Below are 144,179 nucleotides of genomic sequence, written 5' to 3'. Positions count from 1 at the left end.
CATTAATTCCAATTTCTCTCTCTCTGTAGTAGTTAGTTATTGAGTCACTGATGGCATACCAACACCATAACATGTTATATCAACCTGTAAACTGTCTATAAATGACAAATGACTTCAAACACACCTTTTTATGACTATATCACAAACTTGGCTACAATTAAGTATCAGCCACCCTCCATATGGTGTGTTGTAGGTGGGTGAGTGCGGTGTGACTACAAGTTGTTGCTTATTCTTGCCTCGCGCACTTGCTCGTATCTCCTTTAAACTAAAACAAAAGTAGCCTAACAATATCTATCCATTTAATCTCGAATAGTTTTCCTATTCAATTTGTGTCTGTCCCCCTGTGTACCAATTGTACTCACCTTTTTTGTGGATGAGTCACAGACGGTTTTGTCGAGGTGTTGCGATGTGAAAGCGTGCGACTGTTCTACCGCTACCACAAATTTCAGACTAAACGGAATAAACTGAAGTTAACGGAACTATGACTTCCGCATCGCCCTATATGTCGTCTGACTGGAGCATGGTAGGCGGGGAATACCGGTTACTTCGGTCAACTCGACAATGTTGCAAAATGTAAAAGTAAAATGTATAAATGTTACTTTCAAGATGGTTACATTTGTACCCACTTGCTAAGAATATTGGTCCAATTTTAGATGAAGAAAAACTCACAGAAGATTCAAGCACAGCCTATGCCTTAGCCTTTATGCTTGACAAATCAAAGTGATACTAAATAAAGGGTGACGTAAAAGGCCATTGCTCAAAGGTCATTGGATCAAAATATCGTACAGAAGTTTAGAGTAAAGTGTATTGTTATCATGTAGCCTATTACACATAGAATTTCTAGTTGTATTCATTTCAATGTGGTTTATTTTCAATGTGTCTGGATGAGTCTTGATAAACAGAATGAACAGGCTTTTTCCTCAAGTGGATGAGATTGAAAGTGTAAGGGGAGGGAAGAGGGGGGATCAAGAAGACACAATTAAGTTAAAGGAAGAGGTCTAGAAAAGGGAGAGGACTAAAGGAGGGGAATAATTGTTGGTTGGATTGCAATGTCTCTGTCAGTGATGGCTTTATTTATTGTAATTATGGTGGTTATTTGGCTGGTCTAGTCTAGATAGGAGTGTGTGTTAAAGTTGACTGCTGGTCCACTGTCCTGTACTATCATTATTCAAATGAGGTTTGACTCAACTGAGCATCTGTCAACTTTAGTAATTATCTCAGAGTTGTCTTCATCTTTTTTATTTAACGTTCATTTGATTGATGTTGGGTTTTTTTGTGTGTTTTTTTTGGGCCTATCCACCACCTTCAGAGGACAAAAATAACTTTGTTTTTACACCTTTTTCTTTTTTGTTACATGTACATTCTACATATACATCACTTTTTTACACAGTAGTTACATAGTAAAATATAGTTTGAAATATATACACTACATCTGGCTGGTAGGAGCGTTGTGCCAGTAACCGAAAGGTTCAAATCTGCCGCATGTCCCTGAGCAAGGCAGTTAACCCACTGTTCCCCGTGTACAGAAACTAAACACAGCGTGAGTGAATCAACTGGTTGATTTGCATCAGTGGGTGCTGATGTCATTCTTTCCGTTGCAGGCCTCTGGCCTACAGGGGAGCGAGAGGCTCATGCCAGCAGATAGCTAGAGGTTTATTTGAACCACAATGGAAATAGTAGCATCTGTGAATGTCTTGTCTGATGAAGTAAAAATAGACCAGGAATGATGTTTAAAGCAGGACTGGTGTGTGTTTTGCATGTGAGGTACCCTTGCTTTGTTCAGTACAGCTAAGTACTGTTGGTTGGATTGCAATGTCTCTGTCAGTGATGGCTTTATTTATTGTAATTACAAAATTGTGTTATTTCTGTCAATTTGGCCTATTCTTTGCAATCATTTTCAGCTGGCGATCAAAGAGTACTCAAGTAACTAAAATGTTTCATTGTCTAATTTTTCCAGTCAGAAATTGACACAGTTCCTAACCACAAATTAGGCATATCACATTGGCCTGTGTACGTTTCCTCTTGCCATTTGTTGAGAACGTAGTTGAGAGTTGTATTATATGCTCAGATTAGGTGTGCCCTCTAGTGGTTAAATAGAAAACTGTAAATGATTCCTCTTTCTTCTTCATAGCCCTGATTGGAGGTCAGGCTCCAACATCAACACCGCAAATGAACCAACAAGGATCCCAGTAATCTTAAAGCCGGAGAAGCCATTGTGGTCTTACAGTTGAAGTCGTAAGTTTAAATATACTTAGGTTGGAGTCATTAAAACTTGTTTTTCAACCACTCCACAAATTTCTTGTTAACAAACTACACTTTTGGCGCAAGTCATTTTTCCAACAATTGTTTACAGACAGATTATTTAACTTATAATTCACTGTATCACAGTTCCAGTGGGTCGGAAGTTTACATACACAACTAAGTTGACTGTGCCTTTAAACAGCTTGGAAAATTCCAGAAAATGATGTCATGGCTTTAGAAGCTTCTGATAGGCTAATTGACGTCATTTGAGTCAATTGGAGGTGTACCTGTGGATGTATTTCAAGGCCTACCTTCAAACTCTTTGATTGACATAATGGGAAAATCAAAAGAAATCAGCCAAGACCTCAGAAAAAAAGTGTTGACCTCCACAAGTCTGGTTCATCCTTGGGAGCAATTTCCAAACGCCTGAAGGTACCATGTTTATCTGTACAAACAATAGTACACAAGTATAAACACCATGGGACCATGCAGCCGTCATACCTCTTAGGGAGGAGACGCGTTCTGTCTCCTAGAGATGAACATACTTTGGTGCGAAAAGCACAAATCAATCCCAGAACAACAGCAAAGGACCTTGTGAAGATGTTGGAGGAAACAGGTACAAAAGTATCCATATCCACAGTAAAACGAGTCCTATATTGACATAACCTGAAAGGCTGCTCAGCAAGGAAGAAGCCACTGCTCCAAAACCGCCATAAAAAAGCCAGACTACGGTTTGCAACTGCACATGGGGACAAAGATTGTACTTTTTGGAGAAATATCCTTTGGTCTGATGAAACAAAAATAGAACTGTTTGGCCATAATGACTATCGTTATGTTTGGAGGAAAAATGGGGAGGCATGCAAGCTGAAGATCACCATCCCAACCGTGAAGCATGGGGGTGGCAGCATCATGTTGTGGGGGTGCTTTGCTGCAGGAGGGACTGGTGCACTTCACAAAATAGATGGCATCATGATGAAAGAAAATGATGTGGATATATTGAAACAACATCTCAAGACATCAGTCAGGAAGTTAAAGCTTGGTCGCAAATGGGTCTTCCAAATGGACAATGACCCAAGCATACTTCCAAAGTTATGGCTAAATAGCTTAAGGACAACAAAGTCAAGGTATTGGAGTGGCCATCACAAAGCCCTGACCTCAATCCTATAGAACATTTGTGGGCAGAACTGAAAAAGCGTGTGCGAGCAAGGAGGCCTACAAACCTGACTCAGTTACACCAGCTCTGTCAGGAGGAATGGGCCAAAATTCACAGAACTTATTGTGGGAAGCTTGTGGAAGGCTACCCGAAGCGTTTGACCCAAGTTAAACAATTTAAAGGCAATGCTACCAAATACTAATTGAGTGTATGTAAACTTCTGACCCACTGGGAATGTGATGAAAGAAATAAAAGCTGAAAAAATTCATTCTCTCTACTGTTATTCTGACATTTCACATTCTTAAAATAAAGTGGTGATCCTAACTGAACTAAAACAGGGAATTTTTACTAGGATTAAATGTCAGGAATTGTGAAAAACTGAGTTTAAATGTATTTGGCTAAGGTGTATGTAAACTTCCGACTTCAACTGTAGTTACTCTGATTGATGGGTTATGCAGCAATGCCAACTGCCTATACAGTTTATCCCCGCACAGCAATGCCAACAATACCCTGAACTGTACAATCTTAAAAGAGGGAGATGCACACACTCTGATCCTGGTAAGTGACAGACTACTTTATATATATCAACTCTTGTTAAAGACCAGAACCATTCAACTTGTGTATGACAAGGACACAAAAATAAGTGGCTTGTGAGGCTCAATAGAGCAGGACTTGTTGTTTTCACCATATTGTACTTTCAATGCATATGTGCCTTCCTCCTTTGCTTCTTTGCTCAAAGTAATTTATTTCTCTGCACCTGTGAAGGGATTTTTTTTTACTTTGTTACACAAGCAATGAAGACCACCACCTTCAGATAGTACTTCTTATACCCTTATAGATATTCAACACTAGTGCTTTGACTGTAGTAGAATAATAATAAATATAGATTAGTTTTGTTGTCTTAAAATGTAATTCAGTAAGTTATAGGTATTTCAAGAGCTTCCCATCAAGTCAAACTACAAGGCACACCACGAAAGGAAATTGAGATCCAAAATGTATTGGAAGAGCTCCAGGAGGGTCTTCAAAGAGGCTAATGGAGTGGAGCTGAGAGCTGGAGAGAATCTGGGCGTAACCGAAGGGTAACAGGGGAAGTTTTTGGAGGCGATGTACGCTGAAACAGGAGGAGCTGCTGCCCAGGAGTCAGAGGTGGTATACAGGGGATTATGTACTTTTATGAGTTGAGATCATTAGCTGATAAAGTCATGTTTTAACCTCAACGGGTGTCTGACATCAGTTGATAAGGGTAGCATTTTTGTATTTCTCTGCTGATTGTCCTACAGCATGTTCTGTTTTAAACTGATCAATGACATTCAGTGGAGAGACAGATGGTTCACTCACCTGGTCCTGGTCCAAAACAGCAACAAGCTACTGTAAATGTTAAGAAAGAGAAATTAGTCACACAAAAAAATGCAATAGATGGATTTATAGTTCAACCTCATGAAGACCTCATGAGCCATATACCCTCATAATCGTCACGCTGTACCCTCAAAGATCTGGATAGAGAGGAGCAACAGGTACACTTACAGTATACATGCCATAACACAGTAATACCTGAAAATAAAATGCACAGTAGGTGTTACATCATTTTTATGGTAGAGGTGCATTAGCATCACAACAACTGTTTCAGGTGAAGTGTTACCTAGATAATTGTGCTCAATCCTGGAGATGAGAAATGATCACTGAGCACACAACTTGACATTTAATTGATATTGCTCGGCAGTGATTCACGTTTATCGAATATGATTCAAGGAATGGGTGCGCCTATGCCACTGAACGCATGCATGCTTCAATGAACTGAACTAACTAAGCATAACAAAGAGCTCTGCTGTCTTTAAATCTAGTCAATGGTCAATTTCTAACACCACAAAAGCTTATACATTTTCCAAGATCAGCTAACATAACACTCAAACCAATGTGGTTATTGAAAATGATTGAAAACATCAAAACCCATTACTGCACAAGATGTTAATCTCATATAGCTTTAGACACCCGTCAGGCTACATGAGGATATGATCAGTAAATAGTTGTGTCAGGGGGGAAGGCAGCGTCATGTCGCCAAGCCTTCACACATTCAACACCTCCCACAGACAGACAGACAGTACACACGCACACACACACACACTGTCACACACACAGACACCCACACACACACACAAATAATCATGTGAGAAAAGCATGTTGTATGGTGGGCGTCCCTTAAGCTCTTTGAGTCCACTGAGGTCAGAGAGGGCCTTGCATTCTGCTGCATGACGAGGTTGAGCTTCTCATTCTGATGCCTTTGTGCCTCAGCTGGAGCTATTGGTCTGCAGAAGTCGTCCATGGTGGGAAGCTCTCATACAATTATATAACTGTATAAGCTGTAAAGTCCTCTGGATATTCTGGAGCAAAAAAGAAGTTGAAAGAGAATTTGGGTGAGAAAGGGTGAAGCAATTCCATTACTATAACTGCCTCGTTTTATCATGCCTCAAATTGGTAGGTCTACCTGAAAGAATTTCAAGGAAGCAGACACGGGTGCAATTTGAGTTTATGCAGTAAAAGTATTTCCTCATCTAAAATAACACATATCCCATAGGTAGACACCTAACCAATATCACTCCGGCATCGAGTTCCCTTCCAAAATAGGACTTTAGGTTCGAGCAGGGTTATTCAGAGTTTGATATAGAAACCCCCATCCTTCTTCTCAAAGCCACACATAGTACAAACCCATCATTTAATAGTAATCTGGTACCTACAGGAAATACTGTACATGTGCACATACAACAGAACATACAGTACTTGTGACAGATAATAAGGAAATGCTCCACAGTCCATGGGGATTACAAACCCAGTAGTAGACAGTTGAAAAACAAGTGGTAATCAAACCTTGTACAGTCAAGCAGAAAATACTCTAAACATTTCAGTAATTATATGATTTAGTTTCCAAAGGTTAAATCATAGGAAATTACTACATTTTCTATACTCCTCCTTTACACAAAGTTTCACCCTAAAGAAAGAGTATTGTATGTATAGTAACAGTGCTTGAGCCTTTCTAACTCTCTCTAGTCTAGATGTTTTGGATGTGGATTGGGCTGCATCATTTGGTTTGAATCAAGTGGATCTTTTGTCTCATTGATTTCTGGTGAATCAGTTGGTCCTCATATTATGTGCTTCTTGGTTTTAGAATGAACACTTTCAGAAAGATCCTTCGACCTGCTGGGTTGATCACCAAAAAACAAGTCCATCCGAGTCTTTACAGTGTCCTTACGTTCTTGTGCGGTGATGGTAGATTCTACTCAGGCCTTAAAGCAGGTATAGGACAACCTACTCAGTAGCCTGCTGTAGGAGACCAAAGGATTGTTTGTCATGAGATATTTGTTTGTCATTAAAACATAAGGCCAAACATAAGACTGGACAGAAGTGTGTCAAGATCATACAGTAGATTACACATACTCTGACAGTTGTGAAAGCATTAGCAGATGATTGTATTTAACATAAGTATAACCTTCTTGGACCATGACAATCCTCACTTGCTCTCTATTGTCTGTATTGTACAATATTGTGACAGTACCACATCCACACATCATGCATACAGCAAAGCCTTCAGACCGACTCCCCAGGGGGGTTTCAGGAGAGAAACTTTTCAACCAACTCCAGCAGTTCATTGGAGCAGTTTAAGCTCTGCAGGCACAGTAGCATGTTCTCCTCACGGGTCTGTGCTCCATGTTCCTCCCCCTTATAGTGCCCCGTCGTCTCTGACGAGGGGCTGATGATGATGTGTGGAACCGCAGAATCTCTTTGTTTGTTGTTGTTCAGGGTGCTGGGGGACCTGGGGGGTGAGGAGGCTGGTGGTGGGGGGGGGGCTCCTCCACCTCCTCCTGAGCTGACTGGGGGGGTCTCTCCTGGGTCTTCTCCTCCTCCTGCCACCCCTCCCCAGCCTCCTCCCTGGTCACAGATTCAGACACCAGGTTGTGGTCACAGCTGCTCAGTGAGCCCCTCTCGGGGACGGCAGCCTGAGGGAGACAAACACTATTAGAGCACCAAATAAATGGGCAGTGAATGACATTTTTACCATCGTCATCACTTTTAATTAGCTAATATTTAGAAAGGTTCTAACCACCAACTCACTCCTGCACCATCGAGAGCATCCTGACCTGTTGCATCACCGCCTGGTATGGCAACTGCTCGGCATCTGACCGTAAGGCACTACAGAGGGTAGTGTGTACGGCCCAGTACATCACTTGGGCCATGCTTCCTGCCACCCAGGACCTTTATACCAGGCGGTGCCAGAGGAAGGCCCCGTAAAATTGTCTAAGACTCCAGTCACCCAAGTCATAGACTGTTTTCTCTGTTATCGGACGGCAAGTGGTAGCGGAGCACCAAGTCTAGGACCAAAAGTCTCCTTAACAGCTTCTACCCCCAAGCCTTAAGACTGCTGAACAATTAATTAAATCGCCACCAAACTATTTACATTGACACCCCCCCTCCATTTGTTTTTACACTGCTGCTACTCACTGTTTATTATCTATGCAGTCACTTCACCCCTACCTACATATAAAAATGACCTCAACTAACCTGTACCCCCGCACATTGACTCAGTACCAGTACCCCCTTTATATAGCCTGGTTATTGTTATTTTTTTGTGTTACTTTTTCTAATTTTTACTTTAATTTATTTGCAAAATATTTTCTTAAATCTTTCTTGAACTGCGCAGTTGGTTAAGGGCTTGTAAGTAAGCATTTCACGGTAAGGTCTACACTTGTTGTATTCGGCGCATGTGACAAATAAAGTTTGATTTGATTTGAACCCGTACCTTACCTTTTTCTGCCTGCTCTTGGGCTGACTGTCTGCACTCCTTCACTCTCAGAGCTCCAGAGGAGTGGCTGATTCTCAGAGACTGGCTCTGCTGGTCGAAGGGGTCCAGCTCCACGTCACTCCACACCTGCTGTGAAAGTTACACACAACACAGGTCGAAGTCAGCCAGGTCCAAGTTAGCCAAGTCATCCAGGTCCAAATATGTAATGTAGCTGTACATTCAGTTTCAAGAAAGTATGCCTAGATAACTCTGAAAACTCGAAAATTGGAGGGGGATTATTGGGTAAATCCTTTGTGTTTGGACACAACTGTAGGATGTCCAGGATATGGACATCCTAGTGTTTAGTTGTGTGTGTGTGGACTAAGCACTTGCAGAAGGTCTAAAATGGAACCGGCAGCCATAAAAGTACTGAGCCTGCCCATGGCACGTGGGCCCTGCTACCCCTCCCTAGACCAGTGGACACTGGGCACACAGCTCTGAAAGGGCTCAGAGGTAATGTGAAGGGACACCTATTTCCCCTACAGACCTCTCCCCATGGGCCTCCCACATCAAACACACAGAACCCCGATATAGAGATCATCAGACCAACAGCTCCTGGTGTGCTGCTGTGTGTTAGCCAGTTATTCACTCAGCAGCTGAGCTCTAATCCAGCATGTACACATAGTCAAGTTATTGCAGTGCTGCTGGACGCCTGTGTGTGACAGCCAGATAGCAAAGAGCCCTGGGATGTGTCAGGGAGTTTGTGTCTCAGCCCCAGAAGGTTTTTTTGTCTTTGTCCCCACTCAGCAGCTGATCTCCAATCCAGCATGTAAACACATAGTGAAGTTATTGTGGGTTATGCCCATAGAGGCACAGGGCACGCGTCCCCTCAGATTTGTCCTTTTATTTATTTATTTACTTTTTAATAATAAATAAATAACATTTTTTGTTGCCATTTAGCAACTTTGTCTTTAGCTAGCCCAGATAAGTTCCCAATCTCCCAACCTCATAACTAGCTAGTTATTGAGGCCATTTCAGGCTATCAATCAAGTTAGAGTAGCTAGCTTGTCTAACTATCTTAGCTGGCATGCCTGCTGGCAAGGTTGGTAAACTTGAGAAAAGCAAGCAAGAACTAAATGTACTGAATAAGACTCACATGTTCTTCAATCTTTTACCTAGATTTTAGCAGAGATGCACAGAAGCATATTTATTTTATTTTTTAAAAGAACCACCAGTCAGGAGGATACAAACAGCTCAAGAGATATGCTTAGATATTCTGAAAAAACGAATATATTTTTGACATAGAATTAAACATAATGATTATGGCTCTAGATTGCATGGAAAATCTGTTTCAGGTATAAAACATAGCAAAATTCTCCAACTTACAGACAAGGGGCCTAGCCCCACTCATCAGCCATCCTCGCGTATTTTGTGCCCCCTTATATTTTTGGGGTGCATGACGCCCCTGGTTATACCAACGATGCATAAGACAAAGTCTTAAACAGATTTGGAGATTAGACTTAAATACTGCTACATTATATGGTATATGTCTTGTGATATTGTTAAAAAAGTTATATACAGTATACACAGTACCAGTCAAAAAAGTTTCTTTATTTTTACTATTTTCTACATTGTAGAATAATAGTGAAGACATCAAAACTATGACATGGCACACATGGAATGATGTAGTAACCAAAAAAGTGTTAATTAAACAAATCAAAAATATATTTTATGTTTGACATTCTTCAAAGTAGCCACCCTTTGCCTTGATGACAGCTGTCAGGCGGTGGGTGTAGCTGGTGCATGAAGTCAGGCGAAGGAGAGCAGAGATGAGTGAACAACACACTTTACTAGAGAAAATAGCACAAAGTAACAAAAACAATGTGCAAACAATAATGGTTGCCATCCAACACGGGTGAACACAGCACCCGGAACAAACCAGCCGGAAACGTACCGACCTTAACAATAAACAATCACACACAAAGACATGGGGGAAACAGAGGGTTAAATACATGACCAGTAATTGGGAAATGATAACCAGGTGTGTGGGAAACATAAACAAAACCAATGGAAAATGAAAGTGGATCGGCGATGGCTAGAAGACCGGCGACGTCGACCGCCGCCCGAACAAGGAGAGGAACCGACTTCGGCGGAAGTTGTGACAACAGCTTTGCACACTCTTGGCATTCTCTCAACCAGCTTCATGAGAAATGCTTTTCCAACAATCTTGAAGGAGATCCCACATATGCTGAGCACTTGTTGGCTGCTTTTCCTTTACTCTGCAGTCCAACTCATCCCAAACCATCTCAATTGGGTAGAAGGTCAAGTGATTGTGGAGGCCAGATCATTTGATGCAGCACTCTATCACTCTCCTTCTTGGTCAAATAGCCCTTACACAACCTGGAGGTGTGTTGGTTCATTGTCCTGTTGAAAAACAAAGATAGTCCAACTAAGCACAAACCAGATGGGATGGCGTATCGCTGCAGAATGCTGTGGTAGCCATGCTGGTTGTGTGCCTTGAATTCTAAATAAATCACAAACAGTGTTACCAGCAAAGCACCCCCACACCATCACACCTCCTCCTCCATGCTTCACGGTGGGAACTACATATAAGGAGATCATCCATTCACCTACCCTGCGTCTCACAAAGACACAACAGTTGGAACCAAAAATAAAACATTTGGACTCATCAAACCAAAGGACAGATTTCCACCGGTCGAATGTTTCTTGGCCCCAGCAAGTCTCTTCTTCTTATTGGTGTCCTTTAGTAGTGGTTTCTTTGCTGCAAATTGACCATGGAGGCCTAATTCACGCAGTCTCCTCTGAACAGTTGATGTTGAGATGTGTCTGTTACTTGAACTCTGTGAAGCATTTATTTGGGCTGCAATCTGAGGTGCAGTTGACTGTAATGAACTTATCCTCTACAGCAAAGGTAACTCTGGATCTTCCATTCCTGTGGCGGTCCTCATGAGAGCCAGTTTCATCATCATGCTTGATGGTTTTTGCGACTGCACTTGAGGAAACTTTTAAAGTTCTTGAAATGTGTCACGGCTGTTCGAATGATCGGACCAAAATGCAGCGTCGGTTTCGTTCCACATATTTATTGGACCATGAAACTTAATGCGATACAAAATAAACAGACAGAACAAAACAACAAACCATGACGCAGAAGGAACAAACACACTCACAAAATATAATCACCCACAAAACACAAGTGGGACAAACATCAACTTAAATATGGCCTCCAATTAGAGCCAACGACAACCGGCTGCCTCTAATTGGAGGTCATGCCAAACAAAACCCAACCTAGAAATATAAAACTAGAAACTAAACATAGAAATACAAAAACGGACAAACCCCCCCCCCCCCCCATCATGCCCTGACCTACTCTACCATAGAAAATAACAACTTACTATGGTCAGGACGTGACAAAATGTTCCATATTGACTGACCTTCATGTCTTAAAGTAATGATGGACTGTCATTTCTCCTTGCTTATTTAAGCTGTTCTTGCCATAATATGGACTTGGTCTTTTACCAAATAGGGCTATCTTCTGTATACCACCCATACCTTGTCACAACACAACTGATTGGCTCAAACGCATTAAGAAGGAAAGAAATTCCACAAATTAACTTTTAACATGGCACACCTGTTAATTGAAATGCATTCCAGGTGACTACCTCATGAAGCTGGATGAGAGAATGTCAAAAGTGTGTAAAGCTGTCATCAAGTCAAAGAGTGGCTACTTTGAAGAATCTCAAATCTAAAATATATTTTTGATTACTACATGATTCCATATGTGTTATTTCATAGTTTAGTTTTGATGTCTTCACTCTTATTCTACAATGTATAAAATAGTAAAAATGAAGAAAAACACTTGAATGAGTAGGTGTGTCCAAACTTTTGACTGGTACAGTAAGCACAACAACTCACTGTGTCTCCGGTGGACATGGAGGACACTTTATGGAACTTGGTCTTGGAGGTGGAGGACTGTCTGCTGAGCATAGGGTCCCTGAAGGAGGACTCGCTGTTGGACATAGAGATACAGCCCTTCCTGTGTGGTTGGGCCAGGAAGTGCAGACAGGGAACCTTCTCTGCCAGAGTGTCTCTGTATGGGAGAGTCAACAAAGGAGAAAGGAAAGGGGAGTGGCAAGGGGAAGGAGGGATAGAATGTCAAGCACGCAGTACACCAAACCCTCCCTACTGTCATCATCACCTAAGTCAGTTGTAAGTTAACAAGTCAGTTGTTACAAGAGTCTCATCTGGATGGCCAAGCCCAATCACACCAAAGGAGCCCTGGGGGCAACTTGCCAAAACAAACCTTAGGTTATGACAGGTTAAGACAGTACATAACTAAGGGAGAATCTCAACTGCGTACTCCTTGCATCCTCTCTTCTTGCCTCCTTATCAAAACCCATTGTATGAGAAAGCTAGAGGTCCTTCCCCTCTGACCTTCTACCTCCAAATCGTTTTGTGAAGGAGGTGTCGTGTCTTTGGGGCACCATTAGACTGAAGACATGTTTATCAAAATAACTCCCTGTAATTATTATCACGCGATTAAACTGATTAATCGTTTAGCTATAATTAACTAGGAGATCGGGGCACCAAGGAAAATATTCAGATTACAAAGTTATAATTTTCCTAATATACCTTTCCTATATTATAACATTATATATTATATTATAGTATAGGCCGATTATCTTCTGGTTTAAATGGTGTATTTTACCTCGCGTCCAGTCTCATTCCAAACGTCATAAATTGTTGTATCTGCACGAATCCAGCCTTTACTAAAGTCATCCATACATCAATTGTCTTAAAATAATTTATTTACTAAACTAAGTAATTCACAGAAAGCATGCAAACAGTAATTATCGTCACAAAGAATTGGTAGAGTAATGTGCCCTAGTGGGCTAAACAGGCATGGCGGCCTGTTAAACAAAGGGTAATAAAGGGCAACTGAGGAGGCACACAGAGTTGATAAATATTAACAATTGATATGGTAATCCTTTGTACATGAACGCTCACTCATTCGGGAACAATTGCAATCAATATATATTTACGCTCAGTGTGTCATCGTGATCCTTGTTGGAGAGTCGTTCTGTTGGAGAGTCTCTCTCTCTCTCTCTCTCTCTCTCTCTCTCTCTCTCTCTCTCGGTTAGAATGGATCTTTCAAAGCGACATTCATTAATGTCGTTATAGAATGGATATTTCGTTGGTCTTCGCGTTCAATGATATAATTTACTTAGCTGCAGACTAATAATTAATATCAAAGACTTGTTCTTATTCTGTCGGTCTCGATAGTCTAAAAGTTTAACCAAGTGATATAGTTAACTTTCAGTAGAGTAATTGGATGGTCAAACCTTGGCTCTCTCTTCTGAGGTAAGCTGGTCTCAAGAAATAATTTCTAGGTGGGGTTTTATAAGTGAACATAGAACAGGCTTGTCACATGACGCCTTGTCCTGTCCATGTCCCTGGGGGGCGTGCCGATGACTGATCTAAGCTTTTGAACAGAAATACATTCTATCACATTAACATCAGTACATGGCATCTCAACGTATTACAAATAGCTTTATCCTAATTAATACATTTTATACCACCATTTGGATGCAAGTCCCATAGCTGAGGCTATTATATAAACAGTTTTATGGTAATATGGCTATATTGTCTCTTCTGAGTATCACAAAATTGTACCAAGCGGACCAGTTCGTAGCTGGATTCTTCACCAATCTTTTATACCTTCTCCAGAACATAAATGTCGTTCGGTTCCCCAATTCTGTGAGTTGGAAGAATTTCCTGTGTCTCTCTATGGGCCATGTGGCAAGTGATTCTCCTCTGGAATTTTACCACCCCTTCACACAGGACCTGGGTGGGGGGAGGTAGGTTGGGGGATGGTGCAAGGGGGAGGGGGTCAACTGTCCTCCCTGTACTCAAAGAGGGCAACGTCATGACAGAGGAGAGATGAGAGGAGAAAAGACGCGAGGAGTATGCAACTGAGATTCTTCCAAGATGTTTTGAGTTGTGCCCTAGTGGAGGGAGACATTGAGATGACTGTACTCACCTGTACTTAGAGTGGATGATGGCATAGATGAAAGGGTTATAGATGGCTGAGGCTTTGGCGATGACAGCAGGGACGGCCTTGGAGTAGGGGCTGAGGGCACGTCCATAGCTGAAAGGAGAGATAATATGAATAGGACACTACAAGCCTCACAGGTATGTCAAGTTTTCTGAACCCTTCAGGTTTTACTGACACATGGCAGTATTCCATTCTGCTCTGCTTCCACCCTCAAACAATAAGATTGGAGTCTTAACTGTATGTGTGTGTACAGTATGTCTGTGGATGGTCAGTCATGCGTTGGTCAGTCCCTGCCTGTCTGTGCCTTGGTCACCCTGTTTGCACTGCCTGCCTAGGTAGCTCCTGTGCAGCCTGTTTGTATGGCTCGGCAGTGGCCCAAAAGTGTCGCCTAGTGAGAATGAGGAATCACACGCTTAATAATCCCTTTCTCTCCGACAGACTGCACTTCATCTCTTCACATCCACTCACTTGGAGGTGTGAGTAAGGCCTTAACAGTACACTCATGGCCAAGCTGCTGCAGTACGTACAGGACGCTCCCCATACACAACTCTCAAAACCATCTGTTTCAAACAGTCTCTGTTTGAAACAACGTTTTCGAAACTCCCAAAACAGTCTGTCTCAGACTCTCACCTCTTCGACAGACGTGCCTGCTATTCGGCACCAATCCCAGCCTTACTCTGAGGATTTGGAGTGATTTTCGTTGAGAATGTATCACCGATTCTTCGGCATTACCACAAAGTTCTGCAGTACAAAAATTCTCAGCTTCATATCTGAATCAACACAGTCAGATAAAACCCCTATTCATGCCTCTTGATCATTCATACCCAGCTCACATGCCCTCGAACTATAATCATTGCCTAAGTGTCTCAACAAGTACACTACATGGCCAAAAGTATATGGTCACCCCTTCAAATTACTGGCTTCGGCTATTTCAGCCACACACATTGCTGACAGGTGTATAAAATTGAGTACACAGCCATTCAATCTCCATAGACAAACACTGGCAGTAGAATGGCCCGTACTGAAGAGCTCAGTGACTTTCAACAAAACAGTTCATCAAATTTCTGCCCTGCTAGAGCTGCCCCGGTCAACTGTAAATGCTGTTATTGGGAAGTGGAAACGTCTAGGAGCAACAACGGCTCAGACACGAAGTGGTAGGCCGCACAAGCTCACGGAACAGGTCCGGCAAGTGCTGAAGCGCGAAACGCGTAAAAATCATCTGTCCTCTGTTGCAACACTCACTACCAAGTTCCAAACTGCCTCTGGAAGCAATGTCAGCACAAGAACTGTTCATGAAATGGGTTTCCATGGCCAAGCAGCCACACACAAGCCTAAGATCCCCATGCGAAATATCAAGCGTCAGCTGGAGTGGTGTAAAGCTCACTGCCATTGGACTCTGGAGCAGTAGAAACGCATTCTCTGGAATAATGAATCACGCTTCACCATCTGGCTGTCCGATGGACGAATCTGAGTTTTGCAGATGCTAGGAGAACGCTACATATGCCTGCCCCAATGCGTGTCAACTGAAATTTTGGTGGAGGAGGAATAATGGTCTTGGGCTGTTTTTCATGGTTTGGGCTAGGCAATTTATTTTCAGTGAAGGGAAATCTTAACGCTACAGAATAAAATGAAATTCTAGACGACTCTGTGCTTCCAACTTTGTGGCAACAGTTTGGGGAATAGCCTGAACAAAGCGAGGTCCAAACAGAAATGGTTTGTTGAGATCGGTGTGGAAGAACTTGACTGGCCTCCACAGAGCCCCATCGAACACCTTTGGGATTAATTGGAATGCTGACTGCGAGCCAGGCCTAATCCCCCAACATCAGTTCCCAATCTCACTAATGCTCTTGTGGCTGAATGGAAGCAAGTCCCGCAGCAATGTTCCAACATCTAATGGAAAGTCTTCCCAGAAGAGTGGAGGCTGTTATAGCAGCGAAGGGGGTGACCAACTCCATATTAATGCCCATGACTTTGGAATGAGATGTTCAACGAGAAGGCGTCAACATACTTTTGGCCATGTAGTGTAGATCTTTGCGCATAATTCATAAAGTTTTTCAGAGTACGAGTGCTGATCAAGGATCAGTTCCCCCATGTCCATGTAATCTTATTCAAAATTGTCTAAAAACAGGATAAACTTATCCTAGTTCAGCAATTCTACTGAAACGCTTTATGAATATGGGGACTGAACCCCACTCCATAGTTACCCAGCCCAGGCGATGAGGGTGACGCAGGCATAGGGAGACCAGGACATCACATAGACGATGATGACCACAAAGGCAATCTTGGCCAGCTTCCACTCTGTCTTGATGGACTGCTGCTGGATGAGGGTGGACTTCCTCACCTGACTGCCCAGTTTCTCCATGTCTCTGTGGGCAATGGAGAGGGGATGGAGAGAATGTCAGAGGAAGACAGACAGCCAGAGGGCCCCATCATCTGAATGTATGTGTGTGTATGTGTGTGTGTGTGTGTACCACTCAAAAGTTTGGACACACCTACTCATTCAAGGTTTTTCTTTATTTTTACTATTTTCTACTTTGTAGAATAATAGTGATGACATCAAAACTATGAAATAACACATATTGAATCATGTAGTAAGCAAAAAAGTGTTAAACAAACTGTCACGGTCGTCATAAGGATTGGACCAAAAATGCAGCAGGTATATTGATCATCTTCTTTACTTTATTAACGAGAAGACACTTAAACAAAACAAACGCCGAAAACAGTCCAGTAAGGTGCACAGACTATACTAGGAACAACCACCCACAAAACACAAGTGAAACAAACCCCAACTAAATATAGCCTCCATTTAGAGTCAACGACAACCAGCTGTCTCTAATTGGAGGTCCTACCAAAACCCCAACATAGAAACAGAAAAACTAGATAAACACATAGAAATAGAAAATGTAGAACATAAACCAAAAAACCCGAACCACACAAAACAAACAACCCCTGCCACCCCCTGACCAAACTACAATAACAAATAACCCCTTTTACTGGTCAGGACGTGACACAAATGCAAATATATCTGAGATTCTTCAAAGTAGCCAACCTTTGCCTTGATGAGAGCTTTGCACACTCTTGGCATTCTCTTAACACTAATAATTTGAAGTACTACTTAAGTCGTTTTTTGGGGTATCTGTACTTTACTTTACTATTTTACTTCACTACATTCCTGAAGAAAATAATGAACTTTTTACTCCATACATTTACTTTTGATACTTAAATTTATAACCAAATACTTTTAGATTTTTACTTAATCTTGGGGCTAGGGGGCAGTATTTTCACAGCCGGATGAAAAACGTACCCAATTTAAACAGGTTACTACTCTGGCCCAGAAAAAGAGAAATGTAATTCTTCTTTTGAATCCCTTGAGAAACTACAGTGACATAGGGTTTACGATGCACCTCCTAAGGCTTCCTTGGCTGTCAACAATCTTTAGAAACTGGTTTCATCCATATCCTGTTACCGGGCAGAAAATTGTGGCTCGGTCAATCAGTGGCCAGTCTGAGGACAGGTGTCTCGTGGCACGCATGCACGCGAGTTCGCTGTTCGTTATTTTTCTTCTGGGATGAATACCTATTGTCCGGTTGGAAAATTATCGCAATTTTACGTAAAAAAATACCCTAAAGATTGATTGTAAACATTGTTTGACATGTTTCTACAAATGGTAATGGAACTTTTGAACTTTTCGTCTATGGATTTGTGCCCACGCCTCATGGCATTGTAAAGTGTTCTGGATGGGCCAACAAAACAGAGGTATTTGGACATGAATTATGGACTTTGCAGAACAAATGAACATTTCTTGTGGTAGTGGGAGTCCTTCCGAGTGCATTCCGCCGAAGATCAGCAAAGGTAAGAAAATATTTCGAACATATTTTAGAGATTTGTCGACGCCGTGGTTGTAGGCTAACTGTATAGCTTAGCATTGAAGGCTAAGTTCTGTACTCAGAATATTGAACAATGTGCTTTCTCCGTAAAGTTATTTTGAAATCTGACAAAGCGGTTGCATAAAGGAGTAGATTATCTATAATCCTTTAAATAATTGTTATACATTTTGTCAACGTTTATGATGAGTATTTCTGTAAATTGATGTGCCCATTCACCGGACGTTATGGGAAGAAAACATTTTCTGAACGTCACGCGCCAATGTAAAATGGGGTTTTTGGATATAAATATGAACTTGATCGAACAAAAAATGCATGTATTGTCTAACATGATGTCCTAGGAGTGTCATCTGATGAAGATTGTCAAAGGTTAGTGCTTAATTTTAGCTGTATATCTGGTTTTTGAGACGGCTATCTGTGCTTGGAAAATGGCTGTTTTCTATTTTTTTTGCTAAGGTGCTATCCTAAGATTCAAAAGGCACTCGCACATCTGAGCAATCTTGTTGCAGGTGCATGGCAACAGTTGAAACAGGATGAAGGAAAAAAAGGAAACCGCACACTGATCTTGATAGTATCACTGATATTTAATAAGCTTACGTATCGGCCTAACGGCCTTCGTCAGAGCTTTTGTGGATTTTCTGAAAACAGCACCTATATGTAGACCTAGCCCCACCCACATCCGTTCCACGTATGGAAAGGAGTTGGAGGCAAAGGAAAGGTGCTATCCTAAAATAATCAAATGTTTTGCTTTCACCGTAAAGCCTTTTTGAAATCGGACAATGTGGTTGGATTAACGAGAAGAGTATCTTTAAAATGCCGTATAATACTTGAATTTTAATTTTGAGATTTCTTTTTTTGAATTTCGCGCCGTGCTATCTCACTGGTTGTTGTCCAACCAATCCCATTAACGGGATTTTATCTCGAAGGGGTGAGTCATTTAATACTAAACTCTACAACAGGTATTCCCAAACTGGGGTACGCAATGCCGTCGGCGGTACGCCAAATAAAAATGTGATTCAACATTTTTTTTTCCATCTTCACATTTTCAAACAGTACCTTTATATTTTACAATGGGGCTATACATTTTCGTGAGTTTTTTTTCTCGCCTGAGTAGCCTCGTTTCACTGCCAAAAATAAAATTAAACCATCTAGTGTTCAGCGAAATAACAACACAATGTCAAACACAGGTAGCCTAGTCAAATAATTAACATCCAATCACATTAACTGTTACTCTCTTGTGGGAAACCTTCACTCTTGTGCAGACATTTAGAAACGAAACATGACAAATTGAAAAATAAGCTAAGGGAGTTTTTGGATCGAGAATAAAAACGACTTTCGAGTTTTAAGACATGTATAAAAGCAACAGATACCATTAATATGAAGGGTCCAGAAGCATCTTATATGGTAAGCTACCGAGTGGCTAGGACAGGCAAGCCCAATTTCCTTTGTATTTTTATTTTATTTCACCTTTATTTAACCAGGTAGGCCAGTTGAGAACAAGTTCTCGTTTACAACTGCGACCTGGCCAAGATAAAGCATAGCAGTGCGACACAAACAACAACACAGAGTTACACATGGAATAAACAAACGTACAGTCAATAACACAATAGAAAAAAATCGATATACAGTGTGTGCAAATGAGGAAAGATTAGGGAGGTAAGGCAATAAATAGGCCATAGTGGCAAAGTAATTACAATTTAGCAATTAAAACTGGAGTGATAGATGTGCAGAAGATTAATGCGCAAGTAGAGATACTGGGGTGCAAAGGAGAAACAAATATGTGGGGATGAGGTAGTTGGATGGGCTATTTACAGATGGGCTATGTACAGGTGAAATCAAGCGGTAACGGAGTGCCAAGTCTAGGACAAAAAGGCTTCTCAACAGTTTTTACCCCCAAGCCATAAGACTCCTGAACAGGTAACCAAATGCTTTCCCGGACTATTTGCATTGTGTGCCCCCCCAACCCCTCTTTTTACGCTGCTGCTACTCTCTGTTTATCATATATGCATAGTCACTTTAACTGTACATTCATGTACATACTACCTCAATTGGCCTGACCAACCAGTGGTCCCGCACATTGGCTAACCGGGCTATCTGCATTGTGTCCCATCACCCGCCAACCCCTCTTTTTACGCTACTGCTACAATCTGTTCATCATATATGCATAGTCACTTTAACCATACCTACATGTACATAATACCTCAATAAGCCTGACTAACCGGTGTCTGTATATAGCCTTGCTACTATTATTTTCAAATGTCTTTTTACTGTTGTTTTATTTCTTTACTTACCTACACACACACACACACACACACACACCTATACCTTTTTTTTCGCACTGTTGGTTAGAGCCTGTAAGTAAGGATTTCACTGTAAGGTCTACACCTGTTGTATTCGGCGCACGTCACAAATAAACTTTGATTTGATTTGATCTGTGAGCTGCTCTGACAGCCTATGCTTAAAGTTAGCGATCCTCGACTTCGGCGATGTCATCTACAAAATAGCTTCCAACACTCTATTCAGCAAACTGGATGCAGTTTTGTTACCAAAGCCCCTTATACCACCCACCACTGCGACCTGTATGTTCTCGTCGGCTGGCCCTCGCTACATATTCGTCACCAGACCCACTGGCTCCAGGTCATCTATAAGTCTATGCTAGGTAAAGCTCTGCCTTATCTCAGCTCACTGGTCACGATAACAACACCCACCGGTAGCACGCGCTCCAGCAGTTAAAGCTCACTGGTCATCCCCAAAGCCAACACCTTCTTTAGCTGCCTTTCCTTCCAGTTCTCTGCTGCCAGTGACGGGAATGAATTACAAATATCGCTGAAGCTGGAGACGTATATTTCCCTCACTAACTTTAAACATCAGCTGTCTGAGCAGCTAACCGATCGCTGCAGCTGTACATAGTCCACTGTAAATAGCCCACCCAATCTACCTACCTCATCCCCATATTGTTTTTATTTACTTTTCTCCTCTTTTGCACACCAGTATCTCTACTTGCACATCATCATCTGCTCATTTATCACTCCAGTGTTAATCTGCTAAATTGTAATTACTTCACTACTATGGTCTATTTATTGCCTACCTCCTCACGCCAGTTGCACACACTGTATATAGACTTTCTTTTTTTCTATTGTGTTATTGACTGTACGCTTGTTTATTCCATGTATAACTCTGTGTTGTTGTTTGTGTCACACTGGTTTGCTTTATCTTCGCCAGGTCGCAGTTGTAATTGAGAACTTGTTCTCAACTGGCTTACCTGGTTAAATAAAGATTAAAATGGTAAAAAATGAGTCTCCAGCTTCAGTGAAGCTTTTGTGGAGGACTTAATTCTTCCTGCTGCCACGGATATGGCTGGAACAATGCTGGGAGAAAAGGCCCAAAAATTATACATACAATGCCTTCATCAAACAACACTGTTTCACGACGCATCAGTGACATGGCAGGAGATGTTTTGAAACAATTTCTGCTTCGTATACAAGCCAGTGAATTCTATGCGTTACAGCTGGATGAGTCAACAGACGTGGCGGGCCTGGCACAGCTCCTGGTATATGTCCGTTATGTTTATGGGGGGTCAATTAAGACATCCTCTCTGCAAACCACTGGAAACCAGGACAACATGAGAGGATATTTTTAAAGTACTGGACAGCTTTGTGACATCAAATGGACTTTGGTGGTCAAGATGTGTTGGTATCTGTACTGAAGGCACAAAAGCCATGACAGGGAGACAGAGTGGAGTGGTAACGCGCATGCAAGCAGTTGCTCCCGATGCCACTTGGTTACACTGCAGCATCCACTGAGAGGCTCTTGCTGCCAAGGGAATGACTGACAGCTTGAAATACGTTTTGGACACTACAGTGAAAATGGTTAACTTTGTTAAAGCAATGCCCCTGAACTCTCATGTATTTTCTGCATTATGCAATGATATGGGTATTATGAAATTATATGGACATATATGGTGTGCTGGCTATCAAGGGACAAAATATTAAGTATAGCTTAAAGTGTGTTCTTTACTGACCATCATTTTCACTTGTCTGACCGCTTGCATGATGAGGAGTTTCTCACACGACTGGCCTATCTGGGTGATGTTTTTTCTCGCTTGAATGATCTGAATCTAGGATTACAGGGACTCTCCGCAACTATATTCAATGTGACGGAACAAAATTGAGGCAAAAATTAACAAATTGGAGCTCTTCTCTGTCTGCATTAACAAAGACAACACACAGGTCTTTCCATCATTGTACATTTTTTGGTGTGCAAATGAACTCAAGATTACGGACAATGTCAAATGTGATGTTGCGAAGCACCTGAATGAGCTGGGTGCGCAATTACACAGCTTTCCCGAAACAGACGACACAAACAACTGGATTTGTTATCCCTTTCCTGCCCTGTCTCCAGTCCACTTACCGATGTCTGAACAAGAGAGCGTCATTGAAATTGCAACAAGCGGTTCTGTGAAAATGTTATTTAATCAGAAGTCACTGCCAGATTTCTGGATAGGGCTGCGCTCAGAGTTTCTTGCCTTGGCAAATTGCGCTGTTAAGACATTGATACCCTTTGCAACCACATACCTATGTGAGAGTGGATTCTCAGCCATCACTAGCATAAAAACTAAATACAGGCACAGACTGTGTGTGGAAAATGATTTAAGACTGAGACTCTCTCCAATACAACACAACATTGCAGAGTCATGTGCATCCTTTCAAGCATACCCTTCTCATTAACCTGTGGTGAGTTATTCACAATTTTTTATTAACAAATATGTAACATGGCTAAATAAAGAGCAAAATTATTCATTATTATTATTTGTGCCCTGGTCCTATAAGAGCTCTTTGTCACTTCCCATGAGCCGGGTTGTGACAAAAACTCACACTCATTCTTATGTTTAATAAATCAAATGTGACTAAATTACAGAGAAATGCTTACTTACGAGTCCCTAACCAACAATGCAGTTTAAAAAAATAAGAATAACAAATAAAAGTAACAAGTAATTAAGAGCAGCAGTAAATTAACAATAGCGAGACTATATACAGGGGGGTACCGGTACAGAGTCAATGTGCGGGGGCACCGGTTAGTTGAGGTAATATGTACACGTAGGTAGAGTTATTAAAGTGACTATGTATAGATGATAATAACAGAGAGTAGCAGCAGTGTAAAAGAGAGGGGGGGGGCAATGCAAATAGTCTGAGTAGCCATTTGATCAGATGTTCAGGAGTCTTATGGCTTGTGGGTAGTTGCCTCTTGGACCTAGACTTGGCGCTTCGGTACCTCTTGCCGTGCGGTAGCAGAGAAAACAGTCTATGACTAGGGTGGTTGGAGTCTTTGACAATTTTTAAGGCCTTCCTCTGACACCGCCTGGTATAGAGGTCCAGGATGGCTGGAAGCTTGGCCCCAGTGATGTAGTTGGAGGTTTGCACTACCCTCTGAATAAGTGAAATAATCTGTCTGTAAACAATTGTTGGAAAAATGACTTGTGTCATGCACAAAGTAGATGTCCTAACCGACTTTGTTAACAAGAAATTTGTGGAGTGGTTGAACCACGAGTTTTAATGACTCCAACTTAAGTGCATGTAAACCGTCCGACTTCAACTGTATCTGATATTGGCAGAAAGCTTAAATTCTTGTTAATTTAACTGCACTGTCCAATTTACATTATCTATTACAGTGAAAGAATATCATGCTATTGTTTGAGGAGAGTGCACAGTTATGAACTTGAAAAGTTATTAATAAACCAATTAGGCACATTTGGGCAGTCTTGATACAACGTTTTGAACATAAATACAATGGTTCATTGGATCAGTCTAAAATGTTGCACATGCACTGATGCCATCCAGTGGCCAAAATCTAAATTGCGCCTGGGCTGGATTAATACATTATGGCCTTTCTCTTGCATTTCAAAGATTATGGTACAAAAAAATACAAAAAAGCGCATGTTTTTTTCTTTGTATTATCTTTTACCAGATCTAATGTGTTATATTATACTACATTCATTTTACATTTCCACAAACTTAAAAGTGTTATGCATATCCTTGCTTCAGGTCCTGAGCTACAGGCAGTTAGATTTGGGTATGTCATTTTAGGCGAAAATTGAAAAAAGGGGCTGATCCTTTAGAGGTTTTTAAGGTATCTTTACTTTTACTCAAGTATGACAACTGAGTACTTTTTCCACCACTGCATGGTTGTGTGAATGTATCAGCTTACCTACTGGCAGTGCGTATGGCCAGGAACATGCAGAGGTAGCAGTAGGAGATGATGGCCAGTGGGATGAAGAACACAAAGATGCATAGCATCAGAGTGTAACTCCTATTGGCTGGTGTGGAGGTCACATAATCCCACGTACAGGAGGTCATCAGGCCCTCAGGGATATAAGAACCTGGTGAGGGACAATGGGTTAAGATTAGTGTTGGGGTTGGGGTTAAGGTTGGGATTAAGGCTACGGTCAGGGTAAGTGTCAGGGTTGGAGATCAAGTGTTTGAGAAAGAGAGAGGAGATTATTGTATCAGTGCACCTGTAGAGAGACGAAGAAGAGTGATGGGAAAGTGAGAGCGTTGCAGAGATAAGATAAAAGGAATGGTAGTCTGGTCCGAGATCTATTTGGACTCTTGCCAACTCTATTAGTGTCATTGTCTAGCAAATATGTGATTGTCTAGCACATGGCATGACTATTCCCTAACACATTGGCAAGAGAGCAGAAACAGTCAGAAAACTGGCACCCAAAAGGATGGCGCTAGTGGAGGGAACTCACTCCAGCCAAAGAGAGGCGCCAGGCTCCAGGCCAGCGAGTAGAGCCAGACAATGACGATGACAACGGAGGTACGGCGTTTAGAGGTCCAGTGGAGGGCCTGTAGGGGCTTGGTGATGACGATGTAGCGGTCAATGGAGATAGCCAGCAGATTGATCATGGAGGTGATCCCAAATAAGGCCCCACAGAAGGCGTACATCTTACAGCCTGTACAGAAATCATTTAGAGATTTTACAATCTGAGTAATCTCACAGGATAGAACATTTGTGATGCAGAGAGATGGAATTTCCACATAATTACTTTGATTTGTATTTTTTGTTCAGTTTGGATAGCGTAATTCAGCTCAAAATACCAAAGTAGCTGAAGCTTTCCATTAAGACAACTGATTTGATGCGGTATTTTACCAAAGTTATGGGATGAAGGTAAAATGACCTGTTTCTCCAAAAACCCATTCCTTGTAGAGACAGTTGACAAAGAAGATAGGGGACTGTGTGATAGCCATGAGGAAATCACTCACTGCCAGATTCATGATGAAATAGTTGGGAGGAGTCCGGAGCTTCTTGTTACTGAAATACAGAAGGAATATACAGTGTTTATGTTTTCAAAAAATAGATTCATTGTTATTAGCTTACTTAAGATTTGACCTTTATCTTTATCACTAAAGCTTTAGCATTTTAACAGAATAGCTTCTATCCAGGTAATGAAGTAAAGATTAGGTCAGAAGGCAAGGATGCGATGCTGTACTTCCACATTAGTCAAAAAGTGAAACCACTGGAACATGACCCCACACTCAGTTTGCTAACTACCTCGCGTCCACACTCCCCTCTGTGATCTGAATTCGTTAAAGTGAATGTATCTCACTCTCTGCCAACCATTCTAATTTAGGATGTAGAGTCTGAGTGGGTGAATTATCATTACATGAATCCATGACTGTTATTACAGTTGTCCATTAATCCCACCACAAACAAAATTCAGCATAAGTAATGCTCAGCGATCAGCCATCACCTGCTGACAACCAGCCACCTCCCCAGCCCCCTCCTCCTCCTCCTCGCTCTCGTCTCGCCCTGAGTCAATACACTCACCATTATCCCTCCTAGCAGCAGAGGTCATCACCTACCTAGAAATACCTTCTGTTTTCCAAGAAACTAGACTGGCTCACAGCATCAGGGGAAATCAGACCGGCCCAATACAATTACAGAGTCAATTCAAGTTAGTATTTCAAATAATTTCCAATGGCATGAAAATATCCCGATTTTGCTTGAGAGTGAGGGAATGGGTGAGTGAGTGCCCTCTGCCCTCCCCACTGTGAACATGGCCTGATTTCTGCTCTGAGTGTTTTGTGCTAAATAATGTTAATAACGTTTAGATAGAGAAGTGACATGTTGGATTAGTGGAGAGTGGCGCGTTTCAGTTGTTGCCAGCTTCTGTAGGAGGAAGCAATGTCACCATGCTCTCATGTGGATCTGGGATTTGATTTGCACAAATCAAAGAGGAGACGTGATGCAATCGTCTCAATGGTCTCCAGGCGTCTCTCTGAGATCCTTAACTAAACACAAAGGACACCACGGCCTGTGGAGCTCTCACGCATTACTAACAGAGAGGAGAGGATGAGGAGTACAAGGAGGAGAGGGTGGTAATGAAGACAATGATTAAGAAGAGAGGACGGAGAAAGTAAGGGAGTTGGAAAGATAATGAGGAGAAGAAGGACTTTAGAAGGTGTTTTGTGTTTAGTGACAGAACGCCTGAGCAGGTTTAATCTGTGTCCAGGAAACCAGCCCACAGTGCTCCTCACATTGAACCATCTAGTAAATGTACAGTAACAGAATGTGTCTCCACATCACCAGCACTCTAATCACTGACCCAGATGGGGATCATTAAGGGAAATCACAGAATGTGCTTAGCCAGCATAGGGACCCAGGATGAGCCAATCTACGGTCAACAGACCCATGCTGGGTCTGTTTACGGTGGTGGAGGTCAGAGCTCATGACTGATTCCACCAAGCTGATTAAACGTAGTTGGAAATCAGACTTTTGTAGAACATCACTTCCTATTATGTTACTTCTCTGAATGCCAATTTGAGACTCATTTATAGACATGCCAGCTAGGGAGTGAGGGAAAGGAACATATACATTAAGTGTACACAAATTAATTTTCACGTGCCTGGAGTTGATGTTATTGCAAACCATAATAAGTATCTGGAGCCCTTTTCACTTTTCCCAGCAACATAATCTTTAACAACAACCATAGCAACGATGACCGCAAAATTATTCCCTTCCTTCTTGTCAAAGTGAAACATATACATTACGATTAGGACCTCAGGGCCCTTTGAAATGACAAAAACGCATTCTTAAAGGGATACTTAGGGACTTTCCCCAGAGTCAGATGAACTTGTGGATACCAATTTTATGTTTCTGTGTCCAGTACGAAGAAAGTTAAAGGTAGTTTCACAAGCCAATGCTAACTAGCGTCAGCACAATGACTGAAAGTCTATGGGTATCTATCTACTAGCATGCTAAAACCCTGAAGTGTCCCTTTAAACACAGAGGCCTTTTAAATGTGTAAGTTAAAAAGAAACATACATGACTGTATATGGAGTTACACACCCTGTCCACACAGAGCTGTCTTTGATGGCTGTCATACATAACGTGTGCAATTCTTCCTGCGCACTGGACAAATCTGTGTCAGTGAGCATTAAAAAGCTGATGCCTCCCACGCTTTCTGCTTTGATGTGAAATGTCAAACAATTGCCTTTGCACATGCACACACATCATCACAGGGTAGCATATGGTCCAAGTTTATTAAGATCAAATATTCACTGAGTTTGGAATTTGTTATGTAGTGATAGCACTGGTACTGAAGCATTTTATTACTTTTATCCTGATGATTAGATAATATTATCATAAAACAAAAATGACTTAAACAGGTGTAAAATCACCACCATTGCTTTTAGGCTTAAAAAACATCCTTGTGTTTCTATAGTATAGTTATAACACAGTGTGTGTGGATTGTGTTTCTATAGTATAGTTATAACATTTACATTTACATTTACGTTATTTAGCAGACGCTCTTATCCAGAGCGACTTACAAATTGGTGCATTGACCTTATGATATCCAGTGGAACAACCACTTTACAATAGTACATCTATATCTTTTTTGGGGGGAGGGTGGGGGGGTGGGTTAGAAGGATTACTTTATCCTATCCCAGGTATTCCTTAAAGAGGTGGGGTTTCAGGTGTCTCCGGAAGGTGGTGATTGAACGTGAGAGAACTTGAGAAGAACTTGGGAAGGTTGAACACCAGACGGGCTGCGGCGTTCTGGATGAGTTGTAGGGGTTTAATGGCACAGGCAGGGAGCCCCGCCAACAGCGAGTTGCAGTAATCCAGATGGGATATGACAAGTGCCTGGATTAGGATCTGCGCTGCTTCCTGTGTAAGGCAGGGTCGTACTCTGCGAATGTTGTAGAGCATGAACCTACAGGATCAGGTCACCGCCTTGATGTTAGCGGAGAACGATATTGTGTTGTCCAGGGTCACGCCAAGGCTCTTAGCACTCTGGGAGGAGGACACAATGGCGTTGTAAACCGTGATGGCGAGATCATGGAACGGGCAGTCCTTCCCCGGGAGGAAGAGCAGCTCCGTCTTGCCGAGGTTCAGCTTGAGGTGGTGATCCGTCATCCACACTGATATGTCTGCCAGACATGCAGAGATGCAATTCGCCACCTGGTTATCAGGTGGAAAGGAGAAGATTAATTGTGTGTCGTCTGCGAAGGAATGATAGGAGAGACCATGTGAGGATATGACAGAGCCAAGTGACTTGGTGTATAGCGAGAATAGGAGAGGGCCTAGAACTGAGCCCTGGGGGACGGATTCTCGCCACGCCACCTGGTAGGAGCGACCTGTCAGGTAGGACGCAATCCAAGAGTGAACCGCGCCGGAGATGCCCAACTCGGAGAGGGTGGAGAGGAGGATCTGATGGTTCACAGTATCAAAGGCAGCAGATAGGTCTAGAAGGATGAGAGCAGAGGAGAGAGAGTTAGCTTTAGCAGTGCGGAGAGCCTCCGTGACACAGAGAAGAGCAGTCTCAGTTGAATGACCAGAAACCTGACTGATTTGGATCAAGAAGGTCATTCTGAGAGAGATAGCAAGAGAGCTGGCCAAGGACGGCACGCTCAAGAGTTTTGGAGAGAAAAGAAAGAAGGGATACTGCTGTAGTTGTTGACATCGGAGGGATCGAGTGTAGGTTTTTTGAGAAGGGGTGCAACTCTCGCTCTCTTGAAGACGGAAGGGACGTAGCCAGCGGTCAAGGATGAGTTGATGACCAAGGTGAGGTAGGGGAGAAGGTCTCCGGAAATGGTCTGGAGAAGAAAGGAGGGGATAGGGTCAAGCGGGCAGGTTGTTGGGCGGCCGGCCATCACAAGTCGCAAGATTTCATCTGGAGAGACAGGGGAGAAAGAGGTCAAAGCATAGGGTAGGGCAATGTGAGCAGGACCAGCGGTGTCGTTTGACTTAACAAACGAGGATCGGATGTCGTCAACCTTCTTTTCAAAATGGTTGACGAAGTCATCCGCAGAGAGGGAGGAGGGGGGGGAGGGGGAGGAGGATTCAGGAGGGAGGAGAAGGTGGCAAAGAGCTTCCTAGGGTTAGAGGCAGATGCTTGGAATTTAGAGTGGTAGAAAGTGGCTTTAGCAGCAGAAAGAGAGGAAGAAAATGTAGAGAGGAGGGAGTGAAAAGATGCCAGTTCCGCAGGGAGGCTAGTTTTCCTCCATTTCCGCTCGGCTGCCCAGAGCCCTGTTCTGTGAGCTCGCAATGAGTCGTCAAGCCACGGAGCAGGAGGGGAGGACCGAGCCGGCCGGGAGGATAGGGGACATAGAGAGTCAAAGGATGCAGAAAGGGAGGAGAGGAGGGTTGAGGAAGCAGAATCAGGAGATTGGTTGAAGAAGGCTTGAGCAGAGGGAAGAGATGATAGGATGGAAGAGGAGAGAGTAGCAGGAGAGAGAGAGCGAAGGTTGCGACTGCGCAATACCATCTGAGTAGGGGCAGAGTGAGTAGTGTTGGAGGAGAGCGAGAGGGAAAAGGATATAAGTTAGTGGTCGGAGACTTGGAGGGGTGTTGCAGTGAGATTAGTAGAAGAACAGCATCTAGTAAAGATGAGGTCAAGCGTATTGCCTGCCTTGTGAGTAGGGGGGGACGGTGAGAGGGTGAGGTCAAAAGAGGAGAGGAGTGGAAATAAGAAGGCAGAGAGAAATGAGTCAAAGGTAGATGTAGGGAGGTTAAAGTCACCCAGAACTGTGAGGGGTGAGCCATCATCAGGAAAGTAACTTATCAAGGCGTCAAGCTCATTGATGAACTCTCCAAGGGAACCTGGAGGGCGATAAATGATAAGGATGTTAAGCTTGAATGGGCTACTGACTGTGACAGCATGGAATTCAAAGGAGGAGATAGACAGATGGGTCAGGGGAGAAAAAGAGAAAAGAGAATGTCCACTTGGGAGAGATGAGGATTCCAGTGCCACCACCTCGCTGACCAGATGCTCTGTGGTAATCCATGTTTCCGTCAGCGCCAAGAAGTCGAGGGACTAGAGGGTAGCATAGGCTGAGATGAACTCTGCCTTGTTGGCCGCAGATCGGCAGTTCCAGAGGCTGCCGGAGACCTGGAACTCCACGTGGGTTGTGCGCACTGGGACCACCAGGTTAGAGTGGCAGCGGCCACGCGGTGTGAAGCCTTTGTGTGGCCTGTGCAGAGAGGAGAGAACAGGGATAGACAGACACATAGTTGACAGGCTACAGGAGAGGCTACGCTAATGCAAAGGAGATTGGAATGAAAATTAACTAAACAACTGGGGAAGCGAGAGAGCAGGGCCTCCCTCATTAATCATTCACTGAAACACTCAAATATAACTTTTCCAACTTCCACTTTAGAAATTATAATTGATGTAAACTACAGTGGTTCAATGTTTCCAGGAATAGGCTCAAACTTAGTTTATTCAGCTAGATAACTTTGTACAGTATTCTTCCGTGAAACCCACCCAGTGCACTGTATCCTATGACGCCGTAGCTAACTAGCATGCTAGCATCCAATAACACATGGTTAGCACCAATACTTGGTTACAACAAACTACCAATGGATCATTCGTGTCCGTGTCTACTTCCTTTCATAACGCAGAAGTAATTAAACGTTGGCTAGCTAACACAAAATCAGTCCTGCTAGCTACACAAGTGGACTACACATCTCGAAAGTTCAGAAAGTTAAGCTTACGTTGCAAAAATCTTATTGACTAAAAATGATACAGTACTGCTAGCTGGTAGAGTTGGCTAGCTAGCAATGGCTGCGTTTACCTTTATCTTTGATACAAAGACAACTATGTAGCTAGCTAACATTACACTAATCAAATTGTTCCGTTGTAATGTATTTCGTTTCTACAGTTCTGCTAGTTGGTAAAGTTGGCTAACACAGTTTGTGGATTGTGTTTCTATAGTATAGTTATAACACAGTGTGTGTGGATTGTGTTTCTATAGTATAGTTATAACACAGTGTGTGTGGATTGTGTTTCTATAGTATAGTTATAACACAGTGTGTGTGGATTGTGTTTCTATAGTATAGTTATAACACAGTGTGTGTGGATTGTGTTTCTATAGTATAGTTATAACACAGTGTGTGTGGATTGTGTTTCTATAGTATAGTTATAACACAGTGTGTGTGGATTGTGTTTCTATAGTATAGTTATAACACAGTGTGTGTGGATTGTGTTTCTATAGTATAGTTATAACACAGTGTGTGTGGATTGTGTTTCTATAGTATAGTTATAACACAGTGTGTGTGGATTGTGTTTCTATAGTATAGTTATAACAGAATGTGTGTGGATTGTGTTTCTATAGTATAGTTATAACGCAATGTGTGTGGATTGTGTTTCTATACAATGTGTGGGGGAGGTGAAGGGTAAAAATACATGTGTGGCTACAGCAGAGATTGAATGGTTGCAGGGGAGTACCGTGTCACAGCATCAGTCAAGGATCTTCTTAATGCACAAAGCATGTTAGCAGCACACCCAGGGAACCTTGCCATCTCTACTGCCGTCTCCACTGCCATGTGGAGTGAGCCACTCTGACAGGTAGCGGATTAAAGTCCCTAGCTTGGAGTCAGACACGCTCCTACCAGACAACCTAAACTGTAGCTATATGTACAACCTAGTGAGCTCTTCCAGCTCATATAGCGCAAGGGAACAGAAAACCTGATTTCAGAAAACAAATAAAGCAACACCTCACGGCACAACGCCTCTCCCCCATGTGACCTACTATTTGTGTGTATGCACTGATGTGTATGTGTAACTGATAGATGGACACACGCACGCGCGAACGAACACTCTAACACACACCCACAAATTATTATTCTTTGGTTATATTGTTTTTGTGTTTCGTTTTTTTAAACATTTTTGTGTCTTTACTTCTCCTTTTTGTATATGTACTGTGTACACTAAGTGTACTTTTGCTCTCAGAACAGCCTCAATTCGTTTAATGCATGGACTCCACAAGGTGTCGAAAGCTTTCCACAGGTATGCTGGCCCATGTTGAAGCCAATGCTTACACAGCTGTGTAAAGTTGGCTGGATGTCCTTTGGGTGGTGGATCATTCTTGATACACACGCGAAACTGTTGAGCGTAAAAAACCCAGCAGCGTTGCAGTTCTTTACACATACCAGTGTGCCTGGCACCTACTACCATACCCCGTTCAAAGGCACTTAAATCTTTGTCTTGCCCATTCACCCTCTGAATGGCACACATACACAATCCATGTCTCAATTGTGTCAAGGCCTAAAAATCCTCCTTTAAAACCTGTTGGGGCTAGGGGGCAGTATTTGCACGGCCGGATAAAAAACGTACCCGATTTAATCTGGTTACTACTCCTGCCCAGTAACTAGAATATGCATATAATTAGTAGATTTGGATAGAAAACACTCTAAAGTTTCTAAAACTGTTTGAATGGTGTCTGTGAGTATAACAGAACTCATATGGCAGGCCAAAACCTGAGAAGATTCCATGCAGGAAGTGGAAATCTGATTTGTGGAATCACCTTCAACACTTTGCCTATGAAACACACTGTGAGTTAGGATTCATTTAGCACTTCCTAAGGCTTCCACTAGATGTCAACAGTCTTTACAAAGTGGTTTGAGTCTTCTCCGGTAAAAACTGACCGAACGAGAGGCCTGGAAAGTTGGTCATAGGGGGAGGGCCATTACTACTATGACGCGGGCGCCCGTGAGTACCCTCTCGTTCCGAAACGTTTAGTAAGACAATGCAATCGTCCGCCTTGAATATTATTGAAGCTCTGATTGAAAAAGGCCCTAAAGATTTATGTTATACAACGTTTGACATGTTTGAACGAACGTAAATATATTTTTTTGCACATTCGTGACGACAAGTCCCGCGCGCTTCAGTACATTATGAGTAGCCTTCGGAACGCGCTAACAAGAAAGAGCTATTGGGACATAAATTATTAACTTTTTCGAACAAAACTACATTTGTTGTGGACCTGGGATCCCTGGAAGTGCCTTCTGATGAAGATAATCAAAGGTAAGGGAATATTTACAATAGTATATTTGATTTTAGATGCTTCCAAGATTGCGCTAACCTGTATCGCCTAGCCTATTTTTCTGAGCATAGCACCTCGTTTATTGCAAAGTGTGATTTCCCAGTAAAGTTATTTTTAAATCTGGCAATGCGGTTGCATTCACGGGATGTTAATCTATAATTCTTTGAATGACAATATTACATTTTAACAATGTTTTCGAATAGTAATTTTGTAAATTGTAGCGCTGATCACTGGAAGCATTTGAGGGAAAATATTTTCTGAACGTCACGCGCCGATGTAAAATGCTGTTTTTATATATAAATATGAACTTTATCTAACAAAAAATGCATGTATTGTGTAACATGATGTCCTAGGCGTGTCATCTGATGAAGATTGTCAAAGGTTAGTGCTGCATTTAGCTGTGTTTTGGGTATTTGTGATGCATGCTAGTTGCTTTGAAAATGGCAGTGTGATTATTTTTGGCAGGGTACTCTCCTAACATAATCTAATGTTTTGCTTTTGCTGTAAAGCCTTTTTGAAATTGGACAACGTGGATCGATTCAGGAGAGGTGTATCTATAAAATGGTGTAAAATAGTCATATGTTTGAGAAATTTAAGTTATAGCATTTATGAGGTATTTGTATTTCGCGCGACGCGATTCCACTGGCTGTTGACTAGGGTGGGACGCAAGCGTCCCAGGTTCCCAGACAGGTTAACCTGTCTCCTCCCTTTCATCTACACTGATTGAAGTGGATTTAACAAATGGGGTCAATAATGGATTATAGCTTTCACCTGGATTCATCTGGAAATGTGAATGGAAAGAGCAGGTATCCTTAATGTTTTATATACACTGAATATACCAAACATTAGGAATGCCTTCCTAATATTGAGTTGCACTCCGCCCCAACCCCCCTTCTTCCCTCAGGTCAGCCTCAATTCGTCGGGGCATGGACTCTACAAAGTGGCGAAAGTGTTCCATGTCTCAAGGCTTAAAAATCCTTCTATAACTTGTCTTCTCCCCTTCGTCTACACTGATTGAAGTGGATTTAACAAATGACATCAATAAGGGATCATAGATTTCACCTGGATTCACCTGGTCAGTCTATGTCATGGAAAGAGCAGTGTTCTAAATGTTTTGTATACTCAGTGTATATATATACACTGAGTATACAGTGTATACAGTGTGTATATATATATATATAATATAATATAACATGTAACATGTAAAGTGTTGGCCCCATGTTTCATGAGCTGAAATAAAATATCCTAGACATTTTCCAGACGCACAAAAAACATTTTTCTCACATTTTTGGCACAAATTTGTTTACATCCCTGTTAGTGAGCATTTCTCCTTTGCCAAGATAATCTATCCACCTTACAGGTGCACCTTGTGCTGGGGACAATAAAACACCACTTTAAAATGTGCAATTTTGTCACAATTCCACAGTTTCCTCTGCAGTCAGGCGGCATGCTGACTGCAGAGCTGTTGCAAGATAATTGAATGTTAATTTCTCTACCAATGTCGTTTTAGAGAATTTGGCAGTACGTCCAACCAGTTTTTGCTTTGTCATTATGGGGTATTGTGTGTAGATTGATGAGGGGGAAAAACGTTGTAATCAATTTTAGAATAAGGCTGTCAAGTAACAAAATGTGGAAAAAGTCAAGGGGTCAGAATACTTTCCGAAGGCACTGTATATACAGTATTCCCTTCCATTTTCCACATTTTGTTATGTTGTAGCCTTACTCTAAAATTGATTAAATAAACAAATTCCCCATCAATCTACACTCAATACCCCATAATGACAAAGCGAGAACAGATTATATACACTGCTCAAAAAAATAAAGGGAACACTTAAACAACACAATGTAACTCCAAGTCAATCACACTTCTGTGAAATCAAACTGTCCACTCAGGAAGCAACACTGATTGACAATATATTTCACATGCTGTTGTGCAAATGGAATAGACAACAGGTGGAAATTATAGGCAATTAGTAAGACACCCCCAATAAAGGAGTGGTTCTGCAGGTGGGGACCACAGACCACTTCTCAGTTCCTATGCTTCCTGGCTGATGTTTTGGTCACTTTTGAATGCTGGCGGTGCTTTCACTCTAGTGGTAGCATGAGACGGAGTCTACAACCCACACAAGTGGCTCAGGTAGTGCAGCTCATCCAGGATGGCACATCATTGCGAGCTGTGGCAAGAAGGTTTGCTGTGTCTGTCAGCGTAGTGTCCAGAGCATGGAGGCGCTACCAGGAGACAGGCCAGTACATCAGGAGACGTGGAGGAGGACGTAGGAGGGCAACAACCCAGCAGCAGGACCGCTACCTCCGCCTTTGTGCAAGGAGGAGCAGGAGGAGCACTGCCAGAGCCCTGCAAAATGACCTCCAGCAGGCCACAAATGTGCATGTGTCTGCTCAAACGGTCAGAAACAGACTCCATGAGGGTGGTATGAGGGCCCGACGTCCACAGGTGGGGGTTGTGCTTACAGCCCAACACCGTGCAGGACGTTTGGCATTTGCCAGAGAACACCAAGATTGGCAAATTCGCCACTGGCGCCCTGTGCTCTTCACAGATGAAAGCAGGTTCACACTGAGCACATGTGACAGACGTGACAGAGTCTGGAGACGCTGTGGAGAACGTTCTGCTGCCTGCAACATCCTCCAGCATGACCGGTTTGGTGGTGGGTCAGTCTGGTGTGGGGTGGCATTTCTTTGGGGGGCCGCACAGCCCTCCATGTGCTCGCCAGAGGTAGCCTGACTGCCATTAGGTACCGAGATGAGATCCTCAGACCCCTTGTGAGACCATATGCTGGTGCGGTTGGCCCTGGGTTCCTCCTAATGCAAGACAATGCTAGACCTCATGTGGCTGGAGTGTGTCAGCAGTTCCTGCAAGAGGAAGGCATTGATGCTATGGACGTTCCCCAGACCTGAATCCAATTGAGCACATCTGGGACATCATGTCTCGCTCCATCCACCAACGCCACGTTGCACCACAGACTGTCCAGGAGTTGGCGGATGCTTTAGTCCAGGTCTGGGAGGAGATCCCTCAGGAGACCATGAGCACATTCAGCACATTCAACTATGTAAAGAAAAAAGTATTTAATAAGATTATTTCATTCATTCAGATCTAGGATGTGTTATTTTAGTGTTCCCTTTATTTTTTTGAGCAGTATATATAAAAATAAAAACAGAAATACCTTATTTACATAATTATTCAGACCCTAGGCAATGAGACTCGAAATTGAGCTCAGGGTCATCCTGTTTCCATTGATCATAGTTGAGATGTGTCTACAACTTCATTGGAGTCCACCTGTGGTAAACGCAAATGATTGGACATTATTTAGAAAGGCACACACCTGTCTATATAAGGTCCGACAGTTGACAATGCATGTCAGAGCAAAAAACCAAGCCATGAGGTCGTAGGAATTGTCCGTAGAGCTCCGAGACAGGATTGTGTCGAGGCACAAATCAGGGGAAGGGTACCAAAAATGTCTGCAGTGTTGAAGGTCCCCAAGAACACAGTGGCCTCCATCATTCTTAAAATTGAAGAAGTTTGGAACCACCAAGACTCTTCCTAGAGCTGGCTGCCCGGCCAAACTGAGCAATCAGGGGAGAAGGGCCTTGGTCAGGGAGGTGACCCGCTTGGAGTTTGGCAAAAGGCACCTAAAGTAGTCTAAGAGTGAGAAACAGGATTGTCTGGTCTGATGAAACCAAGATTGAACTCTTTGGCCTGAATGCCAAGCATCACGTTTGGAGGAAACCTGGCACCATCCCTATGTTGAAGCATGATGGTGACAGCATCATGCTGTTGGGATGTTTTTCAGCGGCAGGGACTGGGAGACTAGTCAGGATCGAAGCAAAGATAAACGGAGCAAAGTACAAAGAGATCCAATATGGAAACTTGCTATGTCATTATGGGGTATTGTGTGTAGATTGATGAGGTGTAATAAAATGTGGAAAAAGTCAAGGGGTCTGAATACTTTTCGAATGCATTGTGTACAGTATACATTTGGAATGTCTACAATTTACATACATTTAAAAATATTAACATGTAAAGCATTTTTTCGTCATGTCTCAGACCCCAGAAAGAGTAGTTGTCGCCAATGGTGCTAATGGGGATACTAAATAAAATAAAATCAAAGCTCTCGGCTCAGGTAGAAATGAAACACATGTTAGAATGGGATATCACTGTAGAACTGTGAACAAAACAAATTGGATCACACATGTTCAAGCAATCAGATAAGTGTGTAGCCTGTGCATATGATAATACCATATCAAATCAAAATCAAATTAAATATCATAGGTATGCCATGCCTTAGTGGAAGAGAAAATGTCTCTGTGCTCTTAGATCAGATGCAGATATCAGTAATTGAATGTGCTTAGTTTTCGGTCAAAGCAGTAGTAGATCTAGCTACTATGTTAGCTCTGTCAAAGGTCTGCTATGACCGAAAGCTAAGCACATGAAATTACTGGAATTAGCATTTTATCTATGAGTGCAGAGACTTTCTTCACTGTGGTCTCTAATATTTGCACCTTAGCTACTTTTACCGAATGGTACAATACGTACAGCAAATTTCACTAATGTCTTCCATGAAGGGGGTCTATGAAGGGTCACAGTGTCTAGAGGAATGTCTTCTCTCCAACTATGAAACACTTCATGATTTGAGAGTAGGGATAACAACCAAATACACGGTGGCCCTCGAGATCTCAACAGTTGAAAAACCCAGCCACATAACTCCTGTAATTCGTTTTTGTTGTTGTTGTGAATTACATGTAAAATAGACAGCTGTTTGCTTGGCATGCCATTCATTATTTCTATATCTGAGAGCTCCAGTTTGTTGTTCAACGTGAACTAAAAGTAAATCAGTTGTGTGTCACCACCGCACCAGACCAGCCAGCCGGACAATGTGTGACTTCTTTCTGTCACGCAGCATTAGCAAGCCTCGCTCTGTCGCTTCGAGCACTGTCGAAAATAAGTCTTAGTGTCAGAACAGTACCATGTCAAAACACATGACGCTCAAGATCACATTGTTAAATCAAACACATCATCCTGCTGCAACCTTTGAGGTTCACTTTCTCTCAGCTGGCCAATGATGAACCAGGGACAATGATTTATGAATAGTGACTACTCCATTACCGAAGACCTGAACATGAACAGTTTTTAGGAATTTTAAAGGATAGGATTCTGTTAAGAACAGGCAGATGAGGACAAATCACAGAGCTTAAACCAAAGGGTGTGAAAATCCAGAAAAGATTAAATAGAAGATGTAGTTGAAATGTGAGACATGCCTGTTCTCAAATCCCACAAAGACCTTCAGAAATCCAAATGTCCTCTTTAAATACCCTGCATGGACAAATCTCTTCTGTAAACACTTAGAAATTACTTTGGTGAATCAAATAAAAACAGATTTTCAGGGAAGAAAACAGAAACACATCAGCTTCAGTGCCATTCTGCAAGAGAGAATAAACAGACTGGCACCCAACCTCTCTTCTCCAAATCCCCCTTCCCTTAGGTACTGTGGCCTACCTGAAGAAGGCGTACATCACCAGGGCATTCCCACCGACCCCCACCGCTCCGATCACCACAACGAAGCAGGCCACGATGTAATGAGCTTGGTCTGGCACGTCTACCTTCCGGAAGAAACCTCGGTCCATGTTGTCCATGCCTGACATGCCTGGGACAGAGAGAGAAGCTCAGTCCTTATGAACAACCTAATGCATCATACAACACTTTCACTAAAGCACTTTAACCATAGATCTCTCCCTCTTTCACAACATCTCTCGTGACACTTTCTCTCTCTCTCTCTCTCTCTCTCTCTCTCTCTCTCTCTCTCTCTCTCTCTCTCTCTTTCTCTCCATTTATGTTTCTCCTCATAAGCATCCATTCAAATATCTGGGGGCTACAAATCAAACAAACCAGCCAGTCCCCCTCTGCATATTCACTCATGTAAAACCTTTGATGCTACCCTTCAGTTCCTTCAATCCAGAAACAGTTTTTCCCATTTCTTAATTTAACGTACTGTCATTTATTCAGACAGACTGGCTTGCCTTCTCAACCTCTGTCTAGCTGAAATGTCACACCCTATGTCTCATCATAGCAGTGGAACAATGCACGGAGTGTCACACCCTGACCGTAGAGAGCCTTTTTATTTCTCTATTTGGTTAGGTCAGGGTGTGATTTGGGTGGGCATTCTAGATTATGTATTTCTATGTTGGCCTGATATGGTTCCCAATCAGAGGCAGCTGTCTTTCGTTGTCTCTGATTGGGGATCATATTTAGGCAGCCTTTTCCCACTGGGTTTTTGTGGGATCTTGTTTTTGCTAGGAACTGTGTAGCCTACAGAACTTTACGTTCGTTTTTTTTGTATTTTGTTGTTTTGACGGTGTTCATTTTTAATAAAGGAAAAATGTTTGCCTACCACGCTGCACCTTGGTTTCCTTCTTACGACGAACGTGACAGAAGATCCCACCAAAAACGGACCAAGCAGCGTGGCCAGGAGGAGTGGACATGGGAAGACATCCGGGACGGCAAAGGACCCTGGACGTGGAGTGGAGAGTATCGCTGTCCAAAGGGAGGAGATAGAGGCAGCAAGAGAGGAACGGCGACGATATGAGGAATTAGCACAACAACGGAAGCCCGAGAGGCAGCTCCCCCCAAAAATTTGGGCGGGGGCAAACGGGGAGATTGGAGTCAGGGTTTAGACCTGAACCAACTCCCTGTGCTTACCATGGGGAGCGTGTGACCGGTCAGGCATCGTGTTATGCGGTGATGCGCACTGTATCTCCAGTGCGCATTCACAGCCCGGTGCGCTCGTTGCCGGCTCCCTGCATTTTCCGAGCTAGCGTGGGCATTCAGCCGGGACGGGTTGTGCCGACTCAGCGCTCCTGGTCTCCAGTACGCCTCCTCGGTCCAGGATATCCTGCGCCGGCTCTACGAACTGTCGCCAGTGCGCCTTCACAGCCCAGTGCGTCCTGTTCCAGCGCCCCGCACTTGCCGGGCTAAAGGGAGCATCCAGCCAGGACGGGTTGTGCCAGCCCTATGCTCCAGACCTCCAGTGCGCCTCCGCGGCCCAGTATATCCTGTGCCTGCTTCACGCACCCGACCTCCAGTGCGTCTCTCCAGTCCGGTGAGACCTGTTCCGGCTCCACGTACCAGGCCTCCAGTGTGTCTCCCCTGCCTGGTAAACCCTGTGGCAGCTCCACGCACCAGGCTGCTAGTACATCTACTCAGTCCAGTGAGACCTGTTCCGGCTCCACGTACAAAGCCTCTAGTGATGATCCATGGTCCGAAGCCTGTAGTGATGATCCAGGGCACGAAGCCTGCAGCGAGGGTCCCCGGCACGGAGCCTGCAGTGAGGGTCCCCGGCACGGAGCCTGCAGAGAGGGTCCCCGGCACGGAGCCTGCAGCGAGGGTCCCCGGCTCAGAGTCTTCAGCGAGGGTCCCCTGTCCGGAGTCTCCAGCGACGGTCGGCAGTCCGGAGTCTCCAGCGGCGGTCGGCAGTCCGGAGTCTCCAGTGGCAGTCGGCAGTCCGGAGTCTCCAGCAGCGGTCCAGAACCTCCAGCGACGGTCGGCAGTCCAGAGCCTCCAGCGGGGTTCCCAGTTCAGAGCCTCTGGCGACGATCACCGGTCCGGTCACCTCCGGCGACGATCCACGGTCCGGGTCCTCCGGCGACGATCCACGGTCCAGTTCTTTCGGCGACGACCCCCGAAATAGAGTTGCCACCAAGGGTGGCGGATCCGCGAGCAGAGCGGGGTCTACGTCCCGCACCGGAGCCCCCACCGAGGCTAGAGGCCCACCCGGACCCTCCCCTATTGAGTCAGGTTTTGCTACCTTTGGGGAGGGGGGTACTGTCACGCCCTGACCGTAGAGAGCCTTTTTATTTCTCTATTTGGTTAGGTCAGGGTGTGATTTGTGTGGGCATTCTAGATTATGTATTTCTATGTTGGCCTGATATGGTTCCCAATCAGAGACAGCTGTCTTTCTTTGTCTCTGATTGGGGATCATATTTAGGCAGCCTTTTCCTACTGGGTTTTTGTGGGATCTGGTTTTTGTTAGGTACTGTGTTGCCCGCAGAACTTTACGTTTGTTTTTTTGTATTTTGTTGTTTTTTAACGGTGTTCATTTTTAATAAAGGAAAAATGATCGCCTACCACGCTGCACCTTGGTCTCCTTACGACGAACGTGTCACAGTCTTTCAACATATTCATAAGGCATGTATACTAGGCGCTTCCTACTAGCGAGGACTGTGAAGAGATACGCATACATTGTAATATTGTTCTATGGTGTTATTTTTTTATTTTTGTATTGTACATTTTGTATTGTATATATGTAGTGATGGAACAATGATAAATGATGCACTGTTTAATCTTTTGTTGTACATGTAATGTAAGGGCTTTAACGTGTTTGGACCCTAGGAAGAGTAGATGTTGCCTTGGCAGCAGCTAATGGGGATCCCAAATAAATACAAATACACTATAGGAATGTGAATTGAAGGGATGAGTGAAATAAATTGTGCATACAAACTGCTGTGATGTATTAGTTTAATCAGACATACACTTCCTGCTGAAGAATATTAGGTTGCTTACAACAAGTTGCTGTCATGAGTTATTTGTTTCTATCACACAAAGTTTCAATAGGTTTGACATTACAGCAGATGCCGAGTGTATAAGCAAATCTTTCCTCATAATGGTCTTCCGTGGCATTTGTCTTGGCTCTATGATATCAGTAGTGAACATTGACTAACATTGACATTGACATTTCATCCCACCCAGAATGGAACACGGTAGTAAGACAAATGCTCTCATAACTAATCCAAACGTATTATCTAACCTCCCATCATCCTACAGGTGAAATGTGTCCTGTTGTTCAGATATTGATCACTTCCAGGTAGAGCCTTGAGGTTGAGCTGCTGAGGTGTAGTCAACATGGCTTTACATAACTCTGTCCAGACAGGACACTGCACAGCAATAACATTTAGAAACCTCGAAAGTCCTACTCCAGTCTCTTTTTTAGCTAAGTTACCTCAGGGCAGCAGGTAGCCTAGCGGTTAGCATGTTGGGCCAGTAACCGAAAGGTCGCTGGATCAAATACCTGAGCTGACAAGGTAAAAGAAATCTGTTGATTTCCCATTGAGCACTTAACTAGCACCTAATTTTCTCCAGGGGCACTGAACTACTATGGCTGACCCTGTAAAACAACACATTTCACTGCACCTATCCAGTGTATGTGACAATAAAACCGTAAAAAAAAAAGTATTTATCACCTGATTTACTTAAAAGGCAGTCCCCTCAATAGGTGGTCCCGGTATCTTCATGACATACAGTAGCACAAGTTGGGGGTGGGCCTTTCCTGATTTGCTCATGATTTTTTTTATTTAACCTTTATTTAACTAGGCATGTCAGTTAAGAACAAATTCTTATTTACAATGACGGCCTACACCGGCCAAACCCGGACAACGCTGGGCCAATTGTGCGCCACCCTATGGGACTCCCAATCATGGCCGGTTGTGATACAGCCTGGATCCGAACCAGGGTGTCTGTAGTGACGCCTCTAGCACCGAGATGCAGTGCCTTTGACCGCTCCTCTATTGATCCTCAAGCAGGGGGAGTGCACCATCAGACCAACTCCTTGAATGGCCTACTCCTTGAAACACTACTTTGCTCAAAACTGTACCTTTTTTTTCAACAGGAAAAGGTCGTAAATGGTGCATCTTTAAGGGAGCGTTAGTGCTATGCTGGATCCTTGGGACATCATAACCTAAACCCTACCCTATAACCCTAAACCCCAACCCCTACCCTAACCCTAACCCTGAAACCCTAACCCCTAACCTAACCCTTACCCTTACCCTAACCTAACCATTTTAAATTTCAACTTGAATGGGGTGACATCAGAGTTTGGTCGGACCTTGGGACTTTTCCATTAAAGGATGCGGCATGGAGCGGCATGGCTTCACATTGCGTGACTCTATGGGCACTTTTGATTCGATTACATTAACAAAAGAAAGAAATCCTCTTATAATCAGCACCTCAGTGGGACTGCGGTCACACAGAGCCAAGCCAACACACTGAAGGATGTGCATGGCTTTTTTCATCATCACAAATGCCTTGGCTTAATCACTTCCTTTAATCATTAGAGTTATGGACATTTCCCAGTGATTAATATTATAATTTATTAACACTGACACAAATGCTGTTTGAGTCCAATGTCTCCGTTAAAGTATATCACCTCATGTTAAGCATGATAATTCACAGCCCCATGTCACAAGGATCTGTACACAATTCCTGGAAGCTGAAAACATCCCAGTTCTTCCATGGCCTGCATACAAACCAGACATGTCACCCATTGAGCATGTTTGGGATGCTCTGGATTGACGTGTACGACAGCGTGTTCCAGTTCTCGCCAATATCCAGCAACTTCGCACAGACATTGAAGAGGAGTGGGACAATATTCAACAGGCCACAATCAACAGCCTGATCAACTCTATGCGAAGGAGATGTGTCATGCTGCATGATGCAAACGGTGGTTACACCAGATACTGACTGGTTTTATGATCCACGCCCCTGCTTTTTTTTTTAAGGTATCTGTGACCAATAGATACCTCTGTATTCCCAGTCATGTGAAATCCATTAGGGCCTAATTCATTTATTTCAATGGACTGATTTCCTTATTTGAACTGTAACTCAGTCATATCTTTGCTGCATGTTGTGTTTATATTTTTGTGCAGTGTAAATAGTCTATGACTTCATGAGTCTATGATGCCACATATTGAATAATTGTATCACCACACAAAAGCAGCATAAACTTCAATATGACAGAAATGCCCATACATTAAGTTTTGTTCATAGTATGTGCAGTCTCGCCTAAATTCTCATTCCAAATGCTGCTTGTCACAAGCACTCCGATCCATGAGACTTAATGTAAAGCCATTCATCTTTTATCTGTGACCTACATCAGGGTAGAGCAGAGGGGGCACCATTCAACTGCTGTTTATTTGACTGACCCCCCCACCTCCATCAGTGTGGCTGACCAAGAATGATTCACAGTAATCTCAAGAGGCAAAGTTTATTTTACTGATACTGCAATATAGTGGTGAGGAGGAGACAGAGTTCTGTGGACCATTCTTGTCCGGAAGTCATTTAGCCATTAATTTTAGCCATTGGTGCTCTGTAGAGTTGCTATTTTCTCTAGTTTTCTCTTGTGTCAATTAAATCGTGACATTTCTGGATTACTCATTATACTAATAAAGTCAGATTTAATAAACAAATACGATAGTTAGTTTCAAAAAGGTTGAGGGTACAAGACTGTGCACATATCTGGCTGTGTTGGCAAAGTCACTACATATCCCTTCGAGCCAAGTGGGGAGAGGCTGCCCGTTGTCAGAGTTCCAAGACCAGTCAGAAACATCCAACCCATGCAAATGATGCATGTGGATCTCAAAACTGAACTTGGATCCGCGTTAAGTAGTAATGATATCCTTTGCCACCGTTGTCTTACGACATGACAGATAGCTCGAACCAGTCATGACTATTCAACAAAACAAAACATCATCTTCAAGTTTCTTTCCAATATTACAGATAAAAGTCCAATCATGTGAGCTTTTTAATGGCCAGAGAAATACCAGGAATAATAGTCTAATTCGAAACATTCCAAACTTATTCAATGTCTTAAGAAGGGATGCCGTGCAGTATAGTGAATCAAAGAAAGTTTTACAAAATTAGTATAGCTTTCAACTGCCAATACTGCAAGCAATCTGAAGACAGATTTGGTACAGTATTAAAAATCTAAACAAGCTCCATCATCAAATCACAAAATACATCAATCAATCTATGTTAGCAGAGAAAAAATTACTGTCAACAAATAATAAATACATAATAATAATAATAATTCAACTCCACATACCTGTTGCTCCAGTGGAGTCCTCCTCCTCCTGTTGACTCTGTGTTAGTATGGACTGGTGGAGATTGACTTTGGCTGTGCAGCATGTATAGGAAGTGTTGGAAAACGCAGACAGGGTGAAGGTTTAAATGCGTATATGAGGTCCTAGACCCCAGCCTCTCTCTCTCTCTCTCTCTCTCTCTCTCTCTCTCTCTCTCTCTCTCTCTCTCTCTCTCTCTCTCTAATCCCTGGGTTAGGAGGAGCCTGACGTTTGTTCAAATGCTCTGATGATAATCACCCAAAGCTACAGGAATCAAGTGCCCTGCTTTTCTCTCACCTCAGCCTCAGTCTGCGTCCTCACAACCAGCCAGTAGGGAGCAACACTAGTGAGAGAGCAGAAGAGCAGCCTCCCCACACCCCCTGCCTTCCCCTGCTTCCCTACCTCCCATCTGTTCTCACACTGGTCATGCATTACATTGATTTCCAATGTCCTTTTGGCACAACTTGTCATTGTTGCATGTAAATCTAAATTAGTAGGACTGTGCATGGCATACATTTACCATGTAGACATTGACTGAAATCCACGATAAGGACATTTCTGTGTTTTAGGAGGATTGGGGGGTGGGAGGACTTGGCAGTGCTGCAGTGTTAAGGTTTAGGTAGTCTGATCATGTTAGGCACGGGGACTAGAGGGAGCAGCAAGAAATGTAAGTGGGGAAATGACTCACTCATGTAAATCATGTCTGAAACCTCACTGTACTCTAGATATTCCCACGTAGAAATGTACTAATGCTGAAGAGTCTCATAAGATATAGGCCTACTGGTGTTGAGAAGCACACAGGAGGAGTGCGGTAGCTAGGCCCGGTCTGCCCTAATCTGCGTTTCAGAGATATAAAGTTATGATATTGCGTGCATTTCATCAAATGCTCGCAGTCTAACAATCTATAGGCCAAAAACTGCTTGCCTCTGGTTCTTTTCCGGTGTTTGGTCCGGACTGCATTGCACCTGCGGTGAACCACACCACAGTACGCAAAGATGAGGGGGCATCGGGCAACCTGGAGATATAATGAGCAACTAATTCTATAAAACTGAGAAATATTGACATTTCATTCATTACACATTACATGACCCTCCCCTGGACTAAATTAAAAAAAAGTAAACCCTCACCCGGACTGACATTGAAAAGGCATGACCCTTCCCCAAATTCCTCCATATACACGGGTCCCTAAGGCTGTCTGGCCCTCAGTATAGATAGTACGACCTTCATAAGCTCCGTGATTTTTACTCTTCAAACATATGGATGTATGTATCAAAATGGCTTAATCCACAAGCAGAAAATAACTGTCAATATTCTATTACTTACAAAATACAAATTGCGTTATTGCATTATTTAGAATCTACAGCATATCATTCTTAGACTCCATTCTCCATCCATTATATAACTACTGTACATGCTGAACACCACAGAGAATTCACTGCTAAAAAGTTAGGTTCTCTCTAACCCTGCATGCCTTAATCAGATCTGCGTGTACATGGAGCTCCAGGGCCCAGGGTACCTGAGTGGTAAGAGCAGAGTGTGGCCCAGCCCTGCTCCCTACGGAGGGGAGGAGAGACTGAAGAGATCCTGCATGGGGATCCAGGGACAATCAGACCTTTTAGACCAGCATCAGGCCTCTTAAATGAGCAGCCATGTGTGAGTCCTGGGAGAGGGACAGATAAAAGCCTCCCGACTTTAATCATCTCATGCCAAAGTGAGCAAGCAGCTGCTCCTCCACCCCACTCCCCAAGACACCATTCAGACCGCTTTGTTCAAAAACCAAAACACTAGGCTCGCTTTGCCTGGGTTTACCGCAGGGCAGAACACTCTAAAGATTAATCTCTACCACTTGTAAAAGAGATAGCAGGTTTACTCTGTACCGGTTCAGGTTCACACTGTACCATTCTATCCCTTAAAATGTATTCATATATAGTATTCATTTATTATAACTGTGTCCATCTTGTCTATGAGTTTCTAATAGATTGACCATACGGCTCAAGAGAAAATAGCCTAATTAATGAAAAAGCATCTAATGGCATTATTTTTAATTATACTCTGCCACTCTTCCAATATTTACTTTTTCACAACTGCCAGCAGTTTGACATCAAAACATTGACAACAAATACATATTGACAGTAAAATATGAAAATATTTGATGCTGAAACCCTCATATTAAACACCAATGGTAGTGCCGAAAAGTACCCAAAAGGGCCTTGTAATAGATCACATACAATCCTTGAAAGATAAAATTCTGGTAGTTTACTGGTAAACTTAGAACATTTTCAGTAATATAACCCCCTTTGCAACACTAGTCAGGATACAAGAAAAAAAGGCATTATTCCAACTCCAAAACTGAAAACAGTAAAAACTGTTGAATTCCTTCCATTTTCTAGGGAATTAGACTTGTTGTAAATAGAATATTAATCTCCAACTTCAAAGCATTAGGATTTTCCATTCACGAAAATACCGTTCCACACTTTTTCCATGAAATTGGGTTTTTTCACCTGGTGACAACTGACATTAACTGACTGGTTGGTTTTTCTTAAAACTGTGAGTATATTGTCATCCGCAGCTCTGTTGATGTGTTGATGTTTTCAGTTAACTTGTTGTTCTGTGGACTGGTTTATTTGAGGCCAAACACAGCCAGTCCATTGTTGAGATTACCAGCTGATACACTAGCAGAGGTTTATCACTGCTGAAACAAAACCAACTAGTGTTCCTGCACATAGCAGAGACAAGAAGCCCTCATACTTATGCACCATGAAAGGAGCCTCTCCAGGCATCTCACATGCAAGCATTTTCCTCTGCTGCTACAGCACCGTGAGTGTCTAGGTCTGATAGGCCAAAAATGGCCCTGTGGGCCCTGGTCAAAAGTAGTGCACTATATAGGGAATAGAGTGCCATTTCGGACGCAGATATACGCTATCAGACATCTTGACAAATGAGCGGTCATCCAGTCTCAAGGACAGAGCCAGAGGAGAGTCACATTAGACTGTATGGCCTCAGCATTAGGTTATGTCATCTTAGTGGTGTGTACTAGCATCTCAGATAGAGCTTTGTGATATTTGTTATATTATTATAACCTCATAACGACTCAGCCTGTATTGCTTCTGTTACCACTTCCTATTTTAGGTCCACAAATGCTGCTATGATTACACACTCGATAACGTGTCCATTTTACTGCCCCCCCCCCAGCCACCATTTACTCTAACGCTTTATATGACATTGTCTAATGTCATTCACTCATGCTCCTTGACTATTTCAGGAGTGAAATGACTGTGCTCTGAAATGCCTCTCATCTGTGCTAGTGACATGCCATTGAAGCCTGCCTGGGGCTAGTCTCCAATCCATGCTGTGGGTAACAGGCCCTCTGATTGGTCTGTCAATCTCTGCTTGTGTGTGTGCGTGTGCGAGTGCGTGTGCGTGTGTGTGTGTGTGTGTGTGTGTGTGTGTGTGTGTGTGTGTGTGTGCATGTGCATGTGCATGTAAGCACAGGTAATGGACCAGAGCAGAGAGAGAGAAAACACAGGTTATTGATCAGGTCTGTAATGAACACATACTTCGACAGACCAGGCAGACACTGAATAGCCTTTAAAGAGCCACGGAAGACGTTGATTGGCACGTGTTTCTTTTGTTGCTCAATAGAAAAACGAGATTTCAGTCTTGGAGGCGTGCTTCCACACCGGTTCCGCGTTTGGTTAATGATGTTTGTCTCCCATGAGACACTGTAGACGCGGAAGCCTATTTCACTTCCTCAAATCCCCAGAATGAATCTAAGATAACTCACGAAGTCTGTAATTACATTTTTATATGTTTTTGCCGAGGCTGTTTGGTGCAGTATTTCTCAAGTAAAAAAATATGCAACGTGTTGTCTTATGTAAACAGTCGGAGCTGCTGAGCAGGTCTATGTCTATGCTATAGAGAGCATTCACCGCAGCTGTTCACCCCATGTTAGTGGGCAAATAGACATCGTCAAAACAAAACCCAACCTTCATTTACCCATTGATGTTCTAAACTCCGTTTTAGACCAGACTGACTTTATGACTCAAATTATCCAACTTACACTTTGTAGTCAATTTTGACACTACGATAACTGTTTCTGACTCATATCGATGCCACATAGGCCGTTTTCAAAGGGTTTCAGTGTTTTTAAAGGCAGTCAGTCTTTAAAACACATAGAGCAGAGATGAGAGGGTCATCTCAGCTACTACAATGGCTGTGGGACCACAACTCAGGGAATTCAGTCTACCACAATCAGGGACATGTGATTTACTTATCTTAGTCACTCTGATCATTCAATCAAGGCACTCAGAAAGGTATGGTGGGGTGGAGAAACCAGTTGAAAAACGTGATGTGGTTTGACATGAGGTATTACAAAAAAAAACTATTACAAAAGCAAACAGCACACCCTTATTCAATAAGTTCTTGTTACATCTGTTATTATAATGAATTAGAAGGCAAAAGTAAATAGTGAGATACAATATGGTGATTTTCACACTAAAGATTTCAGGAAAAGCACTTGGCAGCAACCTTAAGTGGACAGCTTGTATTCAGCAAGCTTCGATAGTGTTCTAAGCAGCAGGCTGTCCTGGCAGAGCCAGACGGTCACTGGTGCACCCACTGGAATGCAGGTCTGTCATTAAGTGAAACGTGTTATCTAATAGCAGTGGGGATCAAGCCGCCATTTATGTTAGGGACTGCTGCTGTGCCGTCAGTGTAGATTAGTATGGATTTAGCTATACCCAATGGCAACGCACAGCCAAGACATGACAGATTATCATTGGGGAAACTACCAATGACAGGGAGCGCAGTCGGTGATAGGGTTAAGACGTTTGGAATTCATCGTATAGGACACACTTCTGCTTTTACCAAATAGGGCTACCACCCATCCCTTGTCACAACACAATTGATTGGCTCAAACGCATTAAGAAGGAAATAAATTCCACAAACGAACTTTTAACAAGGCACACCTGTTAATTGAAATGCATTCCAGGTGACTACCTCATGAAGCTGGTTGAGATAATGCCAAGAGTGTGCAAAGCTGTCAAGGCAAAGGGTACTTTGCTACTTTAAAGAATTGTTAAATATAAAATATATTTTGTTTTGTTTAATGCTTTACTACATGATTCCATATGTGTTATTTCATAGTTTTGATGTCTTCAGTATTATTCTACAATGTAGAAAATAGTAAAAATAAAGAAAAACCCTTGAATGAGTAAAAAAAAACTTTTGACTGCTACTGTATATTTCAATGTTTTTCATTTTTATATTACCAACCTGATACAAAACTTTAAGAACACCTTCATAATATTGAGTTGCACCTCCGCTAAGCCATTGAAGAGGAATCTCGAAAACCAAAAAACGTTAAGTAGAAACTTCTCAGCACTATGTGGCTATTGTACACCAGAGACTAACACATAATGGTGAACTAGGGTGAGTGGGTAAGGTCATGGGAGTGGATTGTGACTAAAATGGAGGAAGAGTGGCCAGGTCTCAGCCTGGGAAAACAGGGGTTGGAGAGAAACAGAAACAGAGAGAAGGAAAGAAGCCAGAGCTGAGAGGCTGGAGAACAGAGGAGCTCTATAGGAAGGGGGATGAAGAGAGGTTAGAGGAGGAGTCTCAGATGGGATGATCACAATGCAATCTCTCTGTAGAGTTACACACAGAGAGCGGAACAACATCAGTTAAAGCACTGGGGCAAATCACATGGCCGACAGCACTACAGACCTAAACCGTCTGCCCACACAGCAAACAGTCACAAACAAACAAAACAACCTCAGAATCATCTCTCTCTCTCTGAGAGCAATCACAGACTTCTAAGATGGTATAGATTTTCTCCTCGTGGCATTGAAGCTGCTAAAAATGCATTTACTAAAGCTTACTTTATCTTAGGGCAAAAAATATTGCAAAAAAAACATTTTTGTCCTCAGAATATCCTCAATGCATCAGGTCATGGACTCCACAATGTGTCGAAAGCGTTCCACAGGGATGCCCGCCCATGTTGACTCCAATGTTTCCCACAGTTGCGTCAAATTGGCTGGATGTCTTTTGGGTGGTGGAACATTCTTGATACACACAAGAAACTGTTGAGCACCTGGCACCTACTACCATACCTGGTTCAAGGGAACTTACATCTTTTGTCTTGCCCATTCACCCTTTGAATGCCACACATACACAATCCACGTCTCAATTGTCCCAAGGCTTAAAAATCCTTCTTTAATCTGTCTTCTCCGCTTAATCTTCACTGATTTAAGTGAATTTAACAAGTGGCATCAATAAGGGATTATTGCTTTCACCTGGATTCACCTGGTCAGCCTATGTCATGGACAGAGCACTGAGTGTACTGTACATATTATACATTTCATTTGATAGACATATGGTTACAATACAATGTATGTATTATGGGATTAAATACACAAAAAATCTGGGTAGCAGTATGTTACAGTACTTACTTCCTTACTTACTGACTTTATTGTCCCCATGGGGAAATTATTGTTGCAGTGTCATGTACACATTTAAAGTGGCGTTTAAATACAAAACAAAATTGACAATACAACTTTCATAACAGTTACATACCAATAAAAAAATATATAATAATAATTATAATAAATAAAGAAATAAAACCTTTTTTTTTTAAAGACTAGCCTGCTGGCCTTACGGAGTCGATAGGAACATTAGCCCGAGCTACTTAGGAGGGATATCACACCTGGCACAAATTATTGTCTAGTTCTGTTTTTCCTGCTGAGGGGTGCCCTATACCTGCGCCCAGAGGGGAGTAGTTCAATGTCCGGGTACAGGGGGTGGCTTGGGTCTAAAATGATTTTGTGAGCCTTACGGAGGGCCCTGACCTTAAAGATCTCATCCAGGCCCGACTGTTTGACTCCAAGTACCTTACTTCCTGTGGTAATAATCCTTCTCAACATTTTTCTCTGGCAGACAGTGGCATTGCCAAACCAACAAACAATACAAAAAGTTAAAATACTCTCAATAAAAGATTTGTAAAACAGAGTCAATATAGTACAGTCTACATTAAAAGATCCCAGCTTTATGAGAAAGTACAGTCTCTGTTGGCTCAAACCCCCACACCCCACCTCAGTATCAGGCACAGAGACATTCTAGAGGGGTTCCATATCTCACTCTTCTATTAATAAGGGAATTCCATATAACAAATCAATGGACATTCTTTACAGTAAAACACCAGAAATAATACAATATTTGCAAGTTAACCATCCATCTTAATTGTTTGGGTTCCATCAATGACATACAGTAAATATTAGCGTAATAATTAACAGACTAATGGTCTGACCTGTTAATGAGTCTCCCTATAAATGAGTCCCACCTGTTAATGAGTCTCCCCTATAAATGAGTCCCACCTGTTAATGAGTCTCCCCTATAAATGAGTCCCACCTGTTAATGAGTCTCCCCTATAAATGAGTCCCACCTGTTAATGAGTCTCCCCTATAAATGAGTCCCACCTGTTAATGAGTCTCCCCTATAAATGAGTCCCACCTGTTAATGAGTCTCCCCTATAAATGAGTCCCACCTGTTAATGAGTCTCCCCTATAAATGAGTCCCACCTGTTAATGAGTCTCCCTATAAATGAGTCCCACCTGTTAATGAGTCTCCCCTATAAATGAGTCCCACCTATTAATGAGTCTCCCCTATAAATGAGTCCCACCTGTTAATGAGTCTCCCCTATAAATGAGTCTATAAATAAGAATTTGTTTTTAACTAACTTGCGTAGTTAAATAAAGGTTAAATAAAAAATTTTAAAACACCCTGATACAGAGATAGTAGAGGAGATAAGACTTATTTGGGTCTACTGATAAGGCTTGTTGATTCATAATGAAATAGGAAAATCGAAGGGGCATACCTCTTAAAAATGTCCTTGTTGTAATTGAGTCACCTTCATCCAATAAACTGCAATCTCAGTGGTCTATGTCACAAGAGGATATAAAGGGGAAGTTGCCCTTACCTACAATGTCCACTAGACGACACTACAACTTTTACAATGGACAGATTCATTCAGTTGTAGGCAACTAGGCAACAGAAAACAATCAATAGAATGCTTCCAATTACCAGTAAATGCCACATGCTTTCACATGCTGTTATCAATTCATGCCTGCTCATTCTTATAATATGATATCGTAGAATTATGCATCTGAACAACATGACACACAGTGAGATTTACAGTTCATGCAGTAAGTCTCACATTCTGCTCAGCAATACCATGGGCCAAGAAGAGAGGGAGGAGAGAGCGGGAGAGAGAGAGAGAGAGAGGGCGAGAGGTGGGTAGACTAGAGATGAGTGCATGCAGCATACACACCAGTGGAGGCTGGTGGAATAAGCTATAGGAGGACGAACTCATTGTAATGGCTGCAATGGAATAAATGGAACGGTATCAAACATGAAATATATGGAAACCACATTATTGATCCATTCGATTAATTCCATTCCAGCCATTATAATTAGCCTGTCCTGTTATAGCTCCTCCCACCAGACTCCTTTGATACTCATGCATTATAAAGTATAAGCGTGAGAAGTCTCACCTTGCAGGCAGTGCTTGTCAGTGTACCCCAGGGGGCAGTCAAGTTCAAGTTGTATTTGTCATGCACAAGTACAATGAAATGCTTAACTTGCAAGCCCTAATAGTCACACTAATACAAGGCCTGTTTGGGGCGGCAGATGCCCCTGTTGGCACAGGGGGTGTCTACACAGGGGTGCAGGGAGTCCTCTACGTTCACCCCTTGAGAGAAGTGCTGGGACAGATGGATGGTAAGTTCATTCAGAGTCAACTGATAGCCAGAAGAATATGGAACAGTCAATAGGATACAGGAGGGTGGAGACAAATAGTTAAGGCATAAATGTAACATTTCCTCAGCAATCATGATGTACAATACTGTTATGAAACCACATAGCTTCAGTAAAGGTCACCAAGTGTATCTGAGAGCAATGAGATTAGATTAGAAACTTCTACTTTCCCTCTGGGGGACATAGTGTCATATCTACCAACCAAACACTATGGGCTATTGAATGCTGCCAGTGGTGGAGCAAGGCAGCACCAGTGTGGCTCTTAGTCCTGGGGTTGGTGTGGTCTTGAACGCCCCCCGCGACGACTGCTACACCTGACCTTAGTGAACTCTCCCTGAGCAACAGGAAAATGGCGCCGAAGAACATGGCTGACGTTTTACATTCTCCCAACCATTTGTATAATTTTGTTATTTTTTTTGCATTTTGTGTAACTTATTTTTTAACTTATTGTGTTCATAATGTTGCTGGTACCGTCTCTTATGACCGAAAATAACTTCTGGACATCAGAAAAGCGATCACTCACCACGGACTGGAAGAAACGTTTTCCTTTAACGAGTCCGACGAGAAGGATATCCTGCTTTCACTGGAACAGGCCCAGATCCACTCCTTTTGCGTGAAGAGAAGACGCCGGAAAAGGGGAAGCATATCGGGGATCCTTCTGAGAAGCCGGAGGTGAGCGAGTAAACTCCCAATGCCTTCCATTCTTCTTGCTAACGTGCAATCGTTAGAAAATAAAATTGATGACCTATTATTAAGATTATTCTACCAACAGGACATTAAAAACTGTAACATCCAATGTTTCACCGAGACGTGGCTGAACGGAGAAACGGACAATATAGAGCTGGCTGGATTTTACATGCACCGGCAGAAAAGAGAGCTACCTCTGGTAAGACGAAGGGTTGGGGGTGTGTGTCTTTTGTCAATAACAGCTGGTGCGCAATGTCCAAAATTAAAGAAGTCTTGAGGTATTGCTTGCCTGATGTAGAGTACCTTATGATAAGCTGTAGACCACACTATCTACCAAGAGAGTTCTCCTCTGTATTATTCGTAGCCATCTATTTACCACCACAAAGCAAAGCTGGCACAAAAACCGCTCTCAACGAACTCTATAAGGCCATAAGCAAAGAAGAAAATGCTCACCCAGAAGCGGCACTCCTAGTGGCCATGGACTTTAATGCAGGCAAACTTAAATCAGTTTTACCAAATTTTTACCAGCATGTCACATGTGCAACCAGGGAAAAAAAATCCTAGACAACCTTTACTCAACACACAGAGATGCATACAAAGCCCTCCCCCGCCCTCCATTTGGCAAATCTGACCACAATTCTATCCTCCTGATTCCTGCTTACAAGCAAAAACTACAGCAGGAAGTACCAGTGACTCACTCAATACAGAACTGGTCAGATGACGCGGATGCTACACTACAGGACTGTTTTGCTAGCACAGACTGGAATATGTTCCGGGATTCATCCAATGGCATTGAGGAATACACCACCTCAGTCATCGGCTTCATCAATAAGTGCATTGACGACATCGTCCCCACAGTGACGGTACGTACATATCCCAACCAGAAGACATGGATTACAGGCAAGATCCGCATTGAGCTAAAGGCTAGAGCTGCTGCTTTCAAGGAGCGGGAAACAAATCCGGAAGTTTATAAGAAATCCCGCTATGCCCTCAGACGAAACATCAAACAAGCAAAGCATCAATACAGGATTAAGATTGAATCCTACTACACCGGCTCTGATGCTCGTTGGATGTGGCAGGGCTTGGAAACTATTACAGACTACAAAGGGAAACCCAGATGCGAGCTGCCCAGTGACGCGAGCCTACCAGATGATCTAAATGCCTTTTATGCTCCCTTCGAGGCAAGCAACACTGAAGCATACACGAGAGCACCAGCTGTTCTGGATGACTGTGTGATAACGCTCTGTGTAGCCGATGTGAACAAAACCTTTAAACAGGTCAACATTCACAAAGCCGCTGGGCCAGACGGATTACCAGGACATGTACTCTAAGCATGCGTGGACCAAGTGTTTTCACTGACATTTTCAACCTCTCCCTAACCTGTCTGTAATACCTAGATGTTCAAGCAGACCACCATAGTCCCTGTGTCCAAGGAAGTGAAAGTAACCTGCCTTAATGATTACCGCCCCGTGGCACTCACATCGGTAGCCATGAAGTGTTTTGAAAGGCTGGTCATGTCTCACATCAACAGCATCCTCCCGGACACCCTAGACCCACTCGAATTCACATACCACCCCAACAGATCCACAGATGATGCAATCTCAATCACACTCCACAATGCCCTTTCTCACCTGGACAAAAGGAACACCTATGTGAGAATGCTATTCATTGACAACAGCTCAGCGTTCAACACCATAGTGCCCACGGAGCTCATCACTAAGCTAAGGACTCTGGGACTAAACACCTCCCTCTGCAAATGGATCTTGGACTTCCTGACGGGCCGCCCCCAGGTGGTAAGGGTAGGCAACAATATGTCTGCCACGCTGATCCTTAACACTGGGGCCCTTCAGGGGTGTGTACTTAGTCCCCTCCGGTATTCCCTGTTCACCCACGACTGCGTGGCCAAACACGACTCCAACACCCTCATTAAGTTTGCTGACGACACGATAGTGGTAGGCCTGATCACCGACAACGATGAGACGGCATATAGAGAGAACTGGCAGTGTGGTGCCAGGACAGCAACCTCTCCCTCAACGTGAGCAAGACAAAGGAGCTGATCGTGGACTACAGGAAAAGGCGGGTCGAACAGGCCCTCATTAACATCGACGGGGCTGTAGTGGAGCGGGTCGAGAGTTTCAAGTTCCTTGGTGTCCACATCACCAACGAACTATCATGGTCCAAACATACCAAGACAGTCGTGAAGTGGGAACGACAAAACCTTTTCCCCCTCATGGGACTGAAAAGATAAGGCATGGGCATCTAGATCCTCAAAAGGTTCTACAGCTGCACCATCAAGAGCATCCTGACCGGTTGCATCACCGCCTGATATGGCAACTGCTCGGCATCTCACTGTAAGGCGCTACAGAGGGTAGTGCGAACGGCCCAGTACATCACTGGGGCCAAGCTTCCTGCCATCCTGGACCTATATAATAGGCGGTGTCAGAGGAAAGCCCATAAAATTGTCAGAGACTCCAGTCACCCAAGTTATAGACTGTTTTCACTGCTACTGCACGGCAAACGGCACCAGAGCGCCAAGTCTAGGATCAGAAGGCTCCTCAACAAAAGGCTCCTCCTTCTAGCCCCAAGCTATTAGACTGCTGAACAATTCATAAAAATTGCCACCGGACAATTTACATTGACACCCCCCCACCCTTTACACTGCTGCTACTCGCTGTTTGTTTGTTACCAATGCATAGTCACTTTGCCCCCACCTACATGTACAGATTACCTCAATTAGCCTGTACCCCTGCACACTGACTCGGTACCGGTGCCCCCTGTATATAGCATCGTTATTGTTATTGTGTTAGTTTTTATTATTACTTTTTATTTTAGCCTACTTAGTACATTTTTTCTTCTTCTTGAACTGCACTGTTGGTTAAGGGCTTGTAAGTAAGCCAAACTAAATGAGGAAGCCAAACTAAATGTACTTAAAAGGCAGAGGCTGCTGATCCGAATTCTCTGGAACCCTCTTCCCGACAGCTAAAGGTGTGAAGCATCTGCATCTCGTTCGGCTGCCCAGAGAACAGGCTATTCAGTTGAATGGTGCTTGTTTAATAAAGTTAGCTGAATCAATGTCTGCAAGATCACATAATGATAGTATTCTACATAGCAGAACCAAATATATCATAATATATCTTTTATAATGTTTACATACTGTTTTACCCAATTCATATCTATATACTGTAATCTAGTGAAGGCCATCCTATTTAACTATTGCTGTACATATACTATTCTCTCCACACACACTATGGTTGAAAAGTTTGGGATCTCTTAGAAATGTCCTTGTTTTTGAAAGAAAAGCAATTTTTTTGTCCATTAAAATAACATCAAATTGATCAGAAATACAGTGTAGACATTGTTAATGTTGTAAATAACTATTGTAGCTGGAAATGGCAAATTTTTTTATGGAATATCTACATAGGCGTACAGAAGCCCATTATCAGCAACCATCACTCCTGTGTTCCAATGGCACATTGTGGTAGCTAATCCAAGTTTATAATTTTAAAAGGCTAATTGATCATTAGAAAACCCTTTTGCAATTATGTTAGCACAGCTGAAAACTGTTGTCCTGCTTAAAGAAGCAATAAAACTGGCCTTATTTAGACTAGTTGAGTATCTGGAGCATCAGCATTTGTGGGTTCGATTACAGGCTCAAAATGGCCAGAAACAAAGAACTTTCTTCTGAAACTCGTCAGTCTATTCTTGTTCTGAGAAATGAAGGCTATTCCATATGAGAAATTGTCAAGAAACTGAAGATCTCGTACAACGCTGTGTACTACTCCTTTCACAGAACAGCGCAAACTGGCTCTAACCAGAATAGAAAGAGGAGTGGGAGGCCCCGGTGCACAACTAAGCAAGAGGACAAGTACATTAGAGTGTCTAGTTTGAGAAACAGATGCCTCACAAGTCCTCAGCTTCATGAAATATTACCCGCAAAACACCAGTCTCAATGTCAACAGTGAAGAGGCGACTCCGGATGCTTGCCTTCTAGGGGAAAGCGCGGGTCATGTTTTGGAGGACGCATGACTCGACCTTCGCTTCTCCCGAGCCCGTTGGGGAGTTGCAATGATGAGACAAGATCGAAATTGGGGAGACCCTTTGCTATGAGACTCGAAATTGAGCTCAGGGGCATCCTGTTTCCATTGATCATCCTTGAGATGTTTCTACAACTTGATTGGAGTTAACCTGTGGTAAATTCAATTGATTGGACATGATTGGGAAAGGCACACATCTGTCTATATAATGTCAGAGCAAAAACCAAGCCATGAGGTTGAAGGAATGGTCCATAGAGCTCCGAGACAGGAGCATTGAAGGTCCCGAAGAACACAGTGGCCTCCATCATTCTTAAATGGAAGTAGTTTGGAACCACCAAGACTCTTCCTAGAGCTGGCCGCCCGGCCAAACTGAGCAGTCGGGGGAGAAGGGCCTTGGTCATGGAGGTAACCAAGAACCCGATGGTCACTCTTACAGAGCTCTAGAGTTCCTCCGTGGAGATGGGGGAATATTCCAGAAGGACAACAATCTATGCAGTACTCCACCAATTAGGCTTTTATGCTAGAGTGGCCAGACGGAAGCCACTCCTCAGTAAAAGGCTCATGGCAGCCCGCTTGGAGCTTGCCAAAAGGCACCTATGAGAAAGAAGATTCTCTGGTCTGGTCAAGGTTAATATTGGCCCACTAGAGACACCTATTTACAACTTAACTCGATATGTTCATTCATACAATCAACTCACTGAATGCAATATGGCAGAGAAGATTTGAGATTCAAGTCTGCAGTAGAAGGGCGTCATCTAGTGTAACATTCCTTAGGTCTATCAATAAAGGTTTTTATTATCAAGGTTAGAAAGGGTCGACTTGGCAGAGTGTATTTGTGTAAGATTAGTTGGTCAGTGCTTACATATTATGCACTCCAACATATTCATGGAAATGGAATAAGAGATGGTGTTCTCATATTGCATGCTCAGTTTTTTTCAGTATTTGAATGACAAATTTAGGATCTGGAAGCCATAGCACTATAGGCAGCAAAAGCACATTCCATCTCTGTTACTCACACACTGACCCTAGCCTTAACTCCCTCCAAACCTTGAACAAGAAACCCAAAGGTTATGGACCCTTTTCAAGTAAAGGCCAAGTTATGCACACACACAGACACACATACGCGAGCACGCACACGCACACACGCACACACACATACACGCATACACATGCACACACTTGAATAGCATTGTTTACAGTATAACACTTGAATAACATAACCAGTGTTCTCAGCTGTTTCCCATAAACAAAGAGCAAACTGCTGCACAGTACCTTTGATCAACATACAGCATATAACCACTGTTGAAGGCACAGGAGGATGGTGGCACCTTAATTTGGGAGGACGGGCTTGTGGTAATGGCTGGAGCGGAATAAGTGGCATGGTATTAAATAAATCAAATGGTTTCCAGTGTTTGATCCCATTTCAATAGCTCCGATCCAGACATTATTAAAAGTCTTCCTCACCTCAGCAGCCTCCACTGGTTGAAGGATATAAATATACAATAAGTAGGTTAGACTACCAGAACATTGTAATGTCTAAATGTTTACTCCCACCTAGTGGTCCAAGTAGGAAAACACTTCCATAGGGTCAGATATGCTGATGTACTGTAGAGAGTGGTGTAGAGCAGTGCAGTCGTTGGTGGTCTGTGGTGGCCCTCTACAGCTGTAAATAATGTCCTTACAAGTGTGTGACCACTCCTGTGTCTCTGACCCCTGACAGCTTAGCTTTCCACCTGGTGGAACGCTGCTCTTGAACTCCCATCACCTCCCTCAGATTGACAGAAAGAGAGAGTGAGAGAGAGCTCTGTCTCCCTGTAAAGAATTACATCCTCAACCTCTGACAGCGCCTGGTGTAGAGGTCCAATGGCAGGTGATGGTAGTAGCAGGTTCAGCAATGTAACCATCCTAGTGAGGTCTGGTATTATGGCTAGTATGGACAGCCACATGCGTGACAGGAGCTGGGCAAATGGTTTCAGTACAGCATCAAATAAAATATTTTCTTTGTTCTTTTTTACAGCAGACTCTTGCACGAAAGCATATCACAAAGTATAAATCAGTCTGGATTCTACATTTCTTTGAATACGATGAGGTGGTGAGAAGTAAAGAATAGGTTGTCAAAAGTCAAAAGAGTGGTTCAAGTCAACTGCACAAAGTCAAGCCATCAATTTGGCCTAGTATGTGTGTCTTTGTCCATTGCTAGATACAAAAGAAGGAAGGGAGAGCAATGTATCAATCTCCAACCTCTACAGTGTCTGCACGCCCCCCTTTACATTTCTGCAAATGAACTCCACCTCCACCATGCAACAAGTGCAGGGTCGTGCAGCCATCCAATCAGCTTTATCTCCTGGTTTATTAAACGATTCATCAGCAACAATGGGACAAGGCTAACCCCCACCGTGCAACAAGTCCCTATTATCTGGAGCATTGTCTAGTATCTTTTATTCCCCAGCCCACGTGCACTATAGTACAATACAGCGCAGGGTAGTGCGGCTCTTCAGAAGGCTGGTAACATGATAAGACTCCAAAGGAAAGGTGAGTAAAAGCCCTCCACACTGAGACGCGACACAGTCCAGTCCAGTCCCCGCTCCACCTTTCTTATGGTCTCCTGTCTCTTGCTCTGTGTCTTCTTGCCCCCCGGCCATGATGATAAAGCCCCACCTGCTCCAAAGACTCAGGCCTTTCTCTCTCTGAAATGGACCATACAGCACATTCGCTTTGTTACACACACAGGTCATGTTTCACGTTTGAAATATAGCTTCTTGGCATGCGGCAAGTTAAAGGTATAACTCTTTCAGTTGTAATAGCAATGTGTAGAAATAGAAAATAATTGTGCTCCTCATTGGTTTCACCACGAGGGCCAGAGCGGTGTCTGTTTCTCCAAAGCCTTTGCCTTTGGGCTTTGGAGAGACCTCTGGGCGGTAGTGACACCAATCACCTGGTGAAAACATTGACATGCAGAAGAAAGGCAGAAAGGTATGAAAACAGCATGTTGATCCTGCCTGAGAGCTGCATAATTGACCCCTTGGTTGGCTGACTTACACTTAAACAAAAATAAAATAAACAGAAATTAAGATTTAGTTTTATACCATTCTCACACAAATACAGTATCCTAAATGTTCACAAAATGTCTCCACATTACTCCAGGTGCATGCAAATAAGGATGCTGTCAAGTGTCAAGCATTTGTTGCCAGATTATGCTGCCACTCAGATCACTCTGTTAGTTTTAGCAAAACTGTCTATTAATTTCCCTATTCATCCATCCATTCCTCCCTGGACCACAGAGTAATGACAGGTCACAGGTCATGTTCATTACAGTGTTTTCAGCTGTTACTACACACCACATGACAGCTGTGTTGTAGGTTACATACAGACACACCCCTGATTGTGATGGGACTACATAGGTTTGGGCCGTTGCTCTGCACAGCAGACATCAATGGTTAGTTACATGAGACCACTGTCCTAACCCCCTGTCAGTCAGATCCTCTATCACAGGTAAATGGGACACGCTAACCCTAGTGGTTAGGGAAATGGACTGGTACAAACACATTACGGGCAGAGGAGTGGTACAGAAATACTGTACGACTACACTAAGTAAAGCTATATCTTTCATTCGTTCCAAGGTTCAGAACTTCAGATCCACCCGCTATGACTCACCATGAGTCATCTGTGACGCCTGAACCTTGACCCTTGAACCAAAACCTAATTTCCTGAATATCTGATCAGTTGGTCAGCTTCTCTTTGTGGTCCAGTCCGGATAATACATCTGACACAGTACAAGTGTGACTGCAAACTCACTGGTGCCTGGCTGACTCTTTCCTCTGGCTTTATAGGCAGTCATCATCCCTGGAGAAAGAAGTCACTATTCCCCCCTGTCCTGACCTTGGAATTGAATTAGAATTGCTATCTATACTTAGGTTATCCATAACAGTTACAGTCCCAAAGGTAACAGATTAGATAATCATTAGGTTACTTTTAATTGTCTCTTGGCAAACTTCATAATGAATGTTGTTGTGAATGTGAGCTACTTGTTGTTTGTGATTAAGAAAGCAAAGTTCAAGGCTGAGGCCACATGAGCACTGACCCAGCAGCAATCCATTTGGCAGAACCTTGAAAGAAATGCCAGGTGTATCACACCAGGGTGGCTGATCACTGCTGAGATACTGGAAGGCTTCTGTCTCCACCCACAACAACAGCTCTGCATTGGAACAGCAGGTATGGAAATGATCTAGAATGAAAGTTCAATTTCTCTTCAAATACCAACCCTATCACAAATATTCTCCCCAATGTTCTAAATGTAACTAACTCTTAACACCATACAAGACCAATTTACTGCTGGGAATGTGAAAAGCTCATACTTATTTTTCATTTTATGTCATTTCACATAACTGTTGCTTACCTACCTTGAATGTGTAAAACAACATTCTCATCCTAGCCAGGGTATACCGAGAGAAAGGGCATCTAGCTGCAACAATACTGGCATCAGTGCATAATTCACCATAATGTACCTTTCTGGCTGCGTAGGTTTCCCAATTTAGCCTCCACTTCATTGATAGGAATAACTGGTCCCATGGGGTTGTCTCACTGAGAGTGGCCATGCTAACTCGCCACTGTTGTTCTGTGTCAGTGATTTACGTGGTGCTAGTGACCCTTTTGGATCGGTGTCAGTTCTCCTCCTCACCCAGTCTCCTCACTGTGATAGTGAGACAAATTTAGCCCTGTTATTAATATGAGCCCTACTAGACAACTAGCAATGACATGCAGATGTGCAGAGTAGTCCCAGTGTGTTCCCACATTGTTGGTCATAGATTGTACTGTTGGCCAAGGAATTAGTAAATAACATTTTCTGCTCAAAGTACTGAAAAACTTTAGGGTAACCAGGTGCAGATCTACTTATATAAACAATGTTTTTTTCTTTTTCCAGCTGCTCAGTCTGCTGAGAGAGAGACATAATATCCCCTGGGTATGAACTGACATGGAGGTTTGGAGGTGTGTGTGTGTGTGTGTGTGTGTGTGTGTGTGTGTGTGTGTGTGTGTGTGTGTGTGTGTGTGTGTGTGTGTGTGTGTGTGTGTGTGTGTGTGTGTGTGTGTGTGTGTGTGTGTGTGCGTGTGCATGTGTGTGTGTGTACTGTATGTGTGTGCATATGCATGTGTGTGTGTGTGTACTCTATGTGTGTGTGCATGTGCATGTGTGTGTGTGTACTGTATGTGTGTGTGCCAGTGTGTATGTGTATTTGCCTGACATAGATCCATTAGGTGTTCTCAGCGCTCTCTGTGTGTCCATTATGAGTGAAGCGTTGGAGGAAGTATGGAGTTAGCGACTCTCTTTGCACTGCCACCGGATGGAATCACACAGCCAATGGCCCCCACCTTGTTCTCAACACATTCTGGGCTGGATTAGAACAGGGAACCAGAGCAGAGGAGAGCAGAAACAGGATCTGGCCCCCTCTCCGATCACTCATTGGGCCCGCTACCCCTCCTCAAAAAACATCCTTGGCACTTCCTCCTCCAATTAATGCAACCTTGTTACGTTTGGGACGGGTACACGTTGTGAAAGTCAAGACCGAGCCCCCCGCCTGTACAACATTTTTAGCCGGCAGAAGCAAGCCAGCAACCCTGAAGGCTAGAGGTTATCATTAAAATAGCACTGCTCAGCTCTGTAAATTGAGTGTATAAAGCAGCAGGACAACAAGTAGTGTAATCATTTCCCTTCCCCAGGGATATTTTACTCTGATTCCAGTGAGGCTGCTCAGCACTAGCCCGTCCATGTTTGTTTAGTAACAGAAGTGGGGGGGGGGCTCTCTTTGAATGGTCAGAGCCGTAAAGCTAGCGTCGGTTCTGATACTGGGCCACTTTGGGGACCGTCCGACATGTCTCTTATGAGATGGCACCTCACACTGACAGCTGCTGAAGGTCAAAGGTAGAGGTCAAGCCCATCACAGGTAACATATCAGCCCAAAGGCATGCTGGCGACCAACAGGGACCCTCTCAGGGTTGGCTGTGGGCTGAGTTAAAAGGCTCTGCTGGGACACTATCTGCTCCACCATAGACGCCGTGCCTGTGACCGCAGGCGCTGGCTGGTGTGTCTGACAGCTAGATGAAGGCTTACAGAGATAGCACATGGCGGACCAAACGCCAGGCGCACATGCTCAGCACAGACGCCAGGCGCTGGATGCCGTACAAACCCTGCAGAAACCTCCACTGATTCTGTCCAGCTGAACACAGAGACTCCTGGAAGCCTGTGTGATCCTAGGAACTTGTCAAGACCATCTCTGTCGCAACAATTAAGAGAGCCGCAACCCATACATCCAGAGCCTAACATACATACACACAACTATGTCATTGTAAAGGGACATGCTACTCCAAAAGGATTCCACAAAGTATATCAAGTAGGCTCTTTGTCAGATATGAACACACCTTGATAACAAACCCAACCCCTTTTAGCACACTCCACCTTCTTAAGAACCTTGAATCTGTCATTCCCTTCAAAAGCCTATGCAAGGCCTTGAAAAGCCATTGAATATTTCCCCCCAGATCAAGACAATCTGCTCCCTTTGATCCCCATGAGGTGATCATTCACCCTTGACCAATAATGAGCTGTTCCCACACCTCCGCAGTGTGCTGTTCTAATAACACAGCAGACAGTTCAATCACTGACCCTTATCTCCATGGTAAAACCTGTCAGTGGCCTATGGCACAGCTGAGTAGATCAGGAGAAGAGAAACTCCTGTGAAGACTTCTGATCTTTACTGTCTTGTCCTGAGTATATAGATGTAGAATGTACTAGACTGGAGAAAAGACATGGCTATTTTGTCTCATTTAATCTACAGTATATTGCACTGACAAAAGCAATAGAACAACTACAAGTCGCACAATATTTTAAAGAAACGGTACATGTAGGTTTTTAAAATGTGTCCTTTCTGTACATTTTATTTCTATGTTTGAGAGATTTATCCTCTATCAGTGACCTAGACTGTTTCTTATGGAGTACCATGACATACAGTAGATTGTGTGATTAATGCCTGTACACCACCTCATGAGTTGATAAAAAAAAATGGGAACGAAAACAGGAAGACACAGCACTGTATAGTAACTGAGCAGTAGTATAACAATCACCTACTGATCTAACTTTGTTACATTACCTACTACTCTCTCAACAGGAAGCTGTTGGTTCAAGGGGTTATCCATGGCGGGTGTCTGGCAGCCTGTAGCAGCTGGGTATTAGTGGAGTTGAGACACTGCCCTCCAGGGTATCAGTGCCCAGGCACACCGCAAGAGTTCCAAAGGGGATTTAGAGACAGGACCACTATGCAATGCCATGTGACTGTCCCACAGCCACATCAAACAAACACTGCCTGATACTATCTGGCTAGTGTGGGATCTGTTCAGGGTCGGCTCGCTCGGCAGCTCAGGGAGGGACGTGTGGTACTGTCAGTGGTCATGCCACCTGCAAGTAGTTCAAATAAAGCCTACAAACTGCTGAAGCACCCAAACTGTGTATATGTTTTCATCACAGGTGCATGTCAATACACCTGTCCAAACTGAGTCAAACCAACATCCTCAAAGCCTTACTTGATGAGGTTGGGACAGAGATGCATATACAGTGTCACGTATTATGTCAGAAGGTACAGTCCACTCCATGGGTGTAGTGCAAGTGAGGGGTGTATAATGTGAGTGAGGGGTGTATAATGTGAGTGAGGGGTGTATAATGTGAGTGAGGGGTGTATAATGTGAGTGAGAGGTGTATAATGTGAGTGAGGGGTGTATAATGTGAGTGAGGGGTGTATAATGTGAGTGAGGGGTATATAATGTGAGTGAGGGGTGTATAATGTGAGTGAGGGGTGTATAATGTGAGTGAATTCCATGTGCTAGCCTGATAATCCTGCTAACATTCTGACCTTTCAGACGAGTCCACAAACAGTACCACTGGGCTGGTTACTGTGGTCAGCAGGACCGTAAAACACACAAGACAAAACTCTCAGCCCAACGAGTGGTTAACATGTCACCCATGTACTAAACACAATGGTGGATCATATTGACGCCTTCTAGGAGTATTTTTAGATATACAGTACCAGTCAAAAGTTTAGAAACACCTACTCAGTCAAGGGTTTTTATTTATTTTTACTATTTTCTGCATTGTAGAATAATAGTGAAGACATCAAAACTATGAAGTAACACATATGGAATCATGTAGTAACCAAAAAAAGTGTTAAACAAATCTAAATATATTTTAGATTCTTCAAAGTAGCCACACTTTCTTTGTCTTGATGACAACTTTGCACATTCTTGACATTCTCTCAACCAGCTTCACCTGGAATGCTTTTCCAACAGTCTTGAAGGAGTTCCCAAGTACGCTGAGCACTTGGTGGCTGCTTTTCCTTCACTCTGCGGTCCAACTTATCCTTAACCATCACAATTTGGTTGAGGTTGGGTGATTGTGGAGGCCAGGTCATCTGATGCAGCACTCTCCTTCTTGGTCAAATAGCCCTTACACAACCTGGAGGTGTGTTGGGTCATTGTCCTGTTGAAAAACAAATGATAGTCCAACTAAGCGCAAACCAGATGGGATGGCGTATTGCTGCAGAATGCTGTGGTAGACATGCTGGTTAAGTATACCTTGAATCCTAAATAAATCACTGAGAGTGTCACCAGACAAAGCACCCCCATACCATCACAACTCCTCCTCCATGCTTCACGGGGGGAACCACACATGCGGAGATCATCTCTTCACCTACTCTGCGTCTCACAAAGACACGGTGGTTGGAACCAAAAATAAAGATTTGGACTCATCAGACCAAAGGACAGATTTCCACTGGTCTAATGTCCATTGCTCGTGTTTCTTGGCCCAAGCAAGTCTCTTCTTATTATTATTGGTGTCCTTTAGTAGTGGTTTCTTTGCAGCAATTTGACCATGTAGGCCTGATTCACGCAGTCTCCTCTGAACAGTTGATGTTGAGATGTGTCTGTTACTTGAACTCTGTGAAACATTTATTTGGGCTGCAATTTCTGAGGCTGGTAACTCTAATGAACTTATCCTCTGCAGCAGAGGTAACTCTGGGTCTTCCTTTCCTGTGGCGGTCCTCATGAGAGCCAGTTTCATCATAGCGCTTGATGGTTTTTGCGACTATCAACAGTTATCAACAGGAGTTTAGTGTGATGACACACTCTCTTCTCCAGACCATTTCCGGAGACCTTCTCCCCTTCCTCACCTCGCTCATCAACTCATCCTTGACCGCTGGCTACGTCCCTTCCGTCTTCAAGAGAGCGAGAGTTGCACCCCTTCTGAAAAAACCTACACTCGATCCCTCTGATGTCAACAACTACAGACCAGTATCCCTTCTTTCTTTTCTCTCCAAAACTCTTGAACGTGCCGTCCTTGGCCAGCTCTCCTGCTATCTCTCTCAGAATGACCTTCTTGATCCTAATCAGTCAGGTTTCAAGACTGGGCATTCAACTGAGACTGCTCTTCTCTGTGTCACGGAGGCTCTCCGCACTGCTAAAGCTAACTCTCTCTCCTCTGCTCTCATCCTTCTAGACCTATCTGCTGCCTTTGATACTGTGAACCATCAGATCCTCCTCTCCACCCTCTCCGAGTTGGGCATCTCCGGCGCGGCCCACGCTTGGATTGCATCCTACCTGACAGGTCGCTCCTACCAGGTGGCGTGGCGAGAATCTGTCTCCGCACCATGCGCTCTCACCACTGGTGTCCCCCAGGGCTCTGTTCTAGGCCCTCTCCTATTCTCGCTATACACCAAGTCACTTGGCTCTGTCATATCCTCACATGGTCTCTCCTATCATTGCTATGCAGACGACACACAATTAATCTTCTCCTTTCCCCCTTCTGATAACCAGGCGGCGAATCGCATCTCTGCATGTCTGTCAGACATATCAGTGTGGATGACGGATCACCAGCTCAAGCTGAACCTCGGCAAGACGGAGCTGCTCTTCCTCCCGGGGAAGGACTGCCCGTTCCATGATCTCGCCATCACGGTTGACAACTCCCTTGTGTCCTCCTCCCAGAGTGCTAAGAACCTTGGCGTGATCCTGGACAACACCCTGTCGTTCTCCACTAACATCCAAGGCGGTGACCCGATCCTGTAGGTTCATGCTCTACAACATTCGCAGAGTACGACCCTGCCTCACACAGGAAGCGGCGCAGGTCCTAATCCAGGCACTTGTCATCTCCCGTCTGGATTACTGCAACTCGCTGTTGGCTGGGCTCCCTGCCTGTGCCATTAAACCCCTACAACTCATCCAGAACGCCGCAGCCCGTCTGGTGTTCAACCTTCCCAAGTTCTCTCACGTCACCCCGCTCCTCCGCTCTCTCCACTGGCTTCCAGTTGAAGCTCGCATCCGCTACAAGACCATGGTGATTGCCTACGGAGCTGTGAAGGGAACGGCACCTCCATACCTTCAGGCTCTGATCAGGCCCTACACCCAAACAAGGGCACTGCGTTCATCCACCACTGGCCTGCTGGCCCCCCTACCTCTGAGGAAGCACAGTTCCCGCTCAGCCCAGTCAAAACTGTTCGCTGCTCTGGCACCCCAATGGTGGAACAAGCTCCGTCACGACGCCAGGACAGCGGAGTCAATCACCACCTTCCGGAGACACCTGAAACCCCACCTCTTTAAGGAATACCTAGGATAGGATAAAGTAATCCTTCTAACCCCCCCCCTTAAAAGATTTAGATGCACTATTGTAAAGTGGTTGTTCCACTGGATATCATAAGGTGAATGCACCATTTTGTAAGTCGCTCTGGATAAGAGCGTCTGCTAAATGACTTAAATGTAAATGTAAATGTAATGATGACCCCTGTTAATCAGCTTTCCTCTGTCCTATATGATACATACACACACACACAATGAAACCCACCACATGACAAGACCCAAAGCTGTCCCAAAAAGTCCCCAAACTCTTTGTGACTAGTTATTTTAAACACTGGGGTTGAGTTTAAATACTAAAGATCAACCAACAGTCACCATCCTACTGAGACTGTTTGAGTGATCTGAGGGTTGGCATTAAATATAGAGGTGTTCTCCCCATCGCACCGCAAGCCTAATGACAAAAGAAAGCACTTCCATCTCAGTCACTAGTCTCTTCCTCACACCCCATGTGGTGGTGATTCGTTCAGCTTACTCATGTTACTCCTGCAAACCAATTAATATTTCATACAAGCACTTGAGAAATTCAGCCCTGGGGGGCAATGGCACCCTCCATCTGTTCTGTATTCTCAAACAAAGGAGCTTTCTAAAATGAGTACTTTTTTGGGGACCCACTACTACCTCATTAATGTTAGTATCAGAGGTCCAGAGAGAGGGCAGTATGAGGAAGTCTTTGGTATCACCCCAGTCTAGCTCTAGTCTAATCCACTTAACAATACACGCTCTGTCTGTCTATGAGCTGGTCATGTTCAACTAGTCTCTGACATCAGAGAGCTCTGTGATTAACTGAAAGTGATTGATTGCTTGTTATGATAATGGTTGATTGTATTACACGGTTGCTATTGGAACAATCTCTCTCAGCTGTTCTCTGTGACGAGGTTTGATATTAATAATAATATTGCCTATCTTCTAACTTCACTGGCTCTGTGCACTGGCATGACCATCTTCAACCATGACCTGTGTTGTTGCCCAGTCATGCAAAGTTGAGACACACTTTCCCAGTGCCAGCCAGAGAAAGCTGTTTGATAATTCCCAAATATCTAGTTCCCCTGCTGTTTTTTTTGGTTATCACATCATAAAAACTATTCTCCCTTACCAACACAACACCTCCACTGGCTTTCCGTAACGTATTCGAGGCTTGGTGACAATGTCATTGTGAGAAGCACTCTACGAATCAGTTTGAGTGGACTGGTAACTGACCTCAAGTCACTCGAGCAGCTCCTGGGCTCTGGCCCTGGTCTCCTTACTGCCCCAATACCCCACAGGGGACAGCCCCCCTCTCCACTTCTACCCCCCGCCTGTGGAATTCTCAGCCCCTCCCCTTTAAATCACTTTTAAAGACCCAACTCTCTATGAAGGCTCTAGTTCAGGACCACTGTTTGTTGTATATGTTGGCTTTTGTTGCTGTCTGTTACTGAACACAACAACTTGACTGTGACATTACTGGGCTTGTTGGTAGCAGACAGCATATGAATCATTGTCATTATTGTTGATATTCTCGTTGACCGTAAGAGGGAAAATGGGCATCATTATGTAATTCTGTTTATTCTTGTTTTTATGGTAGTGTTTGTTTGTCATGGTTTGTTAGTAGTAACCACTAGTAACCGCCTCTTCCATAAAGGATGTGTGATGTATTTTATCTAGATGTCCATGGTCAATGGGCATCCATCCTGGAGGCACCAACACCAAGCCAAACATTTGGCCAAACCCAGAGCAGCACAGACACAGGCACACACAGCTCTGACAGTCAATAATGCCCAGAGGAAATAGAGCAAGAAAGAGACAGTTAAAGTGATTCTCACGGCAAGACCTAAATCAGGGGTACTGGGCAGTGCACCAATTATGACTGCACCGCATAAAGGCCTAGTGCAGTCAAAACGTGATTTTCTTGTATTTTATATATATTTCCACACTATGAGGCTGCAATAATAATGTGAAATTGTGAAAATTATGATTATGCCCTTTTAGTGTAACAGCTGTTTGAAAAGAACACCTGAAATGTCTGCCTGTTTTGGTGAGAGGGAGTTTTGGCCTTCCATGGTGACATCACCATCACTATTAACTAAATTAGTCAATAGACTAATAAGAAAGAGTTCCTAACCTCTCTGCCAATAACAGCACATTTTCAGTTTTCCCTTCCCAACTCAAACCACTCCCAGACAGTCCTAGCAAAATTCTTGTTTAAGAAATTTCACTTCGCTAAGAAGCTATTTTTGTCACGGCTATTTAAAAGAGCAAACCAAGATGCAGCGTTTTCGTAGTTCCACGTGTTTTATTAAATCAGTGAAACCGAATGCAACAATTAAACATTACAAGTATATACAAAACAACAAACCGTGACGCTGGAGGAACAATAACCTCACAAAGAACAATCACCCACAAACACATGTAGGACAAACCTAACTTAAATAGGACCTCCAATTAGAGACAACGACAACCTGCTGCCTCTAATTGGAGGTCATGCCAAACACCACCAACATAGAAATGCAAACCTAGAACCAAAAAATAGACATACAAAACCCAGACAAACACCCCCTGTCACGCCCTATTCTACCATAGAAAATAACACTCACTATGGTCAGGACGTGACAATTTTTGTTTGTTTTTGACCATTTTAATTGTAAACAATCACGGTAAGATACTTAATTTCTACCCAGAAATGATTTGATATTGAGATAAAAACGGCTGCATTGAACCTTTAAATATAATGCCGTCTCAATGGAGAAGCAGGGGATAGGACTTCACTATGGAATGAGTGCCTCCCTTCAAATGTCAACAGATTCACCCACAGACACATGGTACTTGTATCAGCCTGTAGTTAAATGGTTTCCGCCATCTTTTACTGTCAACACTATTAAGTGCCCTTGAGCAAGGCACTTAAAGGGATACTTGGGATTTTGACAATGAAGCCCTTTATATACTTCCCCAGAGTCAGATTAACCTCTAGATACTATTTTTATGTCTCTGTGTCCAGCATGAAGGAAGTTATAGGTTGTTTCATGAGCCAATCCTAACTAGCGTTAGTTAGAACAATGACTTGAAGTCAATGGGTAATGAGTATCTACTACAGCAGCATGCTAGCACATAGACTTCCAGTCATTGCGCTAGTTAGCAATTACGCTATAGCTAGTTAGCAACTTCCTTTAAACTGCATGCAGAGACAAAAATGGTATCCACGAGTTCATCTGACTCTGGGAAGTAGATAAGTGGCCTTATTGCCAAAATCCCGAAGTATCCCTTTAACCCTAATTTGCTCCACCTCTCAGCATCAGAGTAAGCACAGGCAGAATAGGTCACTTTTGACCCCTATTTGTTTTAAGGTTCTAGACAATGGAGTTAAAGCAGGTCAGTGGGGTTGTGCAAATGCGTATAGTTAACATCAAGAAAGGGATGTACCATGGACAGAGGAGAGAAGATACTGGGAATGCAAATAAGAATAATCCCACCCATCTTCTGTGTACTGTAAGTCAATTTACTATAGTTTTTGTAAAAGTGTTTTTCTTTTATGATCCACTCTATAAATATGTCATATACTCCCTTAGCCTGCACCTGCACTTCTAAACTACTGGTTATTCAATTATTATGTTATACTGCACCTTGGTAGAGGATATCCCTCCCTTGGCTTTTGAAACATCCTACATTCTTACACAGACATAACACTTAAAAGTGATTCACTAAGCAAAAATAGTTATGCTGTGGTTTAGGCATAATTATGAGATGTAGTAAGCAGCACACAGTCAGTCATAGGTGTCTTTACACCTACATTATATGGATTTAGAGAATTGTATGCCTCTTGACAGGTTATTGGTGCACCCATTACTCACAGTCTGTTAATGATATAGCAACAATGAAATGCATAGCTTCAGAAGAGAACATGCCAGAGAGGAATCTACAGTATTGTGTGTATGTAGAAAGGACTCAATACCAAGAGGACACAGGGTAACCAAGGCAAAACCATATTAGAGAATGCATGTATTGACATGATATTCCAGTCCTGGAGCTAACACGTACGCACCTTTAATACCAATGAATGATCTAAACAAGCTAAATCATATCACCAGTCACTTTGGATTTACAGTGTCAACAGTAGGATTTGCATCCCTTTTGTCGACATTCAGAAATTTCCCTCTGTAATTTGCCTGTCAAACAGAAACGAAGTCCTTCTCTTTCTAATAAAACATGTGTCCTGTATTTGGACGTTTTTTCTATTTTGAGGGGGGGTGTCAGGTACCTTCTAACTCATCAATACTAAAATCACATAAATTCATAAACAGTTGGGTTAAACCAGGAGGAATTTGGCTCTCCTAAAGATGAAAGGAGATTGTTGAGTGTAAATGATGAGGGCTAATGGACCAGGCCTCTCAGGTGCCATATCCCAGAAGGCTTCTGGTGCCTCTATTGTGGCCCACATAGACCCCTGCAGGGATAACGACACCAAACACGGGTTATTAAGTGACCATTTGCTGCGACCTATAGCGTGCATCTGAATAGTTATGAGTATTCTACTGATGCATTCAATTATGGAGAATTATATAGTTTGCCATATACGTAAAATGTTAAAAGTCGTTATACATGTTCACTTTTCCCCCCAAATGTCCATCACATGTATTTACAAGTGTGTCCTAGTAAATAAGAGTGGTGAGCATCCTAATTTGAGCTGTGTGTAGCCACCAGACCGAACCTGACACCCAGCGCGCGCGGTGAAGATCAGTGTAGGCAAGGAACATGTATCGCAACCGAATGTCTCCAAATCGCCTTCCGCATTACTGAAATCTAACCCGAGGACATCAGGAGAGTGACATAATCCTCAAGACATCCCAAAACTGCGACCCAGCAAATGGAGTGCCAGGGGTGGTTTGGAGATGTGTGTTGGAGTGGACTTCTGTCTCTACTTACTGTTTGGTCGTGCAGAGGTCGAGAAAAGAAGGGCGGACACTTCGAAACGTCAGCGCGCTTAAAGCTATAAATCTATCCAAACCGCTCTCTGCGCCCGGTATGGTGTAATGCGCAGACAGCTGCACATCTGTACTGCCAGTGCCAGCCTGAAGAGCCCGCATGTGGACAGCCATCTCACTCCTCACGCGGACACCTTGGATATAATGGAGAATACACATCATTGCCCTCATTTTTTATTAGAATACATTTGGGATATGAAAACATCGCGTAAATCTTTATGATCATACATGTTGCTCTGGTGGATGTTACGAACGTTATTTATTACATTTTCTCTCATGAAAAAGGTCAAAAGTAACAGTTAACGGTCTCTCTAACGCGAGTTTTCTGTACGTTTCCCTGCGCCTCGGCTTTGGCGAACTGGTCCACTCCCTGCGTCGGGAAAGCCGATGTCTTCATTTGACTCCTTGCAGTTGGTGATGGTGGATCTTTCTCGGATATCCAATGTGGAAACCAGAATCCAATTAGTTTGCGACTGAGCGCCTGGAGAGAGAGCGCAGCGGCACTTTGGCCAGCCAACTTTGGAGTGCAGCGCGTAGCCTACCTGTGGGCAGACACATGGTTGGCTGCTCTGTATACGAGAAGCCACTCATCAAGCCTGGTTGCATTCATTTTCAGGGTCATTTTTACATTGTAAATTACATTAAACGCATCGGATGAACGCATCCGATGTTGTATATGTGATCAGATAAAACTTTACAGTCTGAATATATCCTTTGGATACAACTAGGGCTGCTTCTTACGCACCACGGAACGTTAAATGCATCGCTGTGTGTTGGATTTTAATTCTGATACCAATTGCAGGTCTGCAAGGGCCAGATTTAAGGTAAGCACAGTACATTCACAGTTATTGGTTGTTCAGTAGTATTGAGTAATTTAGATGCAGGTGTGTAGGCTGTCGTATGCCTATAATATTGATACATTCATTTTGAGGCTATCGGACATTCTGAATGTCTAGCCTACAAAATACAAAAAAGCATTCTTCAATGATTATCTTTGAAAGGACAAACGCATCAAATATGTAAAAAAGGACCGTTTTCTAATAGCATATACACACTATGCACTAGCTGTGTAAACACTTTTCTTCGGTCTTAGCTGCACAATTGGAAGTAATTTATTTTATGCATGAAGCCTATTAACAATGGACAAACTTTAGCTGCAGACAATGCTCAATTAACAAGAGTCCAGGTAAGAATTAATTGGCCAGGGATTCACCATCTGGCGAATCCATGTCAACATTTGGGCTAGTGTAGCCTTTCTCCTGGACAGTAGCCAATGCGCTATGCATGTGTCCATAAACACATTTTGGATTGAAGGCGCACCCTACGCTTGTGGCGGCCACCCATTTCAGTAACACGCACTCATAAATTCTCTCTGAAATAGGTCTAAAATTAGTTGTAATCGAGGTGTCGTTTGGGCCAGAATGGAAATTCATATTGTGATTATCAATATTTGTATCATGCAGAAGCTATGGAGGTCCCTAAAGTAATAGGATAGTCATGTATTAAATTATATTAATAGATTATATCTAGGCTATTTAAACCTAAATACCATGTGGTAACAGTTTATAGTTACATATAGTGTTTATAACCTTCTAGACATATTTGACCTTTAAATTGAAAAATATCAAATTTGATACAATGTAAATAATGCTCTCTGAGGTTTGTTAATTTGGAACCCCAGTTAGCCAACAAAACGTCATACAAATAACTACAGGTAACTGCCAAAATAAACACCAACATATAGTTTCTTAATAGGGCGTTGGGCCACCACCAGCCAGAATAGCTTCAATGCACCTTGGCATAGATTCTCTATCGGAGACCTCAATTCTTCCACGAGAAATTCCATCATTTGGTGTTTTGTTGACCGTGGTGGAAAATGCTGTCCTAGGCGCTGCTCCAGAATCTCCCATAAGTGTTCAATTGGGTTGAGATCTGGAGACTGAGACGGCCATGGCATATGGTTTACATTGTTTTTATGCTCATCAAACTATTCAGGGACCTCTCGTGCCGTGTGGATGGAGGCATTGTCATCCTATGGAGGCATAGCCATGGTAGCCAAAATAATGGCCTGCCCAGCATTTTTATACATTTTATCGACTTGTAATATTTTCCAGTTCCGCTATTGAAAGATTACCAAACTAACCCCCTTTTGGCTTTGTGTCTGCAGCCTACACTTATATTCATAGTTCAATCCAATTCAGAAATGTTTGATTATTTTAAAGTAGGATCCAACTCACACTTCCGTCTCGTTTTCTTGCAGATTCCTTCATAGGAACTGAGTCTAAGATGAAGTTATGGGATGTTTTGGCCACGTGTTTGTTGCTTCTGAGCTCTGTATCCACACGCCCCCTCTACCAAAACCTTCAGCCTGCCAAAAGAGCTCACTACTCGGATTGGTATAGTGATTCTCTGTCCCCGTCTGTGGAGGAACCAGAGCCAGAGTTCCAGTCGGAGTCTCACAGCCTGCAAGAGATTTCCATGGAGGACAAATGTAAGTCAAGATTCTGATGCATTGTTTCATCACCTGCTGAAGTTTCAAATATACTTTCTTCTGCATAAGATCAGACCGTCTTCAGGAAAATTATTATTTCTTATAGAAGACTATTAAAGTTGCTTGATGAGACTCTGTTGCAAAACCGGAGCATAAATGTGACTGCAGTACTCAGTCCTCAACTGGTTCTCAGTTTCTTGAAGTGAATATGGGTTTAAAGAGGGTGACACACCATACATTAAACATACCATGTATTGTTTGGTACTCAGTGTGTTCAAATTGCCTGATTACCAAAACAAATGTGCTACATTCAGTCCAAACATGTAACCCAAACAGAGAGGATACATATCTGTTTACCATGGCCATAGGTTGCCATGTGTTACACATTGCACCAGGGGTGTTCCCCTGGTAAGCACAGGCTCTCTGGGGTTACACTTGGATTTTGGTGGGTTAAAGTCTTGCAAGATACTGCCTTTTGCTATGAACCACATTGTAGCAAGGCAAGCTTATCCCAAGTAAAGGGACAGCAGTCAATGTAATTGACGCCTGATAGTGTGAAGCGCCCTTGAACAGAGGCCAGACCAGTCATTGATGAATCCTGCTGAGTGCCTGATTCAGAGGAGGAGCAGTAGTTTGTCTAACAGCAGGTTTGAGCAGCCTTCTCTGCTGCTGTTGGCAGCATCACGCTGGGGTCAAAACATCCATGCGGCAGAAGGAGCAAGAAAAAGTGACTGCAGTGCCTCAGTCCTAAACAGAGTTGAGCACTGACATTCCTACTGCCTTGTTTATCTTCAACCCTGCCTCTCTGGGACTGCAGGATCTGTGGCCGCTCCCTGTCAGGAAAACAAAGGCCCCCCCCCCCCCCCCAAAAACCAAGTTACAGTAGAGGAACCGCAAAACAGATGCCGATCACAGGAGAGAGAATGGACTATACGGCGAGTAAGAAGCAACAAGGGAAAGCTCAATATTGTATTTATGTTCATTTTAGCAGCTGCGAGGGTGAGGAATTCATTTTGTTTAGAAGAGCATGAACCTGTCTTGTCATTACACAGTATAAGCTGTAGATGAGACATGGAACATTTAGACCAGAGAAATGTTTCCCCCTCACCTCATATTCAGTTAGCGGCGGTGAGTGACATCTCCTCAGCCTGTTCTGTAACTTAAGACCATTAACAATACACCAAGGTGTAAACAACCCTGGAACTCAATGGGAGCTTTTGTCCTTTTGTTTCAGTTGCAATGTCTGTGGTAAGCGATGAATCTTGTACCCATTCCAAGTAATCTTTGGAGGCAAGTGTCTCTGCAGCTGATCCACAGACTCTAGAGATACTTGTGTCTGTAGGACAAAAAACATGTACAAGGCTTCTGGAGCATGCTCAACTAGGCTAGAAAACTGATGAAATTTTTAATAGTAAATAATATTTTGGTCCCTGTCGGATCCTTGTCAGGACATCACTTTGGTCTCAGTGGAGCTTTACACTGGCAGGCTTCAGAGCTGATCTCTAAATCATAAAAACATGATTCTAGAGAACGTTTGAAACGGGTGCATGGGAGAGCCAGGGGGTGTTTCTGTATGTTGGGCAGTTTTGCTGCAGAACACTTCACCAGTCTGTCAGCTGGCATAGAATAGTAACTACCCCTGTCTGTCAGCTGACATAGAATAGTACCTACCACTGTCTGTCAGCTGGCATAGAATAGTACCTACCCCTGTCTGTCAGCTGGCATAGAATAGTACCTACCCCTGTCTGTCAGCTGGCATAGAATAGTACCTACTCCTGTCTGTCAGCTGGCATAGAATAGTACCTACCCCTGTCTGTCAGCTGGCATAGAATAGTACCTACCACTGTCTGTCTGCTAGCATAGAATAGTACCTACCCCTGTCTGTCAGCTGGCATAGAATAGTACCTACCCCTGTCTGTTAGCTGGCATAGAATAGCACCTACCCCTGTCTGTCAGCTGGCATAGAATAGTACCTACTCCTGTCTGTCAGCTGGCATAGAATAGTACCTACCCCTGTCTGTCAGCTGGCATAGAATAGTACCTACCGCTGTCTGTCAGCTGGCATAGAATAGTACCTACCCCTGTCTGTCAGCTGGCATAGAATAGTTACCTACCCCTGTCTGTCAGCTGGCATAGAATAGTACCTACTCCTGTCTGTCAGCTGGCATAGAATAGTACCTACCCCTGTCTGTCAGCTGGCATAGAATAGTACCTACCACTGTCTGTATGCTGGCATAGAATAGTACCTACCCCTGTCTGTCAGCTGGCATAGAATAGTACCTACCCCTGTCTGTCAGCTGGCATAGAATAGTACCTACCCCTGTCTGTCAGCTGGCATAGAATAGTACCTACTCCTGTCTGTCAGCTGGCATAGAATAGTACCTACCCCTGTCTGTCAGCTGGCATAGAATAGTACCTACCACTGTCTGTCTGCTGGCATAGAATAGTACCTACCCCTGTCTGTCAGCTGGCATAGAATAGTACCTACCCCTGTCTGTCAGCTGGAATAGAATAGTACCTACCCCTGTCTGTCAGCTGGCATAGAATAGTACCTACCCCTGTCTGTCAGCTGGCATAGAATAGTACCTACCCCTGTCTGTCAGCTGGCATAGAATAGTACCTACCCCTGTCTGTCAGCTGGCATAGAATAGTACCTACCCCTGTCTGTCAGCTGGCATAGAATAGTACCTACCCCTGTCTGTCAGCTGGCATAGAATAGTACCTACCCCTGTCTGTCAGCTGGCATAGAATAGTACCTACCCCTGTCTGTCAGCTGGCATAGAATAGTACCTACCCCTGTCTGTCAGCTGGCATAGAATAGTACCTACCCCTGTCTGTCAGCTGGCATAGAATAGTACCTACCCCTGTCTGTCAGCTGGCATAGAATAGTACCTACCCCTGTCTGTCAGCTGGCATAGAATAGTACCTACCCCTGTCTGTCAGCTGGCATAGAATAGTACCTACCCCTGTCTGTCAGCTGGCATAGAATAGTACCTACCCCTGTCTGTCAGCTGGCATAGAATAGTACCTACCCCTGTCTGTCAGCTGGCATAGAATAGTACCTACCCCTGTCTGTCAGCTGGCATAGAATAGTACCTACCCCTGTCTGTCAGCTGGCATAGAATAGTACCTACCCCTGTCTGTCAGCTGGCATAGAATAGTACCTACCCCTGTCTGTCAGCTGGCATAGAATAGTACCTACCCCTGTCTGTCAGCTGGCATAGAATAGTACCTACCCCTGTCTGTCAGCTGGCATAGAATAGTACCTACCCCTGTCTGTCAGCTGGCATAGAATAGTACCTACCCCTGTCTGTCAGCTGGCATAGAATAGTACCTACCCCTGTCTGTCAGCTGGCATAGAATAGTACCTACCCCTGTCTGTCAGCTGGCATAGAATAGTACCTACCCCTGTCTGTCAGCTGGCATAGAATAGTACCTACCCCTGTCTGTCAGCTGGCATAGAATAGTACCTACCCCTGTCTGTCAGCTGGCATAGAATAGTACCTACCCCTGTCTGTCAGCTGGCATAGAATAGTACCTACCCCTGTCTGTCAGCTGGCATAGAATAGTACCTACCCCTGTCTGTCAGCTGGCATAGAATAGTACCTACCCCTGTCTGTCAGCTGGCATAGAATAGTACCTACCCCTGTCTGTCAGCTGGCATAGAATAGTACCTACCCCTGTCTGTCAGCTGGCATAGAATAGTACCTACCCCTGTCTGTCAGCTGGCATAGAATAGTACCTACCCCTGTCTGTCAGCTGGCATAGAATAGTACCTACCCCTGTCTGTCAGCTGGCATAGAATAGTACCTACCCCTGTCTGTCAGCTGGCATAGAATAGTACCTACCCCTGTCTGTCAGCTGGCATAGAATAGTACCTACCCCTGTCTGTCAGCTGGCATAGAATAGTACCTACTCCTGTCTGTCAGCTGGCATAGAATAGTACCTACCCCTGTCTGTCAGCTGGCATAGAATAGTACCTACCCCTGTCTGTCAGCTGGCATAGAATAGTACCTACCCCTGTCTGTCAGCTGGCATAGAATAGTACCTACCCCTGTCTGTCAGCTGGCATAGAATAGTACCTACCCCTGTCTGTCAGCTGGCATAGAATAGTACCTACCCCTGTCTGTCAGCTGGCATAGAATAGTACCTACCCCTGTCTGTCAGCTGGCATAGAATAGTACCTACCCCTGTCTGTCAGCTGGCATAGAATAGTACCTACCCCTGTCTGTCAGCTGGCATAGAATAGTACCTACCCCTGTCTGTCAGCTGGCATAGAATAGTACCTACCCCTGTCTGTCAGCTGGCATAGAATAGTACCTACCCCTGTCTGTCAGCTGGCATAGAATAGTACCTACCCCTGTCTGTCAGCTGGCATAGAATAGTACCTACCCCTGTCTGTCAGCTGGCATAGAATAGTACCTACCCCTGTCTGTCAGCTGGCATAGAATAGTACCTACCCCTGTCTGTCAGCTGGCATAGAATAGTACCTACCCCTGTCTGTCAGCTGGCATAGAATAGTACCTACCCCTGTCTGTCAGCTGGCATAGAATAGTACCTACCCCTGTCTGTCAGCTGGCATAGAATAGTACCTACCCCTGTCTGTCAGCTGGCATAGAATAGTACCTACCCCTGTCTGTCAGCTGGCATAGAATAGTACCTACCCCTGTCTGTCAGCTGGCATAGAATAGTACCTACCCCTGTCTGTCAGCTGGCATAGAATAGTACCTACCCCTGTCTGTCAGCTGGCATAGAATAGTACCTACCCCTGTCTGTCAGCTGGCATAGAATAGTACCTACCCCTGTCTGTCAGCTGGCATAGAATAGTACCTACCCCTGTCTGTCAGCTGGCATAGAATAGTACCTACCCCTGTCTGTCAGCTGGCATAGAATAGTACCTACCCCTGTCTGTCAGCTGGCATAGAATAGTACCTACCCCTGTCTGTCAGCTGGCATAGAATAGTACCTACCCCTGTCTGTCAGCTGGCATAGAATAGTACCTACCCCTGTCTGTCAGCTGGCATAGAATAGTACCTACCCCTGTCTGTCAGCTGGCATAGAATAGTACCTACCCCTGTCTGTCAGCTGGCATAGAATAGTACCTACCCCTGTCTGTCAGCTGGCATAGAATAGTACCTACCCCTGTCTGTCAGCTGGCATAGAATAGTACCTACCCCTGTCTGTCAGCTGGCATAGAATAGTACCTACCCCTGTCTGTCAGCTGGCATAGAATAGTACCTACCCCTGTCTGTCAGCTGGCATAGAATAGTACCTACCCCTGTCTGTCAGCTGGCATAGAATAGTACCTACCCCTGTCTGTCAGCTGGCATAGAATAGTACCTACCCCTGTCTGTCAGCTGGCATAGAATAGTACCTACCCCTGTCTGTCAGCTGGCATAGAATAGTACCTACCCCTGTCTGTCAGCTGGCATAGAATAGTACCTACCCCTGTCTGTCAGCTGGCATAGAATAGTACCTACCCCTGTCTGTCAGCTGGCATAGAATAGTACCTACCCCTGTCTGTCAGCTGGCATAGAATAGTACCTACCCCTGTCTGTCAGCTGGCATAGAATAGTACCTACCCCTGTCTGTCAGCTGGCATAGAATAGTACCTACCCCTGTCTGTCAGCTGGCATAGAATAGTACCTACCCCTGTCTGTCAGCTGGCATAGAATAGTACCTACCCCTGTCTGTCAGCTGGCATAGAATAGTACCTACCCCTGTCTGTCAGCTGGCATAGAATAGTACCTACCCCTGTCTGTCAGCTGGCATAGAATAGTACCTACCCCTGTCTGTCAGCTGGCATAGAATAGTACCTACCCCTGTCTGTCAGCTGGCATAGAATAGTACCTACCCCTGTCTGTCAGCTGGCATAGAATAGTACCTACCCCTGTCTGTCAGCTGGCATAGAATAGTACCTACCCCTGTCTGTCAGCTGGCATAGAATAGTACCTACCCCTGTCTGTCAGCTGGCATAGAATAGTACCTACCCCTGTCTGTCAGCTGGCATAGAATAGTACCTACCCCTGTCTGTCAGCTGGCATAGAATAGTACCTACCACTGTCTGTCAGCTGGCATAGAATAGTACCTACCCCTGTCTGTCAGCTGGCATAGAATAGTACCTACCCCGGTCTGTCAGCTGGCATAGAATAGTACCTACCCCTGTCTGTCAGCTGGCATAGAATAGTACCTACCCCTGTCTGTCAGCTGGCATAGAATAGTACCTACCCCTGTCTGTCAGCTGGCATAGAATAGTACCTACCCCTGTCTGTCAGCTGGCATAGAATAGTACCTACCCCTGTCTGTCAGCTGGCATAGAATAGTACCTACCCCTGTCTGTCTGCTGGCATAGACTAGTACATATCACTGTCTGTCTGCTGGCATAGAATAGTACCTAGCCCTGTCTGTCAGCTGGCATAGAATAGTACCTACCCCTGTCTGTCAGCTGGCATAGAATAGTACCTACCCCTGTCTGTCAGCTGGCATAGAATAGTACTTACCACTGTCTGTCAGCTGGCATAGAATAGTACCTACCCCTGTCTGTCAGCTGGCATAGAATAGTACCTACCCCGGTCTGTCAGCTGGCATAGAATAGTACCTACCCCTGTCTGTCAGCTGGCATAGAATAGTACCTACCCCTGTCTGTCAGCTGGCATAGAATAGTACCTACCCCTGTCTGTCAGCTGGCATAGAATAGTACCTACCCCTGTCTGTCAGCTGGCATAGAATAGTACCTACTCCTGTCTGTCAGCTGGCATAGAATAGTACCTACCCCTGTCTGTCAGCTGGCATAGAACAGTACCTACCCCTGTCTGTCAGCTGGCATAGAATAGTACCTACCCCTGTCTGTCAGCTGGCATAGAATAGTACCTACCCCTGTCTGTCAGCTGGCATAGAATAGTACCTACCCCTGTCTGTCAGCTGGCATAGAATAGTACCTACTCCTGTCTGTCAGCTGGCATAGAATAGTACCTACCCCTGTCTGTCAGCTGGCATAGAACAGTACCTACCCCTGTCTGTCAGCTGGCATAGAATAGTACCTACTCCTGTCTGTCAGCTGGCATAGAATAGTACCTACCCCTGTCTGTCAGCTGGCATAGAATAGTACCTACCCCTGTCTGTCAGCTGGCATAGAATAGTACCTACCCCTGTCTGTCAGCTGGCATAGAATAGTACCTACCCCTGTCTGTCAGCTGGCATAGAATAGTACCTACTCCTGTCTGTCAGCTGGCATAGAATAGTACCTACTCCTGTCTGTCAGCTGGCATAGAATAGTACCTACCCCTGTCTGTCAGCTGGCATAGAATAGTACCTACCCCTGTCTGTCAGCTGGCATAGAATAGTACCTACCCCTGTCTGTCAGCTGGCATAGAATAGTACCTACCCCTGTCTGTCAGCTGGCATAGAATAGTACCTACCCCTGTCTGTCAGCTGGCATAGAATAGTACCTACCCCTGTCTGTCAGCTGGCATAGAATAGTACCTACTCCTGTCTGTCAGCTGGCATAGAATAGTACCTACCCCGGTCTGTCAGCTGGCATAGAATAGTACCTACCCCTGTCTGTCAGCTGGCATAGAATAGTACCTACCCCTGTCTGTCAGCTGGCATAGAATAGTACCTACCCCTGTCTGTCAGCTGGCATAGAATAGTACCTACCCCTGTCTGTCAGCTGGCATAGAATAGTACCTACCCCTGTCTGTCAGCTGGCATAGAATAGTACCTACCCCTGTCTGTCAGCTGGCATAGAACAGTACCTACCCCTGTCTGTCAGCTGGCATAGAATAGTACCTACCCCTGTCTGTCAGCTGGCATAGAATAGTACCTACCCCTGTCTGTCAGCTGGCATAGAATAGTACCTACCCCTGTCTGTCAGCTGGCATAGAATAGTACCTACTCCTGTCTGTCAGCTGGCATAGAATAGTACCTACCCCTGTCTGTCAGCTGGCATAGAATAGTACCTACCCCTGTCTGTCAGCTGGCATAGAATAGTACCTACCCCTGTCTGTCAGCTGGCATAGAATAGTACCTACCCCTGTCTGTCAGCTGGCATAGAATAGTACCTACCACTGTCTGTCAGCTGGCATAGAATAGTACCTACCCCTGTCTGTCAGCTGGCATAGAATAGTACCTACCCCTGTCTGTCAGCTGGCATAGAGTAGTACATATCACTGTCTGTCAGCTGGCATAGAATAGTACCTAGCCCTGTCTGTCAGCTGGCATAGAATAGTACCTACCCCTGTCTGTCAGCTGGCATAGAACAGTACCTACCCCTGTCTGTCAGCTGGCATAGAATAGTACCTACCCCTGTCTGTCAGCTGGCATAGAATAGTACCTACTCCCTGTCTGTCAGCTGGCATAGAATAGTACCTACCCCTGTCTGTCAGCTGGCATAGAATAGTACCTACCCCTGTCTGTCAGCTGGCATAGAATAGTACCTACCCCTGTCTGTCAGCTGGCATAGAATAGTACCTACCCCTGTGTGTCAGCTGGCATAGAATAGTACCTACCCCTGTCTGTCAGCTGGCATAGAATAGTACCTACCCCTGTCTGTCAGCTGGCATAGAATAGTACCTACCCCTGTCTGTCAGCTGGCATAGAATAGTACCTACCCCTGTCTGTCAGCTGGCATAGAATAGTACCTACCCCTGTCTGTCAGCTGGCATAGAGTAGTACCTACCACTGTCTGTCTGCTGGCATAGAATAGTACCTACCCTGTCTGTCAGCTGGCATAGAATAGTACCTACCCCTGTCTGTCAGCTGGCATAGAATAGTACCTACCCTGTCTGTCAGCTGGCATAGAATAGTACCTACCCCTGTCTGTCAGCTGGCATAGAATAGTACCAACCCCTGTCTGTCAGCTGGCATAGAATAGTACCTACCCCTGTCTGTCAGCTGGCATAGAATAGTACCTACCCCTGTCTGTCAGCTGGCATAGAATAGTACCTACCCCTGTCTGTCAGCTGGCATAGAATAGTACCTACTCCTGTCTGTCAGCTGGCATAGAATAGTACCTACCCCTGTCTGTCAGCTGGCATAGAATAGTACCTACCCCTGTCTGTCAGCTGGCATAGAATAGTACCTACCCCTGTCTGTCAGCTGGCATAGAATAGTACCTACCCCTGTCTGTCAGCTGGCATAGAATAGTACCTACTCCTGTCTGTCAGCTGGCATAGAATAGTACCTACCCCTGTCTGTCAGCTGGCATAGAATAGTACCTACCCCTGTCTGTCAGCTGGCATAGAACAGTACCTACCCCTGTCTGTCAGCTGGCATAGAATAGTACCTACCCCTGTCTGTCAGCTGGCATAGAATAGTACCTACCCCTGTCTGTCAGCTGGCATAGAATAGTACCACCCCTGTCTGTCAGCTGGCATAGAACAGTACCTACCCCTGTCTGTCAGCTGGCATAGAATAGTACCTACCCCTGTCTGTCAGCTGGCATAGAATAGTACCTACCCCTGTCTGTCAGCTGGCATAGAATAGTACCTACCCCTGTCTGTCAGCTGGCATAGAATAGTACCTACCCCTGTCTGTCAGCTGGCATAGAATAGTACCTACCCCTGTCTGTCAGCTGGCATAGAATAGTACCTACCCCTGTCTGTCAGCTGGCATAGAATAGTACCTACCCCTGTCTGTCAGCTGGCATAGAATAGTACCTACTCCTGTCTGTCAGCTGGCATAGAATAGTACCTACCCCTGTCTGTCAGCTGGCATAGAATAGTACCTACCGCTGTCTGTCAGCTGGCATAGAACAGTACCTACCCCTGTCTGTCAGCTGGCATAGAATAGTACCTACCCCTGTCTGTCAGCTGGCATAGAATAGTACCTACCCCTGTCTGTCAGCTGGCATAGAATAGTACCCACCCCTGTCTGTCAGCTGGAATAGAATAGTACCTACCCCGGTCTGTCAGCTGGCATAGAATAGTACCTACCAATGTCTGTCAGCTGGCATAGAATAGTACCTACCCCTGTCTGTCAGCTGGCATAGAATAGTACCTACAACTGTCTGTCAGCTGGCATAGAATAGTACCTACCCCTGTCTGTCAGCTGGCATAGAATAGTACCTACCCCTGTCTGTCAGCTGGCATAGAATAGTACCTACCCCTGTCTGTCTGCTGGCATAGAGTAGTACATATCACTGTCTGTCAGCTGGCATAGAATAGTACCTACCCCTGTCTGTCAGCTGGCATAGAATAGTACCTACCCCTGTCTGTCAGCTGGCATAGAATAGTACCTACTCCTGTCTGTCAGCTGGCATAGAATAGTACCTACCCCTGTCTGTCAGCTGGCATAGAATAGTACCTTCTCCTGTTTGTCAGCTGGCATAGAATAGTACCTACCCCGGTCTGTCAGCTGGCATAGAATAGTACCTACTCCTGTCTGTCAGCTGACATAGAATACTACCTACCCCTGTCTGTCAGCTGGCATAGAATAGTACCTACCCCTGTCTGTCAGCTGGCATAGAATAGTACCTACCCCTGTCTGTCAGCTGGCATAGAATAGTACCTACCCCTGTCTGTCAGCTGGCATAGAATAGTACCTACCGCTGTCTGTCAGCTGGCATAGAACAGTACCTACCCCTGTCTGTCAGCTGGCATAGAATAGTACCTACCCCTGTCTGTCAGCTGGCATAGAATAGTACCTACTCCTGTCTGTCAGCTGGCATAGAATAGTACCTACTCCTGTCTGTCAGCTGGCATAGAATAGTACCTACCCCTGTCTGTCAGCTGGCATAGAATAGTACCCACCCCTGTCTGTCAGCTGGCATAGAATAGTCACTACCCCTGTCTGTCAGCTGGCATAGAATAGTACCCACCCCTGTCTGTCAGCTGGCATAGAATAGTACCTACCCCTGTCTGTCAGCTGGCATAGAGTAGTACCTACCACTGTCTGTCTGCTGGCATAGAATAGTACCTAGTCCTGTCTGTCAGCTGGCATAGAATAGTACCTACCCCTGTCTGTCAGCTGGCATAGAGTAGTACATATCACTGTCTGTCTGCTGGCATATAATAGTACCTAGTCCTGTCTGTCAGCTGGCATAGAATAGTACCCACCCCTGTCTGTCAGCTGGCATAGAACAGTACCTACCCCTGTCTGTCAGCTGGCATAGAATAGTACCTACCCCTGTCTGTCAGCTGGCATAGAATAGTACCTACTCCTGTCTGTCAGCTGGCATAGAATAGTACCCACCCCTGTCTGTCAGCTGGCATAGAACAGTACCTACCCCTGTCTGTCAGCTGACATAGAATAGTACCTACCCCTCTCTGTCAGCTGGCATAGAATAGTACCTACTCCTGTCTGTCAGCTGGCATAGAATAGTACCTACCCCTGTCTGTCAGCTGGCATAGAATAGTACCTACCCCTGTCTGTCAGCTGGCATAGAATAGTACCCACCCCTGTCTGTCAGCTGGCATAGAATAGTAACTACCCCTGTCTGTCAGCTGGCATAGAATAGTACCTACCCCTGTCTGTCAGCTGGCATAGAATAGTACCTACCCCTGTCTGTCAGCTGGCATAGAATAGTACCTACTCATGTCTGTCAGCTGACATAGAATAGTACCTACCCCTGTCTGTCAGCTGGCATAGAATAGTACCTACCGCTGTCTGTCAGCTGGCATAGAACAGTACCTACCCCTGTCTGTCAGCTGGCATAGAATAATACCTACTCCTGTCTGTCAGCTGGCATAGAATAGTACCTACTCCTGTCTGTCAGCTGGCATAGAATAGTACCCACCCCTGTCTGTCAGCTGGCATAGAACAGTACCTACCCCTGTCTGTCAGCTGGCATAGAATAGTACCTACCCCTGTCTGTCAGCTGGCATAGAATAGTACCTACTCCTGTCTGTCAGCTGGCATAGAATAGTACCTACCCCTGTCTGTCAGCTGGCATAGAATAGTACCTACTCCTGTCTGTCAGCTGGCATAGAATAGTACCTACCCCTGTCTGTCAGCTGGCATAGAATAGTAACTACCCCTGTCTGTCAGCTGGCATAGAATAGTACCTACCCCTGTCTGTCTGCTGGCATAGAATAGTACCTACCCCTGTCTGTCAGCTGGCATAGAATAGTACCTACCCCTGTCTGTCAGCTGGCATAGAATAGTACCTACCCCTGTCTGTCAGCTGGCATAGAGTAGTACCTACCACTGTCTGTCTGCTGGCATAGAATAGTACCTATCCCTATCTGTCAGCTGGCATAGAATAGTACCTACCCCTGTCTGTCAGCTGACAGAATAGTACCTACCCCTGTCTGTCAGCTGGCATAGAACAGTACCTACCCCTGTCTGTCAGCTGACATAGAATAGTACCTACCCCTGTCTGTCAGCTGGCATAGAATAGTACCTACTCCTGTCTGTCAGCTGGCATAGAATAGTACCTACCCCTGTCTGTCAGCTGGCATAGAACAGTACCTACCCCTGTCTGTCAGCTGACATAGAATAGTACCTACCCCTCTCTGTCAGCTGGCATAGAATAATACCTACTCCTGTCTGTCAGCTGGCATAGAATAGTACCTACTCCTGTCTGTCAGCTGGCATAGAATAGTACCCACCCTGTCTGTCAGCTGGCATAGAATAGTACCCACCCTGTCTGTCAGCTGGCATAGAATAGTCACTACCCCTGTCTGTCAGCTGGCATAGAATAGTACCTACTCCTGTCTGTCAGCTGACATAGAATAGTACCTACCCCTGTCTGTCAGCTGGCATAGAATAGTACCTACTCATGTCTGTCAGCTGACATAGAATAGTACCTACCCCTGTCTGTCAGCTGGCATAGAATAGTACCTACCGCTGTCTGTCAGCTGGCATAGAACAGTACCTACCCCTGTCTGTCAGCTGGCATAGAATAATACCTACTCCTGTCTGTCAGCTGGCATAGAATAGTACCTACTCCTGTCTGTCAGCTGGCATAGAATAGTACCTACCCCTGTCTGTCAGCTGGCATAGAACAGTACCTACCCCTGTCTGTCAGCTGGCATAGAATAGTACCTACCCCTGTCTGTCAGCTGGCATAGAATAGTACCTACTCCTGTCTGTCAGCTGGCATAGAATAGTACCTACCCCTGTCTGTCAGCTGGCATAGAATAGTACCTACCCCTGTCTGTCAGCTGGCATAGAATAGTACCCACCCCTGTCTGTCAGCTGGCATAGAATAGTCACTACCCCTGTCTGTCAGCTGGCATAGAATAGTACCTACCCCTGTCTGTCAGCTGGCATAGAATAGTACCTACCCCTGTCTGTCAGCTGGCATAGAATAGTACCTACCCCTGTCTGTCAGCTGGCATAGAATAGTACCTACCCCTGTCTGTCAGCTGGCACAGAATAGTACCGACCCCTGTCTGTCAGCTGGCATAGAATAGTACCTACCCCTGTCTGTCAGCTGGCATAGAATAGTACCTACCACTGTCTGTCAGCTGGCATAGAATAGTACCTACTCCTGTCTGTCAGCTGGCATAGAATAGTACTTACCACTGTCTGTCAGCTGGCATAGAATAGTACCTACCCCTGTCTGTCAGCTGGCATAGAATAGTACCTACACCTGTCTGTCAGCTGGCATAGAATAGTACCTACCCCTGTCTGTCTGCTGGCATAGAATAGTATCTACCCCTGTCTGTCTGCTGGCATAGAATAGTACCTACCCCTGTCTGTCAGCTGGCATAGAATAGTACCTACCCCTGTCTGTCAGCTGGCAGAGAGTAGTACATATCACTGTCTGTCTGCTGGCATAGAACAGTACCTACCCCGGTCTGTCAGCTGGCATAGAATAGTACCTACCCCTGTCTGTCAGATGGCATAGAATAGTACCTACCCCTGTCTGTCAGCTGGCATAGAATAGTACCTACTCCTGTCTGTCAGCTGACATAGAATAGTACCTACCCCTGTCTGTCAGCTGGCATAGAATAGTACCTACCCCTGTCTGTCAGCTGGCATAGAATAGTACCTACCCCTGTCTGTCAGCTGGCATAGAATAGTACCTACCCCTGTCTGTCAGCTGGCATAGAATAGTACCTACCCCTGTCTGTCAGCTGGCATAGAACAGTACCTACCCCTGTCTGTCAGCTGGCATAGAATAATACCTACTCCTGTCTGTCAGCTGGCATAGAATAGTACCTACTTCTGTCTGTCAGCTGGCATAGAATAGTACCCACCCCTGTCTGTCAGCTGGCATAGAACAGTACCTACCCCTGTCTGTCAGCTGACATAGAATAGTACCTACCCCTCTCTGTCAGCTGGCATAGAATAATACCTACTCCTGTCTGTCAGCTGGCATAGAATAGTACCTACTCCTGTCTGTCAGCTGGCATAGAATAGTACCCACCCCTGTCTGTCAGCTGGCATAGAATAGTCACTACCCCTGTCTGTCAGCTGGCATAGAATAGTACCCACCCCTGTCTGTCAGCTGGCATAGAATAGTACCTACCCCTGTCTGTCAGCTGGCATAGAGTAGTACATATCACTGTCTGTCTGCTGGCATAGAATAGTACCTAGTCCTGTCTTTCAGCTGGCATAGAATAGTACCTACCCCTGTCTGTCAGCTGGCATAGAGTAGTACATATCACTGTCTGTCTGCTGGCATAGAATAGTACCTACCCCGGTCTGTCAGCTGGAATAGAATAGTACCTACCCCGGTCTGTCAGCTGGCATAGAATAGTACCTACCAATGTCTGTCAGCTGGCATAGAATAGTACCTACTCCTGTCTGTCAGCTGGCATAGAATAGTACCTACAACTGTCTGTCAGCTGGCATAGAATAGTACCTACCCCTGTCTGTCAGCTGGCATAGAATAGTACCTACCCCTGTCTGTCTGCTGGCATAGAATAGTACCTACCCCTGTCTGTCTGCTGGCATAGAGTAGTACATATCACTGTCTGTCAGCTGGCATAGAATAGTCACTACCCCTGTCTGTCAGCTGGCATAGAATAGTACCCACCCCTGTCTGTCAGCTGGCATAGAATAGTACCTACCCCTTTCTGTCAGCTGGCATAGAATAGTACCTACCCCTGTCTGTCAGCTGGCATAGAATAGTACCTACCCCTGTCTGTCAGCTGGCACAGAATAGTACCGACCCCTGTCTGTCAGCTGGCATAGAATAGTACCTACCCCTGTCTGTCAGCTGGCATAGAATAGTACCTACCAATGTCTGTCAGCTGGCATAGAATAGTACCTACTCCTGTCTGTCAGCTGGCATAGAATAGTACTTACCACTGTCTGTCAGCTGGCATAGAATAGTACCTACCCCTGTCTGTCAGCTGGCATAGAATAGTACCTACCCCTGTCTGTCAGCTGGCATAGAATAGTACCTACCCCTGTCTGTCTGCTGGCATAGAATAGTATCTACCCCTGTCTGTCTGCTGGCATAGAGTAGTACATATCACTGTCTGTCTGCTGGCATAGAATAGTACCTACCCCTGTCTGTCAGCTGGCATAGAATAGTACCTACCCCTGTCTGTCAGCTGGCATAGAGTAGTACATATCACTGTCTGTCTGCTGGCATAGAACAGTACCTACCCCGGTCTGTCAGCTGGCATAGAATAGTACCTACCACTGTCTGTCAGATGGCGTAGAATAGTACCTACCCCTGTCTGTCAGCTGGCATAGAATAGTACCTACCCCTGTCTGTCAGCTGGCATAGAATAGTACCTACCCCTGTCTGTCAGCTGGCATAGAATAGTCACTACCCCTGTCTGTCAGCTGGCATAGAATAGTACCTACTCCTGTCTGTCAGCTGGCATAGAATAGTACCCACCCCTGTCTGTCAGCTGGCATAGAATAGTAACTACCCCTGTCTGTCAGCTGGCATAGAATAGTACCTACCCCTGTCTGTCAGCTGGCATAGAATAGTACCTACCCCTGTCTGTCAGCTGGCATAGAGTAGTACATATCACTGTCTGTCTGCTGGCATAGAATAGTACCTAGTCCTGTCTGTCAGCTGGCATAGAATAGTACCTACCCCTGTCTGTCAGCTGGCATAGAGTAGTACATATCACTGTCTGTCTGCTGGCATAGAATAGTACCTACCCCGGTCTGTCAGCTGGAATAGAATAGTACCTACCCCGGTCTGTCAGCTGGCATAGAATAGTACCTACCAATGTCTGTCAGCTGGCATAGAATAGTACCTACTCCTGTCTGTCTGCTGGCATAGAGTAGTACATATCACTGTCTGTCTGCTGGCATAGAATAGTCACTACCCCTGTCTGTCAGCTGGCATAGAATAGTACCCACCCCTGTCTGTCTGCTGGCATAGAACAGTACCTACCCCGGTCTGTCAGCTGGCATAGAATAGTACCTACCCCTGTCTGTCAGATGGCATAGAATAGTACCTACCCCTGTCTGTCAGCTGGCATAGAATAGTACCTACTCCTGTCTGTCAGCTGGCATAGAATAGTACCCACCCCTGTCTGTCAGCTGGCATAGAATAGTCACTACCCCTGTCTGTCAGCTGGCATAGAATAGTACCTACTCCTGTCTGTCAGCTGGCATAGAATAGTACCTACCCCTGTCTGTCAGCTGGCATAGAATAGTCACTACCCCTGTCTGTCAGCTGGCATAGAATAGTACCCACCCCTGTCTGTCAGCTGGCATAGAATAGTACCTACCCCTGTCTGTCAGCTGGCATAGAATAGTACCTACCCCTGTCTGTCAGCTGGCATAGAATAGTACCTACCCCTGTCTGTCAGCTGGCATAGAATAGTACCTACCCCTGTCTGTCAGCTGGCATAGAATAGTACCTACCCCTGTCTGTCAGCTGGCATAGAATAGTACCGACCCCTGTCTGTCAGCTGGCATAGAATAGTACCTACCCCTGTCTGTCAGCTGGCATAGAATAGTACCTACCAATGTCTGTCAGCTGGCATAGAATAGTACCTACTCCTGTCTGTCAGCTGGTATAGAATAGTACTTACCACTGTTTGTCAGCTGGCATAGAATAGTACCTACCCCTGTCTGTCAGCTGGCATAGAATAGTACCTACCCCTGTCTGTCAGCTGGCATAGAATAGTACCTACCCCTGTCTGTCTGCTGGCATAGAGTAGTACATATCACTGTCTGTCTGCTGGCATAGAATAGTACCTACCCCTGTCTGTCAGCTGGCATAGAATAGTACCTACCCCTGTCTGTCAGCTGGCATAGAATAGTACATATCACTGTCTGTCTGCTGGCATAGAACAGTACCTACCCCGGTCTGTCAGCTGGCATAGAATAGTACCTACCCCTGTCTGTCAGATGGCATAGAATAGTACCTACCCCTGTCTGTCAGCTGGCATAGAATAGTACCTACTCCTGTCTGTCAGCTGGCATAGAATAGTACCTACCCCTGTCTGTCAGCTGGCATAGAATAGTACCTACCCCTGTCTGTCAGCTGGCATAGAATAGTACCTACCCCTGTCTGTCAGCTGGCATAGAATAGTACCTACCCCTGTCTGTCAGCTGGCATAGAATAGTACCTACCCCTGTCTGTCAGCTGGCACAGAATAGTACCGACCCTTGTCTGTCAGCTGGCATAGAATAGTACCTACCCCTGTCTGTCAGCTGGCATAGAATAGTACCTACCAATGTCTGTCAGCTGGCATAGAATAGTACCTACTCCTGTCTGTCAGCTGGCATAGAATAGTACCTACCACTGTCTGTCAGCTGGCATAGAATAGTACCTACCCCTGTCTGTCAGCTGGCATAGAATAGTACCTACCCCTGTCTGTCAGCTGGCATAGAATAGTACCTACCCCTGTCTGTCAGCTGGCATAGAGTAGTACATATCACTGTCTGTCAGCTGGCATAGAATAGTACCTACCCCTGTCTGTCAGCTGGCATAGAATAGTACCTACCCCTGTCTGTCAGCTGGCATAGAGTAGTACATATCACTGTCTGTCAGCTGGCATAGAATAGTACCTACCCCTGTCTGTCAGCTGGCATAGAATAGTACCTACCCCTGTCTGTCAGCTGGCATAGAATAGTACCTACCCCTGTCTGTCAGCTGGCATAGAATAGTACCTACCCCTGTCTGTCAGCTGGCATAGAATAGTACCTACCCCTGTCTGTCAGCTGGCATAGAATAGTACCTACTCCTGTCTGTCAGCTGACATAGAATAGTACCTACCCCTGTCTGTCAGTTGGCATAGAATAGTACGTACCGCTGTCTGTCAGCTGGCATAGAACAGTACCTACCCCTGTCTGTCAGCTGGCATAGAATAATACCTACTCCTGTCTGTCAGCTGGCATAGAATAGTACCTACTCCTGTCTGTCAGCTGGCATAGAATAGTACCTACCCCTGTCTGTCAGCTGGCATAGAATAGTACCTACCCCTGTCTGTCAGCTGGCATAGAATAGTCACTACCCCTGTCTGTCAGCTGGCATAGAATAGTACCTACCCCTGTCTGTCAGCTGGCATAGAATAGTACCTACCCCTGTCTGTCAGCTGGCATAGAATAGTACCCACCCCTGTCTGTCAGCTGGCATAGAATAGTACCTACCCCTGTCTGTCTGCTGGCATAGAATAGTACCTAGTCCTGTCTGTCAGCTGGCATAGAATAGTACCTACCCCTGTCTGTCAGCTGGCATAGAGTAGTACATATCACTGTCTGTCTGCTGGCATATAATAGTACCTAGTCCTGTCTGTCAGCTGGCATAGAATAGTACCCACCCCTGTCTGTCAGCTGGCATAGAACAGTACCTACCCCTGTCTGTCAGCTGACATAGAATAGTACCTACCCCTCTCTGTCAGCTGGCATAGAATAATACCTACTCCTGTCTGTCAGCTGGCATAGAATAGTACCTACTCCTGTCTGTCAGCTGGCATAGAATAGTACCCACCCTGTCTGTCAGCTGGCATAGAATAGTCACTACCCCTGTCTGTCAGCTGGCATAGAATAGTACCCACCCCTGTCTGTCAGCTGGCATAGAATAGTACCTACCCCTGTCTGTCAGCTGGCATAGAGTAGTACATATCACTGTCTGTCTGCTGGCATAGAATAGTACCTAGTCCTGCCTGTCAGCTGGCATAGAATAGTACCTACCCCTGTCTGTCAGCTGGCATAGAGTAGTACATATCACTGTCTGTCTGCTGGCATAGAATAGTACCTACCCCGGTCTGTCAGCTGGCATAGAATAGTACCTACCCCGGTCTGTCAGCTGGCATAGAATAGTACCTACCAATGTCTGTCAGCTGGCATAGAATAGTACCTACTCCTGTCTGTCAGCTGGCATAGAATAGTACCTACAACTGTCTGTCAGCTGGCATAGAATAGTACCCACCCCTGTCTGTCAGCTGGCATAGAATAGTACCTACCCCTGTCTGTCTGCTGGCATAGAATAGTACCTACCCCTGTCTGTCTGCTGGCATAGAGTAGTACATATCACTGTCTGTCTGCTGGCATAGAATAGTACCTAGCCCTGTCTGTCAGCTGGCATAGAATAGTACCTACCCCTGTCTGTCAGCTGGCATAGAGTAGTACCTACCCCTGTCTGTCAGCTGGCATAGAATAGTACCTACCAATGTCTGTCAGCTGGCATAGAATAGTACCTACTCCTGTCTGTCAGCTGGCATAGAATAGTACTTACCCCTGTCTGTCAGCTGGCATAGAATAGTACCTACCCCTGTCTGTCAGCTGGCATAGAATAGTACCTACCCCTGTCTGTCAGCTGGCATAGAATAGTACCTACCCCTGTCTGTCAGCTGGCATAGAATAGTACCTACCCCTGTCTGTCAGCTGGCATAGAGTAGTACATATCACTGTCTGTCTGCTGGCATAGAATAGTACCTACCCCTGTCTGTCAGCTGGCATAGAATAGTACCTACCCCTGTCTGTCAGCTGGCATAGAGTAGTACATATCACTGTCTGTCTGCTGGCATAGAATAGTACCTACCCCGGTCTGTCAGCTGGCATAGAATAGTACCTACCAATGTCTGTCAGCTGGCATAGAATAGTACCTACCCCTGTCTGCCAGCTGGCATAGAATAGTACCTACCCCTGTCTGTCAGCTGGCATAGAATAGTACCTACCCCTGTCTGTCAGCTGGCATAGAATAGTACCTACCCCTGTCTGTCAGCTGGCATAGAATAGTACCTACTCCTGTCTGTCAGCTGGCATAGAATAGTACCTACCCCTGTCTGTCAGCTGGCATAGAATAGTACCTACCCCTGTCTGTCAGCTGGCATAGAATAGTACCTACTCCTGTCTGTCAGATGACATAGAATAGTACCTACCCCTGTCTGTCAGCTGGCATAGAATAGTACCTACCCCTGTCTGTCAGCTTGCTTAGAATTGTACCTACTACAGTCTGTCAGCTGACATAGAATAGGACCTACCCCTGTCTGTCAGCTGGCATAGAATAGTACCTACTCCTGTCTGTCAGATGACATAGAATAGTACCTACCCCTATCTGTCAGCTGGCATAGAATAGTACCTACCCCTGTCTGTCAGCTTGCATAGAATTGTACCTACTACAGTCTGTCAGCTGACATAGAATAGTACCTACCCCTGTCTGTCAGGTGGCATAGAATAGTACCTATCCCTGTCTGTCAGCTGGCATGGAATAGTACCTACCCCTGTCTGTCAGCTGGCATAGAATAGTACCCACCCCTGTCTGTCAGCTGGCATAGAATAGTACCTACCCCTGTCTGTCAGCTGGCATAGAATAGTACCTACCCCTGTCTGTCAGCTGGCATAGAATAGTACCTACCCCTGTCTGTCAGCTGGCGTAGAATAGTACCTACCCCTGTCTGTCAGCTGGCATAGAATAGTACCGACCCCTGTCTGTCAACTGGCATAGAATAGTTCCTACCCTGTCTGTCAGCTGACATAAGATAGTACCTACCCCTGTCTGTCAGCTGGCATAGAATAGTACCTACTCCTGTCTGTCAGCTGGCATAGAATAGTACCTACCCCTGTCTGTCAGCTGGCATAGAATAGTACCTACTCCTGTCTGTCAGCTGGCATAGAATAGTACCTACCCCTGTCTGTCAGCTGGCATAGAATAGTACCTACCCCTGTCTGTCAGCTGGCATAGAATAGTACCTACTCCTGTCTGTCAGCTGGCATAGAATAGTACCTACCCCTGTCTGTCAGCTGGCATAGAATAGTACCTACCGCTGTCTGTCAGCTGGCATAGAACAGTACCTACCCCTGTCTGTCAGCTGGCATAGAATAATACCTACTCCTGTCTGTCAGCTGGCATAGAATAGTACCTACTCCTGTCTGTCAGCTGGCATAGAATAGTACCCACCCCTGTCTGTCAGCTGGCATAGAACAGTACCTACCCCTGTCTGTCAGCTGACATAGAATAGTACCTACCCCTCTCTGTCAGCTGGCATAGAATAATACCTACTCCTGTCTGTCAGCTGGCATAGAATAGTACCTACTCCTGTCTGTCAGCTGGCATAGAATAGTACATACCCCTGTCTGTCAGCTGGCATAGAATAGTACCTACCCCTGTCTGTCAGCTAGCATAGAGTAGTACATATCACTGTCTGTCTGCTGGCATAGAATAGTACCTAGTCCTGTCTGTCAGCTGGCATAGAATAGTACCTACTCCTGTCTGTCAGCTGGCATAGAATAGTACATACCCCTGTCTGTCAGCTGGCATAGAATAGTACCTACTCCTGTCTGTCAGCTGGCATAGAATAGTACCTACCCCTGTCTGTCAGCTGGCATAGAATAGTACCTACTCCTGTCTGTCAGCTGACATAGAATAGTACCTACCCCTGTCTGTCAGCTGGCATAGAATAGTACCTACCGCTGTCTGTCAGCTGGCATAGAACAGTACCTACCCCTGTCTGTCAGCTGGCATAGAATAGTACCTACTCCTGTCTGTCAGCTGGCATAGAATAGTACCTACCCCTGTCTGTCAGCTGGCATAGAATAGTACCTACCCCTGTCTGTCAGCTGGCATAGAACAGTACCTACCCCTGTCTGTCAGCTGGCATAGAATAGTACCTACCCCTGTCTGTCAGCTGGCATAGAATAGTACCTACCCCTGTCTGTCAGCTGGCATAGAATAGTACCTACTCCTGTCTGTCAGCTGGCATAGAATAGTACATACCCCTGTCTGTCAGCTGGCATAGAATAGTACCTACTCCTGTCTGTCAGCTGGCATAGAATAGTACCCACCCCTGTCTGTCAGCTGGCATAGAATAGTCACTACCCCTGTCTGTCAGCTGGCATAGAATAGTACCTACCCCTGTCTGTCAGCTGGCATAGAGTAGTACATATCACTGTCTGTCTGCTGGCATAGAATAGTACCTAGTCCTGTCTGTCAGCTGGCATAGAATAGTACCTACCCCTGTCTGTCAGCTGGCATAGAGTAGTAAATATCAATGTCTGTCTGCTGGCATAGAATAGTACCTACCCCGGTCTGTCAGCTGGAATATAATAGTACCTACCCCGGTCTGTCAGCTGGCATAGAATAGTACCTACCAATGTCTGTCAGCTGGCATAGAATAGTACCTACTCCTGTCTGTCAGCTGGCATAGAATAGTACATACAACTGTCTGTCAGCTGGCATAGAATAGTACCTACCCCTGTCTGTCTGCTGGCATAGAATAGTACCTACCCCTGTCTGTCTGCTGGCATAGAGTAGTACATATCACTGTCTGTCTGCTGGCATAGAATAGTACCTAGCCCTGTCTGTCAGCTGGCATAGAATAGTACCTACCCCTGTCTGTCAGCTGGCATAGAGTAGTACATATCACTGTCTGTCTGCTGGCATAGAATAGTACCTAGTCCTGTCTGTCAGCTGGCATAGAATAGTACCTACCCCTGTCTGTCAGCTGGCATAGAGTAGTACCTACCCCTGTCTGTCAGCTGGCATAGAATAGTACCTACCAATGTCTGTCAGCTGGCATAGAATAGTACCTACCCCTGTCTGTCAGCTGGCATAGAATAGTACTTACCACTGTCTGTCAGCTGGCATAGAATAGTACCTACCCCTGTCTGTCAGCTGGCATAGAATAGTACCTACCCCTGTCTGTTAGCTGGCATAGAATAGTACCTACCCCTGTCTGTCTGCTGGCATAGAATAGTACCTACCCCTGTCTGTCTGCTGGCATAGAGTAGTACATATCACTGTCTGTCTGCTGGCATAGAATAGTACCTACCCCTGTCTGTCAGCTGGCATAGAATAGTACCTACAACTGTCTGTCAGCTGGCATAGAGTAGTACATATCACTGTCTGTCTGCTGGCATAGAATAGTACCTAACCCGGTCTGTCAGCTGGCATAGAATAGTACCTACCAATGTCTGTCAGCTGGCATAGAATAGTACCTACCCCTGTCTGCCAGCTGGCATAGAATAGTACCTACCCCTGTCTGTCAGCTGGCATAGAATAGTACCTACCCCTGTCTGTCAGCTGGCATAGAATAGTACCTACCCCTGTCTGTCAGCTGGCATAGAATAGTACCTACTCCTGTCTGTCAGCTGGCATAGAATAGTACCTACCCCTGTCTGTCAGCTGGCATAGAATAGTACCTACCCCTGTCTGTCAGCTGGCATAGAATAGTACCTACTCCTGTCTGTCAGATGACATAGAATAGTACCTACCCCTGTCTGTCAGCTGGCATAGAATAGTACCTACCCCTGTCTGTCAGCTTGCATAGAATTGTACCTACTACAGTCTGTCAGCTGACATAGAATAGTACCTACCCCTGTCTGTCAGCTGGCATAGAATAGTACCTACTCCTGTCTGTCAGCTGGCATAGAATAGTACCTACCCCTGTCTGTCAGCTGGCATAGAATAGTACCTACCCCTGTCTGTCAGCTGGCATAGAATAGTACCTACTCCTGTCTGTCAGATGACATAGAATAGTACCTACCCCTATCTGTCAGCTGGCATAGAATAGTACCTACCCCTGTCTGTCAGCTTGCATAGAATTGTACCTACTACAGTCTGTCAGCTGACATAGAATAGTACCTACCCCTGTCTGTCAGCTGGCATAGAATAGTACCTACCCCTGTCTGTCAGCTGGCATGGAATAGTACCTACCCCTGTCTGTCAGCTGGCATAGAATAGTACCCACCCCTGTCTGTCAGCTGGCATAGAATAGTAACTACCCCTGTCTGTCAACTGGCATAGAATAGTACCCACCCCTGTCTGTCTGCTGGCATACAATAGTACCTACCCCTGTCTGTCAGCTGGCGTAGAATAGTACCTACCCCTGTCTGTCAGCTGGCATAGAATAGTACCTACCCCTGTCTGTCAGCTGGCATAGAATAGTACCTACCCCTGTCTGTCAGCTGGCATAGAATAGTACCTACCCCTGTCTGTCAGCTGGCATAGAATAGTACCTACCCCTGTCTGTCAGCTGGCATAGAATAGTACCTACCCCTGTCTGTCAGCTGGCATAGAATAGTACCTACCCCTGTCTGTCAGCTGGCATAGAATAGTACCTACCCCTGTCTGTCAGCTGGCATAGAATAGTACCTACCCCTGTCTGTCAGCTGGCATAGAATAGTACCTACCCCTGTCTGTCAGCTGGCATAGAATAGTACCTACCCCTGTCTGTCAGCTGGCATAGAATAGTACCTACCCCTGTCTGTCAGCTGGCATAGAATAGTACCTACCCCTGTCTGTCAGCTTGCTTAGAATAGTACCTACTACAGTCTGTCAGCTGACATAGAGTAGTACCTACCCCTGTCTGTCAGCTGGCATAGAATAGTACCTACCCCTGTCTGTCAGCTGGCATAGAATAGTACCTACCCCTGTCTGTCAGCTGGCATAGAATAGTACCTACCCCTGTCTGTCAGCTGGCATAGAATAGTACCTACCCCTGTCTGTCAGATGGCATAGAATAGTACCTACCCCTGTCTGTCAGCTGGCATAGAATAGTACCTACCCCTGTCTGTCAGCTGGCATAGAATAGTACCTACTCCTGTCTGTCAGCTGGCATAGAATAGTACCTACCCCTGTCTGTCAGCTGGCATAGAATAGTACCTATCCCTGTCTGTCAGCTGGCATGGAATAGTACCTACCCCTGTCTGTCAGCTGGCATAGAATAGTACCTACCCCTGTCTGTCAGCTGGCATAGAATAGTAACTACCCCTGTCTGTCAGCTGGCATAGAATAGTACCTACCCCTGTCTGTCAGCTGGCATAGAATAGTACCTACCCCTGTCTGTCAGCTGGCGTAGAATAGTACCTACCCCTGTCTGTCAGCTGGCATAGAATAGTACCTACCCCTGTCTGTCAGCTGGCATAGAATAGTACCTACCCCTGTCTGTCAGCTGGCATAGAATAGTACCTACCCCTGTCTGTCAGCTGGCATAGAATAGTACCTACCCCTGTCTGTCAGCTGGCATAGAATAGTACCTACCCCTGTCTGTCAGCTGGCATAGAATAGTACCTACTCCTGTCTGTCAGCTGGCATAGAATAGTACCTACCCCTGTCTGTCAGCTGGCATAGAATAGTACCTACCCCTGTCTGTCAGCTGGCATAGAATAGTACCTACTCCCTGTCTGTCAGCTGGCATAGAATAGTACCTACCCCTGTCTGTCAGCTGGCATAGAATAGTACCTACCCCTGTCTGTCAGCTGGCATAGAACAGTACCTACCCCTGTCTGTCAGCTGGCATAGAATAGTACCTACCCCTGTCTGTCAGCTGGCATAGAATAGTACCTACCCCTGTCTGTCAGCTGGCATAGAATAGTACCTACCCCTGTCTGTCAGCTGGCATAGAACAGTACCTACCCCTGTCTGTCAGCTGGCATAGAATAGTACCTACCCCTGTCTGTCAGCTGGCATAGAATAGTACCTACTCCTGTCTGTCAGCTGGCATAGAATAGTACCTACCCCTGTCTGTCAGCTGGCATAGAATAGTACCTACCCCTGTCTGTCAGCTGGCATAGAATAGTACCTACCTCCTGTCTGTCAGCTGGCATAGAATAGTACCTACCCCTGTCTGTCTGCTGGCATAGAATTGTACCTACCCCTGTCTGTCAGCTGGCATAGAATAGTACCTACCCCTGTCTGTCAGCTGGCATAGAGTAGTACATATCACTGTCTGTCTGCTGGCATAGAATAGTACCTAGCCCTGTCTGTCAGCTGGCATAGAATAGTACCTACCCCTGTCTGTCAGCTGGCATAGAGTAGTACATATCACTGTCTGTCAGCTGGCATAGAATAGTACCTACCCCTGTCTGTCAGCTGGCATAGAATAGTACCTACCCCGGTCTGTCAGCTGGCATAGAATAGTACCTACCCATGTCTGTCAGCTGGCATAGAATAGTACCTACTCCTGTCTGTCAGCTGGCATAGAATAGTACCTACCACTGTCTGTCAGCTGGCATAGAATAGTACCTACCCCTGTCTGTCAGCTGGCATAGAATAGTACCTACCCCTGTCTGTCAGCTGGCATAGAGTAGTACATATCACTGTCTGTCAGCTGGCATAGAATAGTACCTACCCCTGTCTGTCAGCTGGCATAGAATAGTACCTACCCCTGTCTGTCAGCTGACATAGAATAGTACCTACCCCTGTCTGTCAGCTGGCATAGAATAGTACCTACCCCATGTCTGTCAGCTGGCATAGAATAGTACCTACTCATGTCTGTCAGCTGACATAGAATAGTACATACCCCTGTCTGTCAGCTGGCATAGAATAGTACCTACCGCTGTCTGTCAGCTGGCATAGAACAGTACCTACCCCTGTCTGTCAGCTGGCATAGAATAGTACCTACCCCTGTCTGTCAGCTGGCATAGAATAGTACCTACCCCTGTCTGTCAGCTGGCATAGAATAGTACCTACCACTGTCTGTCAGCTGGCATGGAATAGGACCTACCCCTGTCTGTCAGCTGGCATAGAATAGTACCTACCCCTGTCTGTCAGCTGGCATAGAATAGTACCCACCCCTGTCTGTCAGCTGGCATAGAACAGTACCTACCCCTGTCTGTCAGCTGACATAGAATAGTACCTACCCCTCTCTGTCAGCTGGCATAGAATAATACCTACTCCTGTCTGTCAGCTGGCATAGAATAGTACCTACTCCTGTCTGTCAGCTGGCATAGAATAGTACATACCCCTGTCTGTCAGCTGGCATAGAATAGTACCTACTCCTGTCTGTCAGCTGGCATAGAATAGTACCCACCCCTGTCTGTCAGCTGGCATAGAATAGTCACTACCCCTGTCTGTCAGCTGGCATAGAATAGTACCTACCCCTGTCTGTCAGCTGGCATAGAGTAGTACATATCACTGTCTGTCTGCTGGCATAGAATAGTACCTAGTCCTGTCTGTCAGCTGGCATAGAATAGTACCTACCCCTGTCTGTCAGCTGGCATAGAGTAGTACATATCACTGTCTGTCTGCTGGCATAGAATAGTACCTACCCCGGTCTGTCAGCTGGAATAGAATAGTACCTACCCCGGTCTGTCAGCTGGCATAGAATAGTACCTACCAATGTCTGTCAGCTGGCATAGAATAGTACCTACTCCTGTCTGTCAGCTGGCATAGAATAGTACCTACAACTGTCTGTCAGCTGGCATAGAATAGTACCTACCCCTGTCTGTCTGCTGGCATAGAATAGTACCTACCCCTGTCTGTCTGCTGGCATAGAGTAGTACATATCACTGTCTGTCTGCTGGCATAGAATAGTACCTAGCCCTGTCTGTCAGCTGGCATAGAATAGTACCTACCCCTGTCTGTCAGCTGGCATAGAGTAGTACCTACCCCTGTCTGTCAGCTGGCATAGAATAGTACCTACCCCATGTCTGTCAGCTGACATAGAATAGTACATACCCCTGTCTGTCAGCTGGCATAGAATAGTACCTACCCCTGTCTGTCAGCTGGCATAGAATAGTACCTACCCCTGTCTGTCAGCTGGCATAGAATAGTACCTACTCCTGTCTGTCAGCTGGCATAGAATAGTACCTACCCCTGTCTGTCAGCTGGCATAGAATAGTACCTACCACTGTCTGTCAGCTGGCATAGAATAGTACCTACCCCTGTCTGTCAGCTGGCATAGAATAGTACCTACCCCTGTCTGTCAGCTGGCATAGAATAGTACCTACCCCTGTCTGTCAGCTGGCATAGAATAGTACCTACCCCTGTCTGTCAGCTGGCATAGAATAGTACCTACCCCTGTCTGTCAGCTGGCATAGAATAGTACCTACCCCTGTCTGTCAGCTGGCATAGAATAGTACCTACCCCTGTCTGTCAGCTGGCATAGAATAGTACCTACCCCTGTCTGTCAGCTGGCATAGAATAGTACCTACTCCCTGTCTGTCAGCTGGCATAGAATAGTACCTACTCCTGTCTGTCAGCTGGCATAGAATAGTACACACCCCTGTCTGTCAGCTGGCATAGAATAGTAACTACCCCTGTCTGTCAGCTGGCATAGAATAGTACCTACCCCTGTCTGTCAGCTGGCATAGAATAGTACCTACCCCTGTCTGTCAGCTGACATAGAATAGTACCTACCCCTGTCTGTCAGCTGGCATAGAATAGTACCTACCCCTGTCTGTCAGCTGGCATAGAATAGTACCTACCCCTGTCTGTCAGCTGGCATAGAATAGTACCTACCCCTGTCTGTCAGCTGGCATAGAATAGTACCTACCCCTGTCTGTCAGCTGGCATAGAATAGTACCTACTCCTGTCTGTCAGCTGGCATAGAATAGTACCTACTCCTGTCTGTCAGCTGGCATAGAATAGTACCTACCCCTGTCTGTCAGCTGGCATAGAATAGTACCTACTCCTGTCTGTCAGCTGGCATAGAATAGTACACACCCCTGTCTGTCAGCTGGCATAGAATAGTCACTACCCCTGTCTGTCAGCTGGCATAGAATAGTACCCACCCCTGTCTGTCAGCTGGCATAGAATAGTACCTACCCCTGTCTGTCAGCTGGCATAGAGTAGTACATATCACTGTCTGTCTGCTGGCATAGAATAGTACCTAGTCCTGTCTGTCAGCTGGCATAGAATAGTACCTACCCCTGTCTGTCAGCTGGCATAGAGTAGTACATATCACTGTCTGTCTGCTTGCATAGAATAGTACCTACCCCGGTCTGTCAGCTGGCATAGAATAGTACCTACCAATGTCTGTCAGCTGGCATAGAATAGTACCTACTCCTGTCTGTCAGCTGGCATAGAATAGTACCTACAACTGTCTGTCAGCTGGCATAGAATAGTACCTACCCCTGTCTGTCAGCTGGCATAGAATAGTACCTACCACTGTCTGTCAGCTGGCATAGAATAGTACCTACCCCTGTCTGTCAGCTGGCATAGAATAGTACCTACCCCTGTCTGTCAGCTGGCATAGAATAGTACCTACCCCTGTCTGTCAGCTGGCATAGAATAGTACCTACTCCTGTCTGTCAGATGACATAGAATAGTACCTACCCCTGTCTGTCAGCTGGCATAGAATAGTACCTACCCCTGTCTGTCAGCTGGCATAGAATAGTACCTACTACAGTCTGTCAGCTGACATAGAATAGTACCTACCCCTGTCTGTCAGCTGGCATAGAATAGTACCTACCCCTGTCTGTCAGCTGGCACAGAATAGTACCTACCCCTGTCTGTCAGCTGGCATAGAATAGTACCTACCCCTGTCTGTCAGCTGGCATAGAATAGTAACTACCCCTGTCTGTCAGCTGGCATAGAATAGTTCCTACCCTGTCTGTCAGCTGACATAGAATAGTACCTACCCCTGTCTGTCAGCTGGCATAGAATAGTACCTACCCCTGTCTGTCAGCTGGCATAGAATAGTACCTACCCCTGTCTGTCAGCTGGCATAGAATAGTACCTACACCTGTCTGTCAGCTGACATAGAATAGTACCTACCCCTGTCTGTCAGCTGGCATAGAATAGTACCTACTCCATGTCTGTCAGCTGGCATAGAATAGTACCTACTCCTGTCTGTCAGCTGGCATAGAATAGTACCTACCCCTGTCTGTCAGCTGACATAGAATAGTACCTACCACTGTCTGTCAGCTGGCATGGAATAGGACCTACCCCTGTCTGTCAGCTGGCATAGAATAGTACCTACCCCTGTCTGTCAGCTGGCATAGAATAGTACCTACCCCTGTCTGTCAGCTGGCATAGAATAGTACCTACCCCTGTCTGTCAGCTGGCATAGAATAGTACCTACCCCTGTCTGTCTGCTGGCATAGAGTAGTACATATCACTGTCTGTCTGCTGGCATAGAATAGTACCTAGTCCTGTCTGTCAGCTGGCATAGAATAGTACCTACCCCTGTCTGCCAGCTGGCATAGAATAGTACCTACCCCTGTCTGTCAGCTGGCATAGAATAGTACCTACCCCTGTCTGTCAGCTGGCATAGAATAGTACCTACCCCTGTCTGTCAGCTGGCATAGAATAGTACCTACCCCTGTCTGTCAGCTGGCATAGAATAGTACCTACCCCTGTCTGTCAGCTTGCTTAGAATAGTACCTACTACAGTCTGTCAGCTGACATAGAATAGTACCTACCCCTGTCTGTCAGCTGGCATAGAATAGTACCTACCCCTGTCTGTCAGCTGGCATAGAATAGTACCTACCCCTGTCTGTCAGCTGGCATAGAATAGTACCTACTCCTGCCTGTCAGCTGGCATAGAATAGTACCTACCCCTGTCTGTCAGCTGGCATAGAATAGTACCTACCCCTGTCTGTCAGCTGGCATAGAATAGTACCTACCCCTGTCTGTCAGCTGGCATAGAATAGTACCTACCCCTGTCTGTCAGCTGGCATAGAATAGTACCCACCCCTGTCTGTCAGCTGGCATAGAATAGTACCTACCCCTGTCTGTCAGCTGGCATAGAGTAGTACATATCACTGTCTGTCTGCTGGCATAGAATAGTACCTACCCCTGTCTGTCAGCTGGCATAGAATAGTACCTACCCCTGTCTGTCAGCTGGCATAGAGTAGTACATATCACTGTCTGTCTGCTGGCATAGAATAGTACCTACCCCGGTCTGTCAGCTGGCATAGAATAGTACCTACCAATGTCTGTCAGCTGGCATAGAATAGTACCTACCCCTGTCTGTCAGCTGGCATAGAATAGTACCTACCACTGTCTGTCAGCTGGCATAGAATAGTACCTACTCCTGTCTGTCAGCTGACATAGAATAGTACCTACCACTGTCTGTCAGCTGGCATAGAATAGTACCTACCCCTGTCTGTCAGCTGGCATAGAATAGTACCTACTCCTGTCTGTCAGCTGGCATAGAATAGTACCTACCCCTGTCTGTCAGCTGGCATAGAATAGTACCTACTCCTGTCTGTCAGCTGGCATAGAATAGTACCTACCCCTGTCTGTCAGCTGGCATAGAATAGTACCTACCCCTGTCTGTCAGCTTGCTTAGAATAGTACCTACTACAGTCTGTCAGCTGACATAGAATAGTACCTACCCCTGTCTGTCAGCTGGCATAGAATAGTACCTACCCCTGTCTGTCAGCTGGCATAGAATAGTACCTACCCCTGTCTGTCAGCTGGCATAGAATAGTACCTACCCCTGTCTGTCAGCTGGCATAGAATAGTACCTACCCCTGTCTGTCAGCTGGCATAGAATAGTTCCTACCCTGTCTGTCAGCTGGCATAGAATAGTACCTACCCCTGTCTGTCAGCTGGCATAGAATAGTACCTACCCCTGTCTGTCAGCTGGCATAGAATAGTACCTACCCCTGTCTGTCAGCTGGCATAGAATAGTACCTACCCCTGTCTGTCAGCTGACATAGAATAGTACCTACCCCTGTCTGTCAGCTGGCATAGAATAGTACCTGCTCCATGTCTGTCAGCTGGCATAGAATAGTACCTACTCCTGTCTGTCAGCTGGCATAGAATAGTACCTACCCCTGTCTGTCAGCTGACATAGAATAGTACCTACCACTGTCTGTCAGCTGGCATGGAATAGGACCTACCCCTGTCTGTCAGCTGGCATAGAATAGTACCTACCCCTGTCTGTCAGCTGGCATAGAATAGTACCTACCCCTGTCTGTCAGCTGGCATAGAATAGTACCTACCCCTGTCTGTCAGCTGGCATAGAATAGTACCTACCCCTGTCTGTCAGCTGGCATAGAATAGTACATATCACTGTCTGTCTGCTGGCATAGAATAGTACCTAGTCCTGTCTGTCAGCTGGCATAGAATAGTACCTACCCCTGTCTGTCAGCTGGCATAGAATAGTACCTACCCCTGTCTGTCAGCTGGCATAGAATAGTACCTACCCCTGTCTGTCAGCTGGCATAGAATAGTACCTACCCCTGTCTGTCAGCTGGCATAGAATAGTACCTACCCCTGTCTGTCAGCTGGCATAGAATAGTACCTACCCCTGTCTGTCAGCTGGCATAGAATAGTACCTACTACTGTCTGTCAGCTGGCATAGAATAGTACCTACCCCTGTCTGTCAGCTGGCATAGAATAGTACCTACCCCTGTCTGTCAGCTGGCATAGAATAGTACCTACTCCTGTCTGTCAGCTGGCATAGAATAGTACCTACCCCTGTCTGTCAGCTGGCATAGAATAGTACCTACCCCTGTCTGTCAGCTGGCATAGAATAGTACCTACCCCTGTCTGTCAGCTGGCATAGAATAGTACCTACCCCTGTCTGTCAGCTGGCATAGAATAGTACCTACCCCTGTCTGTCAGCTGGCATAGAATAGTACCTACTCCCTGTCTGTCTGCTGGCATAGAATAGTATCTACCCCTCTCTGTCTGCTGGCACAGAATAGTACCTACCCCTGTCTGTCAGCTGGCATAGAATAGTACCTACCCCTGTCTGTCGACTGGCATAGAATAATACCTACCCCTGTCTGTCAGCTGGCATAGAATAGTACCTACCCCTGTCTGTCAGCTGGCATAGAATAGTACCTACCCCTGTCTGTCAGCTGGCATAGAATAGTACCTACCCCTGTCTGTCAGCTGGCATAGAATAGTACCTACCCCTGTCTGTCAGCTGGCATAGAATAGTACCTACCCCTGTCTGTCAGCTGGCATAGAATAGTACCTACCCCTGTCTGTCAGCTGGCATAGAATAGTACCTACCCCTGTCTGTCAGCTGGCATAGAATAGTACCTACCCCTGTCTGTCAGCTGGCATAGAATAGTACCTACCCCTGTCTGTCAGCTGGCATAGAATAGTACCTACCCCTGTCTGTCAGCTGGCATAGAATAGTACCTACCCCTGTCTGTCAGCTGGCATAGAATAGTACCTACCCCTGTCTGTCAGCTGGCATAGAATAGTACCTACCCCTGTCTGTCAGCTGGCATAGAATAGTACCTACCCCTGTCTGTCAGCTGGCATAGAATAGTACCTACCCCTGTCTGTCAGCTGGCATAGAATAGTACCTACCCCTGTCTGTCAGCTGGCATAGAATAGTACCTACCCCTGTCTGTCAGCTGGCATAGAATAGTACCTACCCCTGTCTGTCAGCTGGCATAGAATAGTACCTACCCCTGTCTGTCAGCTGGCATAGAATAGTACCTACCCCTGTCTGTCAGCTGGCATAGAATAGTACCTACCCCTGTCTGTCAGCTGGCATAGAATAGTACCTACCACTGTCTGTCAGCTGGCATAGAATAGTACCTACCCCTGTCTGTCAGCTGGCATAGAATAGTACCTACCCCTGTCTGTCAGCTGGCATAGAATAGTACCTACCCCTGTCTGTCAGCTGGCATAGAATAGTACCTACCCCTGTCTGTCAGCTGGCATAGAATAGTACCTACCCCTGTCTGTCAGCTGGCATAGAATAGTACCTACCCCTGTCTGTCAGCTGGCATAGAATAGTACCTACCCCTGTCTGTCAGCTGGCATAGAATAGTACCTACCCCTGTCTGTCAGCTGGCATAGAATAGTACCTACCCCTGTCTGTCAGCTGGCATAGAATAGTACCTACCCCTGTCTGTCAGCTGGCATAGAATAGTACCTACCCCTGTCTGTCAGCTGGCATAGAATAGTACCTACCCCTGTCTGTCAGCTGGCATAGAATAGTACCTACCCCTGTCTGTCAGCTGGCATAGAATAGTACCTACCCCTGTCTGTCAGCTGGCATAGAATAGTACCTACCCCTGTCTGTCAGCTGGCATAGAATAGTACCTACCCCTGTCTGTCAGCTGGCATAGAATAGTACCTACCCCTGTCTGTCAGCTGGCATAGAATAGTACCTACCCCTGTCTGTCAGCTGGCATAGAATAGTACCTACCCCTGTCTGTCAGCTGGCATAGAATAGTACCTACTCCCTGTCTGTCAGCTGGCATAGAATAGTACCTACCCCTGTCTGTCAGCTGGCATAGAATAGTACCTACCCCTGTCTGTCAGCTGGCATAGAATAGTACCTACCCCTGTCTGTCAGCTGGCATAGAATAGTACCTACCCCTGTCTGTCAGCTGGCATAGAATAGTACCTACCCCTGTCTGTCAGCTGGCATAGAATAGTACCTACCCCTGTCTGTCAGCTGGCATAGAATAGTACCTACCCCTGTCTGTCAGCTGGCATAGAATAGTACCTACCCCTGTCTGTCAGCTGGCATAGAATAGTACCTACCCCTGTCTGTCAGCTGGCATAGAATAGTACCTACCCCTGTCTGTCAGCTGGCATAGAATAGTACCTACCCCTGTCTGTCAGCTGGCATAGAATAGTACCTACCCCTGTCTGTCAGCTGGCATAGAATAGTACCTACCCCTGTCTGTCAGCTGGCATAGAATAGTACCTACCCCTGTCTGTCAGCTGGCATAGAATAGTACCTACCCCTGTCTGTCAGCTGGCATAGAATAGTACCTACCCCTGTCTGTCAGCTGGCATAGAATAGTACCTACCCCTGTCTGTCAGCTGGCATAGAATAGTACCTACCCCTGTCTGTCAGCTGGCATAGAATAGTACCTACCCCTGTCTGTCAGCTGGCATAGAATAGTACCTACCCCTGTCTGTCAGCTGGCATAGAATAGTACCTACCCCTGTCTGTCAGCTGGCATAGAATAGTACCTACCCCTGTCTGTCAGCTGGCATAGAATAGTACCTACCCCTGTCTGTCAGCTGGCATAGAATAGTACCTACCCCTGTCTGTCAGCTGGCATAGAATAGTACCTACCCCTGTCTGTCAGCTGGCATAGAATAGTACCTACCCCTGTCTGTCAGCTGGCATAGAATAGTACCTACCCCTGTCTGTCAGCTGGCATAGAATAGTACCTACCCCTGTCTGTCAGCTGGCATAGAATAGTACCTACCCCTGTCTGTCAGCTGGCATAGAATAGTACCTACCCCTGTCTGTCAGCTGGCATAGAATAGTACCTACCCCTGTCTGTCAGCTGGCATAGAATAGTACCTACCCCTGTCTGTCAGCTGGCATAGAATAGTACCTACCCCTGTCTGTCAGCTGGCATAGAATAGTACCTACCCCTGTCTGTCAGCTGGCATAGAATAGTACCTACCCCTGTCTGTCAGCTGGCATAGAATAGTACCTACCCCTGTCTGTCAGCTGGCATAGAATAGTACCTACCCCTGTCTGTCAGCTGGCATAGAATAGTACCTACCCCTGTCTGTCAGCTGGCATAGAATAGTACCTACCCCTGTCTGTCAGCTGGCATAGAATAGTACCTACCCCTGTCTGTCAGCTGGCATAGAATAGTACCTACCCCTGTCTGTCAGCTGGCATAGAATAGTACCTACCCCTGTCTGTCAGCTGGCATAGAATAGTACCTACCCCTGTCTGTCAGCTGGCATAGAATAGTACCTACCCCTGTCTGTCAGCTGGCATAGAATAGTACCTACCCCTGTCTGTCAGCTGGCATAGAATAGTACCTACCCCTGTCTGTCAGCTGGCATAGAATAGTACCTACCCCTGTCTGTCAGCTGGCATAGAATAGTACCTACCCCTGTCTGTCAGCTGGCATAGAATAGTACCTACCCCTGTCTGTCAGCTGGCATAGAATAGTACCTACCCCTGTCTGTCAGCTGGCATAGAATAGTACCTACTCCCTGTCTGTCAGCTGGCATAGAATAGTACCTACCCCTGTCTGTCAGCTGGCATAGAATAGTACCTACCCCTGTCTGTCAGCTGGCATAGAATAGTACCTACCCCTGTCTGTCAGCTGGCATAGAATAGTACCTACCCCTGTCTGTCAGCTGGCATAGAATAGTACCTACCCCTGTCTGTCAGCTGGCATAGAATAGTACCTACCCCTGTCTGTCAGCTGGCATAGAATAGTACCTACCCCTGTCTGTCAGCTGGCATAGAATAGTACCTACCCCTGTCTGTCAGCTGGCATAGAATAGTACCTACCCCTGTCTGTCAGCTGGCATAGAATAGTACCTACCCCTGTCTGTCAGCTGGCATAGAATAGTACCTACCCCTGTCTGTCAGCTGGCATAGAATAGTACCTACCCCTGTCTGTCAGCTGGCATAGAATAGTACCTACCCCTGTCTGTCAGCTGGCATAGAATAGTACCTACCCCTGTCTGTCAGCTGGCATAGAATAGTACCTACCCCTGTCTGTCAGCTGGCATAGAATAGTACCTACCCCTGTCTGTCAGCTGGCATAGAATAGTACCTACCCCTGTCTGTCAGCTGGCATAGAATAGTACCTACCCCTGTCTGTCAGCTGGCATAGAATAGTACCTACCCCTGTCTGTCAGCTGGCATAGAATAGTACCTACCCCTGTCTGTCAGCTGGCATAGAATAGTACCTACCCCTGTCTGTCAGCTGGCATAGAATAGTACCTACCCCTGTCTGTCAGCTGGCATAGAATAGTACCTACCCCTGTCTGTCAGCTGGCATAGAATAGTACCTACCCCTGTCTGTCAGCTGGCATAGAATAGTACCTACCCCTGTCTGTCAGCTGGCATAGAATAGTACCTACCCCTGTCTGTCAGCTGGCATAGAATAGTACCTACCCCTGTCTGTCAGCTGGCATAGAATAGTACCTACCCCTGTCTGTCAGCTGGCATAGAATAGTACCTACCCCTGTCTGTCAGCTGGCATAGAATAGTACCTACCCCTGTCTGTCAGCTGGCATAGAATAGTACCTACCCCTGTCTGTCAGCTGGCATAGAATAGTACCTACCCCTGTCTGTCAGCTGGCATAGAATAGTACCTACCCCTGTCTGTCAGCTGGCATAGAATAGTACCTACCCCTGTCTGTCAGCTGGCATAGAATAGTACCTACCCCTGTCTGTCAGCTGGCATAGAATAGTACCTACCCCTGTCTGTCAGCTGGCATAGAATAGTACCTACCCCTGTCTGTCAGCTGGCATAGAATAGTACCTACCCCTGTCTGTCAGCTGGCATAGAATAGTACCTACCCCTGTCTGTCAGCTGGCATAGAATAGTACCTACCCCTGTCTGTCAGCTGGCATAGAATAGTACCTACCCCTGTCTGTCAGCTGGCATAGAATAGTACCTACCCCTGTCTGTCAGCTGGCATAGAATAGTACCTACCCCTGTCTGTCAGCTGGCATAGAATAGTACCTACCCCTGTCTGTCAGCTGGCATAGAATAGTACCTACCCCTGTCTGTCAGCTGGCATAGAATAGTACCTACCCCTGTCTGTCAGCTGGCATAGAATAGTACCTACCCCTGTCTGTCAGCTGGCATAGAATAGTACCTACCCCTGTCTGTCAGCTGGCATAGAATAGTACCTACCCCTGTCTGTCAGCTGGCATAGAATAGTACCTACCGCTGTCTGTCAGCTGGCATAGAATAGTACCTACCCCTGTCTGTCAGCTGGCATAGAATAGTACCTACCCCTGTCTGTCAGCTGACATAGAATAGTACCTACCCCTGTCTGTCAGCTGGCATAGAATAGTACCTACCCCTGTCTGTCAGCTGGCATAGAATAGTACCTACCCCTGTCTGTCAGCTGGCATAGAATAGTACCTACCCCTGTCTGTCAGCTGGCATAGAATAGTACCTACCCCTGTCTGTCAGCTGGCATAGAATAGTACCTACCCCTGTCTGTCAGCTGGCATAGAATAGTACCTACCCCTGTCTGTCAGCTGGCATAGAATAGTACCTACCCCTGTCTGTCAGCTGGCATAGAATAGTACCTACCCCTGTCTGTCAGCTGGCATAGAATAGTACCTACCCCTGTCTGTCAGCTGGCATAGAGTAGTACATATCACTGTCTGTCTGCTGGCATAGAATAGTACCTACCCCTGTCTGTCAGCTGGCATAGAATAGTACCTACCAATGTCTGTCAGCTGGCATAGAATAGTACCTACCCCTGTCTGTCAGCTGGCATAGAATAGTACCTACCCCTGTCTGTCAGCTGGCATAGAATAGTACCTACCCCTGTCTGTCAGCTGGCATAGAATAGTACCTACCCCTGTCTGTCAGCTGGCATAGAATAGTACCTACCCCTGTCTGTCAGCTGGCATAGAATAGTACCTACCCCTGTCTGTCAGCTGGCATAGAATAGTACCTACCCCTGTCTGTCAGCTGGCATAGAATAGTACCTACCGCTGTCTGTCAGCTGGCATAGAATAGTACCTACCCCTGTCTGTCAGCTGGCATAGAATAGTACCTACCCCTGTCTGTCAGCTGGCATAGAATAGTACCTACCACTGTCTGTCAGCTGGCATAGAATAGTACCTACCCCTGTCTGTCAGCTGGCATAGAATAGTACCTACCCCTGTCTGTCAGCTGGCATAGAATAGTACCTACCACTGTCTGTCAGCTGGCATAGAATAGTACCTACCCCTGTCTGTCAGCTGGCATAGAATAGTACCTACCAATGTCTGTCAGCTGGCATAGAATAGTACCTACCCCTGTCTGTCAGCTGGCATAGAATAGTACCTACCCCTGTCTGTCAGCTGGCATAGAATAGTACCTACCCCTGTCTGTCAGCTGGCATAGAATAGTACCTACCCCTGTCTGTCAGCTGGCATAGAATAGTACCTACTCCCTGTCTGTCAGCTGGCATAGAATAGTACCTACCCCTGTCTGTCAGCTGGTATAGAACAGTACCTACCCCTGTCTGTCAGCTTGCTTAGAATAGTACCTACTACAGTCTGTCAGCTGGCATAGAATAGTACCTACCCCTGTCTGTCAGCTGGCATAGAATAGTACCTACCCCTGTCTGTCAGCTGGCATAGAATAGTACCTACTCCTGTCTGTCAGCTGGCATAGAATAGTACCTACCCCTGTCTGTCAGCTGGCATAGAATAGTACCTACCCCTGTCTGTCAGCTGGCATAGAATAGTACCTACCCCTGTCTGTCAGCTGGCATAGAATAGTACCTACCCCTGTCTGTCAGCTGGCATAGAATAGTACCTACTCCTGTCTGTCAGCTGGCATAGAATAGTACCTACCCCTGTCTGTCTGCTGGAATAGAATAGTACCTACCCCTGTCTGTCTGCTGGCATAGAGTAGTACATATCACTGTCTGTCTGCTGGCATAGAATAGTACCTACCCCGGTCTGTCAGCTGGCATAGAATAGTACCTACCAATGTCTGTCAGCTGGCATAGAATAGTACCTACCCCTGTCTGTCAGCTGGCATAGAATAGTACCTACTCCTGTCTGTCAGATGACATAGAATAGTACCTACCCCTGTCTGTCAGCTGGTATAGAACAGTACCTACCCCTGTCTGTCAGCTTGCTTAGAATAGTAAATACTTCAGTCTGTCAGCTGACATAGAATAGTACCTACCCCTGTCTGTCAGCTGGCATAGAATAGTACCTATCCCTTTCTGTCAGCTGGCATAGAATAGTACCTACTCCTGCCTGTCAGCTGGCATAGAATAGTACCTACTCCTCTCTGTCAGCTGGCATAGAATAGTACCTACCCCTGTCTGTCAGCTGGCATAGAATAGTACCTATCCCTGTCTGTCAGCTGGCATAGAATAGTACCTACCCCTGTCTGTCAGCTGGCATAGAATAGTACCTACCCCTGTCTGTCAGCTGGCATAGAATAGTACCTACCACTGTCTGTCAGCTGGCATAGAATAGTACCTACCCCTGTCTGTCAGCTGGCATAGAATAGTACCTACCCCTGTCTGTCAGCTGGCATAGAATAGTACCTACCCCTGTCTGTCAGCTGGCATAGAATAGTACCTACCCCTGTCTGTCAGCTGGCATAGAATAGTACCTACCCCTGTCTGTCAGCTGGCATAGAATAGTACCTACCCCTGTCTGTCAGCTGGCATAGAATAGTACCTACCCCTGTCTGTCAGCTGGCATAGAATAGTACCTACCCCTGTCTGTCAGCTGGCATAGAATAGTACCTACCCCTGTCTGTCAGCTGGCATAGAATAGTACCTACCCCTGTCTGTCAGCTGGCATAGAATAGTACCTACCCCTGTCTGTCAGCTGGCATAGAATAGTACCTACCCCTGTCTGTCAGCTGGCATAGAATAGTACCTACCCACTGTCTGTCAGCTGGCATAGAATAGTACCTACCCCTGTCTGTCAGCTGGCATAGAATAGTACCTACCCCTGTCTGTCAGCTGGCATAGAATAGTACCTACCCCTGTCTGTCAGCTGGCATAGAATAGTACCTACCCCTGTCTGTCAGCTGGCATAGAATAGTACCTACCCCTGTCTGTCAGCTGGCATAGAATAGTACCTACCCCTGTCTGTCAGCTGGCATAGAATAGTACCTACCCCTGTCTGTCAGCTGGCATAGAATAGTACCTACCCCTGTCTGTCAGCTGGCATAGAATAGTACCTACCCCTGTCTGTCAGCTGGCATAGAATAGTACCTACTCCCTGTCTGTCAGCTGGCATAGAATAGTACCTACCCCTGTCTGTCAGCTGGCATAGAATAGTACCTACCCCTGTCTGTCAGCTGGCATAGAATAGTACCTACCCCTGTCTGTCAGCTGGCATAGAATAGTACCTACCCCTGTCTGTCAGCTGGCATAGAATAGTACCTACCCCTGTCTGTCAGCTGGCATAGAATAGTACCTACCCCTGTCTGTCAGCTGGCATAGAATAGTACCTACCCCTGTCTGTCAGCTGGCATAGAATAGTACCTACCCCTGTCTGTCAGCTGGCATAGAATAGTACCTACCCCTGTCTGTCAGCTGGCATAGAATAGTACCTACCCCTGTCTGTCAGCTGGCATAGAATAGTACCTACCCCTGTCTGTCAGCTGGCATAGAATAGTACCTACCCCTGTCTGTCAGCTGGCATAGAATAGTACCTACCTCTGTCTGTCAGCTGGCATAGAATAGTACCTACTCCCTGTCTGTCAGCTGGCATAGAATAGTACCTACCCCTGTCTGTCAGCTGGCATAGAATAGTACCTACCCCTGTCTGTCAGCTGGCATAGAATAGTACCTACCCCTGTCTGTCAGCTGGCATAGAATAGTACCTACCCCTGTCTGTCAGCTGGCATAGAATAGTACCTACCCCTGTCTGTCAGCTGGCATAGAATAGTACCTACCCCTGTCTGTCAGCTGGCATAGAATAGTACCTACCCCTGTCTGTCAGCTGGCATAGAATAGTACCTACCCCTGTCTGTCAGCTGGCATAGAATAGTACCTACCCCTGTCTGTCAGCTGGCATAGAATAGTACCTACCCCTGTCTGTCAGCTGGCATAGAATAGTACCTACCCCTGTCTGTCAGCTGGCATAGAATAGTACCTACCCCTGTCTGTCAGCTGGCATAGAATAGTACCTACCCCTGTCTGTCAGCTGGCATAGAATAGTACCCTACCCCTGTCTGTCAGCTGGCATAGAATAGTACCTACCCCTGTCTGTCAGCTGGCATAGAATAGTACCTACCCCTGTCTGTCAGCTGGCATAGAATAGTACCTACCCCTGTCTGTCAGCTGGCATAGAATAGTACCCTACCCCTGTCTGTCAGCTGGCATAGAATAGTACCTACCCCTGTCTGTCAGCTGGCATAGAATAGTACCTACCCCTGTCTGTCAGCTGGCATAGAATAGTACCTACTCCCTGTCTGTCAGCTGGCATAGAATAGTACCTACCCCTGTCTGTCAGCTGGCATAGAATAGTACCTACCCCTGTCTGTCAGCTGGCATAGAATAGTACCTACTCCCTGTCTGTCAGCTGGCATAGAATAGTACCTACTCCCTGTCTGTCAGCTGGCATAGAATAGTACCTACCCCTGTCTGTCAGCTGGCATAGAATAGTACCTACCCCTGTCTGTCAGCTGGCATAGAATAGTACCTACCCCTGTCTGTCAGCTGGCATAGAATAGTACCTACCACTGTCTGTCAGCTGGCATAGAATAGTACCTACCCCTGTCTGTCAGCTGGCATAGAATAGTACCTACTCCCTGTCTGTCAGCTGGCATAGAATAGTACCCTACTCCCTGTCTGTCAGCTGGCAAAGAATAGTACCTACCCCTGTCTGTCAGCTGGCATAGAATAGTACCTACCCCTGTCTGTCAGCTGGCATAGAGTAGTACCTACTCCCTGTCTGTCAGCTGGCATAGAATAGTACCTACTCCCTGTCTGTCAGCTGGCATAGAATAGTACCTACCCCTGTCTGTCAGCTGGCATAGAATAGTACCTACCCCTGTCTGTCAGCTGGCATAGAATAGTACCTACCCCTGTCTGTCAGCTGGCATAGAATAGTACCTACCCCTGTCTGTCAGCTGGCATAGAATAGTACCTACCCCTGTCTGTCAGCTGGCATAGAATAGTACCTACCCCTGTCTGTCAGCTGGCATAGAATAGTACCTACCCCTGTCTGTCAGCTGGAATAGAATAGTACCTACCCCTGTCTGTCAGCTGGAATAGAATAGTACCTACCCCTGTCTGTCAGCTGGCATAGAATAGTACCTACCCCTGTCTGTCAGCTGGCATAGAATAGTACCTACCCCTGTCTGTCAGCTGGCATAGAATAGTACATACCCTGTCTGTCAGCTGGCATAGAATAGTATCTACCCCTGTCTGTCAGCTGGCATAGAATAGTACCTACCCCTGTCTGTCAGCTGGCATAGAATAGTACCTACCCCTGTCTGTCAGCTGGCATAGAATAGTACCTACCCCTGTCTGTCAGCTGGCATAGAATAGTACCTACCCCTGTCTGTCAGCTGGCATAGAATAGTACCTACCCCTGTCTGTCAGCTGGCATAGAATAGTACCTACCCCTGTCTGTCAGCTGGCATAGAATAGTACCTACCCCTGTCTGTCAGCTGGCATAGAATAGTACCTACCCCTGTCTGTCAGCTGGCATAGAATAGTACCTACTCCCTGTCTGTCAGCTGGCATAGAATAGTACCTACCCCTGTCTGTCAGCTGGCATAGAATAGTACCTACCCCTGTCTGTCAGCTGGCATAGAATAGTACCTACTCCCTGTCTGTCAGCTGGCATAGAATAGTACCTACCCCTGTCTGTCAGCTGACATAGAATAGTACCTACCCCTGTCTGTTAGCTGGCATAGAATAGTACCTACCCCTGTCTGTCAGCTGGCATAGAATAGTACCTACCCCTGTCTGTCAGCTGGCATAGAATAGTACCTACCCCTGTCTGTCAGCTGGCATAGAATAGTACCTACCCCTGTCTGTCAGCTGGCATAGAATAGTACCCACCCCTGTCTGTCAGCTGGCATAGAATAGTACCTACCCCTGTCTGTCAGCTGGCATAGAATAGTACCTACCCCTGTCTGTCAGCTGGCATAGAATAGCACCTACCCCTGTCTGTCAGCTGGCATAGAATAGTACCTACCCCTGTCTGTCAGCTGGCATAGAATAGAACCTACCCCTGTCTGTCAGCTGGCATAGAATAGTACCTACCCCTGTCTGTGAGCTGGCATAGAATAGTACCTACCCCTGTCTGTCAGCTGGCATAGAATAGTACCTACCCCTGTCTGTCAGCTGGCATAGAATAGTACCTACCCCTGTCTGTCAGCTGGCATAGAATAGCACCTACCCCTGTCTGTCAGCTGGCATAGAATAGTACCTACCCCTGTCTGTCAGCTGGCATAGAATAGTACCTACCCCTGTCTGTCAGCTGGCATAGAATAGTACCTACCCCTGTCTGTCAGCTGGCATAGAATAGTACCTACCCCTGTCTGTCAGCTGGCATAGAATAGTACCTACCCCTGTCTGTCAGCTGGCATAGAGTAGTACCTACTCCCTGTCTGTCAGCTGGCATAGAATAGTACCTACCCCTGTCTGTCAGCTGGCATAGAATAGTACCTACTCCCTGTCTGTCAGCTGGCATAGAATAGTAACTACCCCTGTCTGTCAGCTGGCATAGAACAGTACCTACCCCTGTCTGTCAGCTGGCATAGAATAGTACCTACCCCTGTCTGTCAGCTGGCATAGAATAGTATCTACCCCTGTCTGTCAGCTGGCATAGAATAGTACCTACCCCTGTCTGTCAGCTGGCATAGAATAGTACCTACTCCTGTCTGTCAGCTGGCATAGAATAGTACCTACCCCTGTCTGTCAGCTGGCATAGAATAGTACCTACCCCTGTCTGTCAGCTGGCATAGAATAGTACCTACTCCTGTCTGTCAGCTGGCATAGAATAGTACCTACCCCTGTCTGTCAGCTGGCATAGAATAGTACCTACCCCTGTCTGTTAGCTGGCATAGAATAGTACCTACCCCTGTCTGTCAGCTGGCATAGAATAGTACCTACCCCTGTCTGTCAGCTGGCATAGAATAGTACCTACCCCTGTCTGTCAGCTGGCATAGAATAGTACCTACCCCTGTCTGTCAGCTGGCATAGAATAGTACCTACCCCTGTCTGTCAGCTGGCATAGAATAGTACCTACCCCTGTCTGTCAGCTGGCATAGAATAGTACCTACCCCTGTCTGTCAGCTGGCATAGAATAGTACCTACCCCTGTCTGTCAGATGGCAATAGAATAGTACCTACCACTGTCTGTCAGCTGGCATAGAATAGAACCTACCCCTGTCTGTCAGCTGGCATAGAATAGTACCTACTCCTGTCTGTCAGCTGTCATAGAATAGTACCTACCCCTGTCTGTCAGCTGGCATAGAATAGTACCTACCCCTGTCTGTCAGCTGGCATAGAATAGTACCTACCCCTGTCTGTCAGCTGGCATAGAATAGTACCTACCCCTGTCTGTCAGCTGGCATAGAATAGTACCTACCCCTGTCTGTCAGCTGGCATAGAATAGTACCTACCCCTGTCTGTCAGCTGGCATAGAATAGTACCTACTCCTGTCTGTCAGCTGGCATAGAATAGTACCTACCCCTGTCTGTCAGCTGGCATAGAATAGTACCTAACCCCTGTCTGTCAGCTGGCATAGAATAGTACCTACCCCTGTCTGTCAGCTGGCATAGAATAGTACCTACCCCTGTCTGTCAGCTGGCATAGAATAGTACCTACCCCTGTCTGTCAGCTGGCATAGAATAGTACCTACCCCTGTCTGTCAGCTGGCATAGAATAGTACCTACCCCTGTCTGTCAGCTGGCATAGAATAGTACCTACCCCTGTCTGTCAGCTGGCATAGAATAGTACCTACTCCTGTCTGTCAGCTGGCATAGAATAGTACCTACCCCTGTCTGTCAGCTGGCATAGAATAGTACCTACCCCTGTCTGTTAGCTGGCATAGAATAGTACCTACTCCTGTCTGTCAGCTGGCATAGAATAGTACCTACCCCTGTCTGTCAGCTGGCATAGAATAGTACCTACCCCTGTCTGTCAGCTGGCATAGAATAGTACCTACCCCTGTCTGTCAGCTGGCATAGAATAGTACCTACCCCTGTCTGTCAGCTGGCATAGAATAGTACCTACCCCTGTCTGTCAGCTGGCATAGAATAGTACCTACCCCTGTCTGTCAGCTGGCATAGAATAGTACCTACCCCTGTCTGTCAGCTGGCATAGAATAGTACCCACCCCTGTCTGTCAGCTGGCATAGAATAGTACCTACCCCTGTCTGTCAGCTGGCATAGAATAGTACCTACCCCTGTCTGTCAGCTGGCATAGAATAGCACCTACCCCTGTCTGTCAGCTGGCATAGAATAGTACCTACCCCTGTCTGTCAGCTGGCATAGAATAGTACCTACCCCTGTCTGTCAGCTGGCATAGAATAGTACCTACCCCTGTCTGTGAGCTGGCATAGAATAGTACCTACCCCTGTCTGTCAGCTGGCATAGAATAGTACCTACCCCTGTCTGTCAGCTGGCATAGAATAGTACCTACCCCTGTCTGTCAGCTGGCATAGAATAGCACCTACCCCTGTCTGTCAGCTGGCATAGAATAGTACCTACCCCTGTCTGTCAGCTGGCATAGAATAGTACCTACTCCTGTCTGTCAGCTGGCATAGAATAGTACCTACCCCTGTCTGTCAGCTGGCAAAGAATAGTACCTACCCCTGTCTGTCAGCTGGCATAGAATAGTACCTACCCCTGTCTGTCAGCTGGCATAGAATAGTACCAACTCCTGTCTGTCAGCTGGCATAGAATAGTACCTACCCCTGTCTGTCAGCTGGCATAGAATAGTACCTACCCCTGTCTGTCAGCTGGCATAGAATAGTACCTACCCCTGTCTGTCAGCTGGCATAGAACAGTACCTACCCCTGTCTGTCAGCTGGCATAGAATAGTACCTACTCCTGTCTGTCAGCTGGCATAGAATAGTACCTACTCCTGTCTGTCAGCTGGCATAGAATAGTACCTACCCCTGTCTGTCAGCTGGCATAGAATAGTACCTACCCCTGTCTGTCAGCTGGCATAGAATAGTACCTACTCCTGTCTGTCAGCTGGCATAGAATAGTACCTACCCCTGTCTGTCAGCTGGCATAGAATAGTACCTACCCCTGTCTGTCAGCTGGCATAGAATAGTACCTACTCCTGTCTGTCAGCTGGCATAGAATACTACCTACCCCTGTCTGTCAGCTGGCATAGAATAGTACGTACCCCTGTCTGTTAGCTGGCATAGAATAGTCCCTCCCCCTGTCTTTCAGCTGGCATAGAATAGTACCTACCCCTGTCTGTCAGCTGGCATAGAATAGTACCTACCCCTGTCTGTCAGCTGGCATAGAATAGTACCTACCCCTGTCTGTCAGCTGGCATAGAATAGTACCCACCCCTGTCTGTCAGCTGGCATAGAATAGTACCTACCCCTGTCTGTCAGCTGGCATAGAATAGTACCTACCCCTGTCTGTCAGCTGGCATAGAATAGCACCTACCCCTGTCTGTCAGCTGGCATAGAATAGTACCTACCACTGTCTGTCAGCTGGCATAGAATAGTACCTACCCCTGTCTGTCAGCTGGCATAGAATAGTACCTACCCCTGTCTGTGAGCTGGCATAGAATAGTACCTACCCCTGTCTGTCAGCTGGCATAGAATAGTACCTACCCCTGTCTGTCAGCTGGCATAGAATAGTACCTACCCCTGTCTGTCAGCTGGCATAGAATAGTACCTACCCCTGTCTGTCAGCTGGCATAGAATAGTACCTACCCCTGTCTGTCAGCTGGCATAGAATAGTACCTACCCCTGTCTGTCAGCTGGCATAGAATAGTACCTACCCCTGTCTGTCAGCTGGCAAAGAATAGTGCCTACCCCTGTCTGTCAGCTGGCATAGAATAGTACCTACTCCTGTCTGTCAGCTGGCATAGAATAGTACCAACTCCTGTCTGTCAGCTGGCATAGAATAGTACCTACTCCTGTCTGTCAGCTGGCATAGAATAGTACCTACCCCTGTCTGTCAGCTGGCATAGAATAGTAACTACCCCTGTCTGTCAGCTGGCATAGAACAGTACCTACCCCTGTCTGTCAGCTGGCATAGAATAGTACCTACTCCTGTCTGGCAGCTGGCATAGAATAGTATCTACCCCTGTCTGTCAGCTGGCATGGAATAGTACCTACCCCTGTCTGTCAGCTGGCATCGAATAGTACCTACTCCTGTCTGTCAGCTGACATAGAATAGTACCTACCCCTGTCTGTCAGCTGGCATAGAATAGTACCTACCCCTGTCTGTCAGCTGGCATAGAATAGTACCTACTCCTGTCTGTCAGCTGGCATAGAATAGTACCTACCCCTGTCTGTCAGCTGGCATAGAATAGTACCTACCCCTGTCTGTCAGCTGGCATAGAATAGTACCTACCCCTGTTTGTCAGCTGGCATAGAATAGTACCTACCCCTGTCTGTCAGCTGGCATAGAATATTACCTACCCCTGTCTGTCAGCTGGAATAGAATAGTACCTACCCCTGTCTGTCAGCTGAAATAGAATAGTACCTACCCCTGTCTATCAGCTGGCATAGAATAGTACCTACCCCTGTCTGTCAGCTGGCATAGAATAGTACCTACCCCTGTCTTTCATCTAGCATAGAATAGTACATACTCCTGTCTGTCAGCTGACAGAGAATAGTACCTACCCCTGCCTGTCAGCTGGCATAGAATAGTATCTACCCCTGTCTGTCAGCTGGCATAGAATAGTACCTAACTCTGTCTGTCAGCTAGCATAGAATAGTACCTACTCCAGTCTGTCAGCTGACATAGAATAGTACCTACCCCTGTCTGTCAGCTGGCATAGAATAGTACCTACCCCTGTCTGTCAGCTGGCATAGAATAGTACCTACTCCTGTCTGTCAGCTGGCATAGAATAGTACCTACCCCTGTCTGTCAGCTGGCATAGAATAGTACCTACCCCTGTCTGTCAGCTGGCATAGAATAGTACCTACTCCTGTCTGTCAGCTGGCATAGAATAGTACCTACCCCTGTCTGTCAGCTGGCATAGAATAGTACCTACCCCTGTCTGTCAGCTGGCATAGAATAGTACCTACTCCTGTCTGTCAGCTGGCATAGAATAGTACCTACCCCTGTCTGTCAGCTGGCATAGAATAGTACTTACCCCTGTCTGTCAGCTGGCATAGAATAGTACCTACCCCTGTCTGTCAGCTGGCATAGAATAGTACCTACCCCTGTCTGTCAGCTGGCATAGAATAGTACCTACCCCTGTCTGTCAGCTGGCATAGAATAGTACCTACCCCTGTCTGTCAGCTGGCATAGAATAGTACCCACCCCTGTCTGTCAGCTGGCATAGAATAGTACCTACCCCTGTCTGTCAGCTGGCATAGAATAGTACCTACCCCTGTCTGTCAGCTGGCATAGAATAGCACCTACCCCTGTCTGTCAGCTGGCATAGAATAGTACCTCCCACTGTCTGTCAGCTGGCATAGAATAGTACCTACCCCTGTCTGTCAGCTGGCATAGAATAGTACCTACCCCTGTCTGTGAGCTGGCATAGAATAGTACCTACCCCTGTCTGTCAGCTGGCATAGAATAGTACCTACCCCTGTCTGTCAGCTGGCATAGAATAGTACCTACCCCTGTCTGTCAGCTGGCATAGAATAGCACCTACCCCTGTCTGTCAGCTGGCATAGAATAGTACCTACCCCTGTCTGTCAGCTGGCATAGAATAGTACCTACTCCTGTCTGTCAGCTGGCATAGAATAGTACCTACTCCTGTCTGTCAGCTGGCAAAGAATAGTACCTACCCCTGTCTGTCAGCTGGCATAGAATAGTACCTACTCCTGTCTGTCAGCTGGCATAGAGTAGTACCAACTCCTGTCTGTCAGCTGGCATAGAATAGTACCTACTCCTGTCTGTCAGCTGGCATAGAATAGTACCTACTCCTGTCTGTCAGCTGGCATAGAATAGTACCTACCCCTGTCTGTCAGCTGGCATAGAACAGTACCTACCCCTGTCTGTCAGCTGGCATAGAATAGTACCTACTCCTGTCTGGCAGCTGGCATAGAATAGTACCTACCCCTGTCTGTCAGCTGGCATGGAATAGGACCTACCCCTGTCTGTCAGCTGGCATAGAATAGTACCTACTCCTGTCTGTCAGCTGGCATAGAATAGTACCTACCCCTGTCTGTCAGCTGGCATAGAATAGTACCTACCCCTGTCTGTCAGCTGGCATAGAATAGTACCTACTCCTGTCTGTCAGCTGGCATAGAATAGTACCTACCCCTGTCTGTCAGCTGGCATAGAATAGTACCTACCCCTGTCTGTCAGCTGGCATAGAATAGTCCCTCCCCCTGTCTTTCAGCTGGCATAGAATAGTACCTACCCCTGTCTGTCAGCTGGCATAGAATAGTACCTACCCCTGTCTGTCAGCTGGCATAGAATAGTACCTACCCCTGTCTGTCAGCTGGCATAGAATAGTACCCACCCCTCTCTGTCAGCTGGCATAGAATAGTACCTACCACTGTCTGTCAGCTGGCATAGAATTGTACCTACCCCTGTCTGTCAGCTGGCATAGAATAGCACCTACCCCTGTCTGTCAGATGCAATAGAATAGTACCTCCCACTGTCTGTCAGCTGGCATAGAATAGAACCTACCCCTGTCTGTCAGCTGGCATAGAATAGTACCTACTCCTGTCTGTCAGCTGTCATAGAATAGTACCTACCCCTGTCTGTCAGCTGGCATAGAATAGTACCCACCCCTGTCTGTCAGCTGGCATAGAATAGTACCTACCACTGTCTGTCAGCTGGCATAGAATAGTACCTACCCCTGTCTGTCAGCTGGCATAGAATAGTACCTACCCCTGTCTGTCAGCTGGCATAGAATAGTACCTAACTCTGTCTGTCAGCTAGCATAGAATAGTACCTACTCCAGTCTGTCAGCTGACATAGAATAGTACCTACCCCTGTCTGTCAGCTGGCATAGAATAGTACTTATCCCTGTCTGTCAGCTGGCATAGAATAGTACCTACTCCTGTCTGTCAGCTGGCATAGAATAGTATCTACCCCTGTCTGTCAGCTGGCATAGAATAGTACCTACCCCTGTCTGTCAGCTGGCATAGAATAGTACCTACTCCTGTCTGTCAGCTGACATAGAATAGTACCTACCCCTGTCTGTCAGCTGGCATAGAATAGTACCTACCCCTGTCTGTCAGCTGGCATAGAATAGTACCTACCCCTGTCTGTCAGCTGGCATAGAATAGTACCTACCCCTGTCTGTCAGCTGGCATAGAATAGTACTTACCCCTGTCTGTCAGCTGGCATAGAATAGTACCTACTCCTGTCTGTCAGCTGGCATAGAATAGTACCTACCCCTGTCTGTCAGCTGGCATAGAATAGTACCTACCCCTGTCTGTCAGCTGGCATAGAATAGTACCTACCCCTGTCTGTCAGCTGGCATAGAATAGTACCTACTCCTGTCTGTCAGCTGGCATAGAATAGTACCTACCCCTGTCTGTCAGCTGGCATAGAATAGTACCTACCCCTGTCTGTCAGCTGGCATAGAATAGTACCTACCCCTGTCTGTCAGCTGGCATAGAATAGTACCCACCCCTGTCTGTCAGCTGGCATAGAATAGTACCTACCACTGTCTGTCAGCTGGCATAGAATAGTACCTACCCCTGTCTGTCAGCTGGCATAGAATAGCACCTACCCCTGTCTGTCAGCTGGCATAGAATAGTACCTACCACTGTCTGTCAGCTGGCATAGAATAGTACCTACCCCTGTCTGTCAGCTGGCATAGAATAGTACCTACCCCTGTCTGTGAGCTGGCATAGAATAGTACCTACCCCTGTCTGTCAGCTGGCATAGAATAGTACCTACCCCTGTCTGTCAGCTGGCATAGAATAGTACCTACCCCTGTCTGTCAGCTGGCATAGAATAGCACCTACCCCTGTCTGTCAGCTGGCATAGAATAGTACCTACCCCTGTCTGTCAGCTGGCATAGAATAGTACCTACCCCTGTCTGTCAGCTGGCATAGAATAGTACCTACCCCTGTCTGTCAGCTGGCAAAGAATAGTACCTACCCCTGTCTGTCAGCTGGCATAGAATAGTACCTACTCCTGTCTGTCAGCTGGCATAGAGTAGTACCTACTCCTGTCTGTCAGCTGGCATAGAATAGTACCTACGCCTGTCTGTCAGCTGGCATAGAATAGTAACTACGCCTGTCTGTCAGCTGGCATAGAACAGTAACTACCCCTGTCTGTCAGCTGGCATAGAATAGTACCTACTCCTGTCTGGCAGCTGGCATAGAATAGTACCTACTCCTGTCTGTCAGCTGGCATAGAATAGTATCTACCCCTGTCTGTCAGCTGGCATAGAATAGTACCTACCCCTGTCTGTCAGCTGGCATAGAATAGTACCTACTCCTGTCTGTCAGCTGACATAGAATAGTACCTACCCCTGTCTGTCAGCTGGCATAGAATAGTACCTACCCCTGTCTGTCAGCTGGCATAGAATAGTACCTACTCCTGTCTGTCAGCTGGCATAGAATAGTACCTACCCCTGTCTGTCAGCTGACATAGAATAGTACTTACCCCTTTCTGTTAGCTGGCATAGAATAGTCCCTCCCCCTGTCTTTCAGCTGGCATAGAATAGTACCTACCCCTGTCTGTCAGCTGGCATAGAATAGTACCTACCCCTGTCTGTCAGCTGGCATAGAATAGTACCTACCCCTGTCTGTCAGCTGGCATAGAATAGTACCCACCCCTGTCTGTCAGCTGGCATAGAATAGTACCTACCACTGTCTGTCAGCTGGCATAGAATAGTACCTACCCCTGTCTGTCAGCTGGCATAGAATAGCACCTACCCCTGTCTGTCAGCTGGCATAGAATAGTACCTCCCACTGTCTGTCAGCTGGCATAGAATAGAACCTACCCCTGTCTGTCAGCTGGCATAGAATAGTACCTACCCCTGTCTGTGAGCTGGCATAGAATAGTACCTACCCCTGTCTGTCAGCTGGCATAGAATAGTACCTACCCCTGTCTGTCAGCTGGCATAGAATAGTACCTACCCCTGTCTGTCAGCTGGCATAGAATAGCACCTACCCCTGTCTGTCAGCTGGCATATAATAGTACCTATCCCTGTCTGTCAGCTGGCATAGAATAGTACCTACTCCTGTCTGTCAGCTGGCATAGAATAGTACCTACCCCTGTCTGTCAGCTGGCAAAGAATAGTACCTACCCCTGTCTGTCAGCTGGCATAGAATAGTACCTACTCCTGTCTGTCAGCTGGCATAGAGTAGTACCAACTCCTGTCTGTCAGCTGGCATAGAATAGTACCTACTCCTGTCTGTCAGCTGGCATAGAATAGTACCTACTCCTGTCTGTCAGCTGGCATAGAATAGTAACTACCCCTGTCTGTCAGCTGGCATAGAACAGTACCTACCCCTGTCTGTCAGCTGGCATAGAATAGTACCTACTCCTGTCTGGCAGCTGGCATAGAATAGTATCTACCCCTGTCTGTCAGCTGGCATGGAATAGGACCTACCCCTGTCTGTCAGCTGGCATCGAATAGTACCTACTCCTGTCTGTCAGCTGACATAGAATAGTACCTACCCCTGTCTGTCAGCTGGCATAGAATAGTACCTACCCCTGTCTGTCAGCTGGCATAGAATAGTACCTACTCCTGTCTGTCAGCTGGCATAGAATAGTACCTACCCCTGTCTGTCAGCTGACATAGAATAGTACCTACCTCTGTCTGTAAGCTGGCATAGAATAGTACCTACCCCTGTCTGTCAGCTGGCATAGAATAGTACCTACCCCTGTCTGTCAGCTGGCATATAATAGTACCTACCCCTGTCTGTCAGCTGGCATAGAATAGTACCTACCCCTGTCTGTCTGCTGGCATAGAATAGTACCTACCCCTCTCTGTCTGCTGGCATAGAATTGTACCTACCCCTGTCTGTCAGCTGGCATAGAATACACCTACCCCTGTCTGTCAGCTGACATAGAATAGTACCTACCCCTGTCTGTCAGTTGGCATAGAATAGTACCTACCCCTGTCTGTCAGCTGGCATAGAATAGTACCTACCCCTGTCTGTCAGCTGGCATAGAATAGTACCTACCCTTGTTTGTCAGCTGGCATAGAATAGTACCTACCCCTGTCTGTCAGCTGGCATAGAATAGTACCTACCCCTGTCTGTCAGCTGGAATAGAATAGTACCTACCCCTGTCTGTCAGCTGAAATAGAATAGTACCTACCCCTGTCTATCAGCTGGCATAGAATAGTACCTACTCCTGTCTGTCAGCTGGCATAGAATAGTACCTACTCCTGTCTGTCATCTGGCATAGAATAGTACATACTCCTGTCTGTCAGCTGACAGAGAATAGTACCTACCCCTGCCTGTCAGCTGGCATAGAATAGTACATACTCCTGTCTGTCAGCTGACAGAGAATAGTACCTACCCCTGTCTGTCAGCTGAAATAGAATAGTACCTACCCCTGTCTGTCAGCTGGCATAGAATAGTACCTAACTCTGTCTGTCAGCTAGCATAGAATAGTACCTACTCCAGTCTGTCAGCTGACATAGAATAGTACCTACCCCTGTCTGTCAGCTGGCATAGAATAGTACCTATCCCTGTCTGTCAGCTGGCATAGAATAGTACCTACTCCTGTCTGTCAGCTGGCATAGAATAGTACCTACTCCTGTCTGTCAGCTGGCAAAGAATAGTACCTACCCCTGTCTGTCAGCTGGCATAGAATAGTACCTAGTCCTGTCTGTCAGCTGGCATAGAGTATTCCCTACTCCTGTCTGTCAGCTGGCATAGAATAGTACCTACTCCTGTCTGTCAGCTGGCATAGAAAAGTACCTACCCCTGTCTGTCAGAGGGCATAGAATAGTACCTACCCCTGTCTGTCAGCTGGCATAGAATAGTACCTACCCCTGTCTGTCAGCTGGCATAGAATAGTACCTACCCCTGTCTGTCAGCTGGCATAGAATAGTACCTACCCCTGTCTGTCAGCTGGCATAGAATAGTACCTACTCCTGTCTGTCAGCTGACATAGAATAGTACCTACCCCTGTCTGTCAGCTGAAATAGAATAGTACCTACCCCTGTCTGTCAGCTGGCATAGAATAGTACCTACCCCTGTCTGTCAGCTGGCATAGAATAGTAACTACCCCTGTCTGTCAGCTGGCATAGAATAGTACCTTCTCCTGTCCGTCAGCTGACATAGAATAGTACCTACCCCTGTCTGTCAGCTGGCATCGAATAGTACCTACCCCTGTCTGTCAGCTGGCATAGAATAGTACCTACCCCTGTCTGTCATCTGGCATAGAATAGTACATACTCCTGTCTGTCAGCTGACAGAGAATAGTACCTACCCCTGCCTGTCTGCTGGCATAGAATAGTACCTACCCCTGTCTGTCAGCTGACATAGAATAGTACCTATCCTTGTCTGTCAGCTGGCATAGAATAGTACCAACCCCTGTCTGTCTGCTGACATAGAATAGTACCTTCCCCTGTCTGTCAGCTGGCATAGAATAGTACCTACCCCTGTTTGTCAGCTGGCATAGAATTGTACCTACCGCTGTCTGTCAGCTGGCATAGAATAGTACCTACCCCTGTCTGTCAGCTGAAATAGAATAGTACCTACCCCTGTCTATCAGCTGGCATAGAATAGTACCTACCCCTGTCTGTCAGCTGGCATAGAATAGTACCTAGTCCTGTCTGTCAGCTGACATAGAATAGTACCTACCCCTGCCTGTCTGCTGGCATAGAATAGTACCTACCCCTGTCTGTCAGCTGGCACAGAATAGTACCTACTCCTGTCTGTCAGCTGACGTAGAGTAGTACCTAGTCCTGTCTGTCAGCTGACATAGAATAGTACCTACCCCTGTCTGTCAGCTGACATAGAATAGTACCTACCCCTGTCTATCAGCTGGCACAGAATAGTACCTACCCCTGTCTGTCAGCTGACATAGAATAGTACCTACCCCTGTCTATCAGCTGGCACAGAATAGTACCTGCTCCTGTCTGTCAGCTGACGTAGAATAGTACCTACCCCTGTCTGTCAGCTGGCATAGAATAGTACCTACCCCTGTCTGTCAGCTGGCATAGAATAGTATCTACCCCTGTCTGTCAGCTGGCATAGAATAGTACCTACCCCTGTCTGTCAGCTGGCATAGAATAGTACCTACCCCTGTCTGTCAGCTGGCATAGAATAGTACCTACCCCTGTCTGTCAGCTGGCATAGAATAGTACCTACTCCTGTCTGTCATCTGGCATATAATAGTACCTACTCCTGTCTGTCAGCTGGCATAGAATAGTACCTACCCCTGTCTGTCAGCTGGAATAGAATAGTAACTACCCCTGTCTGTCAGCTGGCATAGAATAGTACCTACCCCTGTCTGTCTGCTGGCATAGAATAGTACCTACCCCTGTCTGTCAGCTGGCATAGAATAGTACCTACCCCTGTCTGTCTGCTGGCATAGAATAGTACCTACCCTGTCTGTCAGCTGGCATAGAATAGTACCTACCCCTGTCTGTCAGCTGACATAAAATAGTACCTACCCCTGTCTGTCAGCTGGCATAGAATAGTACCTACCCCTGTCTGTCAGCTGGCATAGAATAGTACCTACCCCTGTCTGTCATCTGGCATAGAATAGTACATACTCATGTCTGTCAGCTGACAGAGAATAGTACCTACCCCTGCCTGTCTGCTGGCATAGAATAGTACCTACCCCTGTCTGTCAGCTGACATAGAATAGTACCTATCCTTGTCTGTCAGCTGGCATAGAATAGTACCTACCCTGTCTGTCAGCTGACATAGAATAGTACCTACCCCTGTCTGTCAGTTGGCATAGAATAGTACCTACCCCTGTCTGTCAGCTGGCATAGAATAGTACCTACCCCTGTCTGTCAGCTGGCATAGAATAGTACCTACCCCTGTTTGTCAGCTGGCATAGAATAGTACCTACCCCTGTCTGTCAGCTGGCATAGAATAGTACCTACCCCTGTCTGTCAGCTGGCATAGAATAGTACCTACCCCTGTCTGTCAGCTGGCATAGAATAGTACCTACCCCTGTCTGTCTGCTGGCATAGAATAGTACCTACCCCTGTCTGTCAGCTGACATAGAATAGTACCTACCCTTGTTTGTCAGCTGGCATAGAATAGTACCTACCCCTGTCTGTCAGCTGGCATAGAATAGTACCTACCCCTGTCTGTCAGCTGGCATAGAATATTACCTACCCTTGTCTGTCTGCTGACATAGAATAGTACCTTCCCCTGTCTGTCAGCTGGCATAGAATAGTACCTACCCCTGTTTGTCAGCTGGCTTAGAATAGTACCTATCCCTGTCTGTCAGCTGAAATAGAATAGTACCTACCCCTGTCTATCAGCTGGCATAGAATAGTACCTACCCCTGTCTGTCAGCTGGCATAGAATAGTACCTAGTCCTGTCTGTCAGCGGACATAGAATAGTACCTACTCCTGCCTGTCTGCTGGCATAGAATAGTACCTACCCCTGTCTGTCAGCTGGCATAGAATAGTACCTACCCCTGTCTGTCAGCTGACATAGAATAGTACCTTCCCCTGTCTGTCAGCTGACATAGAATAGTACCTACCCCTGTCTGTCAGCTGGCATAGAATAGTACCTACTACTGTCTGTCAGCTGACCTGGAATCGTACCTAGTCCTGTCTGTCAGCTAACATTTAATAGTACCTACCCCTGTCTGTCAGCTGACATAGAATAGTACCTACCCCTGTCTATCAGCTGGCACAGAATAGTACCTACTCCTGTCTGTCAGCTGACGTAGAATAGTACCTACCCCTGTCTGTCAGCTGGCATAGAATAGTACCTACCCCTGTCTGTCAGCTGGCATAGAATAGTACCTACCCCTGTCTGTCAGCTGGCATAGAATAGTACCTACCCCTGTCTGTCAGCTGGCATAGAATAGTACCTACCCCTGTCTGTCAGCTGGCATAGAATAGTACCTACCCCTGTCTGTCAGCTGGCATAGAATAGTACCTACTCCTGTCTGTCATCTGGCATATAATAGTACCTACCCCTGTCTGTCAGCTGGCATAGAATAGTACCTACCCCTGTCTGTCAGCTGGCATAGAATAGTAACTACCCCTGTCTGTCAGCTGGCATAGAATAGTACCTACCCCTGTCTGTCTGCTGGCATAGAATTGTACCTACCCCTGTCTGTCAGCTGGCATAGAATAGTACCTACGCCTGTCTGTCTGCTGGCATAGAATAGTACGTACCCCTGTATGTCAGCTGGCATAGAATAGTACCTACCCCTGTCTGTCAGCTGAAATAGAATAGTACCTACCCCTGTCTATCAGCTGGCATAGAATAGTACCTACCCCTGTCTGTCAGCTGGCATAGAATAGTACCTACCCCTGTCTGTCAGCTGGCAGAGAATAGTACCTACCCCTGTCTGTCAGCTGGCATAGAATAGTACCTACCCCTGTCTGTCAGCTGGCATAGAATAGTACCTACCCCTGTCTGTCATCTGGCATAGAATAGTACATACTCCTGTCTGTCAGCTGACAGAGAATAGTACCTACCCCTGCCTGTCTGCTGGCATAGAATAGTACCTACCCCTGCCTGTCTGCTGGCATAGAATAGTACCTACCCCTGCCTGTCAGCTGACATAGAATAGTACCTACCCCTGTCTATCAGCTGGCATAGAATAGTACCTACCCCTGTCTGTCAGCTGGCATAGAATAGTACCTACCCCTGTCTTTCAGCTGGCAGAGAATAGTACCTACCCCTGTCTGTCAGCTGGCATAGAATAGTACCTACCCCTGTCTGTCAGCTGGCATAGAATAGTACCTACCCCTGTCTGTCATCTGGCATAGAATAGTACATACTCCTGTCTGTCAGCTGACAGAGAATAGTACCTACCCCTGCCTGTCTGCTGGCATAGAATAGTACCTACCCCTGCCTGTCAGCTGACATAGAATAGTACCTACCCTTGTCTGTCAGCTGGCATAGAATAGTACCTACCCCAGTCTGTCAGCTGGCATAGAATAGTACCTACCCCTGTCTGTCAGCTGGCATAGAATAGTACCTACTCCTGTCTGTCAGCTGACATTGAATAGTACCTACCCCTGTCTGTCAGCTGGCATAGCATAGTACCTACCCCTGTCTGTCAGCTGGAATAGAATAGTACCTACCCCTGTCTGTCAGCTGGCATAGAATAGTACCTACCCCTGTCTGTCAGCTGGCATAGAATAGTACCTCCCACTGTCTGTCAGCTGGCATAGAATAGTACCTCCCACTGTCTGTCAGCTGACATAGAATAGTACCTACCCCTGTCTGTCAGCTGGCATAGAATAGTACCTACCCCTGTCTGTCAGCTGGCATAGAATAGTACCTACCCCTGTCTGTCAGCTGGCATAGAATAGTACCTACCCCTGTCTGTCAGCTGGCATAGAATAGTACCTACCCCTGTCTGTCAGCTGGCATAGAATAGTACCTACCACTGTCTGTCAGCTGGCATAGAATAGTACCTACCTCTGTCTGTCAGCTGGCATAGAATAGCACCTACCCCTGTCTATCAGCTGGCATAGAATAGTACCTACCCCTGTCTGTCAGGTGGCATAGAATAGTACCTACCCCTGTCTGTCAGCTGACATAGAATAGTACCTACCCCTGTCTGTCAGCTGGCATAGAATAGTACCTACCCCTGTCTGTCAGCTGGCATAGAATAGTACCTACCCCTGTCTGTCAGCTGGCATAGAATAGTACCTACCCCTGTCTGTCATCTGGCATAGAATAGTACATACTCCTGTCTGTCAGCTGACAGAGAATAGTACCTACCCCTGCCTGTCTGCTGGCATAGAATAGTACCTACCCCTGTCTGTCAGCTGACATTGAAAAGTACCTACCCCTGTCTGTCAGCTGGCATAGAATAGTACCTACCCCTATCTGTCAGCTGGCATAGAATAGTACCTACCCCTGTCTGTCAGCTGGCATAAAATAGTACCTACCCCTGTCTGTCAGCTGGCATAGAATAGTACCTAATCCTGTCTGTCAGCTGACATTGAATAGTACCTACCCCTGTCTGTCAGCTGGCATAGCATAGTACCAAGCACTGTCTGTCAGCTGGAATAGAATAGTACCTACCCCTGTCTGTCAGCTGGCATAGAATAGTACCTACCCCTGTCTGTCAGCTGGCATAGAATAGTACCTACCCCTGTCTGTCAGCTGGCATAGAATAGTACCTACCCCTGTCTGTCAGCTGGCATAGAATAGTACCTACTCCTGTCTGTCAACTGACATAGAATAGTACCTACCCCTGTCTGTCAGCTGGCACAGAATAGTACCTTCCCCTGTCTGTCAGCTGGCATAGAATAGTACCTACCCCTGTCTGTCAGCTGGCATAGAATAGTACCTTCCCCTGTCTGTCAGCTGGCATAGAATAGTACTTACCACTGTCTGTCAGCTGGCATAGAATAGTACCTACCCCTGTCTGTCAGCTGGCATAGAATAGTACCTCCCACTGTCTGTCAGCTGGCATAGAATAGTACCTACCCCTGTCTGTCAGCTGGCATAGAATAGTACCTACCCCTGTCTGTCAGCTGGCATAGAATAGTACCTACCCCTGTCTGTCAGCTGGCATAGAATAGTACCTACCCCTGTCTGTCAGCTGGCATAGAATAGTACCTACCCCTGTCTGTCAGCTGGCATAGAATAGTACCTACCCCTGTCTATCAGCTGGCATAGAATAGTACCTACCCCTGTCTGTCAGCTGGCATAGAATAGTACCTACCACTGTCTGTCAGCTGGCATAGAATAGTACCTACCACTGTCTGTCAGCTGGCATAGAATAGTACCTACCCCTGTCTGTCAGCTGGCATAGAATAGTACCTACCCCTGTCTGTCAGCTGGCATAGAATAATACCTACCCCTGTCTGTCAGCTGGCATAGAATAATACCTACCCCTGTCTGTCAGCTGGCATTTAATAATACCTACCCCTGTCTGTCAGCTGGCATAGAATAGTACCTACCCCTGTCTATCAGCTGGCACAGAATAGTACCTACCCCTGTCTGTCAGCTGACATAGAATAGTACCTACCCCTGTCTGTCAGCTGGCATAGAATAGTACCTACCCCTGTCTGTCAGCTGGCATAGAATAGTACCTACACCTGTCTGTCAGCTTGCATAGAATAGGACCTACCCTTGTCTGTCAGCTGGCATAGAATAGTACCTACCCCTGTCTGTCAGCTGGCATAGAATAGTACCTACCCCTGTCTGTCAGCTGGCATAGAATAGTACCAACCCCTGTCTGTCAGCTGGCATAGAATAGTACCTACCCCTGTCTGTCAGCTGGCATAGAATAGTACCTCCCACTGTCTGTCAGCTGGCATAGAATAGTACCTACCCCTGTCTGTCAGCTGGCATAGAATAGTACCTACCCCTGTCTGTCAGCTGGCATAGAATAGTACCTACCCCTGTCTGTCTGCTCTATAGTGTATCAGCTGATAGCCACACAATAGGAAGTGTCTAAATCAAAAGGGCACAGGGTGTCTAAACAGATTGGCCCCTGGCTCACCCGATACGGCCGCGATGGCCCAATTAGCTTTGGACCTGGGTGGATCAGATTACCTGTACCCTGGTAGTGGGACAGGCCAGACAGGTGACACCCACCACCATAGAGAGGGTGGGTTACTGACACCTCCACCTGCCAGACAGACACACTACAGAACCTGTCTGGCTGCCCTGTGCCCACCACACACAGGCCAGTGAACTGAGGCCTGGAGTAAACATGTCAAGGCCAGCATAGCCCCTCTACTAACCTTACCTACACTGACCAAATACACAGATGCACAAACATACACGCACGCACATTAAAACATAATAAAAACATCATCCACCTGATTGCTGTTGGGTAATAGTGTCATACTAATTGAGTCATTTCACAATAATGTTTTCTGTGATCTTCTGAGTGGGTTGCAAGATGCTTATGCGCTGTGGAGCAGGAGGGGGTTTACACTATAATAGAATCAACATGTATTACATAAGGATCAAAGCACTCTCTGGGTGTCTTCTTGTTCCCCTCTGCAGAGGGCAGAGGGCTCCCTGCATGTTTTGAATTTGAAGCAGAATAGGTGCTCCGAGAGATCTGCTCTAACTCAATGTCACATTCCGTATGATTCCCTTCTAGAGGTGCTGTAAACTCTGATTCAATGTTTTAAAAGGGAAAGAGAAGGCTGTCCATTCCAAGACCTATAACTAAGATCAGAGTCATATTTAGAGAAGACTTGTGCCAATACGGTTTGTGTCTGAACGTTCTGAGAGCGCCACTTTCTCCTCCATAGCCGTAGTTAAGTGATAATTGATGTTGTACTGTTTATCTCTGATAGTTTCAAAACCTATGAAGATGTCCAGTGAAAGCAGCTATGCAATTTGTTGACACCACAACACAGTACAGATTTGGAGACACATTATCCAGAATGCCAATCAATAAAAACGTCTGTTAAATTGGCTACTTTGTTTTGCTTGTTTACAGCGGGTCGTTTCAGAGGCGCTGACATATTGTTACATCACCAACCTGGCGAGAATAAAACCTGGCTGAACTCTTAATATATGGCTCTGCCTAAAATGACTGAGGAAGACTAAAACAATATTCTGTATGGCACTGTCAACTGTTACAGTCATCGAAGCATTGCTACTTTGTCATGGGGATGCTCAATATTGATTTAACATTCAAATTGTTGTCATTACTATTTTTACTTCTATTGTTTATTACGACTCTATGTGTTGTCATTTCATTGCATTGAGTTCACTATTGCATTATCAGTAATTTCGTCTTTGCATCCTCTCTCTCTTAAAGATGACATCACAGGCCCATATCCGGACCAGTTTGAGGATGTAATGGATTTTATCAAGGCTACCATTGGCAGACTGAGAAGATCATCAGAGTCTGGCGGCGGCTCAAGGGGAAGGAGGGAGCAGAGAGAGCAGGGGAGACAGAGAGGAGCAGCAAACACAGACCGAAGAGGGGGACGGAGAGGAGAGGGGAGAGGAGGACGCGGGGAGAAGAAGGGTCGGGGGCGAGGGGGCAAAGGGAGGAGCAGTGAAAGAGGGGAGCAGCGGATGAAGCCGGTTGAAGGCCGAGGCTGCTTGCTAAAAGAGGTCCATCTCAATGTCACAGATTTAGGGTTGGGCTACCGGACCAAAGAGGAACTGATCTTCCGGTACTGCAGCGGCCCTTGTTCAGATGCAGAGACCAACTATGACAAGATCCTCAACAACCTCACCCACAACAAGAAGCTGGTCAAGGACACACCCTCCCGAACCTGCTGTCGACCAATCACGTTTGACGATGATCTGTCATTCCTGGATGACAACAACGAGGACTACCACATTCTGCGGAAGCATTCCGCCCGCAAATGTGGCTGTGTCTGACTCTGGGAGAGACGAATGAAAGAAAGGCTGACAGACAGAAAGGAGAAGGAGCAGTAACATAAAGCCTCTCAGAGGCTGGTACTGCCTCTTGGAATGAAGGAACACATGGGAAAAGAAGGGAACATGAGACGGATACAGTCCACTCCAGTGGTGTCTTAGGAACCATGGACAGTATTAGCATGTCCTGTGTCCCACTCCTGAGAGGCTGCTGTGAGGTGAACAGGGATGGTGTGGTCCCCAAACCTCCAGTAATTAGGCTGATTCGGAGCCCAGATCAGGTCACAGTGGAGAAGGGACTCCTCAATGCTATAATTACATAGAATTTAAATGACTTGGAAATTCAGCGTAACGGTCTTTAAAAGAGACGTTGTCAATTCAGCTCAGTATTCACTTCATGATTGGATCACGTTCTTGGACGCCTACAGGGGGATACGCTCTCATTTCCCTGTGAAACCATGCTGTTACATTCACAGGCTTGCCTGCAATGGAGCTGCTGAGACGGAATCAGAGGAATTCAGGATATTGTTCCTCAAAAACGTCTGTTTTTCCGTAGTCAGATCATGAGGCATACAGTGAGAGCAGAACTCTTCCTGACGAATATTTCCAGCTGCAGTCCAGAGTGTTCTGGTTTCACTGCACAGACTGGAGCTTAAAGTTTACATTCACAATGAACGAGGGAACCTGTTGACTGGTTTAGTCCTATAGCAAAGAGACAGACACATCGATGTAAAATCCAAGATATTTAGAATTTTTATATATATATATACACACACAAGATGTATTTATTAAGATTGAATTAACTTATTGTTATTTATTGCAGTCCATTTTATAAAATAAATGTTTGTTCTTCTTATTTATTTGAGCTCTGTTTTATCCCGGATGGTACCAAAGTGGACCATGTGTTTTCTAAGTAGAATCAGATTGTGCTGAAACAACCGGATTCAAGGTGCAGCCAAAACTAATAAAACTCATCCTTCAGTTTCAAAATGCTGTACAGTTTATATCTGTAATCCATGGTAGTTAATCCTAAACCCACTGCCGATTCCAAAACATCATAGATTTCTGAGAATAACAGAAGGTATCGATTTAGAGAGGGGGCGCAGAAAGAAAGAGACAGGGTGGAGAGGACCAATTCCAACCTTTTTCAAAACTTAAAAATCTTATCTCTGCTTTCGATCCTTTTGAATGATGCCAGGTTTGAGCGTCTTTGACAGTGTTCCTCATTTGTCACTAATGGAAAGCAGAGAGGGCTGAGCAGCCTGGGACGTTAGGGGCTGAGGGCCTGGGAGACACCAGTCAGCTGCTCCTCACTCCTCACGCTAACCAAGTAGATGGGTAAACAAGACTACTGCCAAAATCATGGCATGCCATTATCGGTTTGCAAAGGAACATACAAAGCCTGCATTCACTGTTTATTTTCTAGACATAAAGTCGTACTGCCAGTGGTTATCCCGGAGAGCTGTGTAGCTTTCCTTACAATGATACTCTCCACATTAATTCAAGACATCCTTTTTTTACAGAATAACAAAATGACCTCATTGCTAGAGAAGTGGTGCAGGACAGGTTGGATATGGCCAGCCTTCAGGCCCACTGCTTTCAATTCAATTGCATTCTCTCTCTATCACACCGTTTGCAAAGTAATATGTTACTAAACGCTTTACAAAATGCTACAAAAAAGCTAGCCAGGAGTGATGGTAGCACAGAAACTCTCTGATATCATAGAAGCAGTCAGTAAAAACCTTGACACTAGAATGTGGAAAAGGGACCCACTGTCCTTTGGCCATCACAGTGCAGAAGTTGATGGTATGCATGTACACTTGGCTGCCAGGGTCTGTTACCCTCAACCCTTCAGCCTGGTCCTGGCTCTACACCAAGTCCGGGCAAATACTTCGTAGTGGTTACTGTCCCAGTAGGCTTTAGCGTTCCTGGGAGTGTCTCTGTCTCTGTGGTCTCTGCTTTGACAGACAAACAGGTTTTTCTTACTGATCTGGGGTTTGTATGAAAACAATCCTCTAACATGCAGCTTAGCCCACTACTCCCACTGGAACACCAGTGCTTAAGACCATTTAAGGGCGATCTTGGCTCTGCCTCTCTTAGCCAAACCGACACACACTCCCCTACATATTTATTTGGACAGTGAAGCTAAAACTTTTCACTTGGGTCTATACTCCAGCGTTTTCAATTTGAGATCAAATATTTCATATGAGGTGACAGTACAGAATGTCACCTTTTATTTTAGGGTATTTTCCGACATTCTGTTTATCCGTTTAAAAATTAAAGCGCTATGTATCTAGTCCCCCCATTTGAAAGTGTCATAAATATTTGGACAGAATCACATATGTGTATTAAAGTGGTCAGAAATGTTGTATTTGGTCCCATATTCCTAGCACACAATGAGAAAGTTAGAGATACAAAGGTCATACCTCCAAGACATGCTAACCTCTCATCTTTACCAACAGGGGAGGTTAGCATTTTTTGGGGGATATGATATTGATGTCTAACTTTCTCACTCATCATTATTCACGATTCATTCATGATTATCCGTAATCATTGCTAGAAACCACATTAATGCAGAAGTGTCCCGAAATACATTATATTCTTATTTACAATAAAAGTGACTCCAAAATTACACAATACATTATTTACTATTGGGAAAAACATAATTCGTAACACAACCAAAACAAACTGCAAATGCATCCAACAAGTTTGTAGAGTCACAAGCTTGATAGGAATATGGGAACAAATACTACACTTTTGACTACTTGTAGTGTATTAAAGTAGTCAAAAGTGTAGTATTTGTTCCCATATTCCTATCAAGCTTGTGACTTTACAAACTTGTTGGATGCATTTGCAGTTTGTTTTGGTTGTGTTACGAATTATGTTTTTCCCAATAGTAAATAATGTATTGTGTAATTTTGGAGTCACTTTTACATATCTTCAAGTGTGGGGAGGGGGGGACTACTTACAAAGTAATTTAATTTCTAAACGGTAAAACAGATATGTATGAATATACCCTGAAATTAAAAGGTGACATTTTGCACTCTCACCTCATCTGAAACATTTGATCTCAAATCCCAAATGCTGGTGTATAGGGACAAATGTACAGGTTATTTAGTTTCACTGTCCAAATAAATATGTAAGGAAGTGTATGTCTTAAGACCAGACAGTACAACAAAAAGAGAGACAGATAGTGTTTGTGACATCACTGAAGGGGAGAGAGGGGTGCACCGGGTAACCAGGCATTCAGTGTGAGCATTATACAGCATAGAGTATACACTCACCCAAAACAACTACTAAACAGAAAGGAACACTAACAGAGGATTCTTTAAGAGCATAATATTACTGCTATGCCTTTGTCCCATTATCATAGAGAGGAGCTTCTGAGGGAAACAGAGAGAGCCACAGGACTTGATGAAGGGCATGGATTATGGACCAGAGTATCTGTGCTCACCCAACTGCAACCAACACAGCTTTAGTCTCATAATCCACCCTGCACACAGAACAAATCCACGGCATCAAGCTGAAATTTAGGCCAAATACTGTCAGAGAAAAATCTACCATTTTATCACAGCACACTTTTCATTTGGACCATCTACCCCTTTAATATCGGATTTCTGTGTAAGTCTTCTGGAGACAACCTCGCAGCCTCTTGGGCCCTTACCCTTCTGCACGATATCTTAAAGTGTGTGTGAACTAACTGACTGACCCCTCTGTCTTATGGTTGTTTGCTCAACAGTCAGTGATCTTTTCCTGTGTGTTCATAACTCCGGCAGTTATTCTGTGAAGATAAACATGCAAAGTGTACAAACACCAGGCAGGCAGAAAAAAATTGCATTATTTGTTTTCAGACCTATGTTTGTGTCGTTATTGCCTCTGTGAAAGAAAAGGTGTAATGTCTCACTTGTTTTGTGTTACTGAACCAAAGCTCTCAACAAATTTTATTTTTGTACAATATTTTATAACTTTTTACAGAATTAAACTTGTTTCTATCAAAATGTTGTGCGCCTGATTGCTACTCAATACAAAATACAGTGCGAGTTCTGTAGAATCCTATTGGTCATTTATAAGAAAGGTCTTCCGTAACAAAGTACTCCATGTGTAGTCTCTCCCTGACAGACATTTGAGGGGGAAGAGAAAGCAGCCTGTTCTGAGATTGTAAGAAAGGCGAGTGCAAAAGTAATTCTCATGGTGGAATAACCTCGTTGGAGGTTGCCATCAGCACTTGAAGGACAGATGTTAGGGCAGGGGAGGTTTGAGGTTTTATAGAGAGGGTCAGGGCAGGGGAGG

At 45.6% G+C, this 144,179-nt stretch overlaps 3 protein-coding genes across 5 annotated transcripts in view; 1 reads left to right on the top strand and 2 right to left on the bottom strand.

Moving 5' to 3' along the window:
* LOC106568185 (PDZ and LIM domain protein 5) overlaps positions 1-665 on the bottom strand; it is a 112,588-nt gene extending 111,923 nt beyond the window's left edge. For all 3 annotated transcript variants that reach the window (XM_014138300.2, XM_014138301.2, XM_014138302.2), the window contains exon 1: positions 363-665. The gene's annotated coding sequence lies outside the window, so the exon portion shown is untranslated. The remainder of the gene's footprint in view (positions 1-362) is intronic.
* A 5,236-nt stretch (positions 666-5,901) lies between these two features.
* On the bottom strand, positions 5,902-39,223 carry LOC101448024 (melanopsin-B). Its single transcript, XM_045692781.1, has 10 exons — positions 38,961-39,223; positions 25,300-25,433; positions 24,871-25,074; positions 24,327-24,498; positions 16,443-16,604; positions 14,224-14,331; positions 12,099-12,273; positions 8,184-8,315; positions 7,259-7,383; positions 5,902-7,199 (listed from the first exon to the last, which is right to left on the bottom strand). The coding sequence occupies exons 1-10, from the start codon at positions 39,104-39,106 to the stop codon at positions 6,998-7,000; spliced, it is 1,560 nt and encodes a 519-aa protein (XP_045548737.1). The 5' UTR covers positions 39,107-39,223; the 3' UTR covers positions 5,902-6,997.
* A 35,320-nt stretch (positions 39,224-74,543) lies between these two features.
* Positions 74,544-142,540, top strand: LOC106568186 (glial cell line-derived neurotrophic factor-like). Its single transcript, XM_014138303.2, has 3 exons — positions 74,544-75,316; positions 76,753-76,983; positions 139,318-142,540. The coding sequence occupies exons 2-3, from the start codon at positions 76,779-76,781 to the stop codon at positions 139,890-139,892; spliced, it is 780 nt and encodes a 259-aa protein (XP_013993778.1). The 5' UTR covers positions 74,544-75,316; positions 76,753-76,778; the 3' UTR covers positions 139,893-142,540.
* The last annotated feature ends 1,639 nt before the right edge of the window (positions 142,541-144,179 follow it).

Source organism: Salmo salar, chromosome ssa13, assembly GCF_905237065.1.
Source record: "Salmo salar chromosome ssa13, Ssal_v3.1, whole genome shotgun sequence".
Lineage (NCBI taxonomy): Eukaryota > Metazoa > Chordata > Actinopteri > Salmoniformes > Salmonidae > Salmo > Salmo salar.
This window is presented reverse-complemented; position numbering and strand designations above follow the sequence as displayed.

Excerpts from the sequence above, each read along its gene's own strand:
- LOC101448024 (XM_045692781.1), bottom strand. The coding sequence starts at position 39,106 with ATGTCAGGCATGGACAACATGGACCGAGGTTTCTTCCGGAAGGTAGAC. Across the intron at positions 25,434-38,960 it reads GTGATGTACGCCTTCTTCAG|TAACAAGAAGCTCCGGACTC; the intron begins GTAGGCCACAGT and ends TCTGTATTTCAG. Across the intron at positions 12,274-14,223 it reads ATCATCCACTCTAAGTACAG|AGACACTCTGGCAGAGAAGG; the intron begins GTGAGTACAGTC and ends TCTCCCATACAG.
- LOC106568186 (XM_014138303.2), top strand. The coding sequence starts at position 76,779 with ATGAAGTTATGGGATGTTTTGGCCACGTGTTTGTTGCTTCTGAGCTCT. Across the intron at positions 76,984-139,317 it reads GATTTCCATGGAGGACAAAT|ATGACATCACAGGCCCATAT; the intron begins GTAAGTCAAGAT and ends TCTCTCTTAAAG.